Below are 144,179 nucleotides of genomic sequence, written 5' to 3'. Positions count from 1 at the left end.
TCCTAACTCCAAGGTTCTATTTTGCTTCTGTATTTGCTAGAGCAAATCTTCCCTGCCTATGATTGTTTAAAAATTTGTTTTCAGGCATATTTTGGTGTCTGACATAAAAGATCTTTGGAATAAAAAGCTGGCCATCCTCTCCCACTCTCCCAATAACGACCCACTCCATGCAGCGCCATATCCACATTACACTTGGCTTCTCCTCTTCACATCTGCCAATTCTCATTTTTATTAAAAACATTTCTTATTGTGGTAAACTAGATATAACAAAAAATTTGCCATTTTAACCATTTTTAAGTGTACAATTCAGTGATATTAAGTACATTCACAATGTTGTATGGCATAACCACTATCAATTTCCAAAATTTTTCGCCACCCCAAACCAGCAAGCCTTAAGCAATAAGTCCCCATTTCACTCTTCCCCCAGCCCTAGTAACCTCTTTTATACTTTGTGTCTATGAATTTAACTATTCTAGGTGTTTCCTATAAGTGGAATCACACAATATTTGACCTTGTTTGTTTAGCTTATTTCATTTAACACAATGTTTTTAAGGTATACCCATGTTGTATTAGAACTTCAATTTCATGACTGAATAATATTCTACTGTATGCATATACCTCATTTTGTTTATCCATTCATCTCAAAGGACACTTGGATTGTTTCAATCTTTTGGCTATTGTGAATAATCCTGCAATAAACATTCGTGGACAAGTATCCCTTTGGACACTTGTTTTCCATTCTTTTGGAGAAGAGTTGCTAGGTCATATGGTAATTATATGTTTAACTTTATGAGGAAACACCAAACTCTTTTCCACAGTGGTTGTACCATTTTACATTTCCACAAGGGTTCCAATTTCTTCACATCTTCACCAACACTTCTTATTTTGTTTGCTTGTTTGTTTGATAATGGCCATCATAGTAGAAGTGGTATCTCACTGTGGTTTTGATTTGCATTTCCATAATGACTAATGATTTATTTATTTTTTTTATAGGCACAGTTATCTGCATTTTACATATGGGGAGTTAGGGCAGGGAAGTTAAGTAATATGCTCCAGGTTGTACTGTACTGCTGGTACGTACAGAGTTAGAATCCTGATGCAGGGATGCAGGTGGTTTAACCCCAGAACTCTTTTTTTAATTGGGGAATACTGGGGAACAGTATTGGGGAACGGTGTGTTTTTTCCAGGGCCCAAAAGCTCCAAGTCGTTCTCCTTCAATCTAGTTGTGGAGGGAGCAGCTCAGCTTCAAATCCAGTTGCCGTTTTTCATCTTAGTTGCAGGGGGTGCAGCCCACCATCCCATGAGGGAATTGAACCAGCAACCTTGTTAAGAGCTCTCGCGCTAACCAACTGAGCCATCTGACCGCCCCTTCGGCAGCTCAGCGGCAGCTTGTTGTCTTCAATCAAATTTTGAAGGGCACAGCTTACTGGGTCATGTAGGAATTGAACCAGCAACCCTGTTGTTAAGAGCTTGTGCTCTAACCAACTGAGCCATGCGGCCGCCCATGACTAATGATTTTATACATCTTTCTATGCACTTGGTGACCATTTGTACATCTTCTTTGGAAAAATGTCTATTTAAGTCCTTTGCCCATTTCTTAAATTTGGTTATTTGTCTTGTTGTTGAGTGTTAGGAGTTCTTTATGTATTCTGGATACTAAACCTTTATCAGATATTTGATCTGCAAATCGTTTCTTTCATTTTATAGGTCATCTTTTTATTTTCTTGATAATGTCTTTTGGTGCACAAAAATTTTTAACTTTGAAATCTAATTTGTCCATTTGTTCTTTTGTTGCTTACTTTTTGGTGTCATATCTAAGACTCCATTCCAAATCTGAGGTCATGGATATTTGTTCCTGTGTTTTCTTCTAAGAATTTCATGGTTTTAGAGCTTATACTTGGGTCATTTATCCACTTGACTTCATTTTTGTATATGGTATATTATAGGGGCCCAACTTCATTCTTTTGCATGTGAAATCCAGTTTTTCCAGCATCATTTGTTGAAAAGACTCTTCTTTCCCCCATTGATTGGACTTGGCACACTTACTGAAAATCACATGACCATAGACTCATGAGTTTATCTCTATACTCTCAATTCTATTCCATTGCTCTATATGTCTATCATTATGGCAGTACCACACTGGAGCTTTGTGGTAAGTTTGAAATTGTGAAATGTGAGTCCTCCAACTTTGTTGTTTTTTTCCCCTGAAGATTCTTTTGTCTATTTACGGTCCCCTTGTAATTCTATGTGAATTTGAGGATCAGCTTTTATAGTTCTCCCCAAAACTGCCAACTCTATTTGTCTTCTTCTCATAAAGAGCATTCAAACACCTGCCTTCCTTCCCAAAGGCCACCCTGGTGCCAGCTCCCCGAAGGCCCTCTGCATGATCCCTATCACAAGTGTTGGTCCCACCTGCCCCCCAGGACAAGTTAATCACCTCTTTGGATGCAGACTGCCAAGAGCCTGTTCCAGCTCAACCCTTTTATCAACATGCATATGAGGTGAAGTCAACTTTGAATTTATAAGTGTCAAGCTCCTTTTAGAGGTCTAAAAACCCCTTCCAGTTTGGGGCTAATGTTTTTTGAGCTGCATTAAGGGAGTAAGGGGTTGGGACTCAGCAGTTATTTCTATGGGTCGAGATGAACATGTTTATATTCTATCTCTGCCCTTTTTGCTCATTCACTGGGCCAACGGAAAATCCTATATGGACCTTTGGGGTGTTGGCTATTGTCTCAGCATTAATTTGTTGAGTACCTAATGTGCACCGGCTTTGGCAGTGTAACAAATACATAAGAAATCCTAAATTCCTAACTTCAAGGAGTTTAGTCTCATGGGGGAGTTTGTATGGCATATGAATATTCCAAACATCTCAAGCACAGACATGATACACTATTATTATTATTATTGTTGTTGTTGTTGGGGAAGGGGAACAGGACTTTATTGGGGAACAGTGTGTACTTCCAGGACTTTTTCCAAGTCAAGTTGTCCTTTCAATCTTAGTTGTGGAGGGTGCAGCTCAGCTCCAGGTCCAGTTGCCATTGTTAGTTTGCAGGGGGCACAGCCCACCATCCCTTGCGGGAGTCGAGGAATCGAACCGGCAACTTTGTGGTTGACAGCCTGCGCTCCAACCAACTGAACCATCTGGCCACCCGGGAGCTGAGTGGCAGCTCATTGACTTCATTCTAGTTGCGGATGGCGCAGCTCGCTGACCCACATGGGAATCGAACCAGCAGCCCTGTTGCCCAGAGCTCGCACTCTAACCAACTGAGCCACCCCAACTGAGCCACCCGTCCGCCCCACATTATTTAATATTACGGTGTATCTTATAGTATAAATATGTGTAGTTAGGATTCAGCCAAGGGAGAGTGCCACATGAGCTGTAGTGCCACCAAGGGGTATGTGAACAAAGGCAGTGCATAAACAGGACTTTGAAAAGCCAGGTAGGATTTCCAGAGGTAGGGAAGAAAAGAGAGGACATCCTAGTAGGTGCAAATGGTGTGATGAGGGGAGATAACAACAAAATCCACAACAAGAAAGAGTGAGTTTAAAGCCTCTCGAACCACTAAGAATCCGTTTGAGTGTAACCGACTCATGTTGGAGGGGAGAGAAGACCCAGGTGCAGAGCTAAGGTAGGGTCCAACTGAGACAGCTTTGAATCAAAAGGAATTATCTGGAATTATTGGTGTTCCAGGACCTATGAGCTCATCTTACACAGCTTTGCTAATGATTGCCTTTCTAGTTTCTAGAGGACTCATTGTTCTCAAAGTGAAGGTGGAATGTAGCCCTCACAGACCATTAGCTGGGTGTAGGTGGTTAAGCAACCCTCAGGCACACCCATCTGTCTCCAGCTTTTATTCTGTGGCCACCACCCTGGTCAAGGCCCTTGTCACCCTACACCTAGAATGACAGAAACAGCCTCTCATTGGCTCACCCTGCCCCCAGGCTCACCTCTGCTCCAAACCATAAGGCAAACCAATGCCGTCTAACGTGCTTGCAACAACACCAACATCTCGGTGTTCTTTTGCTCGAGGGTTTCTTGGAACTTGGATCTGGACTTCTCTCTCCAGTGCTCGAGGTTCTCCATGGTCTTCCCCACTGTAAGTGTCTCACAAATTTCCCACTGTACCTACAAATAAAGCTATTGCATTTCCTTCCTTCATTCAATTTTTCAACCATTTCCTGACCGTCTACTACATCTCAGGCATTAGACACTGTGATGGGCTGAATCATGTCCCCTCAAAATTCATGTGTTGAAGTACTAAGCCCCAGTACCTCAGAATGTGACTGTATTTGGAGATAGAGCCTTAAAGAGGTGGTTAAGTGAAAATGAGGTCAGAAGCGCAGACTCTAATTCAGTATGACTGTTGCTCTTATAAGAGGAGATCAGGACCCAGACACACACAAGGGGAAGACTATGTGAGGACAGGGAGAAGGGAGCCATCTACGAGACAAGGAGAAAGGTCTCAGAAAAACCTACCCTGTTGACACTTTAATCCTGGATTTCCAGCCTCCAGAACTGTGAGAAAATAAATTCCTGTCTGAGGTCGTTTGCTATGGCAGCCTAGCAAATTAACACAGGCACCTGTGTCAGGCCTTCCTCTACAGCGGCCTCCCTCGCCTCCCACACCACCCTCATTCCCTCTGCTTTCTTCATGCATCTGCCCCTGCAGCCTTCCCTCAGCTAGCCAGACCCACTCCTCAAGTCTAACTCAGCTCCTTCATGTCTTTTCTCTGACCACCCCCACCCTCAGGGCTCTCTCTTCTGTGATTACAACATCTATTCCAATTTATTCTCTAATCCTCTTTTGTGCATTGTCGTTTTCTCCTAGATCGTAAAACTTACCAAGGGTAATGTCCATGTGACATTCCCCCTATCTCCTATGAAGAAAAAGAGGCAAGCATAAGAAAAGGAAAGAACCAAGAATGACTTATTTCTGTGTTTTTGCCTCGACAAGCCAGATAGATTGTTGTGCATAGTGAGAGGGGCAAGATTTAGGGAGGAGAAGATTTGGGTATTTGTATGTGTGTGCATACATTATTTCCTCATAAAAATGATACACTCTACATATTGTTTTGTGACTCAAGTTTTTAACTTAGCAACACTCGTGGGACATCTTGCTGCTACAGCAGTTTTTTTCACAGAGGCATAGTATTCCATGTACTTCCCTCAGTCTTTTTAACAGAAAAACATCAATGACATGAATTTTATGAATACTCTTAGAATCTATATTATGAGTGAATATGTGTGTCCTGTATTCAAAGACTGGTCTAGGTTGCCCTCAGAAAGTGAAGATGGGCTAGAACACGAACTTTCTGTGGGAAGGACCATGAAGCCAGCTCCTAGAACTCCCATACATTAGAGATGTAAAACCAAGGCCTGCAGGAGTGAATGACGTTTTGAAAAGTCATTGGAATGGTCAATGCTCCAACCAGTGGAAGAACACAAACCTCCAGGGTCATTCCCACTATACCAGAGTACTGCTGAAATAGAGAGACCACGAGTCCCTTCCCGGGTTGGGTTCCATTCCATTAGCCTATTGAAAAGTCATTTTTACTAACAAGGAATCAAAAAAGGAATAAAAAAACATAGAACTCGGCGTGATCCTAGAGGTCTAACTTCATCTTATAGACGAGAAAAGTGAGGACCAGTGTTTCCTGGGTGGAGTTCTGAGCATGATAAATATTCCATATACACAAAATCATAAAATATATGGCCTTTTGTGTCTGGCTTTAAAAAAACACACATAAATCTGATCATATTCATTTGCTTCCATCCTTCGAATAACTTCCTAGTACACTTGCGACAAAGCCCACACTCCACCACGGCCTCAAAGCTCCAGTCCTTTCCGGGTCCTGCTGTTCTTCTTCCCTTTGCTCACTATGCTTTTGCCACATGCTCCACCTTGCTGTTCCTTAAATAGCCAGATATTAATTGAGAAGCTATTTTGTGTAAAACCAACTGGCAGATGGTAGAAGAAATTCAAGGCAGATTTAACCTTGGCCTTTGATGAGCTTGTAATATATGGAAAGGGTGTCATTTTTGTCATTCAGTACAAGATTATTATTTGTGTATACATTTGAGGTCCAGAGCTGGGCACGGGGGACACCAAGTCCAGTAAGACAGGGACCTTGAGTCCAGCAGAGAGGACAGCTAGGTCAGTTCGTGGTAAAGGAACATACCCTAAGTGCTGGGACAATTGGAATACAGAGGAGAGCTCCCTAAATCTGGGGGTGCCAGGGTAGCTTCTCAGAGGCAGTGACTGCTGAGTTGTGTCTTGAAGAACTTGGAGGAGGAGAGTTAGTAGACATGGAAATCAGTGGGGAGTGGGGAGGAGGTGGGTTGGGGAGGATTAATAGGCCTTGGGCATGTGGAAGGGCTCACTGCTTTTGGGGGACTTCTCGCTTGTCTCTCTTGGGGGCAGGTCAGAGAAGTAGGAGGTACAGCTGGGCCACTATGTTCATGTCCTTACAGGCTAAGCTAAGAAAAAAACAACCAACAACATTTTATTCTGAGAGCTATTGCCAATAAAAGAAAAGTTACATGTGGGATGACATGTTTGTGCAGAGCTTACTGATGGCATAGTGAGCACTGGATTTTACTCATGTGTCGCTGCAGCCAGAGGCCGGTTAGGAAATTGTTTTATTGATTCAAGCAAAAAAATCATAAATGTACAATTTTACGAGTGTCTACCCTCTTTCTCTCTTTATATGTTGTGTGTGTATGCAACATTTTAGAGAGTTTTTTTTTTTAATCCCCTTTTGCAGGTGAGGGAACTGAGGCTCAGAAAAGCTGAAGCTAAGTAAACTCCCTGAGGTCCCATGGGTGGTGAGCAGGATGGAGATGGGGGGCTACCTATCTGAGTGCCATGTAGAAAGTCCTGTCCCAGCTCCTGGGACAGCCCGAACTAAAGCAGGGCAAGGGGAGATGGACAGAAGGGGACAGATGGGAAAGATGTGAGAGGACTCGAGCGCAGGGTGAGGGAGAGAAAGAAATCGGGACGATTTTCTAAGTTTCTGGCTTGAACAATGAGAGATCGTGGTCCTGGCTGAGGTGGGGGAAAGGGGGAGGTGAAACACAGCAAGCACACGCAATGTTATGACGCAGGGCAGCGTGGAGTAAGTGCCACGGGGAGCCCACAGCACTCACGTGCTTCAAGAGTGAGGCAGAGCAGCTGGTTGGGGGTCTCAGAGAAGTTCCAAGCAGGCTGTGTCATTGAAAATGGATTTTGGGTTAGGATGAAAAAGCTTTTGGCAGGTAATGTTGCAAGGGAGACCATTCTAGGGAGAAGAAACAGAGGGCAAGGAAGCTCGAGGTTGTGTTCAGGGAGCGGCAATAGTAGATGTTGATGAAGGTCACCATTGGTCACTTTGAATGGCCGCCAGAGCAAGGCATTTTTGGCAGAGGAATAGAAATCCTGGATTGAGATTGACAAAGGAAAACCTGTCAGGGTTGATCTAGGTTATTTCAAATGGGTAGGGGCTGGAAGTGGGGAGACCAGTTAGCAGGGTTCTGCAATAATGCAGGGGAGAGGTCATGGGAGCCTGGATTGGGTGAGGACCCAGGTATTGAAAAGAAGAAGGTCATGTAAAAGGAGCAGTGGACACAGAATTAATAGGCTTTACTAGATGTGAGGGTGGGGAGGTTGCCTAAGATCATTTTGAAAATTTTGAGCTTGGGTTGAAAAAAATAAATTCCATTTTAGAAATGTTGATTTACAGCAGCAATCACCTATCTGGGCCATGTGGCCCAGAAGAAGATGGAAACTTTGTCTGGAGAAAGGTTAAGACTAGAGATAAAGGTTTGAAATCATCCTCATGGAGATTATAACTGAAGTCTTGACCACAGATGACATTGTTGAGGGCAGAGTGAAGAGACCGAACAGAAGGGAGCAGAGTGCCCCACCTTGTGAAACAGCCCATTTGTGGGGGAGGAGGAAGAGGAGCGTGACAGGTGACCAGGAAGACAGGAAGCTGTCAAAGGAGAATGAGGGCAGCGGAGAGGTTCTGCAGTACGGAAGAGGAGGTGGCGTAAATGAAAACTCACTTCGAAACCTAGAGCCTTGATGATTTAGCATGTTGCCACTTGTTTAGTATTTTGGCCAAAGAGTAGATACAACCATTCCCCTTAACTACTATTGTGATAGGCTGGGACTTTCAAGAAAAGAATTTTCCAAGTATTAACAGAGGACAAAAGAGAACACAGTAAACATTGGATTTGCAAGGTATACGGTTCTAATCTAGCACAACCAAGTTGTTCCGTGAGGCTCATCGATGACGTCCCAAAGTGGAGCTGGGCCCTCCACACACTGTCCTCAGAGGTAGTCTAGCTTCTTTGGGTCTTTGTCTGGGCTTCCCCCTTCCAAGAATTTGGCTATTTCCACGTGACTGGCTTCTGTCTGCAGCCCTCACATAGGAACCCCTTCTTTTACACCTGGCATTTGAAGTTTGTACACGAGGGCTGCTCAGCCAGAGCTGGGGCTTTTCTTTCCTTTTCCTATCATAAGTGACTTCTTGTCCTGGTCAGTGATTATGTCACTCTTTATGTGAGACCTTGACTGTACTCAAGGTCAAGAGTACAATGATAGGTTAAAGAGATAACAACTGTGAAAGCTTATAAAGGATACAGGAACAAAGTGTGGGATTGGGGTGTATAAAAGTGGGAGTCAGTGTTTTCACAGACTCAGATGTAGCAAACATTGTCAAGACTGGGGAGGCTGGGATGGAGAAAGAGCCTTTAGGACATGATGAGAAGACCCTGGTAGAGTACGGCGAGCACATTACTAGAAAGGCAGGTGTGACCAGAACAACTGTAAGGAGTTACAGAGGGAGTGTGAGGGGGGTGGAATCCACAGCCCCTCTGGAGACACTTGACCTCTTCTCTCCTCCCTCAGAAGTATCATGATTCCTCCTTTCTCCTGCATCCCAAGCAATGTGGTTGCTCCCAGTTCCTGCTCTGGTAGGTATCACTTGTTGGGGGATTCAACCAGGCAGAACCAGAGGCCTCTCTGTTCCTTCCGGGCTCATGCCCTCTGCGGAGTGGGGGCCCCTCCGCCCTTCTGAGCACCAGCTCTGGAGGCCCGTCTGGAATGTGTACCCCAGTCTGGGTTTCCATCTCCTCCATCTGTCCTCTCCTTGCCTGCTGCTTTGTGTACTAGCTGGCCATGGCTTCTCTACTTTTGCCATCCTATGAAAGTCCTAAACCAGAGCATTGAGTTCATCTGTGCAAGGACAGGAAGAGCAGACTGGAATAAATGTGCAAACATCAAAGTTCATTTGCTTTTGTTTTGGAACCACATTTATCACAAAGGGTAAACAGCCTGACTAAGATTTATAGCCTGAAAATCCATCATTTAGAGTACGTCATCAGACTTGCTCTATTGTCTCTTGTGATGAACAGCTACCAAATATGCCACTTCTTTTCCCTCAAAGGCTACCAAGCCTCTTATTTTTTAGGATAACACGAATACATGATTGTGTCCAAGTGTCGCTGTTACGCTTCACATAAGTATGACAAGAATAGTGCTCATTACTCAGCTTAAACTATTAGAAGGACTTTCAGGATGGGTGTTACAGTGGGTAATGTCTTTTTCTGGAGAACCTCATATTTAAATAACTATCTCTCACTCTCTGTTATTGGAATACCCTGTTCATGGTCCTATATTTTGGCAGGATGCTGGGCCTTGGGTACCAGGGCTTTGCTCTAGGGAACCATTCACTGGACGATTCACACACTGTTGAGGGCAGAGTGGGTCCCAAATTCTGACGCTAATTAGTAGTGTAACCTTAGGTAAGTCATTTCCCTTCTCAGGGGCTCAATTTTCTCATCTATAAATCAAAGGCTTGGATAAGATCAATGACGTGTGGGTAAAATTTTAGACAACGAGCTCTTGGTTTGTTGGAAAGCCCTGATTTGTTGAGTTTGTCAATTTCTGTGGTGTAAATATCCCATAAAAGGCCCATTTGAAGCTACCAATTTGAACTCAAATGGCTCACAAATTTCCTGAAAATTTAACAATGGGCTCTGGTGAGACAAACACAAGCCAGTTTCAGCACAACTCTGGATGAGATCGATACTACACATAGTTTTAATCCTGAAATTCTTTGATGCTATATACCTGCAATCCCTTTTAGCCTTAAGAGGCTACTGTTCTATGATTCCAGCACTGAATGATTTTTTTAAATTTTCAGGATACACCCCAAACCTAATTAACAGCACTCACTTGCCACTGAAGTTCATCAGCATCCTGATTAAAGCTGGCTCTGGTCGATTCAGAGCTCTCCTCCCTGTTGAGTAAGCAGCTCTGGTCAGGAGGCCTTTGAACTTGAAGCTGCTCTGAAGCACTCATGGCTAAGAGTGGGGGACTTGGGTCTAGAAACATGAGGAGTCATTCTAGAGCTGCTCCTGCCTTCATCTGAGTAGTCAGATAGATGATGACTCATCGCCATGTAATTTCAGTCACCGTTTCCTAGGGTGTCTGGAAGCAAGCAGGGCTTGAGAGCCTGAAACAGAAAAAACAGGAACGAAGAGAAAGGAACACACCTAGGGCTGGGCCCTTGCTGAGTTGTAAGCAAGTGTGAGTCAGTCTTGTCTGTCTTGGCAGCCACACCTTTTGTCCAAGTTCTGAATGCCAGGTGGAGAATTTGGCTACGCCAAGCTCCCCTGATCAAGTTAGAACAGGTTTCCGGAAAGATCATTCCCATTAAAATTAATAGAACCAAAATAGGCTGATCTCTTTTGAAATGTGATTTCTTTCTGTTTCCTAAACGCTTACAGAGAACCCTGAAAATGTAGAAGAGAGAAAAGAGGGAGAAGCATACTTTGACACCCCAGGAGGCTGAGGGTTAGAGAGAGGGAGGTGGTTTTACATTATCCACTCATGCCCTCCCAGCCAACCTCCTCTCCAGCTTACTAAAGAAACCAAGCTGAATGCAGTGAGGAGTGTAATAAACACGAATCCTTATGAGTTACCATACGATGATAAAGATCTTTCCATTATATGTGTGCGCACCTGCGACTGCTATTGAATTAAGAAGAAAAGGTCTAGAAAAGAAAGACTTGTCATATACGTAAATTTTCAAACCTTAGGGACATACCTCACACCCATCAAGATGGCTACTATCAATCCCCTTCCCCCACCACCAAAAATACATGTTAGTGAGGATGTGGAGAAATTGGAACCCTGGTGTACTGTTGGTGGAAATGTAAAATGGTTCAGCCACTGTGGAAAACAGTGTGGTGGTTCCTCAAAAATTAAACATGGAATTACCACATGACCCAGCAATCCCATTGCTGGATATATTATATACCCACAAGAATTGAAAGCAGGATTTTGAAGAGATATTTATATTCCCATGTCCATAGCAGCATTATTCACAATATCCAAAGATGGAAACACCCCACGTATCTATCGATAGGTGAATGGACAAACAAAATCTGGTATATACATACAATGAAATATCATTTGGCTTTAAAAAGGAAGGAAATTCTGACATACGCTACAACATGGATGAACTTTAAAGACATTATGTTAAGTGAAATAAGCCAGCCACAAAAAGACAAATCGTGTATGATTGCACTCATATGAAGTACCAAGAGTAATCAAATTCATAGAGGCAAAAAATGGATGATGGTTGCCAGGGGGAGGGGGCGGGGATGTAGTGGTAGGGAGTTGTTATTTGATGAGTACCAAGTTTCAGTTTGGGATGATGAAAAAATTCCTGGAGATGGATGGGAGTGACGGTGGCACAACAATGTGAATGTACTTAATGCCACAAAACTGTATGTTTACAATGGTTAAGATGGAAATTTTTATGCTATGTGTATTTTATCACAATCAAAAAAAATTCTACACACGTGCACACACACACACACACACACACACACACACACACCCCTTGGAAAGGAGACAAACTCTGGGTTTGAATCCCTGTTTCACGGCTTGTTAGAAATATGAACCTGGCCAAGTTACTCGGCCAACTTGAGCCTTTGCCATCTATAAAATGGAGATGATAATGATGCATACTTCTTAAGGTTTAAATGGAACAACCCTGGTAAAGTACCTGACACAGTGTTTGGCACATACTACGTGCTCGATAATGGTAGCTATTGCTGTTGCCGAGTCCTCAGGCATCGTGGTTGAAGGTCAGCTAGAAGCTGGCCATGGGCAGTCTTGTTTAACTTGTCACTTTCCACTTCACCCAAAAAATGAAACAATAAGTTCTCACCACACGTATTCATATCCACAAAATACATGCACCATTAAGATCCACATACATATCAGTAAAGCAAGCTAATGTCTTTAGTCAGCATATTTATTCCATGTAGTCTAAACTTGTCTTTTCTGCTAATATATCAGTCTCGCTCTACCCTTAGGCAAACTACCTTTAAGGCAGAGATGTTTTATGTTTATCAATACCACCAAAGATTAGACATTTGGTTTCTATGAGGAAGTGCTAGAATCACGACTGAGGTGTTACGGTGTTTCCACATAAGCTTCAAAGGAGGGAACCCAGGAGTTAAGCCAGGTCTGTAGTGAAGGTAACAACAATGGCAGGGCGTGCCTCTGACCCCTACTCCAGCATCACACTCATGGCCCCTCCGAGGCCATCTCTGTGCCCCTGCTGAGGCAACCAGTGTGCTGCCTTCTGGAAATTGCCTGGGAAGTTCACGGGATGAAGGCTCAAGAAGGGCTAGCCAAGGAGAAAAGCAAAGAAATAATAGTAGGGGGATCTTATGTGCGGACTTGAACTCTTGGAGACAATATTTAGGGATGAAAAATGGCAAAATATGTATGTGTCATGTCACAATCCCAATGAATATTTTCAGAACAACACTTCTCACCTGGAGGGGATTTTGCCCCTCTACTCCCCACATCCAGGGGACATGTAGCAATGTCTGAAGACATTTTTGGTTGTCACAACTCATGGGGTGACATCCAGTGGGTAGAGGCCAGGGATGCTGCTAAATATCCTGCAATGTACAGAGTAGCCTCCACGACGAAAGAGTACTTGGCCTAAACTGTCAGTAGTGCTGAGGCTAAGGAACCCTGCTCTACAGCAACCAAGGGATTAACAGAAAACATTCCCCAGCTGAGAGGAGGATGAAAGAAAAGAGCTGCTAAAATGGGATGCTTGTAGAAGAGCCCAAAGAAAAAGAATGGCTTTGGTATACTATTTGACATTTATCATTTCTACTTTTATTCTCTCTCTCTCTCTCTCTCTCTCTCTCTCTCTCTCTCTCTCTCTCTCTGTCTCTCTCTCTCTCTCTCACACACACACACTGTGACCAGAGTCTACATCTATTACATTTATTTATCTTCTTTTTGCAACAGAGACATTAACATTTAAAACTGGATTTGCTTAGGAGGAGAACATTTCTGTATAAACTATCAAGGCTTCTTTATTTAGACTGTCACTGTAGTTGTCAGAACTTGTTTCTTATCTTGCTCAACACTCAGGAGGAATTTGCCCAAACATGAAATCCTTTAAACTTCACAGTGGATTATACCTGAGAAACAGCTTTATGGGCCACAGATTAAAGTGGGAAAAAGGCTGGAAGAGAGTAACCGTCTGGGAGAACTATGACAGAATCCTAAACTACAGCATCATATCTTCCCAAAACAACATCCACAGTGGAACAATCGGCAGAACAGTTTCAAGCAGGTTTTGTGTCTGTTGCCTGGGTTTCAATCCTGCCTTCAGGACACAAGCTGTGGGACGTTGGGCAAATTACTGAACTTCTTTGTGCTGCTATTTTCTCATCCAAAAAATGGGGCACAATGGCGTGTATCTCCCAGGGTTGGTAGGTGGATTAACTGAGGTAATATAGGTAAGTCAGTTAGCACAGTACTAGACGCATTGCAAGCCCTCTGGGAATGTTAGCTGTTACAGTGAGGATGATAAAGTGGCCATTGGGATATTTATAAAGGTTAAAGAACAAACTATATTTCTTTTCAAATATAATCAGCTTTTGATGTCTCTGTGACTCCAAATAATCCTTAGGTTGTTTTTAAAGTGGGACAAAAGGTAGTTAATTTTCTTTTCCTCTGTTCTGGAAACTGCAAGCCATAATTATAGTGGCACAAACAATGCTTACAAAATTAGGAAATAGAGTTAGTGAAGAAAGAGCCTAAGAAAGAGAATTTAGATAATTTACCGCAAAAGGAGGTTTAAGAACAGGTTTTGTGTTTATGCAAATTCTAGGTGTTCAATGAACATGTATTGACAAATGAAACCAGCAGGTATTTTTTGAAAGATGAGACGCAATACACTCTTAAGGGAAGGCTGAGTAGGAAAGAGGAGAGAAATCACTAGTATATAGGTGAGGCTCTGGGCTAACAAAATATTGTGGGAGTTTTGGGGATCTCCAGCAAGGACACTCACAGGGGTTCTTACCCCAGCTCCACTTTCAAGTGCCCCTAATTCTAATTCCCAAGAGGTGGCTGCTTAGCTCATTTGGTTAGAGCGCGGTGCTAATAGCACCAAGGTTGCCGGTTCAATCCACACATGGGCCACTGTGAGCTGCGCCCTCCTAAAAAGGAAAAAAAAAAAGAAAAGAATTTTAATTCCCAGTGTCATCCAGACCGATTTAATCAGGATCTTGGGAGTTAGAGCCCAGGCGTTTGTATTTATAGAATCCCCATAGGGTTCCAATGTGCAGCCTAGGTTGAGAGACCATATTCTAGGCCAGGGGTGTCCAAACTTTTTTCAACATTTTTCACCAAGGGCCATATGCGGTAAAATACACAAACAGCCGGGCCACTCACTCGAGGTGAAGTACGTATTGCCTCACCTGGTTTATTTAAATAAACTAAATATATTTTTGGAATTTGCTGCAGGCCAATAAAAAATGGATTGCGGGCCGCAGTTGGCCCGCAGGCCGCAGTTTGGACACCCCTGCTCTAGACCAAGGTTTCTCAAACTTGAACGTCATAGGAAGGAATTGCTTGGCAATTTTATTAATACTCAAACCCTGATTCAGTAGGTGTGTGTAGGGGGAGGGAGCAGAGGGAGGAAGCAGGAGGCTATGATACTTCATTTCTAACAAATTTCCAGGAAATGTCAATTCCGCAATTTGGGGAATCGCATTTGGAGCTGCAAGTCTCACAAGCTTTGAAAATGGCTCCATATACATAAACACAGGATATCATTATAGAGTGCTACTGTTGTTTTTCTGAATGAAAACTCACTTGTTCAACAAATGGATAATAACCTTCTATAGCTATATGCTGTTGAAGGGATATGAAGATGAATACGTAGATTTCTTCCCTTGAATTGTCTATAATTCGATTTATAGTAGACAGCATTTAGTCAGGCAGAAAACAAAACTTCCCGACTGTAATGTTTCTGAGGGCAGTGAAACGGCGTGGGTATTGAAGGGCTGTTGAGGGGCTTTTCCAGGTGGAGGATACTAAGAGAAAGAATTTTGTTTCGGGAAAGTACTGAAAGAAGAATACCTGTGAAACAACAGAAGAGTCTGGAAAACTCAGGAAAGAGGTGGAAGAAATGGATAGATAGGAAAAGGACACTACATCAGGCTTCTTCAAAAGGAGTCTGTAGATGGTGGTGAATATTTGGAGGTTTCTGAGGAAAGAGAATCTTGATGGAGTTCAGAGAACCTCATTACTGGATTTGAGGTTTTACTGGGGAGGCCCCACGGCCCATTTTATTCACTGGGTTTACCAGGTAAACCAAGCACACAAGCTCAACACGAGAATTTATCGAAAAGGCTCACCCACATGTCATTTGCATCTTCTGATTTTCAAATCACGTATTTATTTGCATCTGATTTATCAATGTTGAGGCCAACTTCGTCAAGTGTCCATGTCTGGGGATGTTAGATCATGAATCTGTCCAAGCATTTTCTCTTCGCATCTCCATGAAGTTCACATTCTCAGTCAATGGCAGCAATCCAATAGAAAGAGTGTTTAATTCATTCCTATCTTGTCAGGGTTGGCAACAAATGGACAGAGTGCCTGGTTACTAGGATCTTCATCTTCACGGGTCATCTGTCTGATACCAGCTTTGCTGAGCCTGGGAAGTACATAGTCAGGATTGCAAAACTTCCAACTGCTTATGAAAGCACAAATGGACCTGCTGAATTTTCAAACTGCAGGACAAACCTGCTTCTCCTCACCTACATGCCAACAGGTTTAGAAATGCTTTTGACAATCATTCCCCAAGCTTGAGCACAATTAAATTTTTTTTAAGGTGTTGTGTTCTTTTCTCTTATTACAAAGTAATAGCTGCACTTGATTTTGAAAAATCTAGAAAACATAGAAAAGGAGAAAATAAACATCATCATAATCCCACTATCTGAAGATAAGCCCTTTAATATTTTGATAAATTTCTTCCCAGCATGTTGGTTACAAATGTGTGGTTCTGCAGTCCAGGCAGCTTTGCTGTCCTACTTGTTCACTTAACATTTTTGTTACATAATGTTAAAAGGAGAAATCATTTCTCTTTCTTAGCCTACTGAAATCCATTCAGGAAAATAGCTCTTCTGTGGGATTGATTTGCCACCCGTGATCACCTATTGGCCACAGCATTTGGTAAGAGAATTACCTTGTTTTTCAGAGGCTTATGCTGAAATTGCTATTAGACTCAGTAAAATGTGATTCTATCTGTGGTAGGAATTATTAGGTTGGTGCAGAAGTAATAGCGGTTTAAAAGGTTAAAAATAATTGCAAAAACCGCAATTAGTTTTGCACCAACCTAATAGTTACGGTAGGTAGAATCCGCTTACTCCCATTCTCGAAATATCCTTGGGGACAAGAATATCCTAGGCTTAGGATGGTAGTCTTCATTACCCAAGAGGGTCACTTGTGCGCTTGAAAAATAATCTACAAACTACCATAATATTTGTTTAACTGACCGTATAACCCACTCAAAGGACATTTTCATGTTAAATGCTCATTATTTCTTGAGCGTGCCCTTTTCTTCTCACCTGCCCATTAACATTGATCTTCATTAGGCAATTCTATCAACAAGCATTTATTGAACACTGACTGCACTGGAATTTTAAGAATGGCAATGATCATGACCCTGAAAACCTTCCCTGGGATATGACTTAGACCAGAGATGTGTGGTTTCGGGAGCCCATGAGTGATGGTTCTCATCCTTGGCTACATGTTAAGAATCACCTGGGAAGCTTTTGTGCTGAGGTTGCACCCAAGACCAGGTGAATCAGCATCTTCGAAGATGGGATGCAGGCAGGTAGCTTTCAATGCTCCAAGTGATTCCAATATGTACCCAGGGTGGAGAACCAGTGCCATAGAGCAGTGATTTTCATCTCATTGGCTGCACATTAGAAACACCTGGGGAGATTTAAAAAAATCAAAATGCCTGGGCCACACCCCAGAACAAATGAGTCAGAATCTCTGAAAAAGGAGTCTGACAACTTTATCTTTTCAAATCTCCTTCAGATGATCTGGTACACCACAAGTGTTAAGAATCATTGCTATAGGCAATCTAGTGAATGAGAAAAATCTAGATTTGAACCCATTTCTGGCTCTTTGGCTTTGCAAGCCATGTTTGCCTGTGGGGTGATGAGTTACTTCTGGGAGGCTGTCTGGGGTGATGGAAAATAGCAACAGGCTGAAAAGGTCTCAAGGGACCTGAAGGCAAGGTTCAGGTCTGGGTTTACTATTGTAAGGTTTGCTATGTGATGTGAGACAAGTCACAGAACCTCTCTGGGTTGGAGCACCTGTCCACCTACCTACGATTTCTACCACACCTAGTATTTTCAGAATTTCTTTCTTCCTTAATTGATGTTTTACTGGTTGTCGTGCGGGAGACCCTGCTCGCTGCGCCATTTGTCGTGCGGGGCGGCCTGCGGGGTCTCTGCTCCCGCTCCCCATACAAGAACGCAGGATATGGTGAGGCCAAAAAGGAACACCCACGGAGCCATAGATGGGGGAGTCATACCACTATATTCTCTCTGGCGGCACTATACTCTCACTGGAGGCTGGATCCACACTGTCCGCAAACCGCCATCCACGCTTGCCAGCCCAGCCGCCATCTTCTTGCTAGCCCCCATTCTTTCTTCCTCCTTTCTAGCACAGCCACAGCAGTTATATTAGTGGCCAATGGCTCACTGGTTACAGCTGACGGCCAACTAGCCACAGCTGATGGCCATGCAATCACAGTTGGCCATTTACTACCTGAGCCAGCACCTGTCTATGTGAGGCCGAGAGCCTGGAAACTACTTTCTGGGGCTCTGCCCCCACACTGGGTTTTATTTGGTGTTCAGTATGTAAACATGATGATCAATTTACATGTAATTCTCTTTTTTTGGGGGGGAGTTCTTTATTTATTTTATTTTATTTGTTTATTGGGGAAGGGGAGCAGGACTTTATTGGGGAACAGTGTGTATTTCTAGGACTTTTATCCAAGTCAAGTTGTTGTCCTTTCAATCTTAGTTGTGGTTGTCCTTTCAATCTTAGTTGTGGAGGGTGCCGTTCAGCTTCAAGTTGTTGTCCTTTCAGTCTTAGTTGTGGAGGGTGCAGCTCAGCTCCAGGTTCCATTGTTAGTTGCAGGGGGCACAGCCCACCATCCCTTGTGGGAGTTGAACCTGCAGCCTTGTGGTTGAGAGGACGCACTCCAACCAACTGAGCCATCTGGGAGCTCAGCGGCAGCTCAGCTCAAGGTGCCGTGTTCAATCTTAGTTGCAGGGGGCGCTGCCCACCATCCCTTGCGGGACTTGAGGAGTTGAACCGGCAACCTTGCGGTTGAGAGCCAACTGGCCCATGTGAGAATTGAACCGGCAGCCTTCGGAGTTAGGAGCATGGCGCTCTAACCACCTGAGCCACCGGGCTGGCCCCTACATGTAATTCTTAATGCAAGTACTGAAAATATAAAATGCAATGTAATTATAATTCTTTTCCAAACAGTTATTCTATTGCCTTTCCCGTTTAAAATCTGGACAAATTGTTCTTAAAGAAGCTGTCAAAGGATTTTGAAGCCATTATGCTAAGTGAAGTAAGCCAGACAGAGAGAGACAACTATTGCATGATCTCAGTCATGTGTGGAATCTGAAAATGCTGAACTCAGAGAAACAGAGAGTAGAATAGGGGTTGCCAGGGCCTAGGGAATGAGGGATGTGGGGAGATGTTGGTCAAAGGGTACAAACTTCCACTTATAAGATGAATAAGTTCTGGGGAATCTAATACACAGCATGGTGACTATAGTTAGCAATACTGTATTATGTACTTGAAAGTCGCTAAGAGAGCAGATCTTAAATATTCTCACCACACACACGAAAGATAATTATATGAGGTGATGGAGGTGTTAATTAACCCTTTGGGGTAATCATTTTGCAATATATATGTGTGTCAAAATACCACGTTGTACACCTTAAACATGTCAGACATGTTACATGTCAAGTGTATCTCAATAAAGCTGGAAAAAACATAGGGGTTCTTAAATACCATGATCTCATACCATTAAAAATCTGTTAGGTCTAAAATGCCATACATTCATGATTTAATATCCTACAAACTACACGCTCAAAATTTTCCATTCTTGCATAGCACATTAACGAAGTTATGAGGAAAAGCTGGGCTACCGTGAACAAAGATGTTACAGAGAGTACCCAATTCTGTCAAGGGAAACCAAGACCAGGGAACGGTTTTATAAATAATTCTACCAAAAGACAGTAGGGACTAAAGTTAAGTAATATAAAATGCTTACAATAAGTTAAATGCATGATTTTCACTTCAAATTGGTATTTGGTTATGGTTCTTGTTACTGATTTTAAAAAATTCCAGCACACCTGCCCCCCCCCCAGCCTATAATCAAAGCCTCCCTTAATGATATTTCAATAATTTCTGGTTGTGCTGAAAATATAAACAACCAGCCCATGAACTCATTAAAAAAAAAACACAAAAACTTAAAAAAAAATTTTAAGGCATAGAATGGGTTTCTTATTCCCTAAAAGTGTATTTCTAGAACTTAGAAATTGCATTTACATGACAGTTGATAAAACAGTTCCTCTGGATTGTTCAAGAAGAGCATTACTGAGATGGTGGAGGAGACTCAGTTTATGATGTTGGTCAGATTTGGCTTCTTTCTCTCCTGCTTCATCAGAGGCTGGCTGGCCTCTCCTGGCTTTGGCTTCTCTGTTTTCTGTAAGTGAGTCTTTAATTACTTGGTTGGTCACTTTCACTTTTTTCCTTTATTTCTCTTTTCCCATTTGTCCTCACTTTTTTGTTTTTGCCTGATGATTTTTTTGTTTTACATTAATTTCAATGTTTGCAGGAGCAGTTTGGATGATATCTGGCCAGTTTCTCCCTGGGCTTTCCCCTTACTGCCTCTTGAGCTGGACTGCCCTTTCTCCTGGGTATCTTGGAGAGGATATGCGGGGAGCACCTGGGTGTTTGTAGGGACAGCACTGGGAGAGTCTTTACAGAACTGAGCTGGCTGGACATTTCCTCTCTGGCCACTACTGAGCTGCTTGGGACCTCTGTTTTCAAGCTTTGTAAAAGCACCAGGACTCCTTTTTATTCATGAAATCTTGTACAGAATCCAACATTGGATAGAAAAAGAGGAGAAACTGTCCCTGTTGAAGTGGGCATGCACTTTTGTGGAATGCTGATAAACTTGACTTGAAAATCCCACCTCTTCATCATGTAATGTCACAATGATTTTACCTTTGAGTATGAAAAATGATAAAAATTCTCTTACGTTTTTTTCCCCCAGGGAGAGAGGAATTACTTGTCAGTTCTGCCAATTGTTGAGATTGGAGAAAACAAGCTACAGGGGTAGAAGCTGACAGTGCAGATTTTAGATGCTGATAGTTCTCAGAACCTGCCACAAAAATTAGGGGAGGTGAGGCCTTGGGTGAAATAGTCATGAAAGAGGGCAGCAGTCATATCTGAAGACCCAGTAGGTCCGAATATGGGACCTCTGTGTTCCTATGCTGTGTTTGCCTTCTTCATCCATAAGTGTGAGGTGGAGAGTGAGTGGAGGGAGCATTTCCTCTGAGTAAGAGTCTGGTTGTGATGCAGCTGTAATAATAGACCTGGGCATCCCTGATGATCAATCAAGTACTGAGTAAGACCAATAGAAACCTCCCACTGAGCCACCCCTATTAGGTGACCCATGACCTTGATTAATGGCCACTAATCTGTAGTCATTGTTTACCAGTAGCTTAATAGACCTTTAATGATACCAGAGAAGAAAACAATTAGGAAAGTATAGGTTGGATGACCGTATGACCTGCCAAGGCCGAGACTTCTATCTAGCCAATCGGTTTTGGCTCGATAGTAAGTGTAGCCCCATATTTCCCTTAATTATGAGGCACTAGCTTCTCATCTCCTTGGGAAGCTCAAAACACTTGACTCATGAATAGGTACTCTTTCTCTTAATTGTTAGCAGTCTATCCATTAGCCACCTTCTTAAAGAAAATACATATAGTTTTGAAATTGCTTATTCTTTTATATAGATTCGATTGCCAATGGAGTAACCTTGATATTTCTATATAGGCCTTTTCAGTAAACTTTTTGTTGAAGTATAATATACATACATAAATATATATTAATACAAATCCTAAGAGTACAGTTGGATAAATTTTTACCCACATGTATGCACTGTGTCTCCAGGTCGAGAAATAGAAGGTTGCCTTCGCACCAGAAAGCCCCCTCTTTGGCCCCTCCCAGTCACGCTCCGTCTAAGGTAACCGTTACCCTAATTCTAATGCCATCCACTGATACTGTCTGGTTTAGAACGTTTCAAATTTTAAAAGCTAACCAGTTTAAATCTGCTCCAAAGGACAGAGAGCTTCTTTGTTAATATTTTTACCTCACCAATTATAATTCTGAAGAATGCTATTTATTTTCTCTTGTGCTTTGTGAATTGAACTAACTTGCTATAAAGCCACAGAGCTCAAAGGCTAAAATGTCTTTCCCATGGATGGGCTTCAGTCTTTTTAATGTTTTGGCCACGGAAGACTCAAGATGTACTGTGAATATCTCTTTAGTAGATGGTGCATTTCACTGTTTATTTGTGGACCAATCTCAACAAGACATAAACCTTCCTCAACAAATTCTGCTCTCTAGAATTCATCACTGCTGCACTCATAGCCTTGAATCGATTTTACTATTTTTTTTTTTACTTTTTATTTTTTATTGCAGAATGTTGGGGAACAGTGTGTTTATCCAGGGCCCATCAGCTCCAAGTCATTGTCCTTCAATCTAGTTGTGGAGGGTGCAGCTCAGCTCCAGGTCCAGTTGCCGTTTTCAATCTTAGTTGCAGGAGGCGCAGCCCACCATCCCTTAAACCTGCAACCTTGTTGTTGAGAGCTTGTGCTCTAAACAACTGAGCCATCTGTCCACCCTCCACCTTTCTGGTAGCTCCGTGGCAGCTTGTTGTCTCCAATCTAGTTGTGGAGGGTGCAGCTCACTGGCCTATGTAGGAATCAAACCGGAAACCCTATTGCTCAGAGCTCGTGCTCTAATCAATCTAGCCATCTGGCTGCCCTGTGATTTTACTATTTATCACACAAAAGGCACATACAATCTTGGAGAATCCCCTTTTTACTTCTACTTTTGATGTAAAGACTATTAAGAAGTTTAGACCTGGAAGGGGAAAATGAATAGTAAAGCCAGCTGTTAGAATGTGTGACCTTGTGATTGTTTGCCTGTGGTTCACGCCTGAGTTTTCATTGAGTGTGTTTATACACTTGTTTGCTAAAGCCACAGGCATCCTATTCATTAACTCTTTTACTGGGGAGTCTTCTGTGCTAGGCATTGTATTAGAGGCTGGACTTTCCAAGGGGGAAGCCTGCTCTTCACATCGAGAAACACTTGGAAGCCAGCATAGGGTATTTATAGATCTGACTTTTAAAATACAAGAAACACCTAATTGCTTAAATAGAATATTGTTGCTTTTAATTATGCCATGTACATAATAAGAACTCTAAATACATTTTGGAATGAAGATAATAGAATTGTGAATATTTTTGCACCATAAATCAGTACAAACTCTGGATTGGTTAGATTTAAATGAATCCCGATCATTACTTTTTAAATTAAACCTTTTTGCCAGTGAAGTAGCAGTAATGTGTTGCAGTCCTTTTGGGGTGGGCCTGTTTCTTTTTGGGAGTAACAGCTTACTGTTAGGCTGCACCCTTTCCTTTCAGCTTTGTGATCATGAGAACCTTGGTCTACATTTGTATATTGCGTATGGTTTAAAGTCTCATGTCAGAAGGATCTTTAGGCCTCTTTAAGGAAGCATTAGGTAGATGTACGAACAAAATATTGAATAACCTTTTCGTGTTATGCAATAGTCGTATATTTTGTGCTTCAAATGATTTCTTGCAGGTTGATTCAGAGACACTCTCTAACCAAATAACACACCCTTGCTTTAGATAAAAGAAGACTTAGAATAAAAGGTTCAACCGAGGGCATGGAGGTGATTCTCTTTTTCCCCTCCCAAGCATTCTATTATCAGTTGACATTTTGTACATTTGCAGCTTTGACTGAACTAAAACCTGTTAACTTAGATTTCTCTAAGATCTAGACTATGGAGAGGTAAGAGGCAGGTAAAATGAACTTGCTGAAATGTATTTTAATTTGTCCCACCAAATCTGTTACTGCAAATCCCATTGACACTTGTAATTATATTGCATACTCGGTGAGCTGAGAAGCACCCACCTTTTATATTTTTTTCTTTTTCATTACAGTTGACAGTCAATATTATTTTATATTAGTTTCAAGTGTACAGCACAGTGGTTAGACAGTTATAAATTTACAAGTGATCCCCCCAATTAGTCTAGTACCTACGTGGCACTATACATAGTTATTACAACATTATTGACTACATCCCCTTGACTATTTGAAACTACCAATTCCTTTACCTTTTTCACCCATCATCCCTACCCCCTCTTATCTGACAACCATCAATTTGTTCTTTGTATCTGTGTGTCTGTTTCTGTTTTGTTTGTTCATTTATTTTGTTCTTTAGATTCCACAAATAAGTGAAATCATATGGTACTTTCTTCTCTGTTTGACTTATTTCACTTAACATTATACCTTCCAGGTCCATCAATGTTGTCACAAATGGTAAAATTTTTTTCATTTTTCTGGTTGAGTAATTTCCATTGTATATAGGTATCACATCTATTTTATCCAATCATCTTTTAATGGGCACTTAGGTTGCTTCCATATCTTGGCTATTGTAAACAGCACTGCAGTTAACATAGGAGTGCATATATCTTTTTGAATTAGTGTTTTGGATTTCTTTGGATAACTATCCAGAAGTAGAATTGCTGGGTCATAAGGTAGCTCTATTTTCAATTTTTTGAGAACCTTCAAACTGTTTTCCATAGTGGCTGCACCAATTTGCAATCCCACCCACAGTGCACAAGAGTTTCCTTTTCTTCACATACTCCCAGCACTAGTTCTTTGTTGATTTATTGATGACAGGTATGAGGTGATGTCTCATTGTGGTTTTTATTTGCATTTCTCTGACGATTAGAGATGTTGAGCATCTATTCATGTATCTGCTGGCCATCTGCATGTCCTCTTTGGAGAGATGTCTATTCAGCTCCTCTGCCCATTTTTAATTGGACTGTTACTTTTTTGGTCTTAAGTGGCATAAGTTTTTGTTTTTGTTTTTTTAAATAAATTTTGGATACTAACCCTATTGGATATATCATTGGCAAACATCTTCTCCCATTCAGTATGTTGTATTTTCATTTCCTTAATGGTTTCCTTTGATGTGCAAAAATTTTTTAGTTTGTTATAGTCCCATTTGTTTATTTTTTTGTTTCCCTTGCCCAAGGAGAGAGAATGACTGTGGACAGATCACATGATCCTACTGGGCCTTTGTTTTATTGTCAATAAAATCGAGATTATAATACCTCCCTCACAGTGTTACTGTTAAGGTAATTTATTACAACGTATTTTAAACACTTTGTACTACAGCTGCTATATGGTATGAGCAAACTAATGGTAGTTATTATTTGTTCTATTAGATTGTCAATCCTGCTAGTAATGAAAATATGACATTTATTTTTGTTTCCTCAGAATCTAACTAAATGCCTGGCTTGTAACAGGTACTCAAAAAAAAAAAAAAAAAAAAAAAGGAAAAGTTTGTTGAATGATAGATGGGGGGTATAATGGATCGATGGTAGAATGAATTTAAAAAATGAACCATGGGATTTGGTGACTTCAGAGGGTCTCAGGGAGAAGCAACACTTAATGTGAGTCTAACAGAATGAGTGGAGTATGTATCTTACCTGCTGACAGTGGGGAGTCAGTGAAGATTTTGAGAAGACCGACACAAGGAGAGAAATTTTCAGAACATTATTCTGGTTCTGGTGTGTGGTATGGAGTAGAAAAAAGAACAGGCAATCCATTCGAGGTGGGACATTGTCAAGTCCCTGACCAGCACACTATGGAAATAAAGAGAGACAAAGGAAAGGGCAACAGTCCCTGAGTCTTCTCTATTCGCTATGAATTCTTAATGTGGCCATTTAAACCATTTACCAACATGCATGCTGATGCTTTTGAAATATATAAGATGACATTTTTGAAAATCATTGCAGGTGAATGTTTAGCTGGAGAGGAGACAAGCTTAAATTGGAGCGTTGGATTGATGGGTGTGGAGCATGTGGCATAAACTGAATCAAAAAGTCATGGTGATTTGAGGACCAGGCTGGGTTTTTTTTTTTCTTAGAGACTTGGGAAGATAAACAGAGTTTAGAGTTAGGGTAGGAAATGGAAATGGATTAAACTATGAAATGTAAAACTGAACTGGGGAAGCAAATTACCAACAGGAGACTCATTTGCATGGAGAAAGGTGAATTGGATGAGGTAGAATGGGAGTCCATTGGAGGTGGGGAGACAGGGCGGCCTGATAGAGGAGGTGGAGAGAAGGTGCTGGATGGTTCCCCCAGTAATGAAGAGGTGAAGCCTGGTGGGATGAGAGCTAGACTTGACCACTCCCCCTTCTTCTGTCACCTGAGCTGGCCTTGTGGACCTCCCCCTTGCCACTCCACTCTCACTTAACTAGGAAGCAGATGATGCCTGGGAAATGGAGCCAGAATAGGATGCCTGCTTTTGTTGCATTTCCAGGAAAGAGGTCTGTCTCTCTGTGGAGGAAGTTATTCTTTCAAGATAAAAGAACCATTGCTGGAAAGAAATACAGGGAAAGAAAGAAAGAAAAGAAGGAAGAAAGGAAGGAAGGAGGGAAGGAAGGAAGGAAAGAAAGAAAAGAAAAGAAAGAGAAAGAAATAAGGGGAGGGGAGGAAGGAAGAAAAGGGCCCTTTTTTCTCCCACTCTTAATGGGAATTCATTCATTCATTTACCATATTTATTAAATTTAAAAAATATCCACTTTCTTTTTCTTCTAACTTTCATATTTACTGACTGCTGACATTTTTGCTGCAGCAACTCTCTGCTGTCCATAATATACTCTTTTTTTCCTGCATTGGACTAGCAAGAAGGACATTTAGGTTGACCACAGCCCCAGTTTTCTGTTCTATAAATGATAGAATATCCTGATTATTGAAAGTTTCATAAGATGTACAACAAACAAGAGTGGCTTTGGACCTCCCAATAGCACCTCTGCAAAGAGAAGACAATAGAGTGATACTTCCAACAGTCTGGGGGAAAGTTATTTCCAGTCTAGAATCCTACACCCAGCCAAATTATCAATTAAGTGTGTGGTGCAATAATGGCATTTTCAGACATAAAGTTCTCAAAAAGTTTATTTCCCATGTACTCTTTCTCAGTAAAGTTGGTGGAAGATGTGTGTCCCTAAAATAAGGAAGTAAAGCAAGAGAGTGAAAGACATGGGATCCAGAAAACAGAGGGTCCATAGCAGGCAAAGGGAACCTTTAGAGTTGACAAGAGAAAAATTCTGTGACGTTCTAAATTTAATTACAGCAGGCTGGAGGGTGGGAGGAAGTGACAAAGGAAAGTTAAGCAGCCACCAGAGCTGAAAACAACAGAAGAATGCTCACATTCCTGAAAACGTATGTTGAAACTTTGAATCAACTTCCAGACAAGCTATTTCAGTGATTATCTAGAAAGAATAGCCAACCACCAGATGCCATTGCATCCTGCTTATGCATGGACATTCCAGACTGTTGCCTACAACCAATCCAGAAGCATCAAGTATTTCTTCCTTACAGACTATTGACCTATCCCAGAACTTTCCCTCCTTCACCCTTTCCTGCCCCCTTTATTTATAGTCAATATAAATTCATTTAAAACAACGTGCATATTTCTTTCCCAAACTAATTGTATAAAAAAAATCCCTTCAACCCCATGATGACAGATGTTTACCTTTTCCATCTAGTCCTGCTGCTGGTGGTTTAGACAGCATGTCTCAGGACCTGGTCCTTCTGCTGGCTAGCATATAGCTCAACAAATCCTTTCTTTCAGGATACCTTTCAGGATACCTTGACAGTTTTTGTTTAACACAGTGAAGGTGAAGGGAACTCCTGCATCAACAATGAAGAAGCAGGTCTGGAGAGCAGTCAGCTCAGATGTGAAAAAGTCAGAATATTCAAGGAAGTCTTTCTTTCCTTCTTTTTTCTTCCTTCTCTCCCTTCCTTCCTTCCTTCCTTCCTTCCTTCCTTCCTTCCTTCCTTCCTTCCTTCCTTCCTTCCTTCCTTCTTTCTTTCTTTCTTTCTTTCTTTCTTTCTTTCTTTCTTGTCTGTCTTTCTTTCCTTCTCCCCTCCCTCCCTCCCTTCCTTCTTTCCTTAGGCTATAATACCTTTTTTTATTTTAATTTTTTATTGAGGTATAATTGACATATAAAGTTATATTAGTTTCAGGTATACAACATAATGATTCGATATTTGTATATATTGTAAAATGATCACCTCAATAAGTCTAGTTAAATTCTGTCACCACACATAATTACAAAAAAAATTTTTTCTTATGATTAGAACTTTTAAAATCTATTTTCTTAGCAACTTTCAAATATGTACTACAGTATTATTGACTATAGGCACCATTCTGTACATTACATCCCATGACTTATTTTACAACTAGAAGTTTGTACCTTTTGAGCCCCTTCACCTGTTTTACCCATCCCCCCAACCCCTACCAGGAAGAATTTCTTCAAGCAGATAAAATAGAATACCTGATGTGAATGTTTGTGTTGAGAAAATATTTAGTCAACTAGAGGAGAATTTGGGGATAAATTAATAACAACATGCACCTAAGCAAAAGCCAAAAAACAACAACAACAAAAAAAAACCATTGTTAACTCTGGGAGGAGTGGAAGCTGTAAAGGAAAGGAAAAGTTTATAATAATTTCACTACTTAAAAAAACAACATAGCGGCTGGCCCAATGGCTCAGGCAGTTGGAGCTCTGTGCTCCTAACTCCGAAGGCTGCCGGTTCGATTCCCACATGGGCCAGTGGGCTGTCAACCACAAGGTTGCCGGTTCAATTCCTCGAGTCCCCACAAGGGATGGTGGGCAGTGCCCCCTGCAACTAACAAGGACAACTAGACCTGGAGCTGAGCTACGCCCTCCACAACTAAGACTGAAAGGACAACAACTTGAAGCTGAATAGCACCCTCCACAACTAAGATTGAAAGGACAATAACTTGACTTGGAAAAAAGTCCTGGAAGTACACACTGTTCCCCAATAAAGTCCTGTTCCCCTTCCCCAATAAAAATCTTAAACAACAACAACAACAACAACAACAAAAACAACATAGCAGTATTATTCATAATAGCCAAAAGGTGAAAACAACCCAAATACCCATTAACTGAAGAGAGGCTAGACAAAATGTGGTGTAGGCATACTATGGAATGTTATTCAGCCTTGAAAAGGAAGAAAATTTTGTTGCATGCTACAATGTGGATGAAACTTAAAGATATTATGCTAAATGAAATAAGCCAGATGCTAAAAATAACAAATATCGTATGATTCAACTTATATGAGGTACCTAGAATAGTCAAATTCATAGAGACAGAAAGTAGAATCGAGGTTCCCAAGGGGTGGGGTGGGAAAGAGGGCATCATTGCTTAATGGGGGCAGTTTCATTTTGGGAAAATGAAAATGGATGGTGGCGATGGTTGCACGACAATGTAAATGTACTTAATGCCACTGAATTGTACACTTAAAAACAGTTGAAAGGGTGAATTTTATGTTATATACATTTTTAGCACAATTTTAAAAATGAAAAAAACCCCTGTAAGGTGCTATACAAATGAAGAGAATAATTATTATTTTTCTCATAATGATAAGTGTCAGATTTTTAAGACTCATGTGTTAGGGATCTCACTTTCATTTTCAAAACCAGATATGAAAACTACCTTTTTCTTGAAAAATCACATACCTTTATTTGAAAGCTCTATTACTAGAAATGTGTGCTCTAACAAATAAGTCTCTTATACACCTATCTTTCATCGATAGCCTCTATGCCGTAAGATCATTTTTATATGTCTCTTTTAAACATAATCTAAATGTAAAAAAAATCTGACCACACTATATATATGGCTTAATAATTGTCTTTTAAAATAACTTTACATTTTGCTGTCTTTCTTCATCCAAGTCTATATAAACACACCCATTTTCTTAACATTTATTTTTAATAACTGGGGTCAGGATGTATTTCATATTAAGTCCCTCTTGTAATGACAAGTCCCTCTGCAGTTAAAAAGGAGGCTTAAAAAAGCCCTCCTTTTGTGTATTATATATTTCTCAAGGATACATTAAATAAGTATATTGATTTTTGTTTTAAGAACACAGTAATTCCTATTTTAAATCATAAGATTATTTTTTCTTTATTCAGTAAAGCAAAATAAAGGTTGTTTGAGAGATGACAGATGACATTTCTTCTGAGTACCGTGGTGGGAAAAAACTCCAGACGCTTTTCTTGATTCCACCCAAAGCCAAACTGCTAAGCAGTTAAAACTCAAGGGAGCAGTCAGACAGGTTTAACGAGAATAATACCAATGCGTGGCCGTCCACACCCACCCCTGCCAGACAGAACTGCTTTACGGGTTTGTTGAAACTGCTGTGGAACTGCTCTATAACCTTTTCCTACATTTGAAATGTTTCTGTCTGATGTTCAGAATGGCTTAAATGTTTCAGATTAAAATTCTGCAAATCAGTGAAAAATGCATAAATCGAATCAAGTTAGATTTGCTGTCATGAGCATTAATTTATAGCGGAAGAAACAATCGTTTAGGCTGTCTTCCTGCTTTGCATGGCTTTTTCTTGAATCCAATTGCGGCTGAATGGAAGCTTTCTCACTGGGAGGTGAGCCTGCGCCCTCAGTCAGTTCGCTAAATCGCGAGGAGCTGGTTAAGTAGCCGCAGTCTCTTCCCAAGCGCGGACGGTCCCTGGGTTGCTAAAGGTTTCAGGAGGAAACTGGTTTCTGACGTCTGCAGCCCGACGCTGAGGGCTCCGGAAGGGTTGCTGGGAAGACTACCAGGACACGCCTGAATCACGCAGGGCGGGATTATTTTCCTATACACCGGTTTGCAGGTTGTCCTAACTGCCTTCCATGAAGTGATTGTTCACCGCTCCAGCTCTGCCTCCCTCTTTCATTTCCCGTCACAGTGAATGCTATTTGCCGTTGATGTGAAAAGTTCTAGAACACGGGTGGATAACTCCAGGATCTGCACTTTGTCACTTTGAAAGACAGAGCCTTTTAAAAAAACCAAAATAGTATGCACCCTATAAAGCAATGCTAACAAGGCATTTTAAATAAGGTTGAAAACTGCTCATGATGTAATGCTAAATTAAGTAGCTGGACACTAATTTGTATTAAGTGATGTTAATCAATGAGGCAAAAAAATTCATTTAAAAAAAAAAAGCAAATTGGAAGGAAATCTACCAAAAATGCTTACTTAGTACAGTTGCCTTGTCTGGGTGGTATTATTATAGATGAAATTTTCTTAGCTTCTCTACATTCCTTTCTACCTTTCTGAGTATTCTACAGCAAACACACATACTTTTAAAATGGGGCGGAATAACCCAACTTGAGATTCAACCTTCTAAGCAAGTCTCTTACTTGATTTGCTAGTAAACTCTTAGCTCTAATCTGGATTTTGCCCCTCACAGGCTGAGACCATGGGAAGAAATGCAAATTCTCATGGCCTCAGTTTTCTCTGTGTACAGTGAGGAGTTTGAATAGAGTTTCTTCCCTATGATCCATGACCTTAACACCTCTCTGACAAAATTTAACTGTTGCATCAACCCTAGCACAGGAGACTCAGTTGATGCCGTTTGTTTTTTTTCCCCCAGCTCCTGCTAAATTATATTTAGATGCTCACTTTTTACTGCCAGTTGGTGTATGTTTCCTATTTTGTATTCTGCTTTAGATGATTTAAATGTTAAGAGAATTAAAGATAGGAACTTATTCTTTGAACACCCTTATTCTGACCCTTTTGTCTGCAACAGGGAAACAATGTATGTGCAATAAATCCTTCATGGTGACAAAGTGATAATGGCTGTGGAAACTTGTTATTGCTTATGAATGTCTACATTTTGAAAGATGGTCAGTTCAGAGACTAGGTAACACTTTGCATTATACTCTACCCAAAGTTAGATATCAGATGATTTATGGCTTCATTTCCATTCTGATTTTATGTTGTTTGTACATGAATCTCTAATTCCGCTTTTTCTAAGTGATTGAACCTATATTTTTTTTAAAAAACAACCAAAACAAAAGAAAAACACACACTATAATTTGAGGATGCCAAAAAAGACAATCACTTCACCTATAGAAATATGATTAAAATTAATAAGAATAATGTTTTGGGGGGTATGACTTCTGCATAGCAGGCTGATTACTTTATAGTTACTGCATTTTCTCACATCCTATGTGTCTAGTGTAGGAAAATAACAATTGGTAGAATACTTTATTGGTTTCAAATTGATACCAAATCATTGCTCAGAAAAGTGTTCTTTCATGTCTGATTGGACAGGAATTTTGACATAGTAGAGAGGGCATGAAGGTAGAAACAGACAGAATTCTGATATTTTAGATATTAAGTAACTCAGGGAAGTTTCTTAATCTCTGTGGGATTCACCCTTTTCTTTTATTATGATGTGGGTCTGGGTTTATAGCGCGCTTTGGTTGGGGAAATGATGGGGGTGGGGGACAGAACATCAGAAGGCATGGTCCAGGGTGGGGACTGGGCTGCCACCAATTTACAACCAGCTTGACACCATTATCATCTGTTTCAGCTACTGGCTGTCCTTATAGGCTTTCATTTGTAGAAAGAGTTCTGAGGCTGTAAAAGTTTTAAAAACAGCTCATAGAAAAGTTCTTTAAGGCAGCTTTCATTTCTGAAATTCTCTATGGAATATAAATTTTGAATTCCTGCAATAAAAGCTGAATAGCTATTATAATTTTCTTCACATTGGTTAGCACATTATACAGCCACACAGTGTTTGCTGATAACTGGGTTTATAGCAATAATCTGCATCTTGACTTTATATTGATAGAAGTTCAAGTAAGTGTTCCAATCCCATCATAACAATCCCTCACAATCATAAGCTTAAAAAATTACTTGGAGACTATGTAAAATAGGCTAACTTACTTGGCTCCTGTATTGTATTTATTGATTGTGTGGCTTGCCCAGTAAAATTAATGTGAGTTATTGTTTAGCTTGGTGGGTTAGAAGTCTCTTGGCCTAGGGTGGCCCCTGTGTGGTTCATACATGAGCTCTCCATCATCTGTACCCTTAACATCCAGCCTCCCCTATCTTGCAAACTTGGGTTCTTAATGAAAGAGGATCAGGCAGGAATTTGTGGGTGAATTCCTGTTATCCATGTTATCCAATTAAAGGCAGTCAAAACACCTTCTCTTAAACCACAAAAGAATAGAACATTTTATTAGATATTATTTGTGCAGAAACTAAAACAAGTGGCAACAACAACAAAAAAAATCTCATCACTACAGTGACAGAAAATATATTTGAAATTTAATTTTTTAATAGTTAACCACCCTTCTTGGCAAAAACAAAAAACCCACTACAAACAGAAAAATCATCCTGTTCTGGAGGACAGTTGAACTAAGGAAAATAAAGATAGTTCTGATCTAATGCATATATTTCACCAACATTTTTCTTTTTCTGAAGTGGAATTTATGTGGTTTATCAAACTGCTTTTTTCAATGAAAGCTTTGAATGATTCCAACTATTTTAACTAGGAGAGATCAATCTGATTTTGTGATATTGAGAATCCATATTTCATTATTTGTGGAGGATTATAATTTATTCATACAAAAAATAAATTAGAAGAGTAAGAAAGAAAGAGTAAAGCTATACATAATTACTAAAAATTAAATTGTCTGCCATTTTAAGCAATAATCATTTCAACCATTAGGCATTCTCCTTATCTCACATTAGAGTTCCAATCCTAGCTTCTGTAGTTCTGATATATTAAAATACAACTCCCCTGGCAGGCAGAACAGCTCTTTTAATTAACGGGCTGTAAACCTTTCCTGTGGCAAAAAGATATCATTTACCAACAAAGCGATATGAGAGCGTTCCCATGGGATTTTAAGTAAATGATCCCTCTTCAGCTCATTGAAGTTAAGGTGCTCTGTTTAGTTTCAAAAAAAAAAAAATGTTCAGGGTATTATTGATGCCGTTTCCTAACCACAAGGTCATTTCTAAGGTCAGACAGAGGGAAAGTTACATGTCAGTGATCTGTCTCTAACAGTACAAGGGGAGGTATCTACAAGTGGCTGGGAAAAAAATAGCTGACCTTAGTCAGCTAGTGAGGACTCTGCCAGACTTCAGATTCTGAACTTTTAAAACCTAGTTGTAAGAAATGAGCTACTTTAAAACCCTCTGGTGTGCTCCCACGATTCTATAAACAGACCTTTATGATAGCATACCTAACATTGTGTTAGAATGATTTGTTTTCCTATTGCAGACTGGATATCCTACGGGCCAGGAGCTGTGCCTCATTCACGTGCATGTGACCCCCACTGAGCCTGATGTGTGGAACATAGTCAAAGTTTAATAACTACTTTTTCAATGAATGAATGTTAAATGTCTCCAAGAGGGAGTTTTACTGATTCACATGAGCGATAAGATGGGAACAGGAAAAGGTCAAAATTTCACACCCAGCAAAGAGCTTTTGGTTTAATTGGGTGGTACATTAGCTTTATATAATGTTCCACAGTTCTCAAGAATGTTCACATATTTTATCTCATTTGATCCTCATTGCAGATCTGGAAAGTTGGCAGGGCAATTATTATTATTTCTACTTTGTACATGAGGAAGTTGAGCTCTTGCCCAAGTAAATTGTAGCACTAAGATCAGAACGATGGCATCTGACCCGCAGCTTTTACTGTGGGCCCTTTCATGACAGGAGCCAACTGTGTGTAGTCTGGATTCCATCTATCATGTCATTCTGTTTATTTTATCCACTTATCTTCCCTTATCATTCTTAGACAAAGATAGTAAATGAAAGTCATCGTCTCCCCAGACCTGGCATATTTGGTTAACTGAAGGAGTACAGGGAGCAAAGAGGTAGGCGAGGGGGCACTGGCAGCCAGAGGTGTGTAATTGGTGGGCTGTGCTTTTCATCTCTTCCTGTTTTGTAAACAGATTGAACAGCTCTTGAGTCTGGGCGGTGTTTGGGTCTGTGACTACCCAATGTGAGCTCCCAAAGGGACCCCTGGGTTGAGTGGAGCTTTCTTTTGTCATCAATGGGAGGAGGTTCATAGATGTGTGTTGTTTTCAAGAATTCTAGTATGCAATTGCATAATCTTCTTAATACGTGTTACTGGAATAAAGGAATTCTGAATTTTTAAAATTCAAGGTTTACTATAACGTTTTTAAGGACAGTGACTGTGCCTTATTCATCATTGTATTTTCCTTAGTCTAGCATTGGCCCTTCCGTCTTGTAGATTATAACTATTTGCTGAACAAATGATGTGCATAGATGGAAAACATCCTAAATCAAATTTTATACATTATGCACTGACACCCCCAAATGGCTTTTCTCCCTTCCAAACAATAGATATCCTGAGCCATTTGTGCTGGGGCTGACTTGCAGCCATTGATTCAATTTCAGAAGAAACACTGTTCGTGTCTATACACCAGTGTTTGTGTAATCATTTGAACACTTTATCACATTTGCCTTTATTAAAAATGAGAGGAAATTGAGATAATGATGGGAATTACTGGGTGTGCTAACAGTGGTTAACGTTTATCTCTTCACATGTTTGGCTCCTTGGATTTAAGCTGGTCAACTCTGTGGTCAATTGCGAAGAAATAGAAGAGGACACTAAGATTTGTGCCTAAAAAGTAAGGGTGTAATTAGGGGTGCTATAATATGGAAACATTTAGAAAAGTCTCTCCACTCTTTACAACATGCAAATGATATACCATATTTTGCCATGTATAATGCGTTCCTGCGTATAATGTGCACTCATGTTTTCGGCCCATACTTTTCAGGGGAAAAAAAATCTTTTGTTTTAATTTTTTTAATTCAAATTTTTGTTTACACTTAGGTACTTGTTTTTGTATAATAAAGGAATTTTAGCATTTATTTTTTAACATATTATGGTACAAGAAATTTTATGTAACAAATAATTACAAAACACAAGAACAGATACAAAGTTCAAGAAATGTTGTATACCCGTAACAAATTCACGATATTTACGCATCATAGAAGGCCAAGAACTCTTCCTCGTGGTAAGTTAAACAAAACCAATGATCACATTCTAAGCTTATCATTTTGCATATGGGTATCAGTATTGATTTCTAGAGTTACACTGTTAACTCATAAGCATAAATACAAGAATTAAAAACATTTACATAAATACAGCATTAGTACTACTGCGGTATAATGCGCATCCTTATTTTTCCCTCACAAATTTGCGCAAGAAAGTGCACATTATACGGCACATTATAGTGCACATTATATGGCAAAATACATTTTTGTATTACATAGGCCCATTTTTGTTCTTTTCAGTTCATAAACACTTCAGAAATACACCGTTTAAGAAAGTTAACTGGCATTGTTTGGGAAGATGACAGATATTTATTATAAAGATCTTTAAATGTTTATTAAAGAGTAATTTAAGTTTACCAAATTATAAAAAAAACAAAAAACAAACAGCTTTTTTATGGATGGTGTGACTGGATCTGTAATAAACCTGAATCATAGAGACTGGTGTAGTTCACAGCTACTAACTGGGAGGGGTCCTGGGAGAAGTCGCTGGAATGTTCTGGCTCAGGGTTAAATGTCTGTACCCAGTGGATGATCTCTATCCAGGATTCTTTGCTGCTCTCAGAGGCTGAAGTCCCAGGAAGGCTGAGTTTCTAAAGGGCTGGGTCTAAAGAGAAAGTGCTCAGGGGCATAAGAGACAAGTTTTCCCAACGTTCTTTTACAAAATTTGGAAACTGGGTCTGGGTCTGGAAGTTTGCAATTTCTAGTTAAAAATGACCACAAACAGGCAAAATAAAAAGAATTGCAGTTTATATTTTCATGTTACCCCATGGAAAATGGGGCATAGTTTTTTTATCTTCATGCCAAAGAAATTAATTATTTATGGTGAAGACTTCTCCACAAAGTGGTGGTTCAGTGTAAAAATAGTTTTACGTGTCGGAAATCTGGCTTCTGAGACAATTTTTCTGGATTACTGGAATCAAAGAAAATAAAGTCCCCAAACAAAACCTCATCTAAGCACTCTCTCAATTATGTTTCTAGTTAAAGCTTGGCACCGTTTCCAGGGATGAGCAAAAGTTTTGTTTAGGAAGTAATTGTCCAATTGAATGACCCTTACTTTTCAGCTTATTTCCGCCCTGGGGATCATAGAATCCTAAAAAGCAGGGGCCACGCTTTCCCACCACTGCAGCCAGTTCTCAGAGTGTGGCGGCCCGTGCAATCGTACGTCCTTCCCTCGGTCCCCGCGCTCGGGGCGTTCGGGTCTCAGGGACCCCTCCCCTCCTTGTGTTACTCAGGCCTCGGAGGCGCAGGGCGGAGCCGCGGACCGGCGGGCTCAGGTGGGGAGGGGCGGCGGGAGCGCGTCTGTGACACTCGCGGAGGACGGGGGAGGCGCGGCGGCCGCACCCCTCCCTGGGAAGAAACGGGCCAGGTGTGGCTCGGCGCCGGCTGCCAGCTGGGAGGAGACTCGCGCCCTACCGACCAACACCAACACCCAGCCGCGACCCAGGTCCTCTGTGCCCTCGCCGCCCTCCGAGCTACAACTCTTCCTCCCGCTCCGGCTCCCCGCCCGTCGCCGTCGCCCGATCTCCGCCCGCCGCGCCGCGCCCGCAGCGGCCTGGACGGCCCCGGTGGAGAGGAGCGTCCTCGCGACTCGTCTGCACTTCCCTCTCCAGTTCCCGGGTTTTGGCCTTTCCTTTGAAGCACTCCGCCTTTTCCGAGCCGGGCGTCCTCGCTTATGCCTCCGTACTGAGTGGCTCTTTGAGTGCCCGCCAACATGAGCTGCAACGGAGGCTCCCACCCGCGGATCAACACGCTGGGCCGCATGACCCGCTCTGAGTCCGGTCCCGACCTGCGCTACGAGGTGACTTGCGGCGGCGGCGGCGGCGGCGGCGGAGGCGGCGGCGGCGGAGGCACCAGCAGGATGTACTACTCCCGGCGCTACACGGTCAATGACCAGAACTCGGACGGCTACTGGTGGGTACTGGGGCGGCACCGGAGCGCGCGGCGTGCGCGGGGCTCCGGGGCCGGGGCTGCGGGCTCTCCACACTGTCCTAGCAGAATCAGCCCCAGCCCGTTGGGAAAGCGGGACAGCCCTTCCCTGACGCCCGGGGATACCCTAGTCCAGAAGGAGGAATGTCTTTTTGCTCGAGGTCATGATAGCATTTCCTGTTCGCGCTGGGGCATGACCCAGGTGGTCTGACGTCCTTTGCGCTGCGGTGTGGGTGTGTGTTCCAGCGGGGACTACGTCTCGCCTTTGTCCCTTCCCGCGAGCCGGGGCAGGGGGCCACCCAGCGAGGGGTCGGGGGTCCAGGCAGGGCGTGGCGGGCAGGCCGGGCGCCGGGGGTCTCGGCTGCTTCCGGGACTGTCCCTTGCACGGCCCGCCTGGGTGGTGTCCCCTTTACCGGCCGGCAGGTGGGGAGGTCAGGCAGGCGGGGCTGCGACAATAAAACCCAACTTATCCGACTGTAACCAAAAGTAAACAGCAGAGGAGCGGGGGCTCCAGCCTGTCCAGTGGCCAGGGTCGGACTCGGGGCTCCGTTGTGTCTACTGGCTCATCCCAAATACCTGGTCACCCCGAGACCATGTCTGCAGCGGCATCTGGGCTGCTTGGCCAGTCAGGGGCTTTTTGATAGAGGTTGCGCGTGCTGGAGGCGCGGGGTCCCGTCTCGAGAAGGCCCCCGCCTTGGTCTCCCCTGCTATTCAAACGAAGTTTCCCGGCAGGGGCAGTCACCTGGCGCCAAGTGGGAGCTCCGCGGGAAGAAACCTGTCCCCGTCAGTCCGCCGCGCGGTAGCCCCCGCAGGCGAGCGCACCTGTGGCCCCGTGCCTGCGCCCTGTTTCATTTTTATAAGGCACCGGAGGAACGACCTCAAGGTCTTGGTCGCGGAGCGCTTTGCAGGGAAATTGCCCTCTAAGCAGCCGAGGTCGGCAGAGGCTTGTGGAGCGGAGGGCGCCGCGTCCCACTGGTGCGGGCCTGCGACGTTGGAGGCCGGCCCTGGCCAAGGTGCCCCAGAGAGGCCCACTGGGAAGATTTTCATCGAGGAAACCGATGGAGGGGTTCATTTGGGTGGGTGGAGGAAAACAATGAACCTGCATTTACCGGGTCACTGGTGCCCGGCTTGGGATGCCCATGTGAGGCGTGAGAATATTGTAGCTCGCACCCTCTCCTCCCCCTGCAAACCTTCCCCCCGCCCCCCCCCCCCGCCCCCCGCCAGCGTTTTCCATAGAGGGCTTTTGGAAAAGACGTCTGCGTTCCAGAATCCAATTTACGCTGCCTTGTGGCTTCAGGCTGGGGAGGAGCAACCGGGATAAACTCCAGGGGGTTTTGTTGGGCCAGCAGTTTTGAAGGCGGGACTACTCGAGTTGCAACCTGTTTTCTTAGCGATTTATTTTCCCCGAGCATCTTAATAATTTATTTTGTTGTGAGTTAGCAAAGAATTGCCTCAATCTTGGAGCTCTTTGTTTTTTGAACAAAATACACCTGGGGGTTTCCAGGAAAAATGTGCCAAGCAAAAAACTGGAGAAACTTTCCAGTTTTACTTTGGTTTTTAAGTCTGTTTTAAAACTTGGCCAGCCATTTAAATCTGAAACTTTACTTTTCCCTCCCAGTCTTCCAGTATTTGGAAAGCACATATTTTATACCCACGCATTTAAATCCAAGTCAGAGTTTGCAAGGATTCTCCTGCAGCTCTTTTTTTTCAGCATTTTATGAGCCAAGGGTTTTTTGTTTGTTTGTTTGTTTTTTAAATATGCTTCTGTTAGCCTAGAGTCTCTATTTTTAAATTGACAATAAACATTACTGTTAGTTGAATATTTCACTCCCTTGGCTTCTTGTAGAAGAAACTTGTAATGAATCAATATATTAATTAATGACCTACATAACGATACGTGGTTTAAAAGGATTCGTCCCTAAAACAAAATTTTGGAGAGTCTCGGTGTTTTCTCATAGTATAGCATCATTTCTTGTATTCGGTTTTTCCAACCTAAGAGCTGTTTGTTTATAAACTGTCAAGTTTTACATCTTGCTGAGAAGGGCAAACAGACTCAAATGAAAAATTACTTAACGTGGAGAAAGGTGTTTTACTGTGCATTGATGTTGATTTGCCCGGGCAGCGCGGCGTCAGGCTGGGGTCTTGAGTCAGCATGAGGTCGTTCTTTCCGGATCAGGTAATGGAATTACCCCAGCCTGTCCCAGCCTGGCCCGCCCACCTGCTGCCGACCCTTTTTGAACTGAAGAATTAGCACAATACAGAATAGCCCGCAAATACTGACTTATGCATTTTAAAATAATGGTGACTGATGGAAGAGAGACAGGACACAGACCCATACCTGTTCTCCTGGTGGCTTTTTGGTTTTGTGCAGAGGGATTTGTTTGTTCACAGCATGCACTTGGTAGAAGTAGGATGCCACCTCTGACCTGACTGCCCTCTGCTAAATGAATGATGATTAAAAATTTAATAAGTGTTTTTCTGACCAAATGTTTTCCTAAATATGTAAAGGTGTTTTGTTTTTAAAGCACAAAACCAGCATGAAAAATACTGGTTGGATTTAAAAGCATTTATTTCAAAAACTGCTACTTTATTGGCTGAATTAGAATGGTGATTTTGAAATAATCAGTGTTTGTATTTAGCCTTTTTTTAATAAACTAATTTGAATGTGTAGGGAGCTCAATTCTTATTTTACCTTTTAAAGTGACTTTAAAACATCTTCTGTTTGTCCTTTACATTAATTAATATCGCTTGTCAATTTTTAGGGCAGTATTATATTAACTTCTACTAATTCTTCCTTCTTCCCTGACCTGGCTTTTGTGTCATCTTTATTTTAGGTTGGATGGAATCTGCATCTACTTTATTTAATTTCTTCTTGTGCTCTACTTAATATTTTAAAGTTTGTAAATGTTACGTGCTTGATAACATACTAGGTATATATTTGAAAGTATAAACTTTGGGCTTTTCTTGTATAGGATGTTATATTATTTTTAATTAAGGCAGAATTATTCTAGTTTTATTCCTGTAGTTCAAAGAAATTACAAATCTGTAGTGAAATTTGGTGGCCAAGTGACCAAGTCCCACAGTTAAATCTTTCACTGATCCAAGTGTGGATTTTGTAGGAGGATTAAAAGCGAATGTAGCCATTAAGCTTCAGAAATATGTGGTTTTAATGCTATTACTTTTTCTCTAGAACTCATGATTTAAAAACCAAAATGCATGTGATTACTATGTGATATACATTTTAAGTTTGTTTTAAATTACCTTTTAAAAGAAGCCTATATCGTGGCATGAAATAAACAGGTCCATTTGTACTGAATTTTGGAGTGGGAGGCAATATTAAGGAGTACAAAATAACCTCACTTTCCCACTTTAGAGACAAGGAGATAAAGACTTGCCCCAAGTCCCTAAGTCCACTCCTGGCTGAGTTGGCAGGAGAACCTAAGGTCCCTCCCCTCTGCCCTGCTGTCACCCTCTACCTTTAGAGAGGGTTCTTGTGTATCAGACTGGACAATCCTGTACTTACATTAAGCATATCTCAATTTCATTTATTCTTTCAGCAAATGTTTACTGAGCATCTGCTGTGTGTTAGGTGTTGGGAATTTCAAAGGTGAAAATACAAAGGCTTCTTGAAAGAATTGTATGCTCTTTAAAGGAAAATAAGTACACAAGTACTGTAATACGAAAGGATAATGGACAGAAAGGGTATAAATGACTCAGAGGCTTCAAAAGGAGACAAGATAACACCTGTAGTAAGACTTTAACTAGTAAGACTTCATAAAGGAAGTGGTGTTGAATTAGGCTTTGGAGTATTTATTTTATCTGGTAAAGGTGGGTAGGTAGAGAGCATGCCAGGGGGAGAGAAGAGCATGAGAAAAGCCTGAGAGTTGGGAAACCAGGAGCAAATTCAAGGCCTATAGAGCAGTGTCCCTTCTGAGCATTCACTCTGTGTGGGGAAGCAGTAAGACCTAAGGAGGAAGGATAGGTTGGAGCCAGGGCTTGAGAGACCTTGAGTCCATGGTGGGGAGTTTGGATCGACCATTCCAGACTTGCATTGAAGCTGGTGAATCTCCTGCATTGAAAGAGCAGGGAAATAAATAAGACGATCATAAGTGAGTTTTCGGACTGTTTCTGCGGCTGCAGTGTGCTGGGTGGCATGAAGTGGGGAGAGCCTGCAGGAGGGAGTTGGCTTAACACGTTGCGTATATGGCGGGGTTTAAATCCCTCATGAAGATTCTCGTGATCCGTACGCAACTTAAGGAAGCAATTATACTAGTGCAAAGAGGGAGGTGATGAACGTCTGATCAAGGTCGGAGGCAGTGGGACAGGAAAGTAGACATTTATTGCTAGGTGGAGTGGCTGCTTCAGATAAGAATTTGATGTGAGAGGCGAGGGAGAGTCTGAGAAAACAGGCTAAGAGTTGGGTGACTCATAGAATGGATTTCCTAAACATTTTTCTAGGAAACGATTGCAAAGTAAGATTCAGTTCAGCTTGCTATGAGGCAGATAACATTTACATGGTTATTAAGGTTGAGTAAGTTACATATTTTACAAAAAGATCGGTGGTTAAAATAGTTACCATCACCTGGCAAACACCTATGATGTGCCAGGTATATTATGTATTTATCTCAAGCCTCAGGACAGACTTCCCACTTTAGAGAAGGGAACACTGAGGTAGTTACACTTGGCCTTGGTCACACAGCTAGTTAGTGGTTGAGCTACATTTGAATTCAGTGTACCACAATGACTCAAGAAAAGATCAAATAAAAGTTATTAGAATTCATCTTGGTTTCTACTTGTAAACTCTTCTATCTAATGTGAGCTGTTACTTCTTTTTAATCTGTTCCATTTCTGTGAAATATTTATTTCATGACCATTGTGTTCTTTTATTCGTATTCCTGTAGAGTTTCCATCTGCTTAGGGAAAAAACACAAGATGCTGCTGCACTAAGCCAGCTAGTTGGTCACATCTACAAAACAGCTTTCCACAGTAGTTAATTTTTTCTCTAAATATAGGCATCATTTCATTGTTGTTCAGGTGATTGAAATATCTTGGGAAAGAAGAAAAACTGCTGATGCCCCTGATGCCTCAATGCTGACTTCTTAGGGTGGAGTGAAGGAGGGCTTGGGTGTGACTGGGGAAGGCTAACTCAGTTCTTTGCTAACCAGTCTTTCCAGAAGAGGAGGTTCTAGGAGTGCTTCTTTAGTCTGGAGGCACCGGTACTTGGAGCACTGCCCCACCCTTTGTCTTTCTCTTTCTCCCTCTTGCACTTATGGGAAAATGGTCAGGCGTGGTTCTGATATTGAAGCCACCGCCCACAGACCCCAAGACTCAGTGAGCCACTCATCTGTGGCAATGTCCTGTAAAGTGCAGGCCCATAACTTATACTTTACCACCAACACCTTGGGCTGGAAGGGTCCAGGACCTTCAAAGGCATCATGAATGTGAAATCTATTTCATGAAAATGATGACACGTTAATAAGAGGCTACAGCAAATAGGTCTAAGTTTTTGTTTGGAATTAAAAATTTTGACACGCGCACATAACATCCCTTGCTTCATCTGGCACCTGAAAAATATGAAAAAGGACTTGGCTTGTTGATGGATAATCAGATAACTTGTAAATGATTTTTTTAGGCTTCAGAATGAATGTAAGTTTTCACACAGAGAAGTAATTCAAAATAGAAACCCTTATTTTGACGTTGAATTTCTAATATTCATATGTCATCCCCGCCTAATAAAGGAGAGGAATACATCGGTTTCTGAATTTTCTTACCACTTCGATAAGTTTCCTTCATGCTGTTAAACTGATGTATCACTTTCTTTGAATTATCTCAAACTCTTATTTTCAGGCCTTGTAGGTAATTTTAGGAACCTCTGCAATGTCTCACCCTTATACCTAATCCTCCATTTCTTCTTCTTCCTTTTTTTCTTTTTTTTTGCTTCTCATCCCACCTCCCTAATTTGCTTAAAATTATGAACTGAGGCAAAAAAAAATCACAAAGTAGAAAGTGCAATCTGAGCAGCAGCCACCATGTAAGAGCTGTCTTGCCTGGGGACTTAGATTCTGCTGGGCTTTGCAGCATTAGTGGCTCCACTAAGCATCACGCCAACCCCAGGAGAGGGTTGTGCCTCCATGTTGCAGATGCTGAAACTCCAGGCGCGGGAACCTCACTTGCTCAGTGTCACACACACGGAAGTGGCTGAGCAGGGAGTGGACTCCAAGTTTGCCTGGCTTCAAAGTCTTTTTGAAGTTAATGATGTGATCAGTTTACCCCGTCCCCCAATCCACCAGGAACTGAGAGAATAATAAACATGGAATGGAGGTGGAACTTTTACTAGAGTACTGCTTCCAAAGCCCCTAGGTGAGGACAAAATGAAGGATCAGAGGAGGCCCTCTTTATAAAATTTATAGGAAAAAAACACCTTTTTTGTCCACTGTTGGCGTGAGGATGGAGGGGTGGGGGGAGATAGATGCACTGTCTGACTGAGCTTTGGAAATGAGGGTAATGAGATGGGTGGTAATATTCTCATCCCAGCCTTTTATTTAACTTTTACTCCTCTTGTGCTAAACCAAACAAACATGCACCAGTACCTTCTGTGTTGTTAGGTGCGTGTAGGAGTCCAAGATGACTAAGGTGTGGGACTTTGCTCTCCAGGAGTGGAGGAGACAGGTGCGTAAATAACTAGTGTGGAATGAGGGCAGAGTGTGCGCAGGAAAATTCAATACAGGAGGCAGCATTTGCTCTGTAACTTCTGAAGGATGGTAGAGTGTTTAGTAAGTCTTGAATGTAGGGTATTGTCCTTAAATTAAGAAGTAAAAATATTTTTTACAAATGTTACGTTTTTTTTTCCTTTTTACTTAAGAGTCTTTAAAGAAACTCAAACAAAATAGTACATGTGAAAATTATAAAGAGCTAAGCAAATTGGTCTTGAGATCAATATTAATGCATTACATAATTATACTTCCAACAAATATTTATTGAGCTTTTCTGAGGGAGAAGGGGGCATGGAGGGGGAAAGAGAGAGAAAGAGATGGAGGAAGGGAAAGAAAGAAGGAAAGAAGGACTCCAGTAGAAAAAGCATATAGACAAAAGAAATACAGCTAGGTGACATGGGCCAAGTGTCTAATATACAGAATAGATTATTATAAAATTTTATGAAACAAGGAGAGTATTATTATTAAAAAATAGTTTTTTCTCGTAATACTGCATGGCTTTCTTCAAAATAATTTTTCCCCCTTGGCAACACATGTTAAACTAATACCTTAGGACAGCTAATTTTGGAGTCATTTTTTTAAGAAAAGAGTATTATTTAAAGATAGTAAGATAAAACATAGAAAGCTCTGTAATATTGTTCACACGTTCATGTGCTCCATCCTTGGATTAAAATCCAGAACATGTTTTCCTTTTAGCCATTGATAAAGGGATCTTTAGGCAAACTGTTGGAACCAATACTTGTTTGAACAAGTTTTAGAGTGAACTTAAAAAAAAATGTTTATGCAGGCAGTTCTTTGTAGTATGAATCATTTGTCTTTGTGAGTTTGAAGATAAAACAGAATTTCAGAAAATTTAAACACTTAAGAACAAATGTTGTTTTTTCAAGGACAGCTATTAATTTTAGTTTAGTCGATATTTTTTTGATTGGTTTGACCCAAATGCGTTTTTGTTTTTTTGTTTTTTTTAACATGACATCTTTCATCTTGAAATGGAATTTAAAAATTGAACTTTGAGCTTGTTAGTTCAATTTCTAACATGGTTTTAAATCTCTGCACCCCTAACATCTACATGTACCAGTATTGAAAATTCTTTGATGATAGGTATTTTAAAAATCCTTGTATATTTGTTAAATAAGTCAATTTATTTAAAAATTATTTTTTCATATATGGTAGAATTTTGCATTTTCCCAAAGTGCACTATATCAATTGAAGAAGAAACTTGATTACCATTAGATGTAACAGACCTATGTATTATTTTCCATTGGAGGAGTGAGTTTGGTGGTTTCATAAAAGAGAATTACAGAAAGAGTGAGCTAGAGAAATCTTAGTTACCATCTAGAGCCCAACAGATGGGAAACTGAGGTCTAGAAATTTTCTGGGATTAAAAAAAAGATATAAAATTATGTGGTCAATAAAAAATAGGATTTGACCTAAAAAGTTTTGAGTGACACACAACTTTAAAAAAATGTGTGTGTTCCCTGAAGCAAGCTCTCCTGGCTCTCATGCTGAAGAATCCAGTTTCACAGTGTGGAGTGTCTGATGCTGGACTGACCCAATGGGTCCAAATTCTTTCCACCTCCCTGTCCTCCTTGATTTGAGTATTGCCAGCTGTCTGTGTGTGGATTCTTCACTGGGCTAAGGCAGCAACCTGAAAGGTGAAGGTGGATTCTCTGCCTCAGTGTTAAATCTCCGGGGCCTGAGTCTGCCTTCTTCCATCTCTCTTTGATGGACTGGGCTATTCAAAAGCTTCCCTTTCTCACTGAGGTCTGGTCCCAAATGATGTCCTTAGCCACACTTCAGACTGAAGTGAGATTCTTACAGATGAAAGAAAAACAGGAGAGGTAGATCTCACTTAGGGACTAGATACAGTCTTGAAAAGTTATGGACAAGATGAAATTTGGTTAATCAGATCATACTTTCCATAGACAAGTAGTAATACCAAAGATTCTTCATTACATTGTTCTAACACTTTAGAAATTAGATTTTTCTGCATTCCTCTTTCCCATATTTATTAATTGTTTTACTAAAATGTCAAGCGAAACACATAGGGCTTTAGTGGATGTCAAGGGCATGTGTGGTGAACATGCGAGTCCTGTAGGAAAGCATGAATGATTCTTTTTAGCATATGAAGCCCCCTGTTTCTTTTTGTTTGTTTTTTCAACTTCAGATGTATGTGGGTGAGGGGAAGCAGATACGATGACTTATTTTTATAGAGATATCAGCTGCTGTCTCTAGAAGTAGAGAGAAACCAAAATAATGTTGAAAGTCCACGATTTTAAGGCAACATTTAATGGCCTCACCTTTCTTTTTCCTGGATATAGTTAATTTCTAAGTGTCCTGCAACTAACTACTTCAGTAGTTGGGTTAAAAGAAGCTGGTGAGTTTTATGTTTTGTTGTCAAATGACTTTCGTCATAAACTCACTTGAAAAAGACTTGTATGTTCATTTTGGTACATTCATTCACAACTGAGTTTGGCCTTCCTGTTTTGTTGTTTTTTAAAATACATTTTTATTTTGGAATAGTTTTAAAATACATTTTTATTTTGGAATAGTTTGCATTTATAGAAAAGTTGCAAAGATACTGGAGAGCTCTCATATACCACTCACCCAATTGCCCCTCTCTGCCTTTGTCCAATAGCTCAGTTTGTGGGTTTTTTACAGTAGCACACGTTATAAGTAATTTAAGAAACTCTGACTTTCCATTGTGCTAAGAGATAACATTTTCATATGTCCTAGGGACTGGCTTTCTTCACAGGAATTACTCTCTGAACCACACTGCTCAACAGAATTACTAAATGTTTCAGAAGAAAGGTACTCTCATCCCCCTTCAATAAAAGAAAACAAATAAATTACACAGGACCTTCCTAATTCTTTCTCCATCCTAGGGTTCTAAATGAGGTATTTCTGAATTTTTTCCTTTGTCTCTTGAATTTCTTTCCTCTATTTTATAATAGGTACATTTTGGAAAGTGTTCTGATTCTAAGTCAAGTGGAATTTTGTACAAGTTTGGACAACAAATGTAGTCCTGTTTATATCTCAGCACTTCGGGGTTGTGCCAGGTTTCCTGTATAGTTCCAGTGGAAGAAAGAGACTGCATTCATGGGGTGTGGGGTGTCCTGGTTTTGATAGGTGGGCAGTTCAGGCGGGCCTGTTGCCCAGGCCTGCCTGGGGGAGGCATGTCATCATCTGGGAGTGGTTCCCAGGGAAAGCTTGGTTCCTCACCCACATAGGTTCAGCTAGTGCTGGCTTGTTGGGGAGCCTTGCTTGCAAGGAGGGACTGTAAATAGGTGGCAGAGAGAGAAAGTCAGTGTCCTCCCCGAGTGAAATGACGCAGAATCAGGCACAGTGGGAGCAGGTTCCCACATTCTTATGCCTTTACTCCATCTGTGTACAGCCTGTGTTTTTCAAACTTTTTTTTTCAAAACACACACACACACACACACACACACACACACACACACACAAACCCCAGTGAAATTCTTTAAAACATGTACAAACACAACCATCCCCCACATAGACATATATACATATAAGAGAAAGTTTTATCTGCAGGCCCCCCCATCCCCCCAAGGACTGGACGGCTCTGAGGTCCTGTGAAGAACTCAGGCTTCTTGTAGCACATTCGTGAGGCCTTTTCCAGGACATTAAGCAATAATTTAATATGCTTTATTTATTTTTTTAAAAATATGCTTTAAATCGCTCTTAATCGCTTGGTAAAATAAAAAGTAAGACTTTTATTATACTTTGCTCTTATATCTGGAGCAAGTTAAATTCCTGTAGTCTCTTTAAAATATGGAATATCTTTAACTTTATTCTTAAACACTGCTGTTGTTTTAAGGTTTCTGCCATGTGTCCTCCATAAAAGTGCTTCATTTGAAATGGACATGTGGCTGAGCATCATTGTGGAGAAAAATATTCTAGGACCATCTTGAAAGGAAAAGTGGCTTGTTTTGCATTCAAGATGTACACATTTTCCTATCACTTTCTTCATACCTCTCTTTCTTTCTCTCTCTCTCTCTCTCTCTCTCTCTCTCTCTCTCTCTCTCTCTATCTCTTTTCTTTCTTTCTTTTCTTTTTTTTAAATAAATTTTATTGGGGAATATTGGGGAACAGTGTTTCTCCAGGGCTCATCAGCTTCAAGTCTTTCTCTTTCAACCTAGTTGTGGAGGGCGCAGCTTAGCTCCAAGTCCAGTTGCCGTTTTCAATCTTTAGTTGTAGGAGGCACAGCCCACCATCCCATGCGGGAATTGAACTGGCAACCTTGTTGTTGACAGCCCACGCTCTAACCAACTGAGCCATCCTGCTGCCCCTCTGGAAGCTCAGTGGTAGCTCATTGTCTTCAATCTAATTGTGGAGGGCACACAGCTCACTGGCCCATGTGGGAATCGAACCGGCAACCCTGTTGTTCAGAGCGCAGGCTACATCCGGCTGCCCCACACTATTATTTCTTTACCATTATTGTGTTTTACTGTGATTGCAGAGAATATTTTTGTTGAATAAGGTTTTCTCTTGCCTCCGATTGTTTCTTCAGCCAGACTTGCCAGTACACCTTAATGCTCCCCATTTGATCCCCCAAGGACTTGGGGTGTTGAGGGCTGGGCATTATGGACCCTGGTGGGATGAAGCAGGAAGGGTGATAGATAAGCTACTAGAAACATGTTTTTACAACTCAAAAGAGTATTTCTGGATTGGATCTTGGACCTGGAAAGAAAACTCGCTGTGAAGGTCATTATTGCGCTAATTAGTAAAATTTGAAAAATTCCACTTTGCAGAGTGGAAAATAGTATTCTATTCATTTTAAATGTCCTGATTTTTAGAATTCTACTGTGATTATATAATTGCATGTCTTTATTTTTAGGAACTATATGCTGAAATATTTTGCGGTAAAGGGGCATGATTATTTCCAAATAGTTCAGAAAAAATGCATATATAACGTATGTAAACACACATACACACACAGAGGGGGATAAAGGAAACTCGGCAAATGTTAACGATTGGGGAATGTGGGCAAAGCGTCTATAGGACGGTTTGTCTCATTTTGGCAACTTTTCTGGAAGTTTGAAATTATTTCAGAATTGAAAAAAGAAAGTCACACGTCTGCTTTCTTTGTGTTTGCCTCATCAGTCAAACCGGAACAGTGTCCAGACACCAGAACCAGAACACCATCCAGGAACTTCTGCAGAACTGCTCCGATTGTTTGATGCGGGCAGAGCTGATTGTGCAGCCGGTAAGCCCTCTTGTTCTCCTCAGGTATCAGCCACACCAATTTTGTTCCGGGTTTGCTTAGACTCTCATCGCCCTCACCTGTGCGTCCTTAGTCACTGCCTTCCTTCATTGCCCTCTTAGTGTTTGGAGGTTATCTTTTTCAAAACAGACTGGAGAGGAATGTGTATCTTCTTAACCTACTTGCAATGTTGGTTTAACAATGGGAACCAGTTTTCACACAGTGTTTTTTGTTTTTTTTCCAACAAATGTTTATACTGTAGATTGCCACCCTTTTGGAATTGTAACAAGCTGTTGTCATTAATTTTGTAATACTTTCTGTCCCTAGAAATGTTACCTGACATGTTTATGTCACTGGATTGTAATGTACGCCACTCATTCAATAAGTTTCTTTTTTTTTTTTTTTAGGAAAAAAATACCATATTGGGAGAACATATTTGAGAAACAAAAGATACAGAAAAATAAGCAATTGAAAGTTGAGGAAACTTTCTTGATATGAATGAGATAGATTAGGATCTCATTGAAACCGATTTAGAAATCATCGGTTCCATGATATTTTCGGTGGAAGATTTTTATTTGAAAACACTGTAGCATGTTCACATTTGCTCTGAGTTTGCTAAAAGCAGACTCGAGACTGGTGGGGCCATGGCTACCTTTTTTATCCCTTCGCCGATTGTATCTCTTCAGCAAGGGACTTGAGTGCTTCTGTCCTTGATGCTGACTTAATGCAGGGGTTAAATCTGGAATCTGGCGCATCACAAAGTCCCCCTGTTATATAGAAAGAGGGATTTTAATCAAGAGAATTTATGTGTTCTGTTTGGAGAATATGTTCATATTCTAATTTCTTAATTTTAGATGTTGTGTGGGTTCTAGTTCTGGTTTACTTCATCCAGCTTAAAACATAACTTCACTATAATCCATGGAAGAAGATTTGGGGGCTCGGCAGACCAGCTTGGTTGTAGTTGTGGTTGTTTCAAGTCTGACGTGAAACGCCCTCCTCTGTGTTCATCGCAGGCCTGGGATCCCTTTACGGAAAGCAGAACAGGGGCACTGGGGACCTTCCACTGAGCACAGGCACACCAGTCCCGGGCAGTGGGCAGTGGCTGTGGACCCGTTCTACACGTTGCTCCACAAATGTACATGGAGTCATGTTCTCAGTTTATTTTCACTTCTGCTCGTTGCGGTGCAGTCATGTCAGGCTCACTTGGCCCAAGCCGAATGAAAGCAATTGTAAAATTCTAGAGAAAGCTCATATATGGCACTGAAGCAGCAGCCTTTTGTATGTAAACAGAGGAAGCTTTCTTTTCTTTTTTTTAAAAAGAAAAACAACTTTATTTTGAAATAATTGTAGACTCACAAGCAGTTATAAAAACAGTACAGAGCAGCCTTGCGTACTCATGACCCAGCTTACTCCAAAAGTGACATCTCACGTAACTGTAGTGTATCATCAAAAACAGGAAATCATTTGGTCCAATACAATGAATTAGACAGCTTTTTGTTGAAGAACTGAAAAGTCCTTTTCTCATAAGATTCAGGAAAAGCTCAGTTTGTGTGTAAAAGACCTTATCCAGCATAACTGTACAGCGTTCTTACCTTAATGGAATTCCCATTAGATGAAAGTTCTGTGTAAACATGAAAGATAGGCATTTAATAGTAAAGAAAGGGAAAGATCAGCATTCTGTAAAAATGCTTTTAAAAGCCTGGTGAAAATTTAAAATATAGTCCACAAATTTTGGTTCATGGATCTCCCTAGATTTGCCCCCTTTCTCAAATTAATAAGATAATTTTCAGTTAGCAATATTTTTGCAAAATGGAAGAGTGTAATATGTAAGTTTACAGTGGAAGCTTTTGCTTCCATTGACACACATGAAGCTTTTTCCCCCAGTACAGTATTCTGTGTTTCCTTCATGTGAATTCTTTCTTTTAGGAACTGAAATATGGAGATGGGATGCAGATAGTTCGGAGCAGAGAACTGGACGAGTATTTTGCTCAGGCCAATGACCAGATGGAAATTACTGATAGCTTGATCAGAGAGATGCGACAGATGGGCCAGCCCTGCGATGCTTATCAGAAAAGGTATTGCCCAGGGAGCACGAATGCAGGCAGGCCTCATGAAGAATGTCGTACACCTGGTTACACTCAGTCCCACGACTCAAGTCTTCCCTTGGAGGAGGCAGATATTCCCAGGGAAAGTCTCGCTTACTTGGTATTCCACAGCTTTCTGTATCTCTAATACAAATTGACTAAAACTTGACTTCATCTTTTGTGGAATCACAAAGCTGCTGTAGGAAGAACTGAACAGACATGCTCAAAAGAGTGTGCTTATTTTGAAGAGCTGAGTTTGTTATGAGTTGTTAACTGTACCTCCCTTGAGAGGAATAGCAAAGGCCTTTGGCACAGCATTTGACATTTAAGAGTCTAATGTCAAGTCAAGCTCAGGTTTAATGGAAAAAAAAAAAAAAAATGACTCTTAGAGTTGAAAATGCAGTGTAAAGCAGAGGTGTGTAGTCTGATTTTGCTCTCAAGGTACCCGGAATTTTGATCTCAAAATTCCTAGGGTGACTGAAACTCATGAGAAAGTGAAAGCTGCTCCCAGGTTAGACAAAGCCAATGACACTTGTAAATTTTTCACATACAAAAACTTAAATAATATGATGCTCAAAGACTGAAACATCATAATATTTAAGTTTTTGTGTGTGATCAAGATTCAGATCATGTGGTAAAGAAAAATCTTCAAAGAAAGCATTTGTGACCTCTCTACTGAGACAAAGGAGACTCAGAAAAGGGGACATCTGCCCAGCACATGTTTTCATAGGCTGTTTTCCTGCCATGGTATAATGGTTTTCCTTCCCTTTCAGACTGCTTCAGCTCCAGGAGCAAATGCGAGCCCTGTATAAAGCCATCAGTGTCCCTCGAGTCCGAAGGGCAAGCTCCAAGGGTGGTGGAGGGTACACCTGTCAGAGTGGCTCTGGCTGGGATGAATTCACCAAGCGCCTCACCAGTGAATGTCTGGGGTGGATGAGGCAGCAGAGGGTAAGTGAGCGGCTTTCAGAGGGATGAGGGCTGGTTCTCAAACCTTCCAAGTCTGTGTAGGCCAGAGGTGTGGAATGGGGCAGGGCCAGCCTCAGTGGTCAGGCCATAAAAAGTGTTCTGGACCTCAGCTGGCAGCAAAAAACATGCTGATTTTGGAATTTTTCTCATATGTAATTTGAAAGTGGGCTTCTGTTTTGAAATGAATGAAACTTGACAGTTTTTCTCCCCTGCTTGTGTGGCTTACAGAATCAGCCTCATTGCTTAGTAGTCATACTTTATCACTCAGGTAATATTTAACAGGTGTAATGTAATTAGGTTTTGGCTTTTTACCTCTTACTGTGCACAAATGGAAAATCTGTTGTGGGAGTTTATGTGCTAAAAAACTCCTCCATTGTTGTTCTGAGTGGTAACTGACCTCACCTGTTACTGATAGGTGCTTAAAAAAAGAAAAAACACGTTGTGGAGGCTCAAAATGTTAACAAATTTGGAGGAGCTAGAAACAGTAAAACTGGATATTCTGGTTTGGGCTCATTAGTTGCTTACCTTATATTTCTGAAGTGTCAGCTGTCTTGTTGTGCAATCATTATGTCACTGGTGTGGGAGTGAAGTAAAGTAATGGCAACCGGAGTATGTACTGAGGCTTTCGCTAGAACCGGAGTTTCTACAAAGTATTTTTCAATGCTAATTACTGTTTTGTTGTTTTATGTAGTAATTATGTGCTGTAATGAACAGGTGGCAGTAGAAATATGCCATAATCATGGAGATGGGAATTTTATAATGAAAACCTGATACTAATGAACCATTTTCCTCTTGAGAAGGTGGATATGTTAGCATGATAAGTTGTGGAGAGATCGTTTGTTGTGCAATGTGGTTGTGGTTGTAAGAAATACTGGTTTTGTTATTACTTGTTCTGGACCAATTTAGGAGTGGCTGTAAAATTTCTTGACCACTAAAAAAGTTCTGTATGCGTACTTTGCTAAGTGGTGAGGCTTATGGGACTAAACATTGATCCCTTCAGTTAACTTTTTAAACCACTTATTATAAGGACTAGATAATATTACAGAAATTAGGGCTTATACAGGATCAATGTAAGTTATTGTCATGCGGGGTCTCTGGTCCTGCTCCACGCACAAGAACACAGGACATGGTGAGGCCAAAAAGGAACAACAACAGAGCCATAGATAGGGGAGTCATACCACTATATTCTCGATGGTGGCTGGTCGAGACACAAAACAAACATCCGCCAGTACCCCAACAGGGGGTCTTCCTGCAGCCCAGTCTCGCTGGCGGCTGGGCAAGACACAGGAAGTAGGATCCACACAATCCGCAATCCACCATTCACGCTTGCTAACCTCACTTGCTAGCTGCAATACGCCGCTCGCTTCTCTGCCAACCAACCAACCTCCTAGCATAGCCACAGCAGTTGTATTAGTGGCTAATGGCCAGTTGGTTACAGCTGATGGCCAACTAGTTACAGCTGATGGCCATCTACTACCCGACCCAGCACCTTTCCGTGTGAGGTTGAGAGCCAGGAAACTGCTCTCTAGGGCTCTGTCCCCACAGTTATAATCCCAGAAACCTAAATGCAAAAACTTATTTGCTGTTTTCAAATTCCCTTCTAATCTTTTAAAAATTGAGGTACAATTGACATAGAATGTCATATCAGTTTCAGGTGTACAACATGGTGATTTGACATTTGTATACATTGCAAAATTCCCTTCTAATCTCTGAACACACATTTCTTGAGCATTTATATGTATTGGCACCATGACCAAAAAATGAGGGTTCAAAAATTATGTTCCAGGGCCCTGAAAATGAATATTATGGAAGAAAACAAGATACGTACACCCAAATGCCAAATTTCTCTCCAGAGCAGAGTGGGATTAAATGCTGTGTTTGAGCTGTAATAAAATCCTGCTCAGGTAGGAGTGGGGGAGGGGTGGCACTCCAGTTCCTGTGGAATGGAGAGGTCCAAGGAAGGTGTGGTGGGGCTTGAACTACATGTTAAGGGTCAGCAATGTTAGGTGAAACAACCTTTGAACCAAATTATGAGACGTCATATCCCTAATTTCTTTTTAGTATGACAGTTATGTAAAACATCAGCTTAGAATTTGTCACTTTCTGTGTTCATGCTGAGTGTAGCTTTGTAAGAATTTCTTTGTAGCAAGGGCTCAACATTTTTAAATTTTGGAAAATGGCATTACTATACGGACTCAGTTTTCCTTTGTGGTGGTGGGAGCATTTTCTAACAGATGCAGCTGATGAATGATGCTTTTTGGAATAGGTATCCCCTATGGTTTCAAAAGAACTGTGCAGTTTTATCACTTACTGCTGGTTGTCTCTGGGATTCTCTCAGGCCCCTTTTGTCTTACCCCTTTTTCCCCTAAGCATAGCTTGCATTCTTGCTCTCACTCCCAGGAGACTGAGCTGCAGGGCCCCAGCTGATAAGGGAGTGCTGTCCCCAGCAGTATAATCAGTGGGCAGTCACACATCTCTGATGCCAGGGTTTTGTGTTGTTGCCCTGATTTGTGTTTCTGCTGATGGATCAGTCAGATACTATACACCTGGCTAGTAATGAGGGGCATGAGCCGGAGCCTGGTCATCTCATTGACTTCCCAGGGCACGCACCTGTTTCTGTGGAAGCCAAAATGAGCTGTGGGAGAAAAGGGTCAGAGTCCTGGGTAAATTTCAGTTGTCTGACTCTGAAATGGCTTCCCTTTCTGAAAGCTTGCCAAGTATATTGGAACATGGATGTGGCTTAGAACAATGTGTGTTATGTTCTTGCTGCAATAGCAGACTGGAATGTTTGACTTTGGCATGTCTAAGAGATGACACAGGTGATTTGGAAATTTACATGAGCTCAGGCAAAAGAAAGACGAGATAACAGACGACACAGTACGAAATTCGTGGCATAATGTGTTTGATTCTTATTATGTGGCATTCTTAAATTTGAAGGAGTGGAGACTCAAAATAGAAAGTTAGATTTAGTGTTTAAAAAGCTAATATAAATCCATGATCTTGGTGTTGCCAGCATTCATTGAAATTCAGGCATTGTGTATACATAGTAACTTCTCTTTGAAATGAGCCATAGGGAGGGAATTCTGCTTCCTGAAAGGTAATAGTAAATGCTCACTTTAAAGATACATTAATCTAAACAATTTAGAGAAAAACAACAAAAAATACTTTTAGATTAGTTATTTAGCTTGGGAAGTAGGATGTAATTGAGCTTAATGAACTGTTTTTGATGCACATTTTAAAATGACTGACTATAGAAACTTCTATCAGTATTTTATAACATACAACATGTTGGATATAGTACAGAGACAGACACACATACTATGCGCATGCACACACACACCTCTTGCATGTGTACACGTAGATTTTTCTTTTCTTCAGAGGACATGATCTAGGTTTCAAGGATCTCTTTTTCTGCATCCTCTCTCCTCAGCCCATCTTGAGCTGAGGTCAAACAAGTTGAGGGAAGTATTTGGCAACCCCCATTAGATATTTGGAAATGCCAAGCCTTTAAACTTTTTTGGGGGGGTTCAGTGGTGAGTATTCACATTTCCAGTTTTACCGGAATGGAAGCTGTGTATGTCCCTTGGCCCTCTGGCCCCTGATGCTGTCGGTGAGGGGAGGTGGGTGCATGGGATTCGGAATGAAGGGCTCGCTCTTTCCCTCGCAGGCGGAGATGGACATGATTTCCTGGGGCGTGGACCTGGCCTCCGTGGAGCAGCACATCGGCAGCCACAGGGCCATCCACAATGCCATCGGGGACTATCGCTGGCAGCTGGACAAAATTAAAGCCGACCTGGTACTTTGAAATGTTTCCCTTTAGTGGCTTCGAAAAGCGTACTGCAGGATTGTGTGTAATGACTTGATCCCAGGCAGTTTTGTCTGACACATTAGTCTATGATTTCTTTCCCCACAGACTGGAAATTTTTAAAAATCCCATTTCATAAATGGGGAAGTGGAATCCGATAGATCTACTAGAGATTAACTCTTGAGGCGGGGGCAGTTAAACAAAAGGCTAAGGGAATACAGACACTCATTCGTGTGCAGTTTGTAAATGAGTATTTTTTGGGGTGGTAGTTCTTTTTTGCAGAAAGCAGAGCATCTCTTCAAATAGAGAAAATCCGACAGTCATACAGTTTTATGTCCTTGGTGAATCCTTTTTTATGTGGTAATTAAAATGTATTTCTACTGAGGGAAATTATGTTTCATACTGGTACCTTCCATTTGGTAAAAGGACTGACTTGAAGCTGGGTTGAGAATTACAGCATAAAATATTAATCTGATTTTAGGTGCTTGATTTCCCCCAGATGTCTATACTTTTTTTTTACTTAGAACCGAGCTATTTACTACTCATCCTCCTTTCTTCCGGCTTTCTTTTTTGCCTTACTTTTGTCCACCTGAGTATCTGACCAATTTTCTCTAAGATCTAGGGAGTCCTAAATTGTATTTTTAGACTTTTACAATTTTGTAACAAGTTGGTCTTTAAATGACAGTGAGCACGCCTTCACTCTGTGGAGATGGCACTGCCAGGCCAGGGAGAGTTTGTCTTCAAACCATCTGGGGAGATGGCCCTGTAGGTAAACGATTTCATAGAGCGAATCGTCTTTCTATAGAAGGATGTGAAGTCAGTATCTGATAAAAAGGAGTTTTATAGGGGCTGCTGTTTCTATACAAACCCGCAAGGGGAATGAAATCATTACCTGCTCTTTGTCTTCTAGCGTGAGAAATCTGCCATCTACCAGTTGGAGGAGGAGTATGAAAACCTGCTGGTAAGCCAACTTCTTTCTGAGGTTTCTGTGTTCAGTTCAATTCAGTTCCATCCATATGGAGCACAGTCTGGGGGTAAGGTACGTTCCAGGTCATTGGTATACTAATGACCCTGGAAGTACCTGGAAATATACGTAGGGCCTTGTAGATGCTAATGTCATTTCTACTGCTGTGTTTCCTTTAGAAATGAATTTTAAAAGAATTTTTTTCCCCCTGAACACTGTACCTTGTGCTGTTCTACTTGCAAGTTAAGGGTCACATAAATAGCACTTGTCAAGCACTTGCAGTTAAAGCAATAAAGCTTTTCCACTTGAGGATTACAGCCTTTTTTATGAGGTATAAGCACAAATAAGGCTTGTTTCCCTTAGACAGAGGTTTATTAGACCATCATCACCATTTTGTGATGGACTCGGAATCAATTACTTGATTCATGAGAAGAGATATTTCCATCTTCTGCCTATTTGTGCCATACTATCTTCACTCTTCAATACTTCCTTATCGGAAGTGACACTATTTGAATAACATGGCTAGTAGTGACACAGTAGTTTTCATATTAGGTCTGGTGTGTGACTGACTGATGGCACCATTAATTTTTGGGCTGTGAGAGAGGGCAGAAAAAGCTTGATCTATCTTTTTAAGAATCCCATTTCCCCCTTTGTAATCCAAAACTAATCATTGAACCCAAACATCATCTGAATCGAGAGTCTTCAGGATTAGGCTGTTCAATGAATCTAAAATTGCTCCCTTGTTCATCGCAAGTTTGGATGGTCCTTTTCACATACCAGGTGGTCAGTGAATACAGGAGGTTAACCTTTTACTGATTCTTGTGCTCTTTTTGGTAAAAAGGACCATGTGGGTGTATCCTTGAAATTTGCATATTGTTATCCTAACGCTGCTTCTGAACGTCCTGTGCAGAAAGGGTCTTTTGAGAGAATGGATCACCTGCGACAGCTGCAGAACATCATCCAGGCGACGTCCCGAGAGATCATGTGGATCAACGACTGCGAGGAGGAGGAGCTGCTCTATGACTGGAGTGACAAGAACACCAACATCGCTCAGAAACAGGAGGCCTTCTCCGTAAGCTCGCCCCTCCGCCCCCTTTCCTTGTAGGTGCTTGCCTCGAGGCTGTTGCCTTGGAGGCCGACAAGGTGACAAGGTGGGGATGACTGGACTGGTAATAATTTCATCAGCCAGTTGTGATTCAGCCTGTGTTAAAATGGTCGTGAAAAACCACTCCTTTCTGAAAGCTTTTCAGTGGACTTCAGAGGAGTAATGCGTTGTTTAACATCCCAGGAGACAGTGGAGAGTGTAAGAATGAGTTCACTCACATATCCCAGAGTGTGTGTACCACAGTAGCCTAGCGGATTAAAACCTGGAATTAGAAAATCTCAGTGTCAGTTGTGGCTCTGTCACTTTACCTGTGTGAATTTGGACAAGACGTGTCATCAGTCTGGCCTTAGCCATATACCAGATGATTTCAAACATCCTTTCAGGTCTTAAACGTCTTTTCCAATATTAAAAATGCTATGATTTTTAATGCTAGGAAAACATAACAAGATTCTTTGGCATTGTTCATTTCCATAATGCAGTTTTGTATTCACCTTCCTTTAAATACGGTGGGAGTGATGGAAGACCAACGGTGACTTGCTCTGAAGGATTTGTTTTTCTTCCATTCACAGATACGCATGCGACAACTGGAAGTTAAGGAAAAAGAGCTCAATAAGCTTAAACAAGAAAGTGACCAGCTTGTTCTCAATCAGCACCCAGCTTCAGACAAAATCGAGGTAGGCTCCTTGAGATTTACGTTTTTATTAGGGAAAACAAGGAAAACTTTTCATAAAGTAGGACTATACAAATGAATGCTTCTTACCCGTCATAAAGACACAACAAGTTTATTTTGTATTTTGGGATCAATACCCTAGACTAGGGGTTGACAATCTTTTTCTGGAAAGGACCAAATAATAAATATTTAAGGCTTGCAGGATATTTGGTCTCTGTCAAAAGTACTTAACTCTGCCATTGTGTGAAAGCAGCCATAGCTGTACATAAATGAATAAACGTGACTGTGTTCCAATAAAATTTTATTTATAAATGCAGGCAGTGGGCTGGATGTGGCCCTTGGGCTGTAGCTTGCTGACCTCTGCCCTAGACTGCCATCTGGGGCTGTGCTCACGGCTGACATTAGCTGGTAGCACTGGTATGTTAAAAAATTGGTTGTTAAAAAATGTGAAATAGTTCCGTACCAGTTGGTAAGAATCACTGCCTTAAGTCTCTCCAGCCCTCTTTATGGGTGCCTTGGAGCTCCCCATCTAGCTCCTGTACAGCAACAGGGCTTGGTGCAGGGGAGGAAGGAACCCTGCTCCAGTGTCTGTTCTGATTGGTCAGTAGTCATGTCATTTGGGTGAATACTTTGACTAATACTCTTATGGTATCTATTTGTTAAAACTGGTATTACACTTGAATTTCTACCATACCAGAAGTTCCCTGTTGGGAAGTTCTGTTTTTAACTTTTGGGAAAAAGTTTGCTTGATTTGGAATTTGATAAAAAGTATTTCATAGCTTTCATTCAGGCTCACATATCTACCCAAGAACAGATGCCTCTATAGGGCTGAGTGGTGGTGAGACAGCTGATGTTTTCTTGTTTCCAGGCATATATGGATACTCTTCAGACACAGTGGAGCTGGATTCTTCAGATCACCAAATGCATTGATGTCCATCTCAAAGAGAATGCTGCTTACTTTCAGGTTTTTATACTTAGTAATGATTTAATTGTCTTTTAGGTCTTAATACCTTATCTTTTGAATGTGTTTTTAAAAGCACCGAAAATAATCTTCAAAATATTGCATAAATTTATTTGCCATATAAATTTATTTGCAATATAATTTGCAAAAATCTTTATTGATTTTTAGTTTAGCGGAGTATAGATTGGTAACCTGGTTATCAATCCCTCAAATAGTCTCTTGTCATATCAGTAAATATACTTCCTTCTGTAATGCTTTCTTTAGCTACCTACCAAGTAGATTCTTAGCGAAGATCGTCCTTGAAATAAAACTACTGGATGATATTGCTCATTGAGTTGCTTTTCACTGACATGGGATCACTCTCATCCTTAATAGTTTTTTGAAGAGGCCCAGTCGACAGAAGCCTACCTGAAGGGCCTTCAAGACTCCATCAGGAAGAAGTACTCCTGTGACAAGAACATGCCTCTGCAGCGTCTGCTGGAGCAGATCAAGGAGCTAGAGGTATCGTCTCAGACCCAGGCCCTCGGCAGCCTTCCGCAGGAGAGATAAAATGCCCCCACCAACGCAGTTCAGACCGCAGATTTGCATGATTGTACAGAACAGCGTATGCCCAGCTCAAGCAAGCATTTTCTTCATCTTTCAATGGCTTTTCTCAAAATAAATTTCTTTACATGCTTGCTACCTTTGAAAATGACTTTTGCTTAAGTAATTTCTATTGCTCAAAACAAAAATGGAGAGAATACTGATTATAATACCTAACATGAAAATTCCTCTGGAAAAGAATACTTCAAGTTTTATCAACATAAATGTCCTCTTACACAATGATATTCTTTTCCTGTCCACTTAATTCATGGCTGTGCAGCTTCTGGAGTCACTTCTTATGACAGGTTCCCATAGTCCCTGAAGATAGATGAATTTGTGGTTTTTAACAGCTAATGCAATTATAACAGTATCTCATTTGTAATGTCATAGTAGCTATATTAATGTCATTTGAAGATCTTATCTAAAATTCACAGAGTATCTATGTTAAAGTATGATTTTATTTGTAATTGCAGAAAGAACGAGAGAAAATCCTTGAATACAAGCGTCAGGTACAGAACTTGGTGAACAAGTCCAAGAAGATTGTGCAGCTGAAACCACGTAACCCAGACTACAGAAGCAATAAGCCCATTATTCTCAGGGCTCTGTGTGACTACAAACAAGACCAGGTGTGTACTCGCTTATTCAGAGCAATACAAAAGCTTTCCCTTCCTCTTCATACAGATTTTTGCCAGTCAAGAGAGCAGAATTTAATCTAGATTTCAGTGAGCACCATAGTAAGTGTCTTTTCTTTTGTATACAAAGCAGCAAGCTGCAGCAGCTTTGTTCTGAATTACATGATAGTTGTCAGTAATCAGGACACAGGGTATTTTTAAACCATTCAATTTTAAGGCTTACTACTTCTAATAGGAAAAACTTATTTATCTGTGATCACTTATCTTTAAAATACTGAATATAGAAGAAATGAGAAAGGTGACCAGTATGCTGGATACAAAGTGAGTGTCATTGCAGATTTTATGCAGTAATTGAGCATATTAATTCTGCAGGTTCTGTGGTAAACACCGGCATTTATATAGAAAGATAACTTGTTTTTAGTAATCATTTATTATTAATTATTATGAATTCCCACAGTTCTACTTTCTTATAGAAACTATGGAGGATTTAAGAAATATAAAATGTGTTTAGTTGATTAGATAAATGATATAAAACAGCGGAGTGTATTCTACCATGCAGAAATGCTTTAAGAGCTTTTGTGTGGAGAAATAAGAAGTACGAGTTGAAATGGAGATTGAAATACATAAATATCAAGGTTGTTACGTTTTACTAGTTAAGATACTTGTCATATTTTAAATACCCATTTTAAGGAGCTATATAGAGTTAATTTAGAAAAGAAGCTATTTAGGTGCTGGAGTTAATTTAGAAAGGTACTTTTCTGAAGACCTGATACCAGAACTTTTTCATTTTTATTTTAAAATTTTGAGCGCAAATGAATGAGACAAGTGACTCCCTCACACTAAACTCTAATACATAAAACATGAACTCACAAACATAGAAAAGCCGTGGATTGAGTTTTTGCTTTACAAAAGGGCTTTTCACTTTATGGATGGATTCCCCAGGCTACCTTTGGAAAGTTACTTCACCTAATTCACTTTATACACACCTTTCAGGCTCACATGTATTATTTAAAGCATCAGTGTTGCTGGGTTATGTACAGATTATCTTCATGTGAGGAAAAAAGAGTAAGATAAAAAGCTCAAACAGTTTGCATGTTGTCATCTCTATTTGTATCGTTGAGGAGAAAGATACAAAGGTATACTCATGCATAAAGCCACAACACGGATGGGGTTGCTTGCCTTACAGAAAATTGTGCACAAAGGGGACGAGTGCATCCTGAAGGACAACAACGAGCGCAGCAAGTGGTATGTGACGGGCCCAGGAGGCGTGGACATGCTCGTTCCTTCCGTTAGTCTGATTATTCCTCCTCCGAATCCCCTGGCCGTGGACCTCGCTGGCAAGTAAGTTGTGGAAGTTTCTAGTAGCCATGACGTGAACGAGAGTGGAGAGAAATAGGGCAAATGCTTCTAGAAGACACTTAGACACACGGTTCCCTGTGATAACCTCACACCCCAGGGGAACCTCACGAAGGTCCCTTTACATTGTCGTACAATCCCATGTTAAAGATACTATAGTTTTTAAGGGAGGATGAAAAGAATGACTGTAGGAGCACTGGACTATATAATTGCTGTTACATACTTTACAGGCATTATTTCAAAGCTCTTCCCTTCTTAGACCATCAATAATTTTGCATGTAGCCACAAGTATAAAATGCCCCATATCAATATTTGCTCGTCAATAGGTGGAGCGTTCATTTTACGGATGGTCCATGGCAGATTCTTCTAAACCTTTAGTCATGGAAATCTTCAGCCACCTTCAGAATAGGGAGGGTTGCATAATGAGCCCCGTATGCTAATTTCTAAGCTCATTCCCAACCGCTTTCTCCCTGGTGTCCCACGCAGTCAGTAGTAGACTTCTGTCAGTTAAAAAGTGTGTGCTGCAAACAACACAACAAAAAAAAACATAGTATTTTGATCAAAATGATTTGCGCTGTCTGTACTAATATAGGTCATTGAGAATGTACTTTGGGGGAGTACATCAGTCCAAATGCCTTGAAATGTTCAATGTTTTGCAAATTATCCATTTGCCCCTTACTCTCTTAGTTCGTGATTTAGTTTTTTTGTGAGTTTAGGTAAGCATGGCCAGGTTTCCCATTTGGGATACAGTCTGACAGCTGTGATTTCCTTTTGTGCTGCCTAGGATCGAGCAGTACTACGAAGCCATCTTGGCTCTGTGGAACCAGCTCTACATCAACATGAAGAGCCTGGTTTCCTGGCACTATTGCATGATTGACATCGAGAAAATCAGGGCCATGACTATTGCCAAGGTAGGTCCCCAAGACCAGCCAGGCCGCCTGGAGGAGGCGCCAGGCTACTCCCTACCCTGCATGCTTCCACCCGCAGACCTTCTAGCGGTGCAGCTGATGCTGTTGTAGCTCATCAAGAGAACCAGCTCAGCCTGCCATAGAGGTTCTGGCCTGTCTGACACAGAATGGGAGGAATTCACATGTAGCTGGTTATGAGACAAATTAGTTACCTGACAAGCTGGTAGTACCTGTGGGGAAGGCATGGGGTCCTATAGTATTCTGGATTCTATTCTCCTTAGATGTAATGGTAAGTTAGGTTATAAATTACTGACTGGATATCACAGAAGTAAAAGAATTCTTGGCTGAACACCAAAGCTTTAGTTACTGAAGATCAGTGGTTATCAAATTGGGGTCCAAGAATCCCAGGTGAGGGGACTGTCTTGGGATGACTAGGGTGGCACTGAGGAGAGGGGCATGAAATGGGTCAAATTTGGCTCCCCTTAACCTTTCCTCTTTTTAGTCAGAGCATCTGCTTTATGTTTGGAGCTTCTGAATACTTCCTTTGAAGAATAAAATTGTGTAGCAAAAGAAAATTGAGAGCCCATTGCTATCCCTAGGGGCAATCTCTACCCCTCAAAGACCTTTTGTATTCCCATGGTCCCAGGGTGAGCGTTGCCTCAAGCCCCATCTAGCACAGGGTACTTTCCAGCAAACTTTTCCCTGGTCACACTATGGGGGCCACCATAAGTCACTTCTACCTGGTTTACTTCCAGCTGAAAACGATGCGGCAGGAAGATTATATGAAGACAATATCTGACCTTGAATTACATTACCAAGAGTTCATCAGAAACAGCCAAGGCTCAGAGATGTTTGGAGATGACGACAAACGGAAAATGCAGTCTCAGTTCACGGATGCCCAGAAGCACTACCAGACATTGGTTATCCAGCTCCCTGGCCACCCCCAGCACCAGACAGGTCGGTCTGCAGCATCCTTCTCTTTGTATCAACCCTACATGCAGTTTCAGTACAAAGGAAGTCGTTGGCATAAAACTAGTTTCAGAATTAGTTCTTTGAAAAATAATGTGTCAAAAGTCATTTATGTATACACTAAATTTTCTGAATCAAATCAGAGGAAGTAGCTATACTATTATGGAGTGTGGATTTTTTTTGAGGCCTAACACCCTTCTAACTAGGAATTCTCTGATTTTTGTGGTCCTAACATATTTTCACAGTAACCACAACTGAAATCACTCATGTTGGTTCCTGCCAAGACGTCAACCATAATAAAGTTATTGAAACCAACAGAGAAAATGACAAGCAAGAAACGTGGATGCTGATGGAGCTCCAGAAGATTCGCAGGCAGATGGAGCTCTGCGAGGTCAGAATGGCTCTTAAAAACATACTTCAGGCTGACCAAGGGTCTTCTCACCATATCACAGTGAAAATAAATGAGCTGAAGGTAGGTATCCATTAATATTTTGCCTGATTCTCAGTATACTTATATTTATCTGCAAACTAATTAAAAAACTTCTTGGTTTAAATATTTATAGGCAAGAAACATTAATTTTCAAGAAAACAGGATTTGGGCACAATTTCCTTTTTTCTTTCCCATGCTTCCAAATTTATAGAAGTTCATCAAGCTGGGGATTAAGCCACTTTTGTGTGTTGCTGAGTCAGGCTACAGGGTTCTTCCTTTGTGCTATATCTTCCTTTGTTCATTTCAAAAGTTTTCACAAACAATAATTTGGCTTCTGCCCAAAACAACCTATGATATGGGTTAGACAGGTGGAATTATCCTTACTTATGGACAGGAAACTGACACTAAGAGATTTGGTAGGTGAAGTAAAGTCTCAAAGCCATCGACAGAGCTAGGACTACAGCCCAGGTGTTTCACTTAATAGCTCAGTGATCTCGTCTGCCCAGACAAGCCTAGGCACTATACCGGAATGTCCCAGGTATATATTCTAAGTAAGAGGGTCACAGTTACACAGTGCTGATCAGGCCTTCCTGAAGAAGGAAGTGAGGGTCAAGTCAGTCTCTTGCTTGAATCCTTTACATTTATTGAACTTTATAAGGACAAAAATGATCGTAAGAATGATACAGCTAAATCAAAAGAGCTTTCCTTCTTTTTTGACAGAGTGTGCAGAATGATTCTCAAGCAATTGCTGAAGTTCTCAACCAGCTTAAAGATATGCTAGCTAACTTCAGAGGTTCAGAGAAATACTGCTATTTACAGAATGAAGTATTTGGGCTGTTTCAGAAACTGGAAAATATCAATGGCGTTACAGATGGCTACCTAAACAGGTAATCCCAACTAATGCTGATCTCAGGTATTTTGCTTTGTTTTAGCTTCACTTTGTCAGACTTCATTTGCTTTATATGTGTGGCTTGCCAGAGCCTTTGCCTGACAGTTTCTCTTTTCACTGGAGGCTTACTTACATTCTTCTGTGCTTTTGAGAAAGGATCTTCTAGCCAAGGGTGTTAATTTCACTGTTCTGCGATCTAATGTATCTTACAGCTAAGGTATACTCTAAGGGCCAGAATTTGGAATTCTTCAGTTAATGCAAAATGGTGGTCTGAAACATGACAGAGGGAAAAAAAATACGTTGCTCCTGCAGCTTATAAACTAGGCAAAATAAAATTTATCTGCTTTAATATTGTTTTCTTTCATTAATGGTGGCAGGAGCTAATATCCAAAGTTTAATGAAATGACCACAATATTATTTGCCTCTTTTGCTTTTTACAGCTTATGTACAGTGAGAGCATTACTCCAGGCTATTCTCCAAACAGAGGACATGTTAAAGGTTTACGAATCCAGACTCACCGAGGAGGAAACTGTTTGCCTGGATCTGGATAAAGTGGAGGCTTACCGCTGTGGACTGAAGGTAATGTGAAAGGATGTTAGCAGTGGCCCAGTTTACGGAGAATAATCCAGGACTCGGCTCCTAATTATAAAGCTGCGCTAAGTTTTCATGCGTTTCGAGGACTACCAGATTTCGTTGGCCACACATTGATGTCAATCGTTAATCTCTAGTACACTGTTGTTCAGAGCATGTGAGCAGGAAATATGTGAGAAAGTAATTTGTGGTGAGATTAGTTTGGGGAATGCTTAATTAAACATAGTTAAACTGGTTTCTTCACCACAGGACTTCTCAGAACCGTTAATACAGTAATATATATTACAATTATTCAGGAATGGAATGGAGTGTGATATTTAGCATTTCTCAAACTAATTTGTACATTGAGTCCTGTTGAATGGGGTAGCACAAGGAACGAGATCACTGACTCAAATACTGGAAAATGCAACCAGTAAATATATTTTCTTGAACTGATTGTTAATCACTTTAAAGTACGAATATTCGAAAGGGTTTTATAAAATTTTTGCATTTGGTGACTGTCAGTGTAGCATCAAGTAGGAGATGAGATGAATTTGTACTTTTTCTCTTATGACAGAAAATTAAAAATGACTTGAACTTGAAGAAATCATTGTTGGCCACCATGAAGACAGAACTGCAGAAAGCCCAGCAAATCCACTCCCAGACTTCGCAGCAGTATCAACTGTATGACCTGGATCTGGGCAAGTTCAGTGAAAAAGTCACACAGCTGGGCGATCGCTGGCAAAGAATAGATAAGCAGATAGACTACAGGTATGCCACATTCCTTCTGTACTTTCCTTCCATTTGGTTGTTCCCAAAATAATGTCACTTAAAATAATCACTATAAAAAAATCGTGGTTTTGTTGTGTGTATAAGTTAGGCATAGTAGGTGTTCTATTTACGGACTTCCTGTGGACAGCTTTGTTGGAAATGGAGAGAGAGTACGCCACAGTAGCCAAGCTTGAATCAACCCATGCCAGGTGCCATCTAGGTTCTTAGGGAAATAGCGGAAACCATTGATCAAGCTCTTTTGTGTCCTATAAACTCCTGTTATGACTGTTGGAAGAAGTAGAAGCTTTGAGTGAATGTTCTCTAAAAGTTTATGAAAATTAAATCTTTTACTGCAAATGAAGGTTTAAGAAAAAAAATCTCCAGAATCTTGTTCATGGTTCATTTTACTAGCAGTGCTTTCTAAAAATACCTTTATTGATATAAAATTCACATGTCCTACAATTCACCCATTTAAAATGTACAATTCAGTGGTTTTTATTATTCAGAATTGTGTAACCATCACCACAATCTAAGTTTAGAACGTTTTCATCACCCCAAAAAAGAAACCCTATATCCACTAGCAGTCACTGCTTCCAATCCCCCCAGCCCCAGGCAACCACCAGTCTACTTTCTGTTTCTGTAGATTTGCCTATTCTGGACATATAAATGCATATATGGTTGTCTGTGACTGGCTTTATTCACTTAGCATAATGTTTTCAAGGTTCATAAACGGTGTAGGATGTTTCAGTACTCCATTTCTTTTGATGGCTGAATAACATTCCATGTATGGCTATGACACATTTTGTTTATTCTTTTATCTGTTGATGGATATTTGGGTATGTTTTCATTTCTCTTGGGTACATACCAAATGGACTTGCTGGGTCATATGGTCACTTTGTTAAATACTTTGAGAATGGAAGCAGTGCTTTAACAATTTTAATAATATTATCTGTGTTTTCCCTAGATTATGGGACCTGGAGAAACAAATCAAGCAACTGAGGAATTATCGTGATAACTATCAGGCTTTCTGCAAGTGGCTCTACGATGCCAAACGCCGCCAAGATTCCTTAGAATCCATGAAGTTTGGAGATTCCAACACAGTCATGCGATTTTTGAATGAACAGAAGGTACAAGCCAAGTTGTCATTTCATAGCTGTTTTGAAATTATTTGGGTGTAAGCTGTATTTTCCTCTGGTTTTCAAAGCAGCGCCTGGGTTTGAAATGATAAATACTTAATATTACTAACCCATTTTGTAAATGCTTAAAAAGACTGCCCAGAGGAAAAACCATTGAGGTATTTACAAAGAAATGCAATTATGAACATAGAAATAATGTAATGTTGTATGTAGTAAAGGATCTTTATAAACTGACAGGAAAGGACCAGAAAAGAGTACTGACTAGAAGGTAACTTCTTAGGTAGATAATCAGAGTTGAAGGTCTTCCTTCTCTTTTCTGAATAGAAAAACATGTTCATCTCCTAAGATTTAACTGTGAAAATACGAGGTCAGTGCATGTAGTAATAAACTGAAGGAATAAAATAACAGTGATGAAAGAGGGAAATAACATTTATTTAAAAATATTTATGCACTTTAACATTTGTAAATATTTTATTTTTTATATAGAACTTGCATAGTGAAATTTCTGGCAAACGAGACAAATCAGAAGAAGTACAAAAAATTGCTGAACTTTGTGCAAATTCAATTAAGGTATGCTGGTTTTACAAAGAATGTTGGTATTTCATCCAGAATATTATTAACTGCATTATTTTCTGATTCACTTTCAAGATTATAAACTAATTGAAGATTAGTTTATATGGATTTTATGGATTTTATTTATTCTCTCCTGAATAAACCATAAACATTTGTTATCCATTAACTTGAATTCATCACACATTGGCAATATCTGTGGGAATATCTGTCTGATCTTCATTCTTTAGACTGGTAGTTGTGCAAAATTCTCCAGTTAGCTATAAAGATGTACTGCTTGGCTTAATAATATAATATTAGCTGCTTGGGCATTAGCTGCACATGATAGCCTTTGGGGTTGGTGATTAGAAGTAGAGCTTGATGATTTGAAACTGTGGAATTGTAGCTGTCAGTGACTCCTTTTAAGTTCATTCGGTATGTTTTTCTTAAACTTCATTATTCTGCAGGATTACGAACTCCAGCTGGCCTCGTATACCTCAGGACTGGAAACTCTACTGAACATACCTATCAAGAGGACTATGGTTCAGTCTCCTTCTGGGATGATTCTGCAAGAGGTATACATATCATTACATATCTCTGCGGGCTCACCCTACCTTCTTCCTCTTCTCTATTCCCTGTCCTCTTCCTGTCTTCCCTATAATCCTTGAATTCATCCCTTGTTATAGGGTTCTACTCAAAAAGGTTGAATAGTAGGTTATGTACCTTCTATTCAATATGTGATGCATTTTAGGAAATTATCTGTAGAAGTCTGAATCTGTATGTTAGAGTCTTTGCAGAAATTGGGCTCTGGGTTTAATGACGGCGACTTTTAAAAAGTGGAATATTTAGTGGATGTTTAAAAGATAGCTTCTTCCCAAAGATGTCAGAGAGCATCCATTACCTGTCAGATGGTTTAGGGGGAACACCTTGGATTGATGAGGATGGAATACAATGATTTTAGCCCTCTGTTTTGTTGTACTTCTAGAATTTGGCATTAGCACGCATGGAAGAAGGGAATTCACTCTTTAAATTATAATTTTACTATTTTACTGTTTTAGAAAACAAAATCTCTCAACTTGCATAGGACTGCTTTGGAATGTAATATCTTTTTCCCCCCTTTTGTTCCTTTTCTCCAAGGCTTCAGATATGCATGCTCGGTACATAGAACTACTTACAAGGTCTGGAGACTATTACAGATTCTTAAGTGAGATGCTGAAGAGTTTGGAAGATCTGAAGGTAATTTACTTTATTTCCTTGGTGCATCAAAAAATAAAATGGGATAGAACCTTATTATTCCTGCCTCATTATAACATGGATTTGGACATACTTAACTGATAAAACTCTATTTCCTCTACACAGTTAGTATAATACAGTTTGCTCGTAAGCCCGGGGTTTGTCCCATGCTCTAAATGGATTTAGGTAATATTTGCGTAATTACAGGTAATTTTACTTGCCCCAAAACAGTAATTTCATTCACTGTTTGGTCAAGGAATTATCTTTATATCCTTGTGTTAAATTACGAATAAACATCCTGGACTAGCTGCATTTGAGTTTGTCCTGTGGGGTGATTAATTTATTCCTCATTTCTAATACTTGAATGAAGTTTATATGGAAACTTACTTTATACTTGAAATAAAGGAAACAAGATTTATGAAATTGTAAGCTTTTGATCTTGGAAGAAATTACCTCATTTATAGATGAGGAAGCTGAAACTCAAAGATATATCATTTGTTAAGATCATGCAAGCAGTTGATAGAAGAATTATAAGGAAAATACAGATTTCTTGAATTTTTGTCAAGTAGTTTTTGTCTTATATCACTCTATGTGTGTGCTTATATGTGTGGTGTGTGTGCGTGCTCGTGCGTGTGCTTGTGTGTCCGTATGTGCATGTGTGTGCATGCATATGTGTGTAAATAGAAATGAGAATGTACATTGGTCTGGGAGGGGAAAAGTACAACTGCTTCTTTCTTGTGATATGAGGTGTTTTTCTTTCAATGTGTCTCTCATTTCACTCTCACAGCTGAAAAATACCAAGATTGAAGTTTTGGAAGAGGAGCTCAGACTGGCCCGAGATGCCAACTCTGAAAACTGCAATAAAAACAAATTCCTGGATCAGAACCTGCAGAAATACCAGACAGAGTGTTCCCAGTTCAAAGCAAAGCTTGTGAGCCTGGAGGAACTGAAGAGACAAGCTGAGTTGGATGGAAAGGCAGCTAAGCAAAATCTAGACAAGTGCTATAGCCAAATAAAGGAGCTCAACGAGAAGATCACCAGACTTACTTATGAGATTGAAGATGAAAAGAGAAGAAGAAAGACTGTGGAAGACAGATTTGACCAACAGAAAAATGACTATGACCAACTGCAGAAAGCAAGGCAATGTGAAAAGGAGAGCCTTGGCTGGCAAAAAATAGAGTCTGAGAAAGCCATCAAGGAGAAGGAGTTCGAGATAGAAAGGTTGAGGGTTCTTCTGCAGGAGGAGAGCGCCCGGAAGAGAGAATATGAAAATGAGCTGGCAAAGGTAAGAAACCACTATAATGAGGAGATGAGTAATTTAAGGAACAAGTTTGAAACAGAGATTAACATTACGAAGACCACCATCAAGGAGATATCCATGCAAAAAGAGGATGATTCCAAAAATCTTAGAAATCAGCTTGATAGACTGTCAAGGGAAAATCGCGATCTGAAGGATGAAATTGTCAGGCTGAATGACAGCATCCTGCAGACCACTGAGCAGCGAAGGCGAGCTGAGGAAAATGCCCTTCAGCAAAAAGCCTGTGGCTCTGAGATAATGCAAAAGAAGCAGCATCTGGAGATAGAACTTAAGCAGGTCATCCAGCAGCGCTCTGAGGAGAATGCAAGACACAAGCAGTCCTTGGAGGAGGCTGCAAAGACCATTCAGGACAAAAATAAAGAGATTGAAAGACTTAAGGCTGAGTTTCAGGAGGAGGCCAAGCGCCGCTGGGAATATGAAAATGAACTGGCTAAGGTAAGAAACAATTACGATGAGGAAATCATTAGCTTAAAAAACCAGTTTGAGACAGAGATCAACATCACCAAGACCACCATCCACCAGCTCACCATGCAGAAGGAAGATGACACCAGTAGTTACCGAGCCCAGATAGACAACCTCACCCGAGAAAACAGGAGCCTATCTGAAGAAATAAAGAGGCTGAAGAACACCTTAGTCCAGACCACCGAGAATCTCAGGAAGGTTGAAGAAAATGTCCAGCAGCAGAAGTCCACTGGCTCGGAGTTGTCTCAAAGAAAGCAGCAGCTGGAGATCGAGCTGAGACAGGTCACTCAGATTCGAACAGAAGAGAGCCTTAGGTATAAGCAGTCTCTTGATGATGCTGCCAAGACGATCCAGGATAAAAACAAGGAGATAGAAAGGTTAAAACAACTTGTCGAAACAGAAACAAATGAACGGAAATGCCTGGAAGATGAAAATGCTAAATTACAAAGGGTCCAGTATGACCTGCAGAAAGCAAATAGCAGTGCAACAGAGACGATAAGCAAATTGAAGGTTCAGGAGAAAGAACTAACGCGCTTGAAAATCGACTATGAAAGGATTTCCCAGGAGAGATCCGTGAAGGACCAGGACATCACCAGATTCCAGAATTCTCTGAAAGACTTGCAGTTGCAGAAGCAGAAAGTGGAAGATGAGCTGAACTGGCTGAAGAGGACAGCCTCAGAAGACTCCTCCAAGAGGAAGCAGCTAGAGGAGGAGCTGGAAGGCATGCGGAGGTCTTTGAAAGAGCAAGCGGTAAAAATCACCAGCCTGACCCAGCAGCTGGAGCAGGTGTCCATTGTTAAGAAAAGAAGCGAGGACGAACTTCGGCAGCAGAGAGACGTGTTGGATGGCCACCTGAGGGAGAAGCAGAGGACCCAGGAAGAGCTGAGGAGGCTTTCCTTGGAGGTTGAGGCCGTGAAGCGGCAGTTGCTCCAGGAACAAGAAAATGTCAAACAGGCTCACTTGAGGAATGAGCATTTCCAGAAGGCAATAGAAGATAAAAGCAGATGCTTAAATGAAAGCAAAATAGAAATCGAAAGGCTGCAGTCTCTCACAGAGAACCTGACCAAGGAGCATTTGATGTTGGAGGAAGAACTACGGAACCTGAGGCTGGAATACGATGAGCTCAGACGGGGCCGAAGTGAAGCTGATAGTGATAAAAACACGACTATCTCTGAACTAAGGAGCCAACTGCAGATCAGCAACAACCGAACCCTGGAACTGCAGGGGCTGATTAACGATTTACAGAGAGAGAGGGAAAATTTGAGACAGGAAATTGAGCAATTCCAAAAGCAGGCTTTAGAGGTATTAACAAACATTTGATCACAGCTTTACTGTCTCTCTAATAATTCACCCCATTGCCATCTTACCTGAACTATGCCCTTGCTCCTGATGCTTGCAGAAAGTCTAATTTTTCTTTTCACCGCTGTACTACTATCTGTCATCATCCAGACAACTGCTCTCGAGTAATTTCTATTCTGTTACAGCATCAAATGCCAATCTGTGTATAACCCATGTTTGGCCCTGCTTTCAGAACTTTTAGCATGGGTATAACATCTAAGATCACTTCCTCTGAGTGTTTCACTCTGTTTTCTAGAAGATAGCTCTTAGTGAGCTATTAAAGTTTTCCTAAATAAAAGCCATGTTATAGGCATTTTTCTATGCAATTTTAAAATCACTTTTTCTCTCTTGCTTACATGATTTTTCTGCACGCATTATTCTGTTGTCTTGCTCATGGCCCTTTTTGTTTGGCTTTTATTTTTTTAACCCCTAATTTAAAAATAACTTCTTTGACTTCTGTAGACAGGCAATATTTGTGTGGGGCTGGATATGGGGTGTGTATATATATCCATAGAATTTTATTTCTTTTTAAACATGTTAGTATAGCTGTAACAGGTGAACTGTAAGTATAGCAAGTGTGTAATTACCTGGAACAAAAATCCCCATATTTTTTCAAACCATAATTACTGTTAAGAATAAGACAGGTCTACAACTTCTAGATTTTTAATGGAAAAAAAATAGTAAGTATGAAGCCATTTATCAAAGTGGCAACATATATCTACAGAATTTTTTCATAAACTTGTACTATAACAAAATACTAGTATATCCAGGAAAAAACAGAGAAAGGGAAAGTAAGTAAACAAGTTTTAAAAAGTAGGAAAAGAGGTTAAATTATGGTAGTCATATGATATAATTAAAGCATTTTTTCCCCATTTCTTTCTTTTTAACTTCTAGGCATCAAATAGGATTCATGAATCAAAGAACCAGTGCACGCAGGTGGTGCAGGAAAGAGAGAGCCTTCTGGTGAAAATCAAAGTTCTGGAGCAAGATAAGATCAGGCTGCAGAGGCTGGAGGATGAGCTGAACCGTATGAAAGCAACGATAGAGACAGAAAGTAGGGTGAAACAGCGCCTGGAGTGTGAGAAACAGCAAATCCAGAATGACCTGAATCAGTGGAAAACTCAATATTCCCGCAAGGAAGAGGCTATTAGGAAGATAGAGTCAGAAAGAGAAAAGAGCGAGAGAGAGAAGAACAGCCTTAGGAGTGAGATTGAAAGACTCCAAGCGGAGATCAAGAGAATTGAAGAGAGGTACAGGAGAAAGTTGGAGGACTCTACCAGGGAGACACAGTCACAGTTGGAAACAGAACGCTCCCGACTTCAGAGGGAAATCGACAAACTCAAACAGCGCCCATACGGATCCCATCGGGAGACCCAGACTGAATGTGAGTGGACTGTGGACTCCTCCAAGCTGGTGTTTGATGGACTGAGGAAGAAGGTGACGGCGATGCAGCTCTATGAGTGCCAGTTGATTGACAAAACAACCTTGGACAAACTGTTGAAGGGGAAAAAGTCAGTGGAAGAAGTTGCTTCTGAAATCCAGCCTTTCCTTCGGGGTGCAGGAGCTATCGCTGGAGCTTCTGTTTCTCCTAAGGAAAAGTACTCTTTGGTAGAGGCCAGGAGAAAGAAATTAATCACTCCAGAATCCACAGTCATGCTTCTGGAGGCCCAGGCAGCTACAGGTGGTATAATTGATCCCCATAGGAATGAGAAGCTGACTGTTGACAATGCAATAGCTCGGGACCTCATCGACTTCGATGACCGTGAACAGATATATACAGCAGAAAAAGCTGTCACGGGTTTTAATGACCCATTTTCAGGCAAGACAGTATCTCTTTCAGAAGCCATCAAGAAAAACTTGATTAATAGAGAGACCGGAATGCGTCTGTTGGAAGCCCAGATTGCTTCAGGGGGTGTAGTAGACCCCGTGAACAGTGTCTTTTTGCCAAAAGATACAGCTTTAGCCCGTGGGCTGATTGACAGAGATTTGTATCGGGCCCTAAATGATCCCCGAGATAGTCAGAAAAACTTTGTTGATCCAGTCACTGAAAAGAAGGTCAGTTATATGCAGTTGAGGGAACGGTGCAGAATCGAACCTCACACTGGTCTGCTCTTGCTGTCGGTACAGAAGAGAAGTATGTCCTTCCAAGGAATCAGACAACCTGTGACTGTCACTGAGCTGGTAGATTCTGGTATATTGGGACTATCCACTGTAAATGAACTGGAATCAGGTCGAATTTCTTATGATGAGGTTGGTGAGAGAATTAAGGACTTCCTTCAGGGTTCAAGCTGCATAGCAGGTATATACAATGAGACCACAAAGCAGAAGCTTGGCATTTATGAGGCCATGAAAATTGGCTTAGTCCGACCTGGTACTGCTCTGGAATTGCTGGAAGCCCAAGCAGCTACTGGCTTTATAGTGGATCCTGTTAGCAACTTGAGGTTACCAGTGGAGGAAGCCTATAAAAGAGGCCTGGTGGGTATTGAGTTCAAAGAGAAGCTCCTGTCGGCAGAACGAGCTGTCACTGGGTATAATGATCCTGAAACGGGAAACATCATCTCTTTGTTCCAAGCCATGAACAAGGAACTCATCGAGAAGGGCCATGGCATTCGCTTGTTAGAAGCACAGATTGCCACCGGTGGGATCATCGACCCGAAGGAGAGCCATCGATTGCCAGTGGACATGGCATACAAGAGGGGCTACTTTAATGAGGAACTCAGTGAGATTCTCTCAGATCCAAGTGATGATACAAAAGGATTTTTTGATCCAAACACTGAAGAAAATCTTACCTATCTGCAACTAAAAGAAAGATGCATCAAGGATGAGGAAACGGGGCTCTGTCTATTGCCTCTGAAAGAAAAGAAGAAACAGGTGCAGACATCACAGAAGAATACCCTCAGGAAACGTAGAGTGGTCATTGTTGACCCAGAAACCAACAAGGAGATGTCTGTTCAGGAGGCCTACAAGAAGGGCCTTATAGATTATGAAACCTTCAAAGAACTGTGTGAGCAGGAGTGTGAGTGGGAAGAAATAACCATTACTGGATCTGATGGCTCCACCAGGGTGGTCCTGGTAGACAGGAAGACAGGCAGTCAGTATGATATTCAAGATGCTATTGATAAGGGCCTTGTTGACAAGAAGTTCTTTGATCAATACCGATCTGGCAGCCTCAGCCTCACTCAGTTTGCTGATATGATCTCCTTGAAAAATGGTGTTGGCAGCAGCAGTGGCATGGGTGTCAGTGTCAGTGATGATGTTTTCAGCAACTCCCGACATGAGTCAGTAAGTAAGATTTCTACCATATCCAGTGTCAGGAATTTAACCATCAAGAGCAGCTCTCTGTCTGAATCCCTGGAAGAACTGAGCCCTATTGCAGCCATCTTTGACACAGAAAACCTGGAGAAGATCTCCATTACAGAAGGTATAGAGCGGGGCATTGTGGATAGCATCACTGGTCAGAGGCTTCTGGAAGCTCAGGCTTGCACAGGTGGCATCATCCACCCAACCACAGGTCAGAAGATGTCACTTAAGGATGCGGTCTCCCAGGGCCTGATTGACCAAGATATGGCCACCAGGCTGAAGCCTGCTCAGAAAGCTTTCATTGGCTTTGAAGGTGTGAAGGGAAAGAAGATGTCAGCAGCAGAGGCAGTAAAAGAAAAATGGCTTCCCTATGAGGCAGGTCAGCGCTTCCTGGAGTTCCAGTACCTCACTGGAGGCCTAGTTGACCCGGAAGTGCATGGGAGAATAAGCACGGAAGAAGCTATCAGAAAGGGGTTTATTGATGGCCGAGCATCTCAGAGGCTGCAAGATACCAGCAGCTATGCCAAAATCCTGACCTGCCCCAAAACCAAATTAAAAATATCCTATAAGGATGCTATGAATCGCTCCATGGTGGAAGATATCACCGGCCTACGCCTTCTGGAGGCCGCCTCTGTTTCATCCAAGGGCTTGCCTAGCCCTTATAATATGTCTTCTGCCCCTGGCTCCCGTTCGGGCTCCCGCTCCGGGTCTCGCTCTGGTTCGCGCAGTGGGTCCCGGAGAGGAAGCTTTGATGCAACAGGGAATTCTTCCTACACTTACTCCTCCTACTCCTTTAGCAGTAGCTCTATTGGGCACTAGTGGTCAATTGGAAATTGTTGCTATACCTTCATTTACATGAATTTTTACTTTATTAAGTAATAAAGAAAATCTAGTGCTTGCAGTACAGTGATAGAATTTTCTATGCTTAAGCAAACATAGTTATGGTTGAAACCAAATAGTAAAGGCTTTTCTGGCCTTTTATCTTCTTAGCTCATCTTAACTAATATAATACACTGGATGTAGTGTATGTGAAGTGGTAATCAGTTGTAAGGATAACACAAATTGGATTTAGAATTTGTTTCTTCTCTTCTGTGTTTAGATTTTTGATCCATTTTTCTTGAACTTATTGTTGGCCTATAATACAGATTTCTGTTCTTGGGGATGAAAATTAAATTGATCATTGATATTTTAGTCATCATTCTGTTTCTTATCTAAGTATTTCCATTTTCTGTATTAGGAGAAAATTACACCTCTAGCCCTCATCTCCCCCAAAACTGACCCAAACCTAAGCATTTTGGAATGAGTCTCCTTTAGTTTTAGAATGTGGATTGTATGACCCATATACTCCCATGTATCTCTTTGGTTTGGTATTAATTTGACTGTATGTGCATAATAACCATCTTTGCTTTTCTTTGGTCAAAGTTCTGTTTATTTTGCTTGTCATTTTCGATATACTTTAAAAACGTGTCTAATGAAGTTGGCTATTCTGGCAATAAACTTTTAGACTTTTGAATTTTTGTGTTTTGATTTAATGACATGTTTATATACACAAGGGCATTTAGCAGCAGCTTTTTGATTATTGTAAAATATGTCTAAAACCACCTGTTTATAAATACATATGAAGAAAGGCCATTTACAAACTATTTTAGTTCTGAATTCTTGTTAGAATTTGGTCTTTGAAGTTAGTTTTTTCTACATTTCTTGAGTGCCTGTTGTATACCAGGTAGAGTCATTGGAAAGAAGCCTGTCTAAAGAGGCCAGGCTAGAGGTCAATACCCAGTTCTAGTTTATTCTGGACAGTGAGTACCAAGTAGCATGGGCACAAATCATCATAATATTTAAAAAAACAACATATTTAAAAAAAACATTTTGGGTATACTCAAAATACATGGTATTTCATTTTGTCCCCTATAAGAATTGCCCTTGAATCTATGAATATAGTTCCTGAAGAGTTCTTGGCTCCCTGCCCAAGGACTAGGAGATACAAGACTATTCTTTGGATCGAAGAGAAACTTGGAATTCAGACACTTGTCATTAGTTAACATGAGTACTGAATACTTATTTTGCATCTAGTATTGGGCTAAGTGTTATGAGGATTCAATAGAATGTAGAGGCCTCTTGACTTTAGGCCTTTGCAGTCTAGATGGGCAGAAGACCTAAAGCAATCAGTGGGACAACTTGCATATGTCAGTATAAATTAATAGTCAAATTTTATAGATAGAAAACAGGAAAACGAAAGGCTAATTGTGTAGAACAAAAAAGATCATACTTAAGATAATACTTAAATTATTAGGGCTTTTGGTACTTAGGGTGAAAACCGCATTCGTGTCTTAACTCTTCTTGCTCCTCTTCCGATCTGGAGGACTTGTAATTAATTTCATTCACTAAATATTGAGTTTTTCTCAATGCCAGGCATTATGCCAGAAGCTGTGGATCCTGTGGTAGGAATACGTGGTGCAAAAATAGCCCTTGTAATATAAAAGGAAGAAAAACAATATGTGATAAATGTGGTGTTGGGGAAAATGAAGGAGGTTCCTTATGGTAGAGCTAAGATGATGCTGTGTTACCGTGTTTCCCCGAAAATAAGACCTAGCCAGACAATCAGCTCTAATGCGTCTTTTGGAGTAAAATTAATATAAGACCGGGTCTTACGTTAGACCCGGTCTTATTTTACTATAAGTACAATTAAAAAAAATAAATAGAAAGTAAAATTTAAAATTACTTTATAGTAAAATAAGACCGGGTCTTATATTAATTTTTGCTCCAAAAGACACATTAGAGCTGATTGTCCGGCTAGGTCTGATTTTCAGGGAAACATGGTAGCGCTGGCTGCCATAAGATAGCTCAGACTGGTGGCTTAAACAAATTTATTTTCTCATAGTTCTGGAGGTTAGAAATCCAAGATCAAGGTGTCATCCCTGATTAGTTTCTGGTGACAACTCTTCCTGGCTTTTAAGCAGTGATGGGTAGGGAGGGAGCTCTGGTGTCTCTTCACCTTATAAGGATACTAGTCCTATCACATTAGGGCCCCACTCTTAGAACCTCATTTAGCTTAATTACCTCCTTTAAAGACCACGTCTCCAAATACAGTCACACTGAGGATTAGAGATTAAACATCAATTTTTGGGGTGGGGGGGCTGATGACAGTTCATCCCATTACAGAGGCCTAACCTAGAAAGGCAGGACACTGCTCTAGGAAAATGATTAAACAGATTAACAAGCATCAGTGCAAAGCAATTCCCAAGGTTGAACCAGTACGCCCCTCCAAGCTGTTGCCAAAGTTGTCATTAAGCTCTGAGATGCGAAAGTACTGTGTCCTAGAGAGAGGACATACTTGACCTGCACGAGTTTTGATTTGGTTCACATACACAGTGCATCCACCAAAAAAGGGAAATATATAGAATTTTCAGTGAAAATCATTTCACATCCAAATAGTCTCACATTTTCCAGGCTGCTGGGCTATGAAAATGCAAATAAAAAGGAAAAATACTGTGGGCAGAGTATGAATAAACTACTTCTAGAACTCACCGTAACTTACCCCACATCTGCTTGCAGCTACTGGCCTATTTATACATTTTCTGGTACTGCCTTTTCACACATCACCATTTTTTTGTAGGTCATGTTCACAAAAAAAATTTACTTCGCAGTTTGTTTCTTCATCTGGTAGCTACAAGTGCAAAGGGAAGCAAAAGTTTGACATCAGGCTTGAATAAAATAAAGATAAACAATATAAGAGGGATTCGATTCTGGGAGTTAAAACCATTTGGGGAAACTAGAAGGCTGATTCCCGGTCTTGGGTAGGAAATGTACAAAGTAAGTTTGGGTTAGTCTAAGTAAGAAAGTACTCAAGGACTAACGGGGACATGTCGAAAAGACCTAAGGTGTTTTAAAGTGGCTTCTACTGGTCAAATTTGGGGCAATTTGAGCATCAACAAGAATTATGATGGTAACAGAGTAGTAATAATGAATTAGAAGCAATTTAATAAATCAATAATTTAAAGAACCCCTTGGTTCCATCGTGGAACAACAAAATAAAGGTGTAAGAATGAATGCTATAATAGCTAATTAGTGTAAAAACCATGATAGTATTAAAGAATCATTTATAATTTCTAACATAACAGATTCAGTGAAGGACTGTGTGAGTTTGTTGGTGGAATAGGACATTTATATAACCTCAAGGTATCATCCTACACCAATTACTAAGAAGAAATGTACTATTAAAATAGAGTGATACTCCCACCTCCTTTACCAAGTGATCAAATTTTGCATTACTAGTAGCAGGAGAATCTAAAATATGTGTTCTCTATGAGATACAACAAAGAGGTACACACATCTTGCAAAAACGCTTAAACTGAATCTAATCCCAGAGGAAAAAAATCTGACAAATCCCAAAAGGATATTTTACAAGACAATTGGTTGAGGCTCCTGACAAAATTCAATGATTTAATTTAAAAAGGAGAGTAGGGGATACCGTACTAGATTAAAGAGAAATAATCAATTGTAGTTCGTGGGTTGAAAAAAAGTAGATGACTATAAAAGAAATTTTGGGGACAACTGGGGAAACTTGAATATGAACTGTGTATTAGATGATAGGAAATTATTTTCTTAGGTTTGATCATGTACTGTGGCTATGTAGGAAAATATCCGTATCCTTAGGAGATTCATATGGACATTTGGAGGTGAAGTACTATAATTTACTTTCAAATAATTCAGCAAAAATAGTGTGTGGGGCTGTGTAGGTGGAGAGAGCGGGAGAAAGCAAACGCGGCCAAATGTTAACAATTAAGGAGCTGGAGGACGGCTATGTGAATGCTCACTGTACTATTCTTTAAACTTTTCTTTAGATATAAACTTTTTTTTTTTTTTTTAAATAGGGGTGGGGGCACTGCCGTTCAGGGAATACCAGGCGCAAATACACCCAGGAACAGTAACAAAACCAGCGGTATTTGGTAGAGATAGGAAAACCTCTTAAAATGACAGCTCCGCCCTTTCCCGGGCCTTCCCCTATAGGCGGTTCTAGTCACGTGGCCTCGTGGCCCCGCCCACAACTCCCAGAAGCTCGCGCGCGCCGCGGTTAATTTCCTGAGCCTTTCTTTGGCAGGCCGGATGCGGCCATGGAGGGCGATCCTCCTCCGGTGGAGGATCGGCGGCGGCTGCAGGAGGAGCTGAGCGAGTTTGTGGAGAGCTGCTGTCGGACGCTGGAGGAGGTGACGGTGTCCTTGGGCTGGAACCTGGATCGGCTGGACCCCGGGGAGGAGGAGGCGGCAGAGGTGAGGGGTGTGGGCGCGCCGGGTACCTTTGGGGACCCTCAGCCTGCGGTCTTCTGTGGCGGTAGAAGAATTAGCGCGGGGGGCCGTGGGCGCCCCCAACCCTCTGTAGAGCCGTGGTGGGCGCCCAGGACCGGGCTTGGAGCGCCTCTGACGCCCCTGGACCCTGGGTTGGGGCGCGCGAGTGGTCCGGGGCACTCCGCACCCATCACCTGTGCGGCAAACCCGCGGAACCTCGGATTTCAAGAAAAGGTGAAAATGGGATGGGTAAGGAGGGAATGTCAGATCTGGTGTTTATTAAGAAAATAAATGAATGGGTCTCAGGGTGCTTCTAGCAGAGGTATTGGCGGTTTGCTTTGTCATTTGTCACATGGATTCCACAATTGCACCAGTTTCACTGTCAGGAGAGCTTGGGTGCTCAGTTTACCTTTCTCTGCCTTAAAATTGCACATTTCCGACTGGGGACAGCACCGGCTCTAGGATTATTAAAGGATATCACTAAGAGATGGTGACTGCCAACTCTCCAAAGCATTAGAATTCTTTTGGAAAAAAAAAATGTAGGCTACTATATTAGAGTGACCAATTCTGATTTCTTTTTTTTTGGAAGTGGGGTGGGAGCAAGGGAAGTGTTCCAATGTGGGATAATTCATGATCTCTGAATTCTTTTTGGGTTTACCAAGCTATAATAATTTCTCTTAGGTTTAAATTACATAACTGATTCCCCACAGGCCTTAAAATTTTTTATTTTATTAATTTCAGCTGCACAAAACAACATAGTTATTGCACATTTACACACCTCACAAAGTGATAACCCCAAGTCCACTACCCATCTGGTAGCATACATAGCTATTACAGTACCATTGACTGCATTCCATATGTTGTACTTTATATCCCGTGACTACATATATTTTTTAAATTATAGTTGACATTCAGTATTATTTTATATTTCAGGTGTACAATGTAGTGGTTAGGCATTTGTATAATTTATGAAGTGACCTCTTGATAATTCTAGTACCCATCTGCCACTATACATAGTTTTTATAATATTGTTGACCATATTCCCCATACTGGACTTTACATCCCCATGACTATTTTATAACTACCAATTTGTACTTCTTAATCCCTTCACCTTTCTCACTCAGCCTCCCAACCCTGTTCCCATCTAGCAATCATCAGTTTGTTCTCTGTATCTATGAGTCTATTTTTGTTCGTTTATTATGGTCTTTATATTCAATGTGGAGGTTCCTCAAAAGTTAAAAGTAGAAGTACCTTGTGACCTAACAGTTCCACTCCTGGATATTTATGCAACAAATCCAGAACACTAATTCGAAAAGATATATACACCTCCTATACTTACTGCAGCGCTATTCACAATAGCCAAGATATGGAAACAACCGAAATGCCCATCAGTAAAAGATTGGATAAAGAAATTGTGGTACATTTACACAATGGAGTATTAATCTGCTCTTAAAGAAATCTTAACCATTTGCAACAACGTGGATGGACCTAAGTTGAAATAAGTCAGATTGAGAAAGACAAATACCATATGATCCTAGAGGCATTTAAAGTGTATTTGATTTATATACAAACTGTTCACATTTATTGTATTCACAACATAGTGGAATTAAAAGAAAACACTTTATTTTTTGTTTAGAGATATATTTTAAGCTGTGAATTTCTATTGGGATCTACCAAACCTTTCCATGCCATTGTTTACTTAGCATTATAGTAAATTTGGATTTCTTGAATTAATACTTATATCGTACTTTGTATAGGCCACTTACTATACATTACCTTACCATTTACTCATTACCTTAATGAAGTAAATAATGTTAAGCCACGTTTTGCAGATGAGGAAACAAACCCAGAGAGGTTGGAATTTGTCGAAGGATACACTGCTAATGTCAGTTGGGATTTGAACCCAGGCATTCTGGCTCCTGAGAATCTGTGCTTAACTGCTATGCTGCCTTTCTAAAACTCCTTTGTAAAATTCCAAAATTCTGACAGTCAGCTGTGGGTATACATCTAACTTCTGCAAAACCAATAGCTATTATTCAGGAGAGTGACTGGCTTAAAAATCCTGGTAAATGACATCTGTAATTCCTAGACTAGGTGCAGTCCAGATAGTTAATGAATCTATACTGCTGGAGTGTTTTAATACTGAAGTTGAGTGAACAACAGTCACGGTTTCTGTCCTTACAGAGCTTACTGTCTGGTAATAGTGACAGAAATCAGCCATTACATTATAATGTGACGAAATCTATGACGGGTGGGATGAAATTGCTGTAGTACAGGTTGTTGTAGGCTGTGGTGGTACAGTGAAGACTTCCTGGATAAAGTGAATTCTAAGCTGATAAATAACATTGAGTGAATTAGCTAGGGGAAGCACAGAGGAAACATCAACAGCCTGTGTAGAAGTCCAGAGACAAGGGCATGACCAGGTCAGGAAACCTCCTGCATTTAAGGACAGCTAGAGCATAGGATGTGGAGAAGGAGGACAGTGATGGTGGGTAGGGGCCAGATCTTACAGGTCCTGTGTCAGCCATTTTAAAGAATCTATCTATCTATATATATATGTATATTTTTTTTATGAGGGCAATAGAGGAGGCATGAAAGTATTTTACGCCAGGGCATACCATAATTATATTTACCTTTGAATAAAGTAATATTTGCTTATATTTATTGAATACTTGCTATGTACTAGATCCCGTTCAAATTGCTGTATGTATGTCAATTCATGTATAACTTCATCTTGATAATAGCTTTGTGAGAGAGGTCCTGCTATTATACCTATTTTATAAATGAGGAAACTGAGGCAAAGAAAGGATACTTTCCTTGACCAAGTTCATACAGTCAGTGAGGCAGAGCTGGGATTCAAACTAGTTACAGTTTGAGAATGGAATGGACAGCAAGACTGGAAGCGAAACGAGTTAGGCAATGGCTGTTGTAATCCAGGAGAGAGATGATGATATCTTGAGTTGGGAAAGTGGTAGTGGGGATGGATTATGTGGAGAGATTTCACAGAGTTATTTAGGAGTAAAAACAATAGGTGATTGATTAGATGTGGATGATGTGGGAGAAGAGGAAGTTTCTTGCTGGAGCAAGTAGGACCTTTCACTGAAATAGGAAACAAAAGATGAATGGGTTTGGGGGTCAGGAGATCATGAATATCATGAATTTGTTTTGGTCATGTTGAAATTTTAGTGTAAGGTACTCAAAGACAAACAAGGTCTCAAGATCTAGATTTGGGGAATCATCACGATATAGTGAAAATTAAAGCCATGAGTTCTTCTAGTAAGTGTATGTCAGTTGGTAAAAGACTGCTGGTTAGACCTACATGAAACACCAGCATTTAAAGGGGGACAGGTAGTGGTAACATACACAGTGGAATGTTATTCAGCAATAAAAATAATATTTTGCCATTTGTGACAAAATGAATGGACCTAGAAGGTATTATGCTAAGTGAAATGAGTCGGATAGAGAAAGACAAATACTGTGTAATTTCACTTATATGTGGAATCTAAGTAAAAAATGAATCAACAAAACCAGAAACACCCGTAGATATAGAGAATAAGCTGAAGGTTGCTAAAAGGGTGGGGTTTGGAGGTTGGGAATTAAAATAAATAAATAGGAAAAAATATGTGTAACCCAGGTATATAAGGTCACTTTGGGGGGGTGGAATAAAGGGGGACAGATAGAACACAGAAGACAGATCTTTAGAGGACCAAGTAGAAGGAGCTGAAGAGGTAGAAGGAACATGAAGAGTGTATCAGGATGACAGAAATAGACAAGTAGATTGTGACCTATGTTATAAGGACAATGGCATGTGCTTTGGCTATATAGTAGGAAGAAGGTAGGTGAGGTTGTTGAGGCAGTGAGTGGGAACAAATCCTAAATCCTCACAATTGGGTTTTGAAGGGGTGGAGAGGGGGCAGAGGGGTAGGGAAATTGAGGGAGGTTGATATTTTTAATATGTACATTACATTCAAACAGGGTTGGGAGTGGCCTGCAGAAGAGGACGTAACTAGATAGTACCACTTAAGTATAAACATTTAATGGTATAATTATTTAAATTTTTAAATATTATGTACCTTTTTTCTTTGTTTCTGTTTGATTTTCATAGGATGAAATTGTGATATGCCCTTATGATTCCAATCATCGCATGCCTAAATCATCTTTAGCAAAGCACATGGTATCGTGTAGATTGAGGAAACTGGGCTACACCAAAGAAGAAGAGGTATCATATTTATTATGTATATGTCATATAATTGATGCATTAATAAATTCACAATATATGGAAAGTACAATGTGAGATTTTTCTGACATAAAATAATAGTCATCTGTGGGGTAAAATGGTACTTGCCTAATATCACGAATTATTGCAAGAAATATTTAAACAATACTAATCAATTGTTGGTTTATGTCAAATCTTAAAATAGGAAATCCTCCGATACTCAAAAACACTAAGTGTTGTTTTTTGTTTTCCTGTTTAGGATAAAATGTATAATTCTGAATTTTTCTATGAGAATGTGAAGATACCTTCAATTACTTTGAGTAAGTATTAACTTAATAGGTTATAACTTTAAAATATCTTACTGTAGATATGTCTATGTAGATATTGATAATTCATTTTTGAATTATCAAAAGAATAGACTTTATAAGTGTGCTTATGATTAAAGACATTTTATACCTTAAGAGGATGTAGGATTAGTTAATATATAGTGAGATTAGTTTTTGTAACCCGAACTTTAGAGACCAGACTTATATTAATAGGCAGTGAAAACCCTGCAAAGCTTTGTACAGTAGGACAGACACTGTTCTTGGTTATAACAAAAATTTGGCCAGACAACACAGTTTGAAGATAGGACTGAGGATGGAAATGTATCCCAAGAGGTTAAAATCTTGGGCTCTGAAATCAGAATGCTCTGATTCAGCTCCTGGTTTTGTCACTAATAGATATGTGACTTTCAGCAAGGAAATTAACCTGTTTGTTGCCTAAATTTGTTTATAAGATGGGTATCATGGTAATAGTTCCTTTGTGAGGATTAAATGATATGATATAAGTAATATTTTTAGAATGCTGCCTGACACTTAGCTGGGAATCAAGAAATGTTAGATATTATTGGTTGCTAAGAATTATGGTGGCTACTGCTGCTACATGTCTGGTTATAATGTTTTCTGAACCACTTGAACTCTGGTTACTGACTGGGATCTAGCTAGACCTGGAAGAATTCTGCGTTCAGATTACGTAGGCAGTGATGTGGGTGTTTCCTCTATTAAGGTTCTTGAAGGTTAGTCTCTATGTGCCCAAAGAGCTTGGATTAGAAACCAGTTAATAATTTAATTGTGGACACTGATGATTCGTATTGTGTTTATGGGCTTTTTTTTTTTTTTTTTTTTTGACAGATAAGGATTCACAATTCCAGATAATTAAGCAAGCTAGAACTGCAGTTGGAAAAGATGGTGACTGTTACAATCAAAGTAAGTGGCATCATAGTTTGAGCTAATTAATGAATCAAACTGTTTTCCTCCCACAAACACATTACTAATTTTTAAGAAAAATCTTGTGAAAACAATTACATGGGAAAGGTTAAGTTTTACATTTAATATTAGGCTGCTGTGCTTGGTGTCAACTTCATTTGTTAGATATTTTCTGCTCAAATATACCAGTCTCACCAGGAAACTATCTTAGCTAGCTCTTCATACTTTGGAATTACCCAATAGGAGAGATTGCCTTGTACATAATTTTTAAAATTAGGATTATTTAGTAAATAAATCCCATTGAGTGGAAGTGTTTTACCCTGAGATTTCCTCTTTTGAGAATTCGCCCACTGTTAAGTATAAGAATGTTGAGATGCAATATAAAAGGAAAGGCTAAAAGAGATCAGTTTCCACAGCTGCCTCTCAGAATTTAAAGCACAAAGTTTTACATGCACTTTCAGAGCGTTTGTGGATCCCTTCATGCCCAGCTTTGGAGCTGGGGTAGTGTTTCTGTCTGGGATTTACTTCAGCAGAGCCTAGGTGAGAATTTTTAAGTATGAGCTTTTCGTAAATTGAAAGAAAACTTAATCCATCAAAAACATAGACGTATATGAGTAAATAAAGTTAATTAGATTTCTGAACCTAGATATGACATCTAGTCTAAGCACGACTGGCTCCTTTTATAAGGTTTTCTGAGTTGTCTTTTGAATCTTCTGAAGGTAGCTTTCTTTGGACATCATAGCTTTTTTTTTCATCACTCTTTTTTCCTATCTGAATTATATTCACCAGGCCATTGTTATGATTTGTTTTCTTCCTTTTTGAAGTTCAGGATCTTAACCCATTGTGCTAGCAAACATCTGGGCTTGATTTCTCCATAATCACTCTGTGGCCTCAGAAGGAGGAAGTCTCTTAACCCTTAGTCTATATTATGTTAGTGCCTTACAACAGCCATAAGCACATTTCTTGTATTTCCTCTTTTGATGTACTCCCATTTTTATGTACTTTTGTGCTAAATTCCAGGTTTTTTTCTTTGAGGAAGACATTTGACTCTCATCTTATTTGACTCTCATCAAATTACTGATCTGTGATCAGTCAAGCCTTTTTTTTGGCTCTTATTATTGGTTCTATCCATTGCCCCTGTTTAGTTATCAACCAATTAAAAAGAGGATGTTGTTTTTTGTTGTTTTGGAGGGGTTAATTATTAAAGGACTTTATGTGACCTTAACTAGTTAGATAGATTTACTGAATTTATTTTAGAGTTGAAAGAGACTTTGGAGATCATCTAATCCAGCGTCTGCTTTTTACAGATAAGGAGACAAACCCTCTCTGATATAGGTGATAAAGTCCTGGTGTGTTTGTTCTAAAGGTCCTCAATATTTTTATATTTGCAAAGAGATTCTTTTTTTCAAAGCTCTTATATATTTCATTACTCCTTCACAACAAACTTATGGTAGGTTGGATAAATCTTTTCCCCTCCATAATAGGTGAAGAAATAGAGGCACACAAAAGTGAATTAACATTCCTTTGCTAGATAATAGCAAAGCTGGATCAAGAACCAAGTTCTGAATTTTGCCACAGACTCTGAACTGAGTTATTCTGCTTTCTGTTAGAAACTCTACAGTTAGTGAAATTTGTGGATTCTAGATATTGCTCAAATATATTCATTATTTATTATGCCTGTCATTAAATAGAATATCACAAACTTTAAATCTGTACATACTGTTACAATTCGTACTGTTCATTGTTTATTCTATTTTGTGTAAGACTGTTTCAAAGAAATAAATTAGCTGCTTCGTCTTGTATAAATGACAAGTTTTCTGAGTTTTTGCTTCCTTTCCTGTGATATAAAACTATCTTGTGGTGTTGGTTAGAGCAATAGAGATAATGAATGCTGAACTAGCCTTAACTAATAATTGGTAGCTGCTATTGGTTAAGCAATTTAATTTCTAAGTAAATTAATGTATAGAAAGCAATATTAAGATAATGTATTGGGTGATCATATTTTTATATTTATGAGTAATTTTCTACAACATTAGAAAATGTTCTAAATTTTTTATATAATTGAGTAATAAGGCAGATTAGGACATTGAGTTCTTTACAAAAGCAAAGCATTACTTTGAATGAATACTTCTTTCAATAGATAAGAGGAACTTATTTGATTTTGAATTTTTTGCACTAGCTTAAATTAAGATTTAATTGTTAAGAATATTTTTATATGATTTGTAACCCTCTTTTTAAAACTTTTTTTCATCTTGGGTAAAGTTCCACAATTTCTCAACAGAGATGATTTTTTATGGATCACTTATGTCTTAGACCTTTTAAATATTTTACCCCAGGACCTCTTTAATATCTTCTTAATTGATGTATTTACTTTGAAGGAAGATGACAAACATGAACAATTTTCCATTTTCCCATTTAATTAATATTTTGTCTGTTATTCACTAAATTATAATTTTCGATGGGATTATATTTATGTTTTCATTTCCTCAGTCTTGTCGGATCTAAACTTATGGTACAGAATTCACAATCCATTAACCTTTGTGAAAGCTTAAACCACCATTGGATCTACTTACTTATGTTCAGATCCAGTTACTTTGGTTAGTTTTATAACCAGGATGTTAATTTCAATCATAAACAATCATTTTGTAGTGGCTTATCTTTTTCCTTCAGTATTAAAGATTCCCGTTGCTGTCCTTCAGTTTCATGACGTATACAGTTGACCCTTGAACAACATGGGTTTGAACTGTGCACGTCCACTTATGTGTGGATTTTTTTGGCCCTCTGTATCTGTGGGTTTCGCATCCATGGATTTTGGTATCTGAGGAGGATACCAAAACAGTATTTTCGATCCACAGTTGGGATATCTAGGGATGCAGAGGGCTGACTATAAGCATTGTTCTACGCCATTTTGTGTAAGGGACTTGAGCATCCGTGGATTTTGGTATCCACGGAGGATTCTGGAACCAGTCCCCTGCGGATACCAAGGGCTGACTGTAGTTAAGTTTTTAGGGAGTCAAAAGTTATACGAGGATTTTCGACTGTGTGGGGAAGGTGGGGTCAGCGCTCGTAACCCCCACATTGTTCAAGGCTCAGCTGTACTGGCGTCATGGGCATGGTTTGAAGGTCAGTGTACTATGCTGAAGAACGCTAAAATTCATTACAGTGGTTCTAGAGCTGATCTGTTCCTACTGCATGGGAGACTTTGGCAAGTCAGTTTGCTTCTGTGGGCTTTAATTTCTTTATCTCTAATGTTAGGAAATTGAGTCTGTATGAATTCTCCCTAAAATTCTGAATTTATATCTTAGGAACAACACCTCTTGTTAATATTTAATATTGTATCTCATATGTTTAAGATGTCCTATGATGGCAAGAGTGACTAACAAGGAAGAATTGAGAGTTTGAGTTATTAAAAAGTTGATTAGAGTTTCAGTTTGGGGTGATTGAAACTTCTGGAGTTGGATAGAAGTGATGGTTGCACAACAATGTGTACTAATGCCAATGAACTATACACTTAAAATGGTTAAAATGTTAAATTTTGTTATGTATATTTTAACACAATTTAAAAAACTGTACAAAAAAGGAGATAGGTCACAGAATTGATACGATTATAGTGCATTCAGATAGATCTCTAAATCATATAGAAACTTACGTTTGAAAATTTACGTTTTATGTAAGCTTATTTAAGTGTGTTTACCCATTTTTTCTTCTCAGAAATATCTGTGTTCTGAATGATTTGAATGCAGTTTGTTTAACTTTTCCTGTACTTTTTCTTTTTCAGTAATTGGGGTGAGTATAAAGAGGAATTAGGAACCTGAATGTACTCCTTATTTAAAGATATGCAGTATCCTTTTTGCAAATGATATCCTTTTAAAAGTATCACTCAAATTTCTAAACTTTATTTTAATCACTGTCACAATATTATAGTCTTGATTTGGAATTAGTATCAATCTTCACCATACAGAAATTTAAGATGAATAAAAGAAAACTGCAGAATATTTTAAGGAGGAAATTATATTTCTTTGTTTAAAAGTAACCAGCAAAGGTTTATGTGGAGCTTGTTTACCATACAGTCATGCACTGCATAATGACATTTTGGTATACAACAGACTGCATATACGGTGGTGGTCCATAAGGTTACAATGGATTATAAGCAAAAGTTTGTAATGTTGAAAGAAAAGGCTGAATCTGATTACGTAGGATGTTGGATTTATTGCTAGCTCTGGGTGATTTAAATAGACCAAGAGGCTTAGCTTGTCTGTCTACCTGCCTTATGCCCTGCCCCTGGCTGGGGCCTGGAGTTGGTGAAGGAGTGAGGGGAGCAGGCTGAGGACGAGGGGAGCCCAGGAGCCCCCCCCCCCACATATGACCACCCACACACTCCTGCATACAAGCTCACTTCCCTTGCCTTCCTTTCTCCTTATCTCGCCTCCCAGTTGCATTCCTCCCTTTCTGTCTGTCTCTCCCCACTTTATTATTTCTTAGCTCAAGCTTTATCTGTCTCTTGATCTCTGCTTCTGCTCTACCTTTCTTTCCCCTTCTCTTTCTTCTCTCTCCCCCTCCCTTCCTCCCTCCTGATGTCTGTTCTCCCTCCCATGGTGCCTCTCTCTACAGTGCTCCCCTGCACCCCAACTCACAAGCCTACACACATACTTTATCTTTTACACTGTATTTTTACTACGTTTTCTAGGTTTAGATATGTGTAGATACACAAATATGTTGTATTACAATTACCTACAGTATTCAGTACAGTAAATGCCGTACAGGTTTGTAGCCGAGGAGAGATAGGCTACCCCAGAGAGTGTAGTGGGCTGTACCACCCACGTTTGTGTCAGTGCACTCGGTGATGTTCGTACAATAAGAAAATCGCCTCACGACGCATTTCTCAGACATAACCCCGTCATTAATTGGGGCATGACTGTACATCAGTGTTTTCTAATCTTTGTGTTTTTCTCCCAGACTTTTATAGCCTGTATTGAAAGGAATTAGGTTTATCAAAGCTAACTCATTTATGTTTTAACATCTGGCTACATAAAAGGGCTTTTCCTGGTGTCCACCAGAATTCGAATAAAATTGATTGACTTGAAAGGAAACCCTTCTTCCCCACTTACTTGAAATCCTTTGACTAGTACAAATTGCGGTGTATTGTTATCCCTAGCTGTTAAACCACGGACATGTTCAGAGTCAGTGTAGCTATCTATGCTCTTAATATGTAGACAAATGTAAAGTCAACTCTTTTTTTGTGTTCTAATGCTTAGTTCCTAGTATGCTTTTATTTGAACTTTTTTTTTTTTTTTTGCCTCTTAGGAAGTCAACAAGGTTAGACTTTATCAAATATAAGTATCTGGGAAGAGCTACTGATTTTACATTGTTCTGTGAAGCAAAGTTATTACTTTGGGGTGACCTAGCAAAAATTAAAAGGATTCCTTTAGTAGCTCATGTTCTTTGTTTGCATTAGTGAATAATGAAGTCTGGGACTATCGTTTTAAAATGCTTTATTTACAGTTACAATAATTTTTTTATTTCACTGAGAAAATTTGAATCTCAAAACAAAAAATTTCTTCAGTGTTTAATACATCATATCAAGGTATTGTATTTACTTTTTTTCGTTAATGAGAAGATTTTAGAAGTTCTGTAACTGTCGTGGGGGCACCGCTGTTAACTTTTTTCAGTTAACTTGGTTAAGCTAATATGCTTCCTCTTCAGAAAATTAAAACAAGTTTAGTCTCACTTTAATCTGTCTTTCTCTGGTCTGAGGAAGTATAGGGTTTTTGCTACTGAATTGTTTTTTGGTCCTTAGCTCTAAGTCATTGCACAGATGGGATATATTTTGAATATGGTATAGCTAGCTTGATGAAATATTTTTCGTATTTCCATAATTTATTTTCAAAGGGACTATAATGTGTATTGCCTATTAAAAGTTTTTTTACTCTAGCTTTTATGGGAAAAAGCATATAAACAGAAAGGAAGTTAATATCTACTTTATAATATGGGTAGCCTTTTAAAAGTTGTTATCCAAAAAATTTTCTTATAAGCAAATGGTAATTACTGTCTGCCTTCATGGAATCTGTCTTTTAATGTTGTTGGAGAGAATAACGAACAGCTACAATACATCCTTTATTTGGATATAGCATTCAGAATACCATTTATCACTTAGGTTGATATTTTGTATATTTAATGATTATGAAAAGAATGTGTTAATCCCGCATTATTGCAGCACATGTTTAAATATAAGTCGTAGAATTTTAAGTCCACAATGCTTCATGTATTGTTTATTCTTGTGGTTTTATTTTTACTTTAGGGATTTATTCTTCATTGCCTGTTGAAGTTCCTCTGAATCACAAACGGTTTGTTTGTGATCTGACCCAAGCCGATCGTCTTGCCCTCTATGATTTTGTAATTGAGGAGACAAAGAAAAAGCGCTCTGATTCTCAAACTGTTGAAAATGACAGTGATCTCTTTGTAGACTTGGCTGCAAAAGTCAATCAAGGTTAGAAATCAGTATCATAATTTTATATTTTATAATTTAAAAAATATTTTACATTTTTATAATTTTATATTTCTATATTTTTATATTTTTTGTTGTCATTCCATTAATATATGCTGTGTCAGTTTACTTTGAGTTGGATAGGATGGTTTTGTATTATCTGATATTCACATATGTGTATATATTAAGATGTTTACTTAGTACATGAAATTTTGCTCTCTGATTTTTACATTAAGCATAGCTTCCTTCTGTAAGAATGTTGTACAGCTGTGCTGTTCCTTGAATCTTTTTACCTAAATACTCTTATGTTCAAATAATGGCTAGAGAAAATGAATGATATAAAACTTAGCATATTTACATGATATAGAATTTTTAGAATATTTTTGCATGCTACATTGAAAAGTTGAAATATAGTATGATTGTGGTGGTATTCCTTCCTGCTAATTTATAAGAATTTAAAAGGTAAGGACATACTAATTTTATTTTATTCTTTTGTTAGATAATAGTAGAAAAAGTCCAAAATCTTACCTTGAAATCCTGGCAGAAGTGAGGGATTATAAAAGAAGACGCCAGTCCTATAGAGCTAAAAATGTTCATATAACCAAGAAATCATATACGGAGGTAAGTTTTACATACTCTCGTAGAGCTTTGCCGAGAACAGAATTTCCCGTAGGTAGTTTTCTAAGTCTGTTTTGTGGATTTCCACAGTTCCTTGGAAAGGTTTTCTGAAAGTAAGTATCTTCTAGGTGGCCATACCTGATTTATATTTGCTCCATCACTTTCAGATTCACCCTTTGCCAGACAAAGGCTATTCAGATTACAAAAACCTTATATAAAGAGGTTGTACAGTCCTAAGAAACTACTTGTTTTTTTTTAGCTTTTATTTGTTAAGTGTGTTTTTCTAGGACCCGTCAGCTCCAACTTAAGTTGTTTCAGTCTAGTTGTGGAGGGCACAGCTCATAGTAGCCCATGCGGGATCAAACCAGCAACCCTGTCGTTATGAGCACCACCCTCTAACCAACTGAGCTAACTGGCTGCCCAAGAAACGACATACTTTTGAGAAAGTGGTCGGAACATGAGTTTTGGCTTTAAATAAACCGGTGCTTAAGTTTTGATTCTAATGTTTATCATTGGCTGTTTTCACTTGGTTGGGCAAGGTAGTTTTGAGCTTTTTAAGATTCGATTTTTTTTCACTTAATAATACAGACTTTGTAGGGTTGTTAAGAGAATTGATTGAGATTATGTATGTTGACACAAATTGCTCAATTAATAGCTGTCTTTTTTGGCAAAAAATTTTAGTGTGCTTTTATGTATTCTACTAAATATTTGGGCTTAAGAAATATCTTAGGATAAATTATTTATAATTCATACTATAAATTATAGTATAAATAAATAGTTGATTTCTCATCTGAAATGCTTTTTGTTTTGCTGTTTTAAGTCTTTTTTTTCCTGTTGTGTAAATTCCACATGTACGACACTATAATTTGACATCTGTAGACTACAGAGTAATCACCTCCAAAAGTCTAGTTACTGTCCATCACCATGCAATTGTCCCCTTCCCCCTTTTTACCTACTGCCCACCCCCCTTCCCCTGGTAATCACCAATCTATTCTTCGTGTCTATGAGTGTCTTTGTTTTGTTTGTTCATTTTTTATTGTATTTTTTAGAAGATCCCACATATGAGTGAAATCATGTGGTATTTGTCTTTCTCTTCTGACTTATTTCACTTAGCATTATACCCTCAAGGTCCATCCATGTTGTCACAAATGGCAAGGTTTCATTCTTTTTTATGACTGAGTGGTATTCCTGTGAGAGAGAGAGAGAGAGAGAGAGAAAGAGAGAGAAAGAGAGCGATCCATTCATTCATCCATCCATGGACACTTTGGTTGTTTCCATATCTTGGCTATTGTAAATAATGGTACCATGAGCATAGGGGTACATACATCTTTTCAAATCAGTGTTTTTGTATTCTGGATAAATACTTAGAAGTGGAATTGCTGGTCATATGGTACCTCTATTCTTAATTTTTTTAAGGAATTTCCATACTGTTTTCCATAGAGGCTACAGCAACTTACAGTCTCACCAACAGTGTATGAGGGTTGCCTTTTCTCCACAGCCTCTCCAACATTTGTTAATACTTGTCTTTTTGATAAAGTCATTCTAACAGGTATGAGGTGATAGCTCATTGTGGTTTTGATTTGTATTTCCCCAACGATTAGTGATGTTGAGCATCTGTTCCTGAGCCTATTGGCCATCTGTATGTCTTCTTTGGAAAAATGTGTATTTATGGTGGAATCTTTAGTGTTTTCTATATATAGTCATGTCGTTTGCCAAGAGCAACCGTTTTACTTCTTTTCTGATTTGGATGCCTTTTATCTAGTTCTTGCCTAATTGCTGTGCCTAGTGCTTTTTCAAATATTATGTTGAATAAAAGTGGTGAGAGTTGGCATCATTGTCTTGTTCCTGATCTTAGAGGAAAAGCTTCCAGCTTTTCATCATTGAGTATGGTATTAGTTGTGGGTTTGTCATATATGGACTTTATTATGTTGAAATACTTTTCCTGTATATTCACTTTGTTTAGAGTTTTTATCATAAATGGATGGTGAATTTTGATTCAACAATGATTTTTCTGCATCTATTGAGATGATCGTATGATTTTTATTGTTCATTTTGTTAATGTGTATCACACTGATTGATTTATGGATGTTGAACCATCGTTGTATCCAGGGAATAAGTCCCACTTGATTGTGGTGTGTGATCCTCTTAATATATTGTTGAATTTAGTTTGTTAATGTTCTGTTGAGGATTTTTGCATCTGTGTTCATCAAGGCTATTGGCCCGTACTTCTTTTGTGTGTGTGGTGTCCTTATCTAGTTTTGGTATCAGGGTAATTCCGGCCTTGTAAAATATGTTTGGAAGAGTACCTTCCTCTTCAGTTTTTTAGAAGAATTTGAAAAGGATAGGTATTAAATCTTTGAATGTTTGCAAGAATTCACCAGTGAAACCATGTGGTCCTGGACTTTTATTTGTTAGGAGGTTTTTGATTACTGATTCAATCTCCTTACTAGTATCTTCTTGTTAGATTGACATCTTTATCATATACTGCCCTTCATTGTCTTATTAGTCTTTGTTTTAAAGTATATTTGTCTGATATGAGTATAGCAACACCAGCTTTCTTTTCATTTCCTTTTGTGTGGAATATCTTTTCCATCCTTTCACATTCAGTTCGTGTTTATCCTTCTGAAGTGAGCCTCCTGTAAGCAGCATATAGGTAGGTCTTGTTGTTTTATCCATTCAGCCACTCTTTGTGTTTTGATTGCTAAATTTATTCCATTTACATTTAAAGTAATCATTGATAGGTATGTACTTATTGCCATTTTGTTAATTGTCTTCTGGCTGGTTTTATAACTCCTCTCTGTTCTTTCTTCTTCTTTTTCTCTTCCCTTGTGGTTTGATGGTTTTCTTCAGTGTTATGCTTATAGTCCTTTTTAATTTTCTTTTGTGTGGTTTACTATATGTTTTTTCTTTGTGGTTATCATGAGGTTCTCATGTAACATCCTATGTGTATAACAATCTCTTTTAAGTTGATAGCAACTTAAATTTGAATACATTCCAAAGCTTTACATTTTTTCCCCTTCCCCCCACGTTTTATATTTTTGATGACACATTTTACATCTTTTTATTTTGTGTTTTCCTTGACTAATAATTGTAATTTTAATTTTCCTTCTTTTGTTTTTAGCCTTCATACTTGCTTTATAGATGATTGATCGGCCTTTACTGTATATTTACCTTTTCAAATGATATTTTTACTTTTGTATGTTTTCTTATTATTAATTAATGCCTTTCTTTTTAGCTTAGAAAAGTTTCTTTAACATTCCTGGTAAGGCTGATTTAGTGGTGATGAACTCCTTAAGCTTTTGCTTATCTGGAAAACGTGATCTTCAAATCTTAATGTTAACCTTGCTGGATGGAGAATCCTTGGTTGGAAATTTTTTCCTTTCAGGACTTTGAATATGTTAGGCCGCTCTCTTCTGGCCTATAAAGTATATGCTGAAAATGTTCTGGTGGCCTTATGGGGTTTGCCTTGTATGTAGTAAGTTGTTTTTCTCTTGCTGTTCTCAATATTCTCTCTTTATCCTTCATGCTGCCGTGTTAATTATAATGTGTCTTGGTGTGATTCTCTTTAGGGTCATCTTATTTGAAACTCCCTGGGCTTTCTGGATTTGGGTGTCTGTTTTCTTTCCTAGATTAGGGAAGCTTTTTGCCATTATTTCTTTAAATAACTTTTCTGGCCCTTTTCTGCTTTCCTTCTGGGACCCCTTTAATGTGAAATTTATTCCACCTGATGTTGTCCTAGAGGTCTCTTAAGGTATTTTCGTTTTTTAAAATTCTTTTTTCCTTTTGCTGCTCTGTCTGGGTGTATTTCGTTCCTGTGTCTTCTCACTGATTTTTACTTCTACTTCATCCAGTTGCTATTGAACCCCTCGAGTGTATTTTTCAGTTCAGTTATACTGAACTGGTACTTTCTTATATTTTCTATCTCTTAAAGTTCTCACTATGTTCATCCATTCTTCTCTCAGTTTGATGAACATTTTTATGACTTTTGCTTTGAACTATTTGTCATTAGTTTGCTGTTATCTCTGTTTATTACGGTTATTTTTCTGGGTGTGTTATGTTCTTTGGTTTGGAACATGCTTCTTTGTTTCCTCATTTTGCCTGACTCTCTGTCTGTATATATTAGGTGAAATAGCTACCTCTTCCAGTCCTGAAGGAGTGGCCTTGTGTAGGAGATGATCCATGGGCCCCAAAGTTCCATCTGCTCTTACCACCAGAGCCAGGTGCTGTAGGGGGGCTGTGCCTACTCATGGCCTGTGGCAGGGCCAACTGCAGTGTAAAGATGGGTAGATTGCAGAGCACTCATCAGGTGTAGCTGCTGTGCAGGGAGCGTGGGGCGTGTGGGGTGTTTGCCTGACTGGTTGTGTGGCTGCGGCACAGGTGGGCAGGGTGCAGGTGCTTGCCTGGCCTGGTAGCAGTGCCAGAGGGATAAATCACTCTACTGGTGCTGGCAGGCTAGAAGGAGGGCACCAAAAATGGTGTAAACCAGCTTCGTCACAAGCAAGTTAGAATGAGATTGCAAAAATGGTGCCAGCTAGCGCGTTTGTCCCTGGGGAAAAATCTTAGCAGGTTCCTGCCTCTTTGGCAGCTGCTTTAAGTTTAGTAAGTGGATCTTTCTCACTTAATGATCTAGGCCTTTTCAGACTGCTTTGTGCTGGATCTCAAGGTGCGTGGGTCTGCATACATGCCCTTTAGGAGCAGGAGCTACATGCCCTACAGTTCTGTTTCTCCTGGATTTAGTCCCCATTGATTTTCAAAACCAGGCATTTTGGCAGCTCATCTTCCCAGTGCTGGATCCAAGAGTTGGGGTGCCTAATCTGGGGCACGATCCCTTCACTCTTCTAGGGTGAGTTCCGTATTTTTTTGGATCCCTCCTGGTTGTGGATCACCATGTCTGGGGTGGGGTCCCAGGTGAGACCGTTCATCTCTCCTGCCCATCTTGATGCATCTCTTTTATCTTTTGTTGTGGAGGCACTGTTCATCTAGCTCTCAGGCCCTTTTCAGAGGAAATTGTTCCACATGTAGCTGTATATTTGTCGTGTCTATAGGAGGAGACGAGTTCAGGGCCTTCCTATGCCTCCATCTTGGACTGGAATCTTCACTGTTTGAAATCTTGATACCCCCTGTTGCCATGAGGTGCTAGTTCTGAGCCAGGCACTGGCTTATTGCATTTGTGCTCTGTACCACATGGCTTAGCGTTTAATTTTATGCTGTTCTTTTTGCAATTAAAGTACGTGTTTTAGACTTACCTCTCCCAGTAGAGGTCTGGGACCATGTCATACAGCCTCAGTGATTCCTATAGTCCCTCAAACACTTGGTTGTACATCATTTGTTTCTTCAGTAGTCTCATAACCTTGCAATCAAGTTTCAGTGTTGCTGCTAGTGTTCTTTATAATTTTATGGTTAACTTTTTATTATGGAAATACTCAAACATGTACTAAAGTGGATAGAATAGTCTAACGAATCTGTATGTACCCATCACCCAGCTTCAACAATTATCAACATAATTAAGGAGTTTGGATCTCCTTGTCTTATTTATACTCCCACTCACTACCTAGCTCCCCTGCTCTGATGCTTGGTAATTTTGGAAACAGATCCCAAATAATCTTTCATCTCTAAATTACTTCAGTGTTTACAATTCTTTTAGTGACTTATATCTCTGATTTATATTTATATTCAACATTTTAGCCATTCCTAGCTTCATTTCTATCTTACATAATTTTTGTTTGCTTTGAACTAGAACCTGAACTTTGATAAATTTCAGTAAAAATGTATTAGGTAGTGTAGTTACTGTGCATAACAAACTACTGTGGGGTATGTAAGATAAATGTACACAGACCCCACTCTCAAGGAACTTCTTATAGTTTAACAAGTGAAAAAGACCTTTCAAAATACAGATTGCTATAAGTGCTAAAAGAAGGTGAGATCAACGTATGTATAGAGAAGATAGTACTTGAGGGGTAAGGGCATGTCTGTTTATTGGCTCTCTCCTTATGCCAGGTTGACTGTGTGGAAACTGCACCAGTAACATTTGGGCTTCACAGAGCTCACAGAGCTACTAGTCAGGGAGTTATATAGGCTACTCCGGAAGTGCTAGAGCTGGAATTGGGATTCAGGTATGTGTGACTCATGTCACTCCCTGGGTTACACCTTGACCTATCTTAGTTTTTCTACAAGACAATGCATGAAGGAGGGGAAATGGTGGATAAGGATTTTCCAGGTGAAAGGACTAGTGTTCCTAAAAGGAAATAAAAGTACAGGGGTTTTCCAGAGACCCGTTAGTAATCCAGGGTGGCTAGAACTTAGTGTTTTTGAAAAACTATCAAGTGGGAGATAAGGCTGCTTCTACTATGTGATGTAGTAAAATTGTGGAAGGCTTCGAAGGCTCTGTTAAGGAATTTGGATATTGTGCCACTTCACTTCAGGCGCTGCTGAAAACTTCTTTGAGGTGGGGAGAAACGCAGTCTGACCTGAGCTATAGTGTGTCTCTGAGACTGGCCCTGTTTTCCATGCCTTTCTTCTTAAAACTTTCTTAATTAGTCATGAGGGAACCAACTGTAAGCTTCTATTTTAGTTTCATTTACGTAGTGACCAGCGTGGTGCTTGATGCAATAGGATAAATAGGAAAAAAAGAAAAACTTTTAAATATTCTTAGGTGATTTATAGCCTCATTGAGAAAGTATCTGAAGTGACTGTAATGTTTCATGTTTTGTCTGTTATCTTAATGATAAGGTTTTTAGAAAAGTTTTATTTGTAAATAATCTGAAACACACAAATAAATTGCAAAACTGAAATAGTACAAAGAACTCCTATCCTTTATACAAATCACCTGTTTTAACATTTTGCTCCATTTGCTTGTCATCTTTTCTCTCTTTATCTGTACATTTTTTTTCTCAGTCTCTATCTACATAATTTTTTCTGAATTATTAAAGGGTTACATACGTCATGATTCTTTATCCCTAAATACGTCGTATGTGTTTCCTAAGAATAGGGATCCTTCCTTACATAATCAGCATGGTTATCAACTTTAGCAAATTTAACATTGATATAATGCTTTTATCTACCATTCATATCCCAATTTGACTATTGCCTTTTTTATGTTTTCTAAACTGCACACGTCCCACAGTCCACTGTATCAAAGCTCTTATTAATAAATATTTGATTGATTGTCAGCAGTGACTTTTTTTTTTAGCATTATAGTCTTAATTGTTTGAACAGCTTCCTTATCTGAAATTCTGTGCTTACCTCTCCTAAGGTGATTCGGGATGTGATAAATGTGCATATGGAAGAACTCAGTAATCAGTGGCAAGAAGAGCAGGAAAAAGCGGAGGATGACACTGAAAAGTATGTCATTGTATTTATCAGTGAAAATACTCTCTATAATCTGTTACCTATAATTGTTTAACTAAACTTTAGCATTTCCAAGGCCCTTAGTAGCACACTATAATTCATCAGAATGCTGATGGTTTCTTGTCATTGCTCAGGATTATTATACCAGAGTTGTAAAACACATTATAAAAGCTATGTTTCTTTGATTACCCTCTTATATGGAATGTAAGATTATACACATTTATTTAGACGCTGTCTATCACTGGTCTGATACAGAACATTGGGCTTTAGGATGGTCTATACTGGAGACCAGTGGTTAAAACTGACTGATTGATGTTCCTTTTGATGTTTCAGGAATGAAGAAAGGCGATCAGCCTCCCTAGATTCTCGGCAGTCCGGTGGGAGCTATTTGGATGCTGAGTGTTCACGACATAGAAGGAATCGGAGTAGGAGCCCACATAAACGAAAAAGAAACAAAGATAAGGATAAAAACTGGGACTCAAGAAGAAGGAAAGAGAGGTAAGTCTAACTCTACATCATCCAACATTGAATTGTTTAATTTTGAAAAATAGTTCATTTTGTTATAGACCATGTTGAAAAAAATAGATTGTAAGAGTAAATTAAGGAGAGTAAATAATTGATAAAAATTCTTAACATTTGTCCTATTTCAGTTCAAATAACCACAGCTCTGATGACAGTTCTCTATATGCCTGATTGGATATAGGTTTCTGTTTTTTATTACTTGTTTTTTAACCAGGGTGTATGAAAGTAATGTCTAGGTAGAAAGTTAGTTATGTTAAAAAAAGTATTTGCCTTTCTTCTGCTCCTTCCTTCCTTCCTCTCTTTCACCCTCTCTCTCTTACTTTTTCTTTCTCTTGCTAATTCCTCAGATAAAGGGTATATAGTGTCAGAGAGAATATCCAAACTTTAATGTCAGTCAGTGGACCCTTGTTAATATCCTTGATGACGTTTTGATAGCTGAGAGATATGAACTTGTACTAAAATAGTAAATTTAAATCAATTGAGGTCTCTTCCTGTATTCTAGCTGCTTACTGGGCATCTACCTGGATCTCAGGTTCATCAAGTCTGTGACTGAACTTATTTTCTTTTTCTCAGTTTGCTCCTCCTTCCCCAGTGTTTGCTGTCCTAGTTAATGGCTGACCATCACCTGTTCATCTGAGCCAGAAATCAAGAGGTCATGTTAGATCCTCCTTTTTTATTCCTTACCATCTGGTCTTAATCGCTGTCAGTTCTACCTGAAGATACCTTATATACACCTTCTCCTCCCGTCATTATTGCTGTCTATCTGGAAAGTGATGGTAGTTTTCCTAATTGTTCTACCTGTCTCTAAGCTTGTCCCTTATGGATCCAGTCCTACCCTACTGCCAAAGTGAATTTTCACCTCTTAAAACTCTTTAGTGGCAAAATTCACATTCCTTAGAATGGCTCTCAAGACCTCCAGGATCAGGGCATCTGCCCACCTATCCCTGTATTTTGTCACTACCCCATGAAACGCATTATTTATGCTCTAGCCAGCCCAAATTTCTTACAGTTCCTCCTCCACACTGTGCCCCAACTGTGCCTTTCCACGTCATGTTCCGCTGCCTAATTTTATTTTAAAGCCGGCTTGGTAAACCCCTCCTCATCCTTTAGACCCAGCTTAGTCATTCCCATGAAGCCTTTTTTCACTCATTCAACAGAACTGATCTTTTCCATTTGTTACCGGTCTACCTAGCACATTCTTTTTATGGAACTTAATTATTACTCTCCCTACTAGACTGTGAGCTCTTTGAGGGCAGGTCTGTGTCTTACTTAGTATTACGTGCACAGCGCTTGTCTAATCATATGCTCTCAAATGATATCTCTCCAGGGCCCCTGGTGATCAGGAATTAATAGGTTTATTGGTTTAATCATTTTGCTCATATGATCATGCAATTCATGTTTTTAAAGCTAGCTATGACTTAGTCCTTCTCTTATAAAAATGAACTATTTGCTTAGTAATCCCTTTTGATTCGTATAATGAATGATATTTTGTAATTATATACTCTTGTATATATATATATATATAATTATATACAAAATTAACTGTTGATTAGCTATCAGAAATTGTGCACTCTTCTTTCTGGTTCGTTAGTGCTTCTTCTTAATTAATTTTTGACATGTCTGATCAGTCCCTATTGACTTAACTACATTAGACAGCCTCAAAATCTAAACATGAACAATTTTCTTTTAGAAAGGATAAACTGTATATTAGCAGGAAATACTTCTCAATAGGCTAATCTTTGATATTCCCCTGAGATGGAATGAATTGTGGGGAGTTGAGATAGGAATCAGGGAAGGATGTCAGATAGTTTCTGAATTCCTTTTATGACTTTAGTAGTCTATTGAAAGGAATTCTCTGGTCATAAACCACGTATGAGTATGTACATTCAAAGTTAATTTTAGAGTGGAACTCCAAACTGCAGTTTAAAAAAAGTCCATTTTGTTTATCCTCTTCTCAGTTTTGTCCCTTAGTTTTAATGATGCATTTTTCATATATACTCTTAAAATAGTCACTGTTCAGTTCTAAATGCTGTTTTTACTTGTTCTGTTTTATATCTGATGTAGGTATGTTACTGATGAATGATTATTTAAAGCTCTTATATTAAAATGTCATCATTTATGATAATTTTTTTCACCCCTTCCATTTCAGGGATGGGGAAAGACATCATAGTCATAAAAGAAGAAAGCAGAAAGTGTAAATGAAGTATTTGCATATATCAAGCTGATGCCATCCATGATACCAACATGCCAATATTTTCATTATAATTGCTTTGAGTAGGAGAATGTGTTTCTGTGACCTGTTTAGTGCTCAGATCATTATTTTTCATAACTGCTTATATCTCACACCATGAATACACTATTTGCCCTATAACTTTGTTTTCCTTATATTTTAATAGGTGATTGCTTCCTATTCCTATTTTGTTTCATTCTTTTTTGATAATTTATGTATCAGAAAATTCTTTAAAGGCAATATTCAATTATATAAATAATACACAAATACATTCTCATTGTAAAAAATTCCAACCTTACAGATAAGGCTAAAGTCTCCTTGGAACACATCTGCAATCCCGATCCTCTCTTACCCCTCATGGTAACTACCTTACTAACCATTAACGCTGCGCAGACTGGTGAAGTGTAATAGGGAAAAACAACCTAAATGTCTGTCAGGAGCGGAAAGGCCTGGCTAAATAAAATGCACTGTAGTCATACAATAGGTTACTGTATTGGATTTAAAAGAAATAAACTTTATCTATATGAACATGCATAGATCTCAGAAACAATGCTAAGTGAAAATAGCAAGTTGTAGAAAGGGTGTACAAGTTATATATCTTTGTACAAAACAATACGTATTCAGTGGCTGTATATGGATTTAAATATATTCTTAAAAGTCCAGAAGAACCCCTGCCAGACTCACAATTGATTATTTTGGGGGAGATGGTACAGATAGGGGGAATAAGGGGTGGAAACCAGGACTGGGAGGGTGGTCAAAGGAAATTTGAGCTTTATCCATAATATATTAATTTTTTAAAAATAAGGTTTTCATGTTTTACTTGTTAATTGAAAAATACTGTCATTCTGTTTTTTGTACGTGAACTTTATTGAGGTATTGTTTACATAAAATAAAATGCACCCATTTTAAGTGTACATTTCGTTGCGTTTTGACAAACTTATACCCCCCCATGTAACTATCACCTCAGTCAAGGTAGAGAATATTCCCATCACTCCCAAAAGTTCCCTTATCCCCCTTTTCATAATCAATTTCTCTACCCACAGCCATAGGCAACCAGAGACCTGCTTTTCGTTACTGCTGATGAGATACGTCTTTTGAGAATTCATATAAATGTAGTGTACTCTGCCTTCTCCCACTACACATACTTTTGAGATTGAGCCCTGTTGTTGTGTGTGTTAGTGGTCTATTGATTGTTGTTGCTAGTAGTGTATTCTGTTGTAGGATAGATCATTCAGTGAAACTTTGGCAGTAAATGTTAAGCATCTCATGTCTGAATTGCAGTATCTTGAGTCTTGAAAACCTAGCTTAAAGATTCCAGGTGGGTTCCAAATAGAAATGAAACCTTAATTATTTCAATATGTAACTGACAATATGTAACAGAAAGGTTCACTGGATTCAGATCCGATTGGCTGTTAGACTTCAGGTATAGAAAACAACTTTCAGATTCATATGTTGGAAATCAACAGGTCACTTGCCAATATGAAGCCATATTACTGCCATTGTATTTAATTTCTAAATATATAAAATTCAGATTTAAAAATCTTAAAAACGAGAGCTTTGGAGTTACCATAATGATGAGCTCTGTGAAATTACTGCTTTTGAAGGTCAAAATTATTTGAATTATCAGCAATTTCATATAGCATAATTTAATTTATAATTTTGGTTTTCATTATAATTTTAATGATTTTACTAACTGGAAGAAACTAAGGGGAAAATTAAAAGGAATACTTGGGTTTTTAGTAGAAGAGAAGTAAGTGGGAAGGAGTGCGGTGGTGTGATTGGGGAAAAATAGGGTAGTATGGAAAAAGATGGTCTAAAATGTAACCAGAATTCTTTACAGTCCCAAATTTAAAGAATTAACTGCTGCAAACTATCTAATAAAATGTAGAATTAGATAGTGTCAGGTATAGTATTTGTGTGATCCTTGAACGTATTAATTTTCCATGCTTATCTATTTGTGTTTTAAACTCCTTCACTGCATTACTAGCTCCTTTATCAATATAATCCCCATGCCTAGCATATAATAGTTATTATTTGTTATTTTAAATTTTGACAAAAGCATTTGCAAACCCGTTACCTAACCCGTTACCTAATTTTTTTACTCATAAAGTGCTGATATTAATAATTACTGTAACTGCTGTCCATCTTAACTATCCATTAATTCCTAACTCAGATGACATCTTCTCGTCTACATTTTTTATCTAACCAAACTTTTTCTCTTGAACTCTTTAAAAACAGTAAGGATAGTTAATGTTTATTGAGTATTTACTATGTGGCAGACTCTGTTCTGAGCTTTTTTTTATTGTAAAATCAAAAAATTTACCACTTTATCCGTTTTTAGATGTATAATTCCCTGGCATTACATACATTCACGTTGTACAGCCATCAACACTGGCTATCTCCAGGATGTTTTCATCTTCCCAAACTGAAACTCGGTGCCATTAAACAACAAGGGTCCGTTTACTCCTTCCCCCAGCCCCCAGTAACCAGTATTCTACTTTCTGTCTATGAACTTGAGTATTCTAGGTACCTTTTATAAGTGAAATTACAAATTATTCTTTGGATCCTGACTTACTTCCCTTAGCATAGTGTTTCAAGTTAAATTCATGTAGCATGTGTCAGAATTGAAAGATTTTTAAATTAAAAATGTAGCTAACATACAATATTGTATTAGTTTCTGGGGTACACCATAGTTATTCAACCTTTCTATACCTAAAGAAGTGATCACCATGATAAGTCCAGCAACCATCAGATACTGTACCACACACACTATCCCAGTATTATTGCCTATATTCCCTATGCTGTTACTACATTCCAATGACTTACTTGTTTTATAACGGGAAGTTTGGACCTCTTATTCCTCTTCACCCCCCCTTTTTAATTTTCCAACTACAATTGACATTTAATATTAGTTTGTATTAATTTCAGGTGTACAGCATAGTGGTTAGACATTTATATAATTTAAGAAGTGATTTCCCCTGACTAGTACTCACCTGGCACTATACATAGTTATTACAATATTATTGACTATATTCCTTATGCCATACTTTACATCCCCATGACTATTTTGTAACTACCAATTTGTACTTCTTAATCTCTTTACCTTTTTCACCCTGCCACCCAAACCCCCTCCCATCTATCACCCTGATAAATGTAGTACCCCTCTGTAGTACCATACGTAGTTATTGCAATATTATTGACTATATTCCTTATGCTATACCTTACATCCCCATGACTACTGTGTAACCACTAATTTGTACTTCTTAATCCCTTCCCCTTTTTTACGCACATCCCCAACCCCACTACCATCTAGCAGCCATCAAAATGTTTTCTGCATGAGTTTATTTCTGGGTTTTTTTGTTTATTTTGTTCTTAAGATTCCATATATAAGTGAAATCACATTGCATCTGTCTTTCTCTGTCTGACATACTCCACTCAGCACAACACCCTCCAGGTACATCCATGCCACCACAGACGGCAAAACCCATTCCCTTTCATGGCTGAGCAATAGTCCATTGTATATATGTACCACCTCCTCTTTCTCCCTTCATCCATTGATGGACACCTCAGCTGCCTCCACGTCTTGGTTATTGTAAACAGTGCTGCAATGAACATATGGATGCACATGTCTCCTTCAAAGTAGCATTTTGGGTTTCCTTGGATAAATACCCAGAAGTGGAATTACTGGGTCTTTCTTTGTCTCTTGTTATAGCCTTTTTAAAAAGTCTATTTTGTCTTTTGTCTGGTAGAAGTATTGCTACCCCAGCGGTTTTTTTGTTTGTTTTCATTTTCATTTTCGTGAAATACTTTTTCCATTGTTTTACTTTATGTCTGTGTGTGTCTTTTAATCTGAAGTGAGTCTCTTGTAGGCAGCATAGGTAAGGGTTTTGTTTTCTTATCCGTTAAGCTTTCCTATGTCTTTTGATTGGAACATTTATTCTATTTACATTGAAAGTTATTGATAAATATGTTGTTATTGCCATTTTATTATTCATAATTTTGATTCCCCCCCTCCATCTTAAAGAAGTGCCTCTAACAGTTCTTATAATACTAGTTTGGTAATGATAAGCTCTTTTAGCTTTTTCTTGTCTGGGGAGCCCTTTATCTGTCTTTCGATTTTAAATGATAGCCTTGCAAGGTATAACAACTCTGGGTGTAGGTCCTTGCTTTTCACCATGTTGAATATTTTGTGCCAATTCTTTCTGGCCTGTAAAGTTTCTGTTGAGAAATCAGCTAACAGTCTTATGGGGGCTTCCTTATAAATTGCTATTTGCCTTTCTCTTGCTGCTTTTAGGATTCTCTCTTTGACTTTAACCTTTGCCATTTTAATTATGATGTGTCTTCGTGTGGTCCTGTTTGGGTTCATCTTGTTGGGGACCTTCTGCATTTCCAGGGCTTGTATGTCTATTTCCTTCACCAGGTAAGGGAAGTTTTCAGTCATTATTTCTTCAAATAGGTTTTCAATCCATTGCTTTCTCTCTTTTCCTTCTGGTACCGCTATCATGTGAAATGTTGTTACACTTGATGTTGTCCCAGAGGTCTCTTAAACTATGCTCATTTTTATTTTTTATTTTATTTTATTTTTCCTGTTCCAATTGGGTATTTTCTGCTACATTGTCTTCCAAATCGCTGATTTGATCCTCTGCTTCATCTAGTCTGCTGGTGATTGCTTCTAGGACATTCTTCATTTCAGTTATTGTGTTCTTCACTTCTGACTGGTTCTTTTTTATGGTTTTTATGTCCTTTTTTATGCTTGCTATCTCTTTGTTGAAGTTCTCACTAAGTTCCTTGAGTATCCTTATAACCATTGTTTTGAACTCTGTCTCTGGTAGGTTGCTTGCCTTCATTTCCTTTAGTTCTTTTTCTAGATTTTTCTCCTGTTCTTTCATTTGGGATGTGTTTCTTTGTTCATCATTTTGGCTGCCTCTCTGTGTTTGTTTCTATGTATTAGGTAGATCTGCTATGTCTCCCAGTCTTGGCTGGGTGGCCTTATGTAGTAGGTGTCCTGTGGGGCCCTGTGGCACAATTTCCCTGGCCACCTGAGCTGGGTGCTCCAGGAGTATCCCTTGTGTGGGTTGTGTGTGTCCTAGTTCTAGTTGAGCCTTGATTGCTATTGGCACATCAGTAGGTGGGATTGACCCTCAGGCTGACTGGCTGTAGGGTTTAGCCACATCCACAGATTATGGGATACTTACCTCACTGACTAGGTGCCTGTTGAGACCACCCTTTTTGTGTGCCACTTGTGGGGCTAATTGGGTGGTTCTCTGCTGTGGTCTGAAGCAAACCTCCAAGTATGTTCATTCTGGGGCCTCTTGGGAGGGCCAGGTCAGTCACTGCCTGTGACTGGCCAGGGGCTACCTGGTAGGAGCTACAAAGTGATTCACAGTTGTTCACTGCCTGTGCTAAACCTAAAGACACATGGGAGAGGCCATGCTGCAAACCTGAGGACAGCTGCCATAAGTACCAGGCCTGGGGTAACTCTGCAAAAAACCAGGACACCCAGAGGCCCGCTGCCACCTGCCAGCTCCCTTAAGGTTCAGCTGTTGATAGAGCCTCATTTGGTACACAAGTTGGGTGAGACGGTCTCTGAGTCACCAGAGTGGAAGCGTTGTGGTCACCAGATTAATAAAGACTGGTTTTGTGCCAATGCTGAGCCTGGGGTGACTCAGCAAAACTCTCAGAGCTCACGGAGGCCAGTAATTGCGCCCCCTGGGGCCTGTGGACTCCGATAGTTTTCCAGGAAAGAGCGCAGTATGGGCAGGGCTGGCTGCTCGCTGTGAAAGTGCCTTGGCAGTGTGGGAGTTGGGTGGAGTAGTGTCCCAGCTGAGTCTGCAGGGCAGAGCAGCAGAGCTCACCAGGCCAATCAGATTCAGAGTTGGCCTGTGGGGGAGGGCTCAACACAGGAAAGATGGCACCCACCTGCCAGCTGCACAGGAAAGGACTCCTTACTGGGAAAATGCAGACTGTCCTCCAGTCCTCCCCCTGCAGCCACACACATAAGTCTATCCCCGTATTCCTCTGAGTACCTCTGAGTCACCATGCCTCCACTGGAGCCCAAGGTGAGTGCTCACGAGTAAGTCTGCATGCGGCCCATTTAAGAGGATGTCTGGGTTTCCCCACAGCCTTACATCCCACCCAGATGGTCAGAATCCCCACTGTTTCACTGCCAGATGTTGTGGGGGCTCCTCTTCCTGGCACCAGTACCAGGGGCTGGGAAGTCTGGTGTGAGGGGCTGGGGTTCCCTGCTCCTCCAGGGGGAAACTTCACGGCTGAGATATCCCTCCTGATTCTCAACTGCCACACAGAGGTTTGGGGCCCATTCTGCGACTCGGCCCATCCTACCAGTCTCAACGTGACTTCTTCTTTATATTTTTAGTTATAGGACTTTCATTTGGCCAGGCTCCAGATGGTTCTCCAGGTTAATTGTTCTATAATTTAGTTGTAATTTTAATGTGTTTATGGAAGGACACAGGCACAGTGTTAATTCTGCTATCTTGGATCTCCCATTTATCTTATTTTGTGACTTGGAATTTTTAATCTTACAGGAAGGGGTCTTTCAGACTTGAACAGGCTTTTGTTATATATCAACTCTGTCGAAACTTTTCTGATTACATCTCCCTTCTCTCCACCCTACAGAAATCTGCACTCACAACTTCTGTGCAGCGGGTGAAACACCACAGTGCCAGTAGAGGCACTGTGGGAGCTGCTCGTCTCCCCCTGAGATCCTGACCCGCTGCCTGGTTTGCTCATCCTCCTGCCTGTTGTGACCTGTCCCATTGTGCACCCTTTGTCCTCCATCCCCAGCAGTTGCCTCCTCAAGGCAGGGCCACCCTCCTTCCCTCCAAAATCCATCATCACCTGTACAGAGCAGGCCCACCCACAGGGGACACATACAGCAGTGGGGTGCACAGCTCTATATTCTTGTCTCTACTTAACTGATAGGAAAATTGGGGTTTGGCACCCCAATCTTTCCAGCTATGTTTCTTCACGTTCTAGATCTCTAGGTAGAAGCAGAATTCCCTATGGGAGGCGGAGTGGGGCTGGCTGGCAGAGCTCTGGTCCTACAGTGGCTCATTAGTAACTACTGTTTGCGTGACCTTTGCTCGTTAGGTTATTCTGACCCCAGGTATCACCATACAGGAAAGCCGATACCGTCTTACGGTCCTGATGCCTGAAGGCTAGGCCTGTGGGATTTGATGCCCCTTCCCAAATGTTGGCACAGGAACCTGCACTGGGCTTCCTCCATCAAGGTCATGGGGGGACTGAAAAAATATAGACATGGGGAGCTCTTGGAAAGGTCGACACTTGACCTGTGACCATCCTCATGCCTGAAGGAGCAGGACACTGGAAACATAAAAACCACCCTGACGGGTCAAAAGAGAGATCATGGAAGAAAGGAAAAATCCTTTTTGTTTTTCTGCTCTGTGAACAAGGGGCCCTGCATTTTCATTTTGCACAGAACCCTGCGAATTATGTAGCCTCCCTTTTTTCTGTGATTCATAGCCTAATAGCTTTAGTGAATGACTATAAGGAGCTGTTTGTCCACATTAGAGAATGTTAGCACAGACAAAGGGAGAAAAATTGCTCTTATCTTTGCTCTTTTATTTCCACTTCCAGTGTTAGCATTTTAAAATAATCATTCCTTTGATGTAGTACCATTCTTTAATATTTATTTGGCAATGAAACAAGCCATTCTTTTGCGAATTAAAGGCTAACATGGTCAATGTTATAAACTTTCCTTTTGGTGCAGAGTTTAGTCATATTACAGATACTCAGTAAGTGTTTCTTTTCATGGTCTTGCCATTTAAGGATGGCCAAGGGTTTATAAAAGTTTACTATTTTGAGGAAAAAATACATAGAGGTAAAAAAAACCCCAAAAAACCCAGCTTTGATTAAACGAAATATGCATAACTTGAAGGGCAATTGTTTATTTCTTTTTTTAAAACTTTTATTTAAGTTTATCTAAGTGTGTTTTTCCAGGACCCATCAGCTCCAAGTCAAGCAGTTATTTCAATCTAGCTGTGGAGGGCACAGCTCACAGTGGCCCATGTGGGGATCGAACTGGCAACCTGGTTGTTAAGAGCACCGTGCTCTAACCAACTGAGCTAACCGGCAGCCCCGGCAATTATTTTTTAATAATGATTTTGATATATTGCAGATCAAACCAAGTGCCCAAAATAGGAGCGTAGCACATTTATATAACAACCACCAGAATCTCATTGTCGTGAAGCCTGCAGGCGATTCTAATGAAATGGCCTGGTTCTATTTCACTGCTCAGTACCGGAGAATGGTTGCCTGATCCATTGGTGTAAAGCAATCAGGTTTTCATGCATTTCATCCTTCCTCAGGGGTCTTAAAAAATTCTGATCTTTGAGGCGATTGTTTGGTTAGGGGTTGGGGAAGATGAGGAAAGAACTGTACATTTGTGCCTTTAAAAAACTCATGTGTAGATGAGTTAATTTTAAAATTATCTTAATATTGAGTTTTATTTTCATGTTAGAAGCTCATGTCTTTATTTATTGGCTTCCAGGGAAGAAGGCAATGATTCATGAGAATTCTTGGTTATTCTTGATTATTGGGTAATTCAAGACCTTATTAGTCAATTTACAGTTGAAGTAGACTTCCGGTCTCTCCTCCCATAGCTTACTTGACTCACATTAACATCACCGTCATAAGCAGGGACAAGGGACTAGAAACGAAATACGTGCACATTTGGTGCTCTGATCAGCTCAGGGTATAATTTAAGGTGCATACTCAGCGCCTCTATGGTTGTTAATGCTCTCTAACGTTAAATTGAATTGCAAACCAAAACCCATAATCAGATAGCCATTAATCACACTCCAGTGAGTGTGATTTGTATAAATGTATTTCCTCTGCTGGGTTTTGAAAGTTTGAAATGTATCTCTCATCATAAAAGGAAAGAATTAGTTTACCTTAAAGGAACTGAAAGTCTCAGAATGCTGATGATGGTAGAAGAAGTTTTTAGGGGGAGCGTTCTCATATCATGGTAATCATGCTCCCCTCACTGAGGGCGGCTCTAAGACTGCTTTAGTCATTCTTGTGGTATCTGGGGATGGGGGCGGCGAGGCTGCAGTTTCTTTTCTCAGTCATCTCTGGACCAGGATGGAAGTTGCGGGCTGACTTGCCTGCTGGAGCATCAGGAAGTGGAGAGCTAGCCCTTCACAGAGGCAGCTGGGACCTGAAGCCTGCCCTGCCTGAGCAGGAAAGATCCCTCCTTCCTTTGTGATTCCTGGGTTCTAAGAACCCACAGTGAATCTAGCCTTCTCTCATCCCTGTAGCTCAGCCTGGGGCCTGTCCTCACCCTGTGCCTGAGGGTAGAGATTGTGCCATTGGTTGGTTTTCAGGCCAGTTAGGCTAGAAGATGATGGCTGGTATCAAACGTGACTAAGAGAAGCTAAGCTTTGGGCTCTGGAGGTGAGCTTGTAGAAAACTTTGGATTGGGGGACTCAAGCCCTCCAAAAATGAGTGTTAGCTATATGGCATGAAGACATATTATGGTTTACTATAAAATATGCAGGTCAAACAGGAGACTCAGGATTGAATCCCAATTCTTTAACTAACTAGCTGGGGCTTTGGCAAGTAATGTGACTTCTGTGTGTCTTATTTTCTTTAATCTACAAATACACCAGGAGTGGGGGCTGTACCCCCACCATGCTGTGATTATGAAATGACTATTTCATTTTTAGGACATCCCATTTGTTGTGAGTTGCAGTCTTTTAAAACTCCCTGGGCAAATCATAGTAACTTTCTTTCCTCTGAAGTCTTTGAAATCTCTGTTCCTAAAGTTAAGGGTACATGTCAGTCTATGCCCAGGACCCCCCTCCTTTGCTGCCCATAGGCTCCAGTGTACAGGAATCTCTCCTTATGACATCATCAGCCACTGGTTTAAATTTCATTCAGAGACACAGATTTTATTCCACGGCTCTCCATTCTGAGATGATATTACAGGCAGGAGGTGTGGGAACTCAGAATGTGCTCTGCTTTTGCAGGCTCACTCCCAACAGGCGTCTGAGTGACTCGGTCCTCATTCCTGCTTTATCTTGTTCCTGTGTTAGTGCTTGGACCTGTGTTAGGAAAAAACAGTCATGTGGCTGATCTCAGATGACTGGAGGAAAATCCAGAACTGCAAGCTGGTGTTGTCGTATCTAACCAGCCTATCAGGGCTGATTTCCTCTACCGATGTTTTCCTGTTTGCACATAGTTAACTACCCAGGTCAGTCCTGCGCCTGTACTGAGGCCATTTAGGGTTGCTCCACATGGACTACTGTCATTAATAGGATTGAGGGAGATTAATGAAAAAGGGATTGATTTTTCTCTCCCAAGGCAATAATCCCAAAGATTCCTTGTTTCTTAGGGGTCAGAGTCATGGTGGTGGCCATAGAAGTGACACATAAGAGAGGAAATCTGGCTTGTCTCAAACTCACCCTCCATTACCTCCACGCTTACCCCCATTATCTCCAAACTCATTCCTCTTTACCTCCACACTTATGCCCATCATCTCCACACTCAACCCCCTTTTATATCCATACTTACCCCCATATCTCCACACTTACCCCCGTTATCTCCCCACTCACTCCCCTTTACCTCCCCACTCAGCCCCATCTTTACACTCACCCCCATTATCTCCACACTCACCCCCTTATTTCTTCCACTACCCCCATTACCTCCTTACTCAACCCCCATCATCTCCACACTCACCTCCATTATCTCCACACTCTCCCCCATTACCTCCAGGCTCACCCCATTATCTCCACAACTCAAACCCCATCATCTATACTCACCCCCAGTATCTCCACATTCACCCCATTATTTCCACACTCATCCCCCATTATCTTTTCACCACATAAAGTTCTGGAATTGCCAAATTCTACAGCATGAGCCGAGACACATCTTTCAGAATCTGACTCTTCACACAAATTAAAAAATGCAAAAGGTTGTTACAGCTTTTTTCTATTTACAAACCATCTTCTTCCTGTTTTCCTGGATTTATGAAGCAGTTCTTGCGGCAGCTTCAGTTACAATGCAGGTGACTTCCTGGTTGAGAGGTGGTCGCAGTTTGTCACTCTGCCTTTAGCATGTCTTTGCAGTTACTGAGACTATTCCTATATATCAGAATGCCTCAACCCTGTAATTGTTTGGTTCCATTTGAATATTTAATGCGTGATATCCCTACAGATGTTCAGAACCCTGCTTGTGCCCCAAAGAGGTTGAGAATGTGAGATTATATTATGAATATTTACCACAATTAAAAAAGCACAGTTCTTTCTCCAAAGGAGTTCCTGGCATTTTCAGTCTGAAATCTTCACATTTAAACCTTACCAAACTTAGTAAGAGTGAAACAACTTTTACTTGGCGTGAAGGAGTATTCCTCAATCCTTCCAAAAACATTTAGGCTTACACTGAATATTCTATGTGTGGAAATTTTTATCTTTAAAAGGAAATGTTTTCAGAGGGTGCAGTTTGAAAGGAGGGAGGTAAGAATAAAACATTTGCCACACATAACTATGTTGTTTGCTATCGTGAATGTAGTGACAAATGAGGGCACTTTTAAGGAAACCCACACAATATGCATATATAGTTTTAATGCCTAGGAAAATTAGGCAGGGCTGGAGATGCCTTTCCTCCAACTAAAATATTACACTGCCCTCCTTGTGTGATGAAGAAGTGACAGACGTGCTTTCAGCGGGACATGAATTTTGAGCTCTTGGGACGCACTGTGCCTGGAGCAGACACCGTTGGTGCCTGAGCCACATCTCCCCAGCCGACCTCTGAGCTTGCCTGCAGATAGTCCTTGCACATACCCTTGGCTGCTGCGCGGCTCTGTGTCAGGGCATTTGTTGGCCTCTGGGAAGTGCTTTGCTTGGGTGCAGGCAGGCTAGAAGGGCCAGAATTAATGCTCCCGGAGCAACCAACTAGGGGTGCAGGTGGTGGATAGATGCCCAGCTCCCTCACTCTCAGGGTGACCATTCTGAGATGTGCTGTCCCAGAGAAATTAAGCCCCCGTTGCAGTGTACCCTGTATTGAACTTTTTTCTTCTCTCACAATGCTTCCCAGGGTTTCCTCCCAAAAGAACTACTTGGATCCATCCATGTTTTTATTTTTAATAAATGTTTTTATTGTGGTAAAATATATATAACATAAAATTAAATGTTTTAACCATTTTCAAATGTACAGTTCGTGGCATTAAGTATGTATGTTCACAATGTTGCGTAACTATCACCGCCATCCATCTCCAGAGCTCTCTCATTTTCCCCACCTGAAACTGTACCCATTAAATAACTCCCCTCTTCCCCTCCCCTGCCCCTGACAACCACCATTCTACTGTCTGTCTCTATGAATTTGGCTACTCTGGGTACTTCATATAAATGGAATCACACAATATTTATCATTTTGTATCTGGGTTATTTCACTAGGTATAGTGTCCTCAAGGTTCATCCATGCAGTAGTAGTAGTAGTAGTAGTAGTAGTAGTAGTATATGACAGGATTTCCTTCTTTTTTAAAGCTAAATGCTATTCCATTGTATGTATATACTGCGTTTTGTTTCCCCATCCATTGTTGAGGGATACTTGGGGTGCTTTGGATCTGCATTCTTACCTCAAGGTCTGCTTTGGGAGGAAATAAGATAATAAGATAATAGGCAGATGTTTGGAATACTGCCTAAAAGGGAATGCGATGGTTACTGGAAGTTGGAACCAACTAGTTAAATGGTGGGATCCCAGAACTCCTTGTAATGTAGGCCCCTCTCCTCAGCCTGAAAAGTCACCTACACCCCAACATGAGAGTCTGGCTGGTTGTGGGGATAGTCGACCTCAGACCGTGGGTGCAGGAGGTAAGGAACATGAGGCAAAGTGCAGACATATGGTTTTGCAGTGGGTACAATATGTAAGTAAGTAAGGTTATGTGTTAAGTTCTGTTAAGCGTCAGATAGCTAGTTAATATTTGACCTAAGCCCGGAACTACAGAAGAAGCGTATATGCAAATGTCACAGACAAGAAGAATATAATATTAAGCAGATTTATCTAGTCAGTGCTATTTTCCTTCATAATACCCACAATATACTTGCTACCAGTGGTTCTGATGGATTATAAATATTTGGGACCCAATTACCAGTTCATTGGCATGACTTTCACCCTTGTACTAGTAACAGTATCACTTGCCTTCAGCAATAAGTATGATATGATGATATAGACGACACGGGATGTCCTGAATGCAGAAGCAGAACCCACGTCCACCCTATAATTTGGTGAAAGTAGAAGTTACTGCTGGGGAAATCTGTGTTTACTTCTTACAAACACGTGCAGAAGGGACGTTTTATAGGACATATGAACACATTCTGTGCACCAGGATTCTCTCTCTCGTCCCTTAGAAGGGACGTACATGTACCACAGGATGCGTATGTCGTTTAGAGTCAGGAGTGCTTACTCTGGAACCTGAAATAACACTTCTTATGGAAATTGCTTTTCCAGAAAGTGTATTTATTAATATGAGCAGTTTGAGCTCATATACCTTATTTATAAACATCTTTTCCCTCATATATCTTATTTTAAACTATTATATCTGTACTGTCTTGCAAATCAGAGATTCACAACCTTAAAGAAAAGGGGGGTGTTTTAAAACTATTGGCTCTGCCCTGGAACCAGCGCCAGTCGGTGTGTACGAGTGGCAGGGAGGAGGGCATTTGCAATGGAAACAGGAAACAGGAGGAGGAGCTACAGTATTGGAAAGAGGATTGCCTGTCGGGTCCTTCTCCTGGGAGGACCCTATGTGGTACTGGATACGACCTGAAATAACTCTAGTGGGACTGGAACCTTTTACCTTCAAAGCTGAACTATGTTTTATTCTTTTTAATTAAAAAGTTTTAAAAATTTATTTCTTTACCAGCTTTACTGAGGTGTTGACATATGACATTTGTGTAAGCTTAAAGTGTAGAATGTGTTTATTTCATACATTCATATATTGGAGAATGAGCACCACCATAGCATTAGCTAACAGCTCCGTTATGTCATGTAATTACCATTTCTTTTTCATGGTGAGAACATTTAAGATCTACCCTCTTAGCAACTCTCAAGTATATAATTCAGTATTATTAGCTTTAATCACCATACTGTACATTACATCCCTGAACTTGTTAATCTTATAATTGAAGGTTTGTACCCTTTGGCCAATATATCTCATTTCTCCCACCCCCTAGCCTCTGGTAACCACACCCTACTGTCTTTTTCTCTGTGTGAAGCTGAATTATTTTTCTACTGATTCTACATTCCCTTCTGTTTCACCCTATTTTTATATACATATAAATATATTTATATTATTATAATATTAACAACATGTTAATATTATATTATAATTTCTAGATTTACATTATATATGTAAATATATACATATACATAATTATGATATTATAATTTAAAACAAATTTCTCACCAGCCTATCTCAGCTGTGCTCAGAATGAGCCAGGATCGGGGTGGTCTGGCAGCGGCAGGCCCAGGGTGATGGAGGCGGTACCACGTGAAGGGAAAGGTCTCTAAGGAGCAGCTGAAACTCTCAAGAGTCTCAGCTGACCCAAGGTAGTCTCCTTTAGAAGTTCCTTGGTTATCAGAACAGAGGGATTCCCATGTGTGCTGAAAAATGCATTTGTCAAAAACAATGGGCTTTGGCCAAATGAATTACAATCGTTTCTTTTGGAAGCCACAGAGCACAGCAGCCTTCAGGGAAGCTCAGATCAGGGGGAACTTCTGGGCACCCACTGGCTGTGAGGGTACAGATGGTAGTACTTCAGTTCCAACTGCTGGTCCAGCATCGGAGGAAACATGGGTCACCCCTTTTAAAAAACATTTTCAATTAATCGCCATCAAGGTCTGCTCTCCCACCTGGCGTGCTGGATATATTTGGCTGATAAAAGTCATCAAATCAGCCAAGAATGGTAACGGCTGACTATTTTTGACAATGTCGAGATCAGTTTGTGGGAAGAGTCACCAAGCTTTGTGTCCCTCCTGATTATTTAAGAGCAGGCAAATGACCATCAAAGTCTTAGAAGCCTGGCCCTTGTTGGCATGACGTCTTATCTTCCTTATCCCAGCCTTATCCCTTCCATGGTCCTTGCCCCACAACGGCAGACGAGCGCGATCCCAAATGGCAGGTGAAAGGCAGCAGAGTTTGACCTAGAGAGAGACAAACCTTTAAGCATTTTTCATTTGAGAAAAGCTTTTTTCCTACGTAAAAGGTGGTCCTGGAAACACAGTAAATGCTCAGATTGTATCCTAGAGATATTAAAAACAAAGTAAGAAATAAATGAGACCTCCAGTTCAGCAAAGGTGGTAACACTGATTTCATGTCTAAAGAAACTGACTTACCAAGTTGTAAATCTGTGGTTTCTTGTCTGTTTCTCAAAAAGACTGAGCGCCTTAGCAGAGAATGTTTATTGTATTTTGTGAGTATCTACTATTCAGAGGAACTGAAATGGAACTCCATCAGTTGAACACTAGAATCAGGTGGAACTCGTGAGCTCTGATGGTTTTTTGCTCTTGTGAGAACCACCCTAAGAGCGGCTGTGCTGTGCTGGTGGCCCATACAGCTGTGGGGGCTCCTTCACTCAGGGTGTTCTGACCCCTGTGGCTGCGTTAACTCATGTCCATCTTGGTGGGAATACCCAATTCATACGCCAGGGTGAAAGAGTGAAAGAGAAAGTGGAAGCCAAAAAGAGGCGACAGGTAAGAGTGGCATTTATCAGGCTCTGAGGAAATAATTTTAAATAACACCCCCACCGCAGTCTGGTTCTCGTGAAAGGGATCTGCAAGGCTTGCCGTCACCTCCCTTGAAGCATCCCTTACTTGGTATTTTCCATTTACCTCAGAGCCACAGACACACATGCAGGGTGGATGTTTTCCATTCTCTTGGAACAGCTGGGACATCTGGGGTCATTCAGTGGTAACATGATGATTAGAACTGGCAGTAACATGAAATGTGCTTTTTAAAAACAGAAAAAAACCCATGATTTTGAAGCAGCAAATGTGAGTAGCTGTGTTCTGCCTGGTGACTCTCTCTAGAAGTGAACAGTGCTGGGATCCATGTTGAAATGGAAATGGTGGTCCATACAGTCAGTGATTCAAGATCAAGATCAGAATTTGAGACTGCTGTTTAGAAATTGTGCCCCAAGCCTACTCAAGAGGAGCTTCCAAACATCTTTGCACATGAAAAACACTTTAAGAAATGCATTTTCTTTGTCTCATTAGTTTTACCCAATCTTTCGTTAAATTCATGAACACTCCCTTCCCTACCCCCGCATATACTCTTAATTAATACTCTATACTAGGGATGAAAACATACATTATTTTAGCAGCTGGCATCAGAATCCTCTTAGGAAGGGTACAGAAGAGTTTTCCTCTGAGCTCCCACAGCATTTGGCCTATACTTTCAAAAAAATTGTGGTAAAATACAACAAAATTAACTATTTTAACCACTTTTAAGTGTACAGCCCCATGGCATTAGGTACATTCACACTGTTGTGCAACCATCACCAGCATCCATACACAGAACTTTTTTTCGCTTTACAGAACTGAAACTCTGTCCCCATTAAACGCTAACTTCCCTTTCCCACTCCCCTAGCCTTTGGCAACCACCCTTCTGCTTTTTGTCTCTATAATGTTGACTACTCTAAGAACCTCATGTAAGTGAAATCATGCAACAGTTATCCTTTTGTGTCTGGCTTATTTTACTTAGTGTAATGTCTTCAAATTTCATCCATATTATAGCGTGTTTCAGAATTTCTTTCCTTAATATTCCATTGTACGTATATACCACTGTAGGGACAGAGCCAGGAGTGCAGTTTCCAGGCCCTCGGCCTCACGTGGAAAGGTGCTGGCTTAGGTAGTAAATGGGCATCAACTGTGATTGGATGGCCGTCAGCTGTGGCTAGTTGGCCATCAGCTGTAACCGGTGGGCCATTGGCCACTAATATAACTGCTGTGGCTATGCTAGCAGAAGATGGGGGCTAGCACAAGGGCAGAGGGTGGGGTGCGGATTGCAGAGAAGTGGACGGCAGGTTGCAGATAGTGTGGCTCCTGCTTCCTGTGTCTCCAACCCAGCCGCCAGTGAGACTATAGGGATATGACTCCCCTACCTATGGCTGCGTGGGTGTTCCTTTTTGACCTCACCATGTCCTGCATTTTTACATGGGGAGCGGTACCAGAGACCTCACATGACACCCTGCATGACAACCACATTTTGGCCTATACTTTAAAAAAATTGGGATATAGTTGACATATAATATTAGTTTCAGATATACAATATAATGATTTTGTGAAATTATCACCATAATAACTCTAGTTAACATGCATCGCCACATAGTTACAAAATTTTTTTTCTTGCAATGAGAGCTTTTAAGATATCTCTGAGCAACTTTCAAATATACAATACAGTATTATCAACTATAGTCACCATACTGTACATTCTAGCCCCAGGACTTATTTATTTTATAACTGGAAGCTTGTACCTTTTGACCATATTCACCCATTTTGTCCTCCTTACCCCCCACTCTGCACCTCTTGCAATCACCAATCTCTTGTCTGTATCTATGAATTCAGTTAAAAAAAAGTTTTTAAAGATTTCACTTATAACTGAGATCATACATTATTTTTTTTTCTGTCTGACTTATTTCACTTAGCATGTGTCCTCAAGGGCCATCCATGTTGTCACAAATGGCAGGATTTCCTTTTTTATGGCTGAATAATATTCCTAGTATACCATATTTTCTTTATTCATCCATTGAAAGACACTTAGGTTGTTTCCATGCCTTGGCTATTGTAAATAATGCTGCAATGAACATGGTGGTGTGGATACTGTGGGGACAGAGTCCCAGAGAGCAGTTTCCAGGCTCTCGGCCTCACGTGGAAAAGTGCTGGCTCGGGTAGTAGATGGCCATCCGCTGTAACTAGTTGGCCATCAGCTGTAACCAGTTAGCCATTATATAGCCACTGATATAACTGCCGCAGCTGAGCTAGCAAGCACGGATTGCAGTTAGCAGGTGGGTTTGGTTGGTTGGCAGAGAATTGGTCGGAGGATTGCCCATCATGTGGCTCCTGCTTCCTGTATCGCCAATCCAGCCGCCATTGAGAATATAGTGGTATGACTCCCCCAGCCATGGCTCCATTGGTGTTCCTCTTTGGCCTCACAATGTCCTGTGTTCTTGTGCTGGGAGCAAGACCAGAGATCCTTCATGACAGATATCCTTTCTAGTTAATTTTTGTTTCTTTTGGATAAATACCCAGAAGTAGAATTACTGGATCATATGGTAACTCTGTTTTTAATTTTTTGAAGAACTTCCATATTGGTTTCCATAGTGGCTGCACCAATTTACATTCCCATCAACAGCACATGAGTGTTCCCTCCTCTCCACATCCACTCCAATGCTTGTTATTTCTTGTCTTTTTGATAGAGTCATTCTAACAGGTGTGAGGTGGTATCTCATTGTGGTTTTGATTTGCATTTTCATGGCTTATTCTTTTGATACAGCACTTACCAGTTACTGTCTCTTTCAGCCTATAAGCTACATGAGGACAAAAAAGACATCAAATTTTATACTGTTAATCCATTCACCATGTCATGCGGCAGAGTATCCAGCATATCATATCAGTACATATTCAAATAGTCCTACCTTTAATTTTAACTTTACACACACATATGCACACACCCCAAAATCAATGCAGGGGCATGATTAACTGTTACTATAACACTATCAGTGAGAGGATAACGTGATCCTAGTAATAGATGGACTGCCCAGCTGACTAATTAATTCAATCAACAAATATTTTATACACTTTGTACACGTGTTAAGCATTTTACTAATGACTGAGGCTACAATGCAGATATAGTGGAGTTTGTCTTCATGGAGTTTCTGACTACTTGTGGAGAAATTAAAAAATAATTTTCCAAATAAATATATAATTATAAGCTGTGATAAAAACTGGGAAGGAAAAAGATTGATAGGCTGGTGTATGAGATACAATACAAACATATACTTTCCCCCCCTTCTTCCGCCATCCCCCGCCCCCTGCCCCCCGCCCCTCGCCCCCCACTCCAGTTCAAGCCATTGTTTCTCAATCTAGTTGTAGGACACAGCTACCTGGCCCATGTTGGAATTATGTGCCTTGCACTCCCCCTGCTGAGGCAGTCGGTGCCTGGCAGCTGCTCACAGCGGCTCAGGGCAGCACACGGTAGCCTGTGGCAGCTCACGGCAGCCCAGCTCCAGGGAGAGCTGTTGTTCACAATCTTAGCTATAGAGGGTGCAGCTCACTGGCCCATGTGGGAATCGAACCTGTGACCTTGGCATTAGGAGCACGGTGCTCCAACTACCTGAGGCATGGGGCCAGCCCCAAACGTTTACTTCTAATGAAATTTTTACATAAAAAGCAAACATATTCATCAGGTCTCTGACCTGCTATTGAAATAGACAGTGGGAAGTCCAATCTCAAAATCTTCCTTCTTCCAACAGCTAGCAGTGTGAACAACCAAAGAGTGAGTCAGCAAAAATCTACCAGCTGAAATAAACAAAGGAAAGGATGAGTGTCAATAACAAGGTAAGACATGAATATCCAAGAAACCGGCCAGCAGTTCAAACTAGTTCCCTGCAATGCCTAACTCTGCCCTCCACAAAAACATTATCTGTAAGAAATGAGCACATGAAATCCTGACAAATCGCATAAGTGACCTCCACACTGTAGAGAGGCAGAAGGGGGACAGGCTGCTCAGGGAGAAGAGATGCATATAACAGGTGACATATGAGATCATCCAGCCAGACAGTGAAGGGGGAAGGGCTGAGCTGGGCTGATGCTACCATTTGGACATCAATTGGAGAACAAGGGGGCAGCAAAGAGGAAGAGTAGCCAGAGACGAAGGGGGAAATCAGGTGACCTCACAAAGCTGAGAGGAGAGGGTGTGACAAGAGGAAGGATCCATCTGCAGTGAAGAGTGCTATTGAGTGATTCTAAAGGGTGAGCACTGAATACTGTCATTGGAGCTGGCAAAATGGAGAAGGTAGGTCCCTGCCCACGAGCAGTTTGAATGGAGTCAGATACTCTAGCTAATGACACTCAGGCCCTTTGAAAGTCACTTTGACCCATGGGGTCCCGCTGTTGTCAATCTGCAATGGTTGGGTTGGCGGAGTTATCTAGTGACTGTGCCCTGAGATGGTCTCGCAAGCATGACTCACAATCACGACTCGCAATCACGACTCGCAATCACTGCTGTGACAGTGGAACTGGGCCATCAGTCACCTGCACCTTACTGAGCTTCCTATCATACGTGGGCCTGCAGTTTCCTCTCCCCAGCTTGTCTCAGCGTTCTCATCTGAGTCTAGCTTCTGCTCTCTCTTTGTTGTATAAAAAAGCAGAAGATGTGAGATTAAAAAAAGGATGTGTCAGTAAGGGAGAAAAGCCCCAAAGCCCATCCCAGTATGCCGTCACTGACAGAGATGACCCCCTTCTAGAAATGACTTCCTCTGGTGTTCACATTCTCCTCTTTGCTTCAACCAGGGCTGTGAGCCTGTGAGCCTGCGATTTTTGTCTCAAGTTAAGGATGCTTGCTGATTCTGGGTGAGCAATTTGAGGGATGCTCAGGGGGGCTAGAAGTTTCCCTAAAAGGTATCTTCATCTCTGGCAGGCAGAATGTGAGCTGACAGTTAATTTTTTTTTTCATTTAGCATCCATATTTCTAGTAGTTTTCTGTGTTTATTTTTTCATCTTTTAAAAACATGAATTATTCACCATGTTACAAACATTACTCTGTATTGGCAGGATGGTTTTTGTAGTATCAATTTATGTTTTTCTTCCTTTCTAGTCTCCAATTCAAGCAGCAAACAAGTCAGTTGGGTGGAAAGTAGAAGTTACATCTAAGACTTTTTTTCTTCTGATTCTCATTTACAAGTCTCTGTGGGAACTGTACCCTGCTCCCAGAGGTGGCAATGCAGTCTAGGCATGAGGGGAATGGGGTATAGGATCCTACCCTTGTCAAAGATTCCTGTGCCCTGAGAATCTCATAAAAGTATCAGGGGTGCTTGACATTTGGAAGATGGAACGTATGGATGCACATGTCTCCTAGAGGTAGTGCTTTTGGTTTCTTCGGATAAATACCCAGAAGTGGGATTATTGGGTCCTTCTTTGTCTCTTGTTTTAAAGTCTTGCCTATAAACAAAGTCTTGCCTTTGTTTTAAAGTCTATTTTGTCTGGTATAAGTATTGCTACACCAGATTTTTGTTTTGTTTTGTTTCCATATTCACAAAATAACTTTTTCTGTCCCTTTACTTTTAGTCTGTGTGTGTCTTTCAATCTGAAGTAAGTCTGTTGTAGGCAGCATATATAAAGGTCTTATTTTCTTATCCATTCAGCCACCATATCTTTTGATTCGTGCACCTAATCTATTTACATTGAAAGTAATTGTTGATAGATATATAGTTATTGCCATTTTATTATTCATATTTTTTATCTCTTCCCCCTCACCCCCCAAAGTAGTCCCTCTAACATGCTTTTAATACTGGTTTGGTGGTGATGAACTTAGCTTTTTCTTGTCTGGGAAGCCCTTTATCTGTCCTTCAATTCTCAACAATAGCTTTGCTTGGTAGAGTAATCTTGGTTGTAAGTCCTTGTTTTTCATCACATTGAATATTTCCTGCCAATCCCTTCTGGCCTGCAAAGTTTCTGTTGAGAAATCAACAGACAGTCTTATGGCAGCTCCCTTCTAGGTAACTAACTGCTTTTCTTTTGCTGTTTTTAAGATTCTTCCTGTGTCTTTAACCTTTGGCACTTTAATTATGATGTGTGTTCTTGCGGGTTTCTTTGGGTTCATCTTGTTTGGGACTCTCTGCGCTTCCTGGGCTTGTATATCTATTTCCTTTGCCAGATTAGGGAAGTTTTCCATCATCATTTCTTCAAATAGGTTTGCAATTCCTTGCTCTCTCTCTTCTTCTTCTGGTACCCTTATGATGTGAATGTTGTTATGCTTGATGTTGTCCCAGAGACCTCTTAAACTGTCCTCATTATTTTGGATTCTTTTTTCTTTTTGCTGTTCTGTTGGGTGTTTTGTGCTACCTTATCTTCTAAATCACTGACTTGAGCCTCTGCTTTGTCTAATCTACTGTTGAATCCCTCTCATGTAGTCTTTTTCATTTTTAAAGAACGAGGTGTTTATTTATTTATTTAATTTTTTTTGAAATTGGAGAATATTGGGGAACAGTGTGTTTTTCCAGGGCCCATCAGCTCCAAGTCAAGTCATTGTTCTTCAATCTAGTTGTTGAGGGCACAGCTCTGCTCCAAGTCCAGTCGCCGTTTTCAATCTTAGTTGCAGGGGGTGCAGCCCACCATCCCACACAGGAATTGAACCAGCAACCTTGTTGTTAAGAGCTTGCGCTCTAACCAACTGAGCCATCTGGCCACCCCCCTCTCATGTAGTCTTCATTTCCATTATTGTATTCTTTATTTCTGATTGGTTGTATTTTATGTTTTCTATCTCCATTTTTATGTTTCCTATTTCTTTGTTGAAGTTCTCAGTAAGATCACTGAGCTTCCTTATAGCCAGTGTTTGGAACTCTGAGTTTGGTAGATTGTTTGTCTCCATTTTGTTTAGTTCTTTTTCTGAAGCTTTGTTCTGTTCTTTTATTTGTAATATGTTTTTTTGTCTCACCAAATTTTAGCTGCCTCCCCATGTTTGTTTCTATGTGTTAGGTAGGGTTGCTATGTCTCCCAGTCTTAGTAGAGTAGCCTTATGTAGTAGGTGTCCTGTGGGGCCCAGTGGCACAGTCTCCCTGGTCACCTGAACTAGGTGCTCCAGGTGTGTCCCTTGTGTGGGTTGTGTGTGCCCTCCTCTTGTAGCTGAGCCTTGATTGCTGTTTGCACATCAATAGTAGGGATTGGCCCATGGACTGATTGATTATGAGGACTGGCTGTGACTACAGTGGAGGAGCTGTGATGCAGGGGCTGACCCTACAGAGCAGGATTCATTTTAACAGGGTTCTAGTGCCTGCCCAGTCTGCCCTTCACATGTGTCATCTTTGGAGGTTGCTGGGTGATACTCTGGCTCAGTTCAAAGCTGGACACTGGGCATGCCAGCCTTGGGGCCTCCGAGGAGGGGCCACCCTACAGGCCAAGTTCAATCACAGCCTGTGCCCTATCCAGGGCTACTTGGGATGAGGCACAAAGCAACCCACAGCTGGCCACCTGAATCTGCATGCCAGGAGGGGGGAGGGCTCAACAAAGAACAATGGATTCTGCCAACACTTCTCTCTGGGAGAAAGCTGCTCCTGCAGACTTCATACTGAAGTCAGACAACTGAATTCCTTCCTGTATGTCCCTGGCGCCTTTCCAGCTGCTGCCCCAGTGCTGGAGCACAGAGCGACTGAATCTGTCAATGAATAAGTCCATGTGAGGGCGCTTTAAGAGGAGCACCTGGGACTGCAGCCATCCTCTGTCTCAGCTAGCCACCATCTCCACTGGATTTTACAGCCAGAAGTTATAGGGACTTCTCTCCTTGGCACTGAAACCCTGGGCTGGGGAGCATGGTGTAGGGCTGGGACCTCTCACCCCTCGCGGAGGTAACTCTGCAGCTGAGGTATCCCTCCTGATTCTTAAAGGTCACACTTTGGTGGGATCAGTCTGTTCCATGTCTCCGCCCCTCCAACCAGTGTCTAGGTAGCTTCTGTGTGTCCTTAGTTGTAGGAATTCAGTTCAGCTGGACTTTAGGTCATTCTCAACAATGATTGTTCTGTAGTGTAGTTGTAATTTTGATATGGTTATGAGAGGAGGCAAGTACAGCATTTACCGACTCTGCCATCTTGATCAAAACTCTGTTCATTTTAAAATTACATTTGTGAGTCAAGAAATTCCTCAGTCATGGCCAATGAAAGACTTGAATCAAGGAGGGAGGAGGGGAACCATATGTTTGACATAAATTGGATGGGATAAAGAAACGGATTTCAAACTTAAATATTTGAAAGCATGCCCCAGAGCTTTCCCCTATTTACTTCCTTGTCGACATTTAATCAAGTCTTAGAATTTATGATAATTTGAAAAAACTTCTTGCTCAATGATATTCTTGTTTTGCTGTTTTGTTTAATCACTAGTATGGCAAAAGCCTTAGATTTTTCTTTTTTTGGTAGTATATAAAAAGCTTTTCTCATGCGTAATACTTTAAACATGCATTTGTGGGCGGGTGGGAACCCAATCGCTACCGATCATATTTCTATGGGAAAATGCATTCCAAGATCCAAGCAAATGACTTACAAACAAACTATTAGTAAATAACCTGTCTCTAATTTGCTGACTGTCTACTTTAAAAACATACAGTGTAATGAAGTGGTTAAGGACAAGGGCTTTGGAGCTTTCAAACAGTTGTGAGGGTGAGTCCCAGTCTGGCCATCTGTGGTAGTGTTACTGTGGGCAAATTGCTTAAATCCCAAAAACATCAGTTCCCCAATGTGGAAATGAAGATAATAAATACTATTTCATAGATTTGTTGTGAGGATTAAATGAAGTTTTTTAGCACATAGAAAGTGCCCAATAAGTGAAATTATTCTACTCTAGAGATCATCTCATAATATTCATAACATTTCAATTATTTGATAATAAATATCGTTATACTTTGCTTTCCAAATGAGCAAACAGAGATATTAGTAGTTACTCTTCTAAATTCTCTATGCTCTATGTATAGTATACTCTATGTATACTCATGATTTCTGTGTTGCCAAATCCAAAGGACAACTGGCACTTTTAAATGAATGGGGCTCTGTGTGATGTTTGACTCTATCAAACTCACTGTGATGGGCTGAATCATTTCCTGCCAAGTTCATATGTTGAAGTACTTACCTCTGATGCCTCAGACTATGACTGTATTCATTTAGAAACAGGGCCCTTAAAGTGGTAATTAAGTTAAAATGAGGTAATTACTGTGGACTGAATTCAATAGACTTCTGTCTTTATAAGAAGAGATTAGAACATAGACACATACATAGAGGAAAGATGATGTGAAGACTCAGGGAGAAGATAGCCACCTACAAACCAAGGAGAGAGGTCTCAGGAGAAACCCTCCTGATCTGGGGCTTCTAGCTTCCAGTACTGTAAGAAAATACATTTCTGTTGTTTAAGCCACCCAGTCTCTGGTACTTTGTTATGGCAGCCCGAGCAAATGAATACAGCAGCGCCTGGTTTCCCACAGTTCCATGTTCGTCTGGTCCTCTTCATCTTTTTCCAACTGTTCTTTCTGGATGGACTTCTTGTCCTTTGCCCATCCTTAAATATTGGTGATTCTCACGGTTGATGTCCTTTCTCATTCTATATGCTCTGCCCAGCAGATGTCACCCACTCTTAGTTTGAACAATGCTGACAGTAACAAATTCTCTTTCATTTTGACTATGCTGACAATAACCAATTCAATGACTTCAACCTAGCCCTCTCCTCCAAGCACCATGTTTATGTGTAAAATTGCACATTTCCCTGAATGCTCTCCACATACTTTAGAATCTACAGTCTAAAACTGGTCATTACCTTCCTTCCAAACTGGCTTTGCCTCCTGAGTCTTGTCCCTCACATTCTGTTCATGTCACCATCTTTCTGTTCACCTATGCTAGAGACCTGAGAGCCAGTGTTCAGTTCTCCCTTTCCTTTCCTGCTACATATTACCTCCTAAATATATATTAAGGCCATCTTCTCCTTCCCATGTGTGCTACCCTGCTCTAGTTCCAGCAGCAAGGATCTCTTGCCTAGACTGCTGCAACCATCCTCTCCAGTCGCTCTTTCTACCTTCATCCTCATTCTTGAACCAGTCCTGGTTGCAGTTACCTAGGTAATGGCCTGGACTCCCTCCCCCATGCTCTTCCTGGGATGGTACCACACATCCTTGGAGAGTCTGAGCAGGTATCACCTCCTCCAGAAAGCCTTGTAAACCTGCTTAGAAAGGTTGCACAGGGAAGGGCTGACTGAAAAGATGCTATTTATGATGAGACCAGAAGGATGAGGAAGCACCAGTGCCGTCCTTCAGAACACCCGTCGGGTCTTAGATAGATAGATAGATAGATAGATAGATAGATAGATAGATAGATAGATAGATAGATAGATAGATGATAGATAGATAGATAGATAGATAGATAGATAGATAGATAGATAAAGAGAGAGAGAGAGAGAGAGAGAGAGAGAGAGAGAGAGAGGATAGATAGATAGATGATAGATAGATAGATGATAGATAGATGATAGATAGATAGATAGGTTGATAGATAGGTTGATAGGTAAATAGATGATAGATAGATGATAGATAGATAGATAGATAGATAGATAGATAGATAGATGATAGATAGATAGATGATAGATAGATAGATGATAGATAGATAGATTCAAATTCTACTTCAACTTTTGCCATTTTCCCCAAGGTGTTAAGGGTAGTTTGGTTTACAGGCAGTCATCTACTGCCACCTTATGGCAAAAAGTTGAAAAGAAATTCTCACGCATAAAATTCTAACTTCTAAAAGCCTGATCATGTCTTCTATTACAATGGATGAATTATTTTGTGTTCAGCCTAAGGACACCACCTCTTCTTATGCACTGGAAACTGTCCTCTCTCACTCACCCAAAGACGTTGTTTGTCACATTCCCTCTATCTTGCAGCATTCATTTTGCTGTGTTTATGGATTCATTCCTCTCAGCACTCAAACCTGCTGATAGATCCTTCATCTGAAAACAAAACAAAACAAAAAACAAAACAACAGAAACCAAGCACCTTACCTTAACTCTATACTCCTTCCTGGTTACACCCCATTTCTCAGAAGTTTCTATACTTGCTGTCCTCACTTCCTCTTTTCTTTTCTTGTTATCTGTTGTGTTTATACCCAATTAAATTTTTCCCTCTAACACTTCACCCCAACTACTGGATCCAGGCCAGTAGTGACTTTCACATTGCCAACTCCAATGGCCAAGTCTCAGTGCTCACCTTGACCTAATGTTGACATCGTTGCTGAGTCTCTTTTTGAAGCTTACCTCATGACCAAGAGTCCACTCTCTCCTAGTTCTCCCTTCTACTTCACAGGCCATTCCTTCTCAATATGCATTGCTCCTTCCTTCTTTTATCTCTGAGCGTTGGATATTGAAATTCCCATGGCTCAATCTTCCAACCCTTCTCTACCTGTATTCACTCCCTAGGCCATCTCATCTAGTCTCTCCATTTTAAGTACCATTCATATGCTGACCACTCTAAACTACTCCAGCCTTTCCCTCTGAATTACAGACTTGATATTACCACTGCATATCTAATCAGTATCTCAAATCAAGCATGTTTAAAATCAAAGCTTTTTCTTAAAAAATTTTTTTAAAGTTTTCTTTTTATTTTTAAGATTTTTTGTTAAAAAATATAGCTAACATACAACATTATATCAGTTTTAAGTGTACACCATAGTTGTTCAACACTTATATAACAAATGAAGTGACCACCATAATTCAGCAACCATCTGACACTGTACTACACTATCAAAATATTATTAACTGTATTCCCCATGCTGTACATTACATCCACATGACTTATGTGTTTTATACCTTGAAGTTTGAACCTTATTCCCCTTCATCTTTCCCTCATTTTAAAACATTTTTCAATTACAGTTAACATTCAATATTATTTTATATTAATTTCAGGTATACAGCATAGTGCTTAAACATTTGTATAATATGAGAAGTGATCCCCCTGACTAGTCTAGTCTACTCTAGTCTAGTCACCTAGCATTATATACTGAGGGTGCCAAAAAAATGTATACAAGTGGACACTTTGGTCAGCGTTGCTCAAGCAGTAGTTCGCTGTAATCAGAAGTGTCTGGACTCTGATGGTAACCACTTTGAGCACCTCTTGTCATTGCAAAAGTCAACATGACTTGTATTCATCTTTTGTTATCGGTATATACTGAGTATTACAATTTTAATAGTTTTTTCCTTTCTTAAAATGTGTATACATTTTTTGGTACCTCTGTATACCATATTATTGGCTATATTCCCTATGCCTGACTTTACATCCCCATGAGTATTTTGAAACTGCCAATTTGTACTTCTTAATTTCTTCACCATTGTCACCCTGTCCCCCAACCTTCCTCCCATCTATCACCTTGATAAATCAGGTACCCATCTGACACTACACATAGTTATTACAGTATTAGCGACTATATTCCTGTACTATACCCAGCATCCCCATGGCTACTTTGTAACAACCAATTTGTACTTCTTAATCCCTTCCCCTTTTTCACCCAGCCCCTAAATCCCCATCCCATAGCGCAACCATCAAAATGTTCTCTGTATCTATGAGTGTGTTTCTATTTTGTTTGTTTGTTTATTTTGTTCTTTAGATTCCAAATATAAGTGAAATCACATTACCTCTGTCTTTCTCTGACATACTCCACTCAGCACAATACCCTCTAGGTCCATCCGTGCTACTGCAGATGGGGAGAACCCATTTCCTTCCCTGGCTGAGCAATATCCCATTGTATATATGTACCACCTCCTCTTTATCCATTCTTCCATCAACGGACACCCAGACTGCCTCCACATCTTGGCCATTGTAAACAATGAACATATGAATGCACATGTGTCCTCGAAGTAGTGCTTTGGGTTTCTTCGGATAAATACCCAGAAGTGGGATTTTTGGGTCCTTCTTTGTCTCTTGTTTTAAAGTCTTGCCTATAAACAAAGTCTTGCTTTTGTTTTAAAGTCTATTTTGTCTGGTATAAGAGTTCCTATCCCAGCTCTTTTTTGTTTTGTTTCCATTTCCATTTTCATGAAATAACTTTTTCTATCCCTTTACTTTTAGTCTGTGTGTGTCTTTCAGTCTGAAGTGAGTCTCTTCAGATATAAGGGTTTTGTTTTCTTACCCATTCAGCCACCCTATGTTTTTGATTGGAGCACTTAATCCATTTACATTGAAAGTAATTGTTGATAGATAGGTAGTTATTGCCATTTTATTACTTATACTATCTATCAATCTATCTCTGTCTGTCTGTCTGTCTATTTATTTATCATCTTAAAAAAAAGTCCCTTTACGATTCCGTCTAATACTGGTTTGGTGGTGATGAACTCCCTTAGCTTTTTCTTCTCTGGGAAGCTCTTTATCTGTCTTTCGATTTTAAATGATAGCCTTTCTGGGTAGAGTAGTCTTGTTGTAGATCCTTACTTTACATCACTTACAATATTTCCTACCAATCCCTTCTCGGCTGCAAAGTTTCTGTTGAGAAATATTATGGGAGCTCCCTTATAAGTAACTAGCTGCCTTTCTCTTGCTGCTTTTAGGATTCTCTCTTTGTCTAACCTTTACCATTTTAATTATAATATGTCTTGGTGTGGGCCTGTTTGGGTTCATCTCTGTGCTTCCTGGGCTTGTATGTCTATTTCCTTCACCAGGTTAGGGAAATTTTCAGTCATTATTTCTTCAAATAGGTTCTCAATCCCTTGCTTTCTCTCTTCTTCTGTTACCCCTATGATTTGAATATTGTTATGCTTGATGTTGTCCTAGAGGTCTCTTCAACCATCCTCATTTTTAAAAAATTCTTTTTTCCTTTTGCTGTTCCAATTGGGTGTGTTCTGCTACCTTGTCTTCCAAATCGCTGATTTGAGCCTCTGCTTCATCTAGTCTGCTGGTGATTCCTTCTAGTACATTTTTCATTTCAGTTACTGTATTCTTCACTTCTGATTGGTTCTTTTTTATGTTTTCTATCTCCATTTTTATGTTTCCTATCTCTTTGTTGAAATTCTCACTAAGATCACTGAGCTTCCTTATAACGAGTGTTTTGGACTCTGTTTCTGATAATTTGCTTACCTCCATTTCATTTAGTTCTTTTTCTGGATTTTTCTCCTGTTCTTTCATTTGGGCTATATTTTTTTTTTTTTTTTTTTTTTTTTAAAGATGTTACTGGGGAAGTGGAACAGGACTTTATTGGGGAACAGTGTGTACTTCCAGGCCTTTTTTTTCCAAGTCAAGTTGTTGTTCTTTCAATCTTAGTTGTGGAGGGTGCCATTCAGCTTCAAGTTGTTGTCCTTTCAGTCTTAGTTGTGGAGGGTGCAGCTCAGCTCCAGGTCCAGTTGCCGTTTCTAGTTGCAGGGGGCACAGCCCACCATCCCTTGTGGGAGTTGAACCGGCAACCTTGTGGTTGAGAGCCCATACTCCAACCAACTGAGCCATCTGGGAGCTCAGCGGCAGCTCAGCTCAAGGTGCCGTGTTCAATCTTACTTGCAGGGGGCGCTGCCCACCATCCCTTGTGGGTCTCGAGGAGTTGAACTGGCAACCTTGTGGTTGAGATCCCACTGGCCCATGTGGGAATCCAACCGGCAGCCTTTGGAGTTAGGAGCATGGAGCTCCAACAGCCTGAGCCACCAGGCCGGCCCTGGGATGCATTTTTTTGTTTTCTCATTTTGACTGCCTCTGTGTATTTGTTTCTATATATTAGATAGATCTCCTACATCTCCCAGTCTTGTGGAATGGTCTTCTGTAGTAGGTGCCCTGTGGGGCCCAGTGACACAGTCTTCCTGGTTACCTGAGCTGGGGGTTCCAGGAGTGTCCCTTGTGTGGGTTGTGTGTGTCCTCCTGTTATAGCTGAGCCTTGATTGCTATTGGCATATCAGTAGGTGGGACTGACTCTCAGGTGGACTGGCTGCAGGGTTTGGCCACATCCACAGATTATGGGCTTCTGTGTGGGAAGTTTACCCTACTGAATGTGTGCCAATTGAGACCACCCTTTGTGTGTGCCACTTGTGGTGTTAATTTGGTGGTCCTCTGCTGTGGTCTGAAGGAAACCTCCAAGTATGTTGGTTCTAGGGCCTCTTGGGAGGCACTCTGGTGCAGGCCCATGTCAGCCACTGCCTGCGACTAGCCAGGGACAGCCTGGTAGGAGTTGCAAAGCAATCCACAGTTTGTTGCTGCCTGTGCTGGACCTGGAAGAGCATGAGAGAGGCCATAATGTGAACCGAGGATGGCTGCCACCATAACAGGGTCTGGGGCAGCTCCACAAAAAGTCAGGCTACACTGAGGCCTGCTGTAAGTTGCCGGCTCCTGTAAGGTTCAGCCACTGATAAAACCTTGCGCAATACAGAGTTGGGTTTGGTGGGGTCTCAATGAGTCCCCTGGGTGGAGGCAGACTCAACATAGGAAAGATGGCACCTGCCTGCTGGCTACATGGGAGAAGAATCCTACACAGGGAAAATGGCAACTATTTTTCAGCCCACACCCCAAAGCCACACACCTCAGTCTGTACCCTGTATGTCTCTGAGACCCCCTGAGTTACTGTCCCTCCACCGGAGCCCAGGGTAAGTGCCTGTGAGCGCATCTGTGTTGGCCCTTGAAGAGGATGTCTGGGTTTCCCACAGCCTTCCATCCCACCCAGATGGTCAAAATCTCTGTTGTTTTTCACAGCCAGTTGTTGTGGGGATTCCTCGTCTCAGCACCAGTACTCTGGGCTGGGGAGGCAGGTGTGGGGCTGGGGTCCCTTGCTCCATGGGGAAGCTTTATGGCTGAGATATCCCTCCCAATTTTCATCCACCACATGAAGGTTTGGGGCCAACGTGTTTCAAATCTACCCCCCACCCCCACCAGTCTCGATGTGGCTTCTTTATATTTTTAGTTATAAAACTTCTGTTTAGCTAGATTTCAGATGTTCTCCAAGTTGGTTGTTCTATAATTCATTTGTAATTTTGATGTGTTCACAGGCTGAGGCAAGCATGGTGTGTATCTACTCTGCCATGTTGGAACACTTAATTTTTATTTTTCAATTACAGTTGACATTTCAATATATATTAGTTTCAGGTGTACAGCACAGTGTTTAGACATTTATATAATTTACAAAGTGATCCCCCAGTAATAACCATACAGTTATTACAATATTATTAACTATATTCCATATGCTATAATTTAATCCCTGTGATTATTTCGTTACTACTAATATGTACTTCTTAATCCCTTCACCTTTTTCACCCAGCCCCCCCCCCCCCCAACTCCCTCCCATCTGGCAATCATCAGTTTGTTCTCTGTATTTATGAGTCTGTTTCTGGTGGTGTTTTTTTGTTTGTTTATTTTGTTCTTTAGATTCCACATATAAGTGAAACCATATGGTATTTGTCTTTTTCTGTCTGACTTATTTCACTTAATATCATCTAGGTCCATCCATGTTGTCATAAATGGTAGGTAAAACTTCATTCTTTCTTATGGCCAAGTAATATTCCACTGTATATATCTACCACCTCTTCTTTATCCAGTCATCTATTGATGGACTCTTAGGTTGCTTCCATATTTTGGCTATTGTAAATGATGCTGCAATGAGCATAGGGATACATATATCTTTTTGAATTAGTGTTTGGATTTCTTTGGATAAATACCCAGTAGAAATGGAATTGCTGAGTCATAAGGTAGTTCTATTTTTAATTTTTTGAGGAACCTCCAAACTGTTTTCCATAATGGGTTTTTGTTGTTGTTGTTTTTTTTGCAATCCCACCAATAGCTCATGAGTAGTCCCTTTTCTCCACATGGTCGCCAACACTTGTTGTTTGTTGATTTATTGATTATAGCCATTTTCACAGGTGTGAGATGATTTTAATTTCCATTACTCTGATGATTAGTGACATTGAGCATCTTTTCATATGTCTATTGGCCATCTATAGGTCCTCTGGAGAAATGTCTATTCAGGTCTTCTGCCCATTTTGTAATTGTGTTGTTTGTTTTTTGGGTGTTGAGTTGTATGAGTTGTTTTTTTTTTTTTTAATAAATCTTGGATATTAAAACTTTATTGGATATATCTTTGGTGAGTATCTTCTCCCATTCAGTAGGTTGTCTTTTTGTTTTCTTGATGGTTTCCTTTGCTATGTAAAAACTGTTTAGTTTGATGTGGTCCCATTTGTTTATTTTTTCTTTTGTTTCCCTTGCCTGAGGAGATCTGTCCAAAAAATATTACTAAGAGCAATGTCAGAGAGTTTACTGCCTATGTTTTCTTCTAGGAGTTTTATGGTTTTGTGTCTTTCATTGAAGTATTTAATTCATTTTGAGTTTATTATTGTATATGGTGTAAAAAAGTGGTCTAGTTTCATTCTTTTTGCATGTATCTGTCCAGTTTTCCCAACACATTTTATTGAAAAGACTGTATTTACCCCACTGTATATTCTTACTTCCTTTGTCATAGATTAATTGACCATATAGGCCTGGGTTTATTTCTGGACTCTCTACTCTGTCCCATTGATCTATGTGTCTGTTTTTATGCCAGTACCATGACGTTTTGATTACTGTGGCCTTGTAGTATAGTTTGATATCAGGTAGCATGATACCTCCAATTTTATTCTTTTTTTCTGAAGATTGCTGTGGCTATTTGGGGTATATTGTGGTTTCACATAAATTTTAGGATTATTTTTACTAGTTCTGTGAAAAATGCCATTGGTATTTTGATAGGGATTGCATTGAATCTATAAGATTGCTTTGGGTAGTATGGACATTTTAATAATGTTAATTCTTCCTGTCCATGAGCACAGTGTATACTTCCATATATTTGTGTCTTCTTTAATTTATTTCTTCAATGTTTTATAATTTTCTGAGTAAAGGTGTTTTGCCTCCTTGGTTATATTTATTCTTAGGTGTTTCTTTTTTTCTTTTTGGTGCAGTTGTAATAGGATTGTTTCCTTATTTTCTGTTTCTGATCATTCATTATTGGTGTATAAAACTGCACCTAATTTCTGAATATTAATTTTATATCCTGCTACTTTACTGAATTCATTTATCAGTTCTAATAGTTTTTTGGTGGAATCTCTAGGGTTCTCTCTATATGGTATCCTGTCAACTGAAAATAATGGCAGTTTACTTCTTTCTTTATAATTTGGATAACTTTTATTTCTTTTTCTTGTCTGTTTGCTGTGGCTAGACTTCCAATACTTTGTTGAATAAAAGCGGTGAAAGTCGAAATCCTTGTCTTGTTCCTGATTTTAAGGAAAACACTTTCAACTCTTTCCCATTGAATGTGATGTTAGCTGTGGGTTTGTCATAAATGGCCTTTATTATGTTGAGGTATGTTCCCTCTATTCCCACTTTGATGAGAGTTCATATCATTAATAAATGATGGATTTTGTCAAATGCTTCTTCTGCAGCTATTGTTATGATCATATGATTTTTAGCCTTTGTTTTGTAAAATCAAACTTTTGATTATCTTCTCAGCTGCCCATCCTAACCAGCCATTCCCTGGTTTTCCTCATCTCAGTAAATTGCAATAGCATTCTTCTAATGGCTCATCATTAACTGTTTTTATCATACTCACATCCAATCCATTGGCAAATCCTATACTTTATCTAGTGTTTTACCGCTTTTTACCGTCACCACTACCATCAGCTTAGTCCAAGCTGATATCACCCTCAGACTATCAGAAAAAACTTTCTACTGTTTGTCCCTGCTTCTACCTTGTCCCCCTTATAGCCTATTTCTCCACAAAGAAGCCAGGGGCTAGCACAGTTCTTTTAAAATGGAAGTAAGACCATGTCCTTTCTCTACTCAAAACCATCTAGTGGCTCCCCATGTCACCCTGAGTAAAATACAAAGTTCTCATGGAGACCTGCAAGGCCCTAAATGCATTGTGCTCATCGCTGAGCTTCTGCTCTCACCTCCTATCGCTGTCTCCCTCACTCACTCTGCTCTAGTCTCCTCAAGCACATTAGTATTGATCCTCCCTGTTCCTTCTGCCTGAAAACCTTGGTTGTTACATCCTCCATTTCTCTACTCAAAAGTCATCTTATCAGAAAGGCCTTTCCAGACAATCTTATCACAAATTGTGCTCTTTCCTCCTGACTGTTATTTTTCTCTATAGCACTTTAAGGACCTAATATAGCTTATGAAAATATAAATTTCACAAGAGCAGGGGACTTGGTGTTTCTGCTCACAGTTGCAACCCCAGTAACTACAGCAGTTCCTGACAGATAGTAGGCATGTAATTAATATTTGTTGGATGAATAAATGAAAACCTGTGTCCAAGATAATCCAATTTCAAAAGAAGGAATATATCCTCTCTAGCCCATCTACTTCTGCTTGAAAAAAGCAACAGCAACAATATCTTCAATCAAGTATTATTATTTATTAAAATTATTTTAAGATTTTATTTTGTTTAGAGCAATTTTAGGTTCATGGCAAAATCGAGAAGAAGATACACAGGTATCTCATATACTCCCTGCCTCCCCACATGCATGGCCTCCCCCATTTCAACATACCCGACCTGAGTGGTACCTTTGTTATAATTGATGAACAAACATTGACACATTACAACCACCCATAATCACATTAGGGGTCACTCTTGGTCTTGTATATTTTATGGGTTTGGAAAAATGTATAATGATACATATCCATCATTATGGTATCATACGGACTATTTTTCACTTTCCTAAAATCCTCTGTGCTCTCCCTATTCATCCCTCTCCTCCCCAACCTCCAACCATTCTCAACCACAGATATTTTTTTTAATCAAGGAGTCCCTTTTATTTTAAAAAAATTTTTGACTTACAATATTATATTAGTTTCAAGTGTATAAAACAACATAGTGATTAGACATTTATATACCTCACAAAGTGATCACCCCTGTAAGTCTATTACCGATCTAACACTGTGCATATGTGTACTTAGTACAATACGATTGACTATATTCCCTATACTGTACTTTATATTCCCGTGACTATTTCATTTTTTTCAATTTCAGTTGATGTTCAACATTATTTTATATTAGTTTCAGGTGTACATCATAATGCTTAGACATTTATATAATTTATGAAGTGACCTCCCCATTAAGTGTAGTGCCAGGTGAGTGCTGGACTTATTGGGAGATCACTGTCTCCAAGTTTTATCTTTTCCAGGATGTCATATGGTTGGAATCATACAGTATGAAGCCTTTTTCAGATTGGCTTCTTTCACTTAATAATAAGCATTTAAGGTCCCTCCATGTCTCTTCCTGGCTTGATAGCTCATTTCTTTTTAATGCTGAATAATATTTCATTGTCTGATTATATTAGAGTTTATTCATTCATCTAGTGAAAAACTTCTTGGTTGCTTCCAAGTTTTGGCAACTGCGAATGAAGCTTCTATAAACATCCATATTCAGATTTTTGTGCGAGCCTAAGTTTTCAGTTCCTTTGGGTAAATACCAAGTAGCACGATTGCTGGATCATATAGTATGATTATGTTTAGCTTTGTAAGAAACTACCAGAACATTTTCTAAAGTGGCTGTGCCACATTTCCCTTCCTCCAGCAGTGAATGAGAGTTTCTATTGTTCCACAGCATTGTCAGCATTTGGTATTGTCAATGTTTCTGATTTTGGCCTATTCTAATAGGTGTGTATATCTTGTTTTAATTTTAATTTGCGTTTCCCTGATGACAAATGATGTGGATCATCTTTTTATACGCTTACTTGCAATCTGTTTATCTTCTGTGGTGAGATGTCTTTGGCCTATGTTTTAATTGGGTTTCTTATTTTCTTATTGTTGAGTTTTAATCTTTAATCAATTTTTCATTTGTGTGTGTGTGTGTGTGTGTGTGTGTGTGTGTGTAAAGAATCTGCCTTTGCTAGTTGTTTCTCTGTCTAGATGGAGACAGTAAGTCAGGTTTTCTCTGTTTCAGGAAGAGTAAGGTGAGCTCTCTGATTATGTAAATAGACCTCAAGCCTTGCCCTGTGGGGGTGGGGTAGGGCCTTTTTGGTGACCTGATTGAGGCTACCCAGCCCTCTGGTTACCAAAGTGTAGGAGGACAAAGAACGTCCCATGAGGAAAGAAATGGAAGCTCCAACCTTTTCCCTTTTGAGGTTGAATGTTTTTGTACCTCCATAGATTGTGATGGTTCCTGCTGAGGAAGGTCAACAGAGAGAAGGAACTGCCAAGGTCTTCCTCAGGTAGCTGGCCATGAGAGAAGTGGAGTCTGGCCTGGTGGCCTGGACTTAGTGGGATGGCCTAGGGTGTCATGGGAGGAAAGGTGGTTCTGATGTAGTGTTGGGTGGGGGTACCTCTCTGCCTGGTGTGCGGTGAATGCTTGCAGTGGGACCTTGGGAGCGTGGGCTGGTTTGAGTGTGGAGCTTCTTGGGCAGAGGTATCCTTGGAAAGTGGGATTTTTCTACCTTAAAGAATCGTTATATCTTGAAGCCCACAGCAGCTCTAACGATTCCTTTGAGTCAGACAAGATGAGTCCTTAATTGTGGTTCTCGTGGTCCTCACTGCCTGGTGGGGCAGCTAATTCTGGAGCAGCTGCTTCTGGGCGTGGCTGTGGTTTCCTTCAGCTCCAACGGTGCCTGTCTCAGTTTTGTTTCATGTGACTGATTGGACAGGACTGGCTTTGAAGACACTAATAAGCATGTGGGGGTTTTAGACAATGGTAAGAGGTTGGCAGGAAGCCGCAAGCGGGAGAGGTTAAACTTCTGCTAATCTGGCATGTTGCAGCCTGAGCCGAATTCATTTTGAAAAATAAAAGTTATGCTGCCTTCCTTGTGCCATAAACCAGGGGGGTGGTTCATTCTCATAAGCCAGGGGGGTGGCTCATTCTGGTTATGTAACAGTATGGTGTCCTCTACAGAAGCAAGCAGGGCACGGCACTCCCATCGTCTGCTTCTTCTGTCTGTCAGTCTGTCATGCCGCCCACTCTCTTGCCCATGTCTCTGGTTCCAGTGGCCATCCATCACACCCAGGTGAAACCCAGCCTGGGCTAATCCAAGTCTTTCTCTCTGTTCCTACCCCTGTGTTCTGGACACCACAAGACCCCAGACTGGTGTCACTAGAGGGGTATGGACCCCAATCACTACCTTCCATCCCTTTAACGTCCCTCTTTCTTCACATCTTCTTTGCTTTCCTCAAATGACAGCTTGTCCCCCTTCACTCCGAAACAAACCCACAGAAACTTCTCCCACCTCCCCCGACCAAAGCTGTTCCCTGAGCAGGGTCTGGAATGACAGCGGCTGATTCACATTGAGAGTTTACAGCCACCCAGGGTTGCCCTCCATGCTTCATTTGCTAACTCATTTCATCCAGTGTTTGCCCTGTTTTACTGAAACAAACAAAGGACAACAACAAAAACCAAAAACAACGGCACAGAGAGATTAAGTAGCCTGACTGAGGTCAAACAACTAATGAGAGGCAGAACTGGGATATAAATTCAGCCAAACTGACTCCAGGAGGCCCAGCACCTGTTCGAACTCAGTGCCTGGAACACATCAGCATGAATGTGCTGTGTACAAATGTGTTGAGTGAATCAATACATGAAAAACTGAATCTGCGAAAACAAGGAGGTTGAACTCCAGCTTTAGATTAGGATGCTAGTCACTCAATATCAGACAGAAGGGGAAAATCACAATGATTTTGGGGGAAGGAAGTGGTGAAACATAGTAAATTTGTATTTAAATTTTGTTTTTCTAATATGAATATTATACCTACCAGTTGAAGAGTATATGAAAATTCACAAAGGTATAAAGCACAAAAATGGAATCCCAGTAAAATCCATTCCCTTTTGAAATTCAGATCTCTCTGGAAAAAAAAATATTATAGGCTCCTGTCATTTTACACCTTGTTCTGTGTAATTTCGATCTTTTTTTTTTGAAATCAATTATGATAAATGTCTAAGATTAAAAATGCCAGCTACTTGTCCCTCTCCTATCTCTAACTGATGAAAAAAAAAAAAAAAAGATTCAAGGGGCCCAAGTGGGTATTATAAGAGTTGATTTTATTACTGGCAACAAAATCAAGCGCCCACTGAGCCTCAAAGTGCCTGGCCCTGCAAAGCCAGATTGGAGGATGTAGCTGGATCTCCCACATCTCTCTCCACATTGAAACTGTGTGAACTGAAAAACTGAATTACCACTGTACTAGTCAGGGTTCTCCAGAGAAACAGAACCATATACATCGAGAGAGAGAGAGAGAGAGAGAGAGAGAGAGAGAGAGAGAGAGAGAGAGAGAGAGACAGAGAGACAGAGAGACAGAGAGACAGAGAGACAGAGAGACAGAGACAGATTAAATTGGCTCATTGATTGTGGAGGCTGGTAAGTCCAAAATCTGTCAGGTGGGATGGTAGGCTGGAGACTCAGGAAAGGTTGCAGTTCAAGTCAGAAGGCCATCTGCTGGCAGAATTTCTTCTTGCTCGCGGGAGGTCTGTCTTTTTGTTCTATTCTGGCCTTTGATTCATTAGATGAGGCTCTCCCATATTATGGAGAGTAATCTGCTGTACTCAAAGTCTACTAACTTTCATGGCAAATCTCATTCCCAAATACCCTCACAGAAACATCCAGAATAATATTTGACCATGTATTTGGGCACTATGGCCCTGCCAAGTTGACACATAAAATTAACCATCACACCCACCCAGTTCAACTGGGGAATGATTGCTGTTCCCCAGTGAGGAGCCCACAGAGGCTGGAGGTGGAGAGCTGAGTTCACTGTCCTTGAACTCAGGCCGTCTAAGGGAGTTAAAGTCAAAAGGCCCTGCCAGACAGGGCAGGTACTACCTGGAATGTATTAGGTAGAACTGGGGGCAGATCCCATTTTTTTGAGCCTCTAAGTAACAATTACAAAATTAGGTACGAGGCCTTGAAAGGGTTCCTGAGGCATAAGCTTCATTTCCTCATCGTATGCCATCGATGAGGGAGAGTTCAGGTGGAACAGAAAGGGGACAGAGGCCACTTCCCAGCATTCTGGAGCA

General features: G+C 40.3%; 2 protein-coding genes across 4 annotated transcripts; both read left to right on the top strand.

Annotated features, from left to right (window-relative positions):
- The first annotated feature begins 36,809 nt into the window (after window positions 1-36,809).
- Window positions 36,810-78,048, top strand: DSP (desmoplakin). 3 transcript variants are annotated; one of them, XM_019745418.3, is made up of 24 exons: window positions 36,810-37,585; window positions 49,438-49,540; window positions 51,464-51,612; window positions 52,395-52,569; window positions 56,255-56,383; window positions 57,303-57,353; window positions 58,267-58,428; window positions 59,031-59,135; window positions 60,000-60,095; window positions 60,468-60,593; window positions 61,148-61,300; window positions 62,493-62,647; window positions 63,447-63,573; window positions 64,326-64,527; window positions 64,785-65,011; window positions 65,690-65,856; window positions 66,299-66,437; window positions 67,006-67,199; window positions 68,164-68,326; window positions 68,822-68,905; window positions 69,352-69,459; window positions 70,022-70,120; window positions 70,905-71,402; window positions 74,130-78,048. In XM_019745418.3, exons 1-24 carry the CDS (start codon window positions 37,386-37,388, stop codon window positions 77,352-77,354), a joined length of 6,837 nt encoding a protein of 2,278 aa, XP_019600977.2. In that variant the 5' UTR covers window positions 36,810-37,385; the 3' UTR covers window positions 77,355-78,048. The 3 variants fall into 3 exon arrangements, with proteins under 3 accessions (XP_019600977.2, XP_074191360.2, XP_019600976.3); XM_074335259.2 differs by having other exon boundaries at window positions 70,905-71,870; XM_019745417.3 differs by having other exon boundaries at window positions 70,905-73,199.
- Window positions 78,049-81,608: 3,560 nt separating this feature from the next.
- On the top strand, window positions 81,609-105,398 carry SNRNP48 (small nuclear ribonucleoprotein U11/U12 subunit 48). Its single transcript, XM_019745423.3, has 9 exons — window positions 81,609-81,805; window positions 85,926-86,039; window positions 86,296-86,356; window positions 87,209-87,283; window positions 93,582-93,770; window positions 94,267-94,388; window positions 101,638-101,726; window positions 102,066-102,230; window positions 104,404-105,398. The coding sequence occupies exons 1-9, from the start codon at window positions 81,650-81,652 to the stop codon at window positions 104,450-104,452; spliced, it is 1,020 nt and encodes a 339-aa protein (XP_019600982.1). The 5' UTR covers window positions 81,609-81,649; the 3' UTR covers window positions 104,453-105,398.
- Window positions 105,399-144,179: the final 38,781 nt, after the last annotated feature.

This window comes from Rhinolophus sinicus, chromosome 14 (genome assembly GCF_057876585.1).
Source record: "Rhinolophus sinicus isolate RSI-liver-muscle chromosome 14, RSI-T2T, whole genome shotgun sequence".
Lineage (NCBI taxonomy): Eukaryota > Metazoa > Chordata > Mammalia > Chiroptera > Rhinolophidae > Rhinolophus > Rhinolophus sinicus.
Note: the sequence above shows the minus strand (reverse complement) of the source record. Positions and strands in the feature narration are given on the sequence as shown.

What these genes read in the sequence shown, in the direction of transcription:
- DSP (XM_019745417.3), top strand. Translation starts at nt 37,386, where the DNA reads ATGAGCTGCAACGGAGGCTCCCACCCGCGGATCAACACGCTGGGCCGC. An exon ending in TGCGATGCTTATCAGAAAAG is followed by an intron (nt 51,613 to 52,394) that starts GTATTGCCCAGG and finishes CTTCCCTTTCAG; the next exon opens with ACTGCTTCAGCTCCAGGAGC. An exon ending in GGGCCATGACTATTGCCAAG is followed by an intron (nt 63,574 to 64,325) that starts GTAGGTCCCCAA and finishes GTTTACTTCCAG; the next exon opens with CTGAAAACGATGCGGCAGGA.
- SNRNP48 (XM_019745423.3), top strand. Translation starts at nt 81,650, where the DNA reads ATGGAGGGCGATCCTCCTCCGGTGGAGGATCGGCGGCGGCTGCAGGAG. An exon ending in GGGAGGAGGAGGCGGCAGAG is followed by an intron (nt 81,806 to 85,925) that starts GTGAGGGGTGTG and finishes TGATTTTCATAG; the next exon opens with GATGAAATTGTGATATGCCC. An exon ending in TGGTGACTGTTACAATCAAA is followed by an intron (nt 87,284 to 93,581) that starts GTAAGTGGCATC and finishes TTTTTACTTTAG; the next exon opens with GGATTTATTCTTCATTGCCT.